Consider the following 121,896-nt stretch of genomic DNA (forward strand, 5'->3'; position numbering starts at 1 on the left):
GCTTGTGAAAATCAACTGTGACCATCTTTTCCCAACGCCACGCTCAGTGACATCACATTGGCAGCTTGAAATCATTCATGGTGAGGGAATTTACACCACACGAATCAGCAAGTACTACAAATGAGAACTTTTTTTTTCCTAGAGAGCCAGTTATTAAACACTTACCAGCACACCACTGCCTATAAGGATTTGGACTCCACTAGGGGCCTGAAGCAGTAGAGAAGGGAGTAGGTGCGTCTTCGCAGTTGCGTAAGACGTTACATGAATGATTGCAGTGGACATTGAACAGCACCTTCCCTTTAAAACACATTGATACTCACGAAGAGCAAACAACAAAAATATTAGTCCTGAAATATTTTTCCCAAATTAAGGAATAAATGCCCAGATTTTAAGAGTACAGTTTTAGTGAGCTTTTATTTGTGTACCAGCTGATGTAAATACCACCCCAATCAACATGAGAAATGCTTTCATCCTCCTCCTGTCCCCTCCCCTTTCCTTCCCCACCCCCAGAGAGTTCCTCATGCCTCATTTCCACTCCTTCCTTCATCATAGGTAGCCACCATGCTGATTTTCATCCCCATAGGTTATTTTGCCTGTTTTAGAACTGTAGATAAATGGAATCATACAGCAGGTGCTCTTTCGTACCTGAATTATTTCACTCAGGGTAGTTTCTGAGACTCATCCGTGTCATTGCCCAGGAAAAGTTCATTCCCTTTCAGTGCTGAATACTCTCCCACTGAATGAGAGCATCTTGAGCCCAAAACTCTGAACAGGGCCCACTAATTTTTTATTTTTACTAATTGCTGCCAGAGAAGAAAACATCTTCCCACGTCTTAGGACAAACAGACATTGGGTACAAGAGACTCAGAGGGACTCCCCTTTCTCCACCAAGAGTAGAATAATAGAACAGAACACAACCTATGCATTTGATCCTTTCTGACACCGGCATGAGTGCTACACTCATTGTGACACACCCTATTTCCCTCCTTCACTTTTGTAAGTTTCATCTCAAAGCCTTGGGGCCTTTTAGTCCCAAAGTTGTCTTCCATGCTTTTCTCAGCGGGCACAGTGATTCCTCGTGCCAATACATTTCTGGTGACCTGCATGATACGCCAGAATTTCTGAGGTGATCACAGTTAGAATGCACCTTCTTTTAGCATAATTAAGACAAGAGTTGTTTCCTGAATTAAGCGGCTCTATCTTAGCACAGCTCTCAGCTCTCTTAGTTCAGAGTCCTTTTGGGCAGGAACTGTCGAGGCTGTCACCAGCTAGAGCCCTATTACTCACCCAGTGAGAGCCCTATTACTTCCGGGGTGGACATGGTCCCACACCAGCAAGATCACCAACCTTCTTTGTACAGAAATGGGTTGGACTGTACAAATGAAGAACTACCCACAAAGAAGGGAGTGATGGGAGGCTGGGAAAATATTCAAAGCTATCCGTAGGGGAAATTCTCAAATTCAAAGATGAGGCTTTCCCTCGGATGTTTTGGCATTATGGCAGCCAGCATTTATTGAGTGGTGGTTCTGTCACTCTGTCACATTCCTTATCCCAAGTTCTTATCGCACACCTGGGGAAACCAAGGCTCAGAGAGGCTCTCAGGGCCTCACCATGGGGGCAGCAATGCCGGAATTCACAGCCAGATACCTTTGACTCCAGGTTGCATGTTTCCTTCACCAGGTAGACTGTTTCTAGAGAAGTCAGCAACTGTGGAGCTCCCAAGGCTGGACGTGGCCTGCAAAGAGTGTAACCTCAGGGGGAGAGTGATGAGTCTTTAAGGAGGGGCTGTCTCCACACATGTAAAGAAATGGAGGAGGAAGACCAGAGTGAGGCTGGCATCAGGCTGCCCTCTGGCTCATAAGTGCCTCGTGGGTGTCCACGTCGATTGGGCATGAGCAGATGTAGGCAAACAGGGTGTGTGTCACAGCTGCTGAAATTTTGCCCTCTTCATAGACCGTGTATCAAGAAGGCCTTTGTGCCATCAACAACCTTGAAGTGACTGGTCTACCCACCAGCAGCCCCAGGCTCGTCACTCTGGAGACCTGCCCATTTTCTGTCTTTGACCTCCATTTTAGAATATGGGGTGTCAGACTCAGGCAGATCTCGGTTTGAATTCTGGCCCTGCCTCTTACTAGCTGTGTAACCGTGGGCAAGTGACGTCACTTCTTTGGGTCTCTGTTTCCTCACCTGTGAAATGAAGATAGTCATCACAGCCCCAGCCTCTTATTGTAATAATCAATGGAGTTAGTATTTGTAAAGCCAGTAGCTACTGTGTCTGGCAGGACCTGGGCCCCTGTGCAGGCATGGTTCACTTCACTTAGTGGAGGAGCCCCTGAATACAGGATAGCTGGTTGAATTTAGCTCTTAAAACTGCTCAATAGAAGCCTATGTGTTTGCGGGGAGGTTGGGGAACGGTGGGGGCAGTGGTGCCAGAACCTAACTTTGGCTCCTTTTGGATCTTGGTCTCTGGGTGGGATTGATGTCTGGGTATGGGACACTAGGGACCCAGGGCTCCCCATCCCCACCCAGGCCAACAGGTGAACAGAGACAGCAGCCAGAACGTTCTGAGCCAGAACTAGGAAACAGAGAGCCTATATCCAGGCTTTTACAGCATGGTAAATTCTCCTGACACTTGCTGTGCCTCTCCTCTCCCCAGGTGAGGACTGACCTCTCATGCTGACCTTGGCACCACCTCAGTTTCACTCCTGACCTGAATAGTGCAATGTCAATTAGTTGCAATAGTGGATACTTACTATTTTGTAGTCTCTTTTCATCTTACCATTAGTTTCCCACAAGATTCTGGGGACTGGTGGTTTATACACGTGGCAGTTCTAAAAGTCGACAAGAGTCTTATATTTTGTTACTTTTCTGCTATTCAGTGGATCTTACTTTGGGGCATACGGGTCTCCCTAAAGTTTTCATTCTGTAAGTGGTGTTATCACAAATAACTGTGTACGATTGTTAAAAGTATTTTTGCTTTTTCACTCATTTTCTAGTAAATATTTAGTGGGTTCCTACCGTGTGCCACATAAATAGGACAGTCCCTGCGCTCAAGGAATTTACACTGTAACAGGAGAGACTGACAGCCGACAGTTACAGCACTGTGTGGAAACACTGCCATGGTGATTGCAGAGGGGAATGGGACCACAGGGGGGCACTAACCCTGCTCAGAGCTAACTGCGTTAAGTACATACACACTGCCAGATTGCTCTGTTGAGTGAATTCTGAGCAAGATTTTCTTTCATTCCATTATTTCAGTGAGCATACTTTCATTTCTGGATGATCTGTTTGATCCCTTTTCGAATATATCTGTTCTTTTTTCACAATGTCCTTTTCTTTTTTCTAGTACGTTCTATTCTTTATCTTTGCCTTCATTTGAAAACTACATTTTCCCTCTTAAAGTTTTTCAGATTGCTCTATTATGTGAAGTTCCCAGGAGTATGAATTTTTGGGGGGCAGGAACTGGAGCGGGAGGCGGGTCCAGTTCACTCACTGAGTGATTGTCCATTCACTCTCATGGTGGAATGTGATTTTGAGTGATTTTTAATTTTTTTATTGTGAGGGTTTTTTGTTTATTCCTTCCTCTTGGTGTCTCTAGGAGCCCTGGGTTGTGGAAATACAGCCATAGAGCAGTTTTACACTTGGTTCTGTTTGGTTTCCTACCGTCATACTGCTTTAACTGACCCATTTTTACTTTAATTTCTTTGCTTAGGGAAATTATTCAATCACTTAAAAACAATTTACTGAACATTTACTGCAGGTATATCCCCATATTTTTGATGCTGTGGAAGATACAAAATAATGCAAGACATAGTTGCCTTACATGGAACCACTATCTGAAAGGACCAAATATACACAAAAATGTTAGGTGACCATGTAAGGCAGAGTAAAAGGCCTAACAGTGGACATGCAGTCAAGGTCAGAAGGAAAAACAAGCAGCTGGAGAAAAATGGGGAGGAAAAGACCAGAGGAGGAAGAAAAGGTTTGTGTGAGGAAGTTTCAGAAGGAAGGTGAGGTAATCCCACCTCCCAAGGGAGAAATCCACTTCGGGCTGGAGAATTAGTGTGGCAGCTGTAATGTTAGATGAGGCCATGCATGAACTTGACTTTAAGTTCCCTGTTGAGAAAGCTAAGTCAGAACCCAGGCAAAAGGAAGTCCTTTAAAGTGCTTCTGGGGTGGGAGGTAGGTTTGAATGAAAGTTGTGTGTAAAAGAGAACAGTAACTTGAAAGGGCCAGGAGGCTTTGCAGTGATTCAGACCAGAACAAATCTGGGTTAGGGAGGCCAGTGTGGGGGAGAAAGGCAGGGAGGGAGGTAGACTGGCAGGGTTTGGACGTGGAAGGTGTATGGAGTATTTGTCAGGAGTGGCAAAAGGGAAGGCAGCGTTTTAGGGAGCCAGGCAGGAAGGGAGCTGGGAAGGGCAGACTGCAGGAAATCTGGACTAAGTAGCTAGACGGCACATGTCTGTCCTAAAGAACTTTCTCACAATGAACACGACAAGTACAGGCACAGGGACCAGGTGCCCCGTTGCTGTTCCTGCAGACGCTAGGCTACTCCATTCCTTTCCATTTAAACAGGGGCTTGTCCTGAGCACCTTCACAAGCAGCAGGGTGCGATCTAAGTGTTGTTGCGGGGATGGGCACTTTCACAAACCGGAACAGAACACCCGCTGTAATAAATGCAGTAAGTCCTCAGCGGTAGCGGGTAGGTCCTGCGGCTAAATGTGAATCCTGCAATAAGACTGATTTTACCATAAGCTAATCAATATAAACGGGGGGTAAGTTCCTTTGCATCTCAACATTGTAAGAAAAGGAAATGAGGTTGAACAAAACGTTATCGGAGGACCTGCTGTATGTTGCTCCCCGGCTGGCGGCGCGGATTATCCTGGAGTGACCGTGCGCCCTGGAGGACGGGTCTGGCACGGAGCGCGAGGTAGGGCCAGTCAGTAGCGCTCACTTGTATTAACTAAAGACCGGACTGCCGGTGTCCGGCAGGCACAGTGCCTGCGTGCGCTCACGTTGAACGGCTGATGAAACCCCCTCGATGTAGTCAGAGAGACACGCCAAGTACTTTAGGGCAAAACCCATCTTCTAACCGTTGGCCCTAAGGTAGTGGCGCGAGGCCTCAAGGGCAAAGGAGGGAGACCACATCGCCGGGGGGCGACTGGAGTCCATGCGGTGGGGCCGGCAGAGGGGCAAGACAAGGCTGGAGGCCGCGGCAGGGTCGGCCTCGCGGGCTCCGGGCCGCGAAGGGGCGGGCACAGAACTGCGGAGAAAACGGCCGAAGCCCGGAGGGGGCTTACAAGCGCCGCACACCATCTCGGGGGGGTCTGGCTTCCACAGCCGCTGAGCCCCGCCCCCGCCGCTCTCTGGGGCTCCGGGGGGGACGCCCGGGCTTGCGGCGGCCTACACAAGCTCCCGGCGCGGGACGGGCGCCGTGCGCGACCACCCACCCGCGGCCACCAGCCCAGCGCAGCGCCGGGTCTGCGCGCGGCCCGGGCCCACATCCGGTGTGTACCATCTGCGGCGCCCCCCCCCGGGGCTCCCCCGCGGCCCGGAGTGGTGCGGCCCGGCCCGGCCCCTGACGCTGCGAGAGGCGGGTCGCTGCCCGTCACGTGACGGGGAGTGACCTCGCTGCCCGGCGCCATGGGGGCCTCGGACCCGGAAGTGGCGCCCTGGGCTCGCGGCGGGGCCGCGGGGATGGCGGGAGCCGGAGCAGGAGCGGGCGCTCGCGGCGGAGCGGCGGCGGGGGTGGAGGCCCGGGCTCGCGACCCGCCTCCCGCTCACCGTGCACACCCGCGCCACCCTCGGCCCGCGGCGCAGCCCTCGGCCCGCAGGATGGACGGCGCGTCGGGGGGCTTCGGCTCCGCGGACAACGCCCCGACCACCGAGGCTCTTTTCGTGGCGCTGGGCGCGGGCGTGACAGCGCTCAGCCATCCGCTGCTCTACGTGAAGCTTCTCATCCAGGTGGGGGGTCGGGGGCTCGCGTGAAGGTGACAGGCCTCGAGCTGCTCAGAACTGGGGCGGGGGCGTCCGCGGCGACGGGTTCGGGGAGAGAGGCGGGACGAGGGCTTGGCGGGCCCAAGTTGTGGGAGAGGCGGAAAGCGACGAGGGCTTTGGGGGTGCAGGGGCCACAGGTTTGGGGGTGCAGGGAAGGGGGCGAAGAGGTCGGAGCGACGGATTTGGGGAGTGCCAGGGGGAGGGCGGTGGTGTAGAGAGACGGGTTTGGGGGAAGAAGAAACGGAGGCGGTGGACTTCGAATAGGAAGGGGCATCATTTTGGGGTGAGGAAAGCAATAGAGTTGGGGGAGGGGCGGGAAGTTTGAGCGAATGGGTGGGGAGGACTGCGGTCCAAAGCAAAGTATTTAGAAGATGAGCGCATACTTAGGGTAGAGGTCTGGATTTGATAGGGGTGGATTTAAAGCGGTTTGGGTAGACAAAGAACGGGAAGCCAGAGCCAAAAATTTAGGTAAAGAGAAAGGGCATCAGACTCTGGGAGGAGGGGACGGGGACAATGGATTTAATGGTTACGGGATGTAGTGGAAGAGGGCGAAGGCAGAGGATTTAGCAGGGGAAGCTCTGGGTTTGCAGGAGATGGGGCCCTGGATCTGATGGCGACGGCAGACTTGGTGGAGGAGGGGACGGGGTGACGCGTTTGGGGGGGAGGGAACCGGGCGACGCAGTGGGGGAAGGGAATGGTGGCGATTTTCTGGAGATGGGAGTGAGGAGGAAGCTTTTGGGGAGAAAGAGATGACGTATTTGGAAAGTGGACGTCATGGTTGGGGTCGGAGATGGGGATCACAGCCCTTCTGCTGCGGGGATCGGCTGAAGGGGTTTGGAAGTATTGGAATTGAGCAGAAAGGGTAGGTGGGACATTAGGAGACGGGATAGGTAGCAGCTGGCAGAAACTGAGGCCAAGGTACAGATGTGTCTGGAACTTTGTCATGCAGGGGCACTTGGTGTGTTTGGTGGTGGCCAACAGTTCCTTACGGCTGAAGCTGGCTGCTTGAGAAAGGCAGAGATTGAGCTGGAAGGAAGTGAGGTGGAGGGAGTGCGTTTGGCAGAATTAGTTGCTGGTGAAGGAGACGAGTACTGTTGAGATGGAAGTGGTTCAGGCCGGGACTAATGACTGAAGATTTAGCCTAGAATTTTCTTGTTAAAGGAGTGTGGGTAGTGGGGGGTAAAAATTGAGATGGAGACCCAACCAAGATTTGAGGTTTGATTTTTTTTTTTTGAGTTGAGGTGAATAGGGGTCAGCTGTACTGTCTTTATAATTGTACTGACAGTGGAACATGCAATTGTCATAAGAGAGACGTCAATAGGAGTAATTGAAATCTCAGGTCTGAGGAATGGGGTAGTAGGTTTGGGGATATGACAAGGAATAAGGAGATTTAGTCAGGGAAATCAGGGTGTCTGACTAGACGCTAATTGTTACTGAGATTTGGAAATGGCTGATGGGAGGAAGGTCAAGACTGTCATTTGGTTGGGATTTGGGAGTGAGGGCTGCTTTACTTACAGAATTAGGATTGTATTTACAGCAGCAGAAATTATAGAAATTGGGGCTTTAGAACCAGTGGTACCTGACATGCGAAGTAAGGATACTGGGAGCTGAGTTTTTGTCACTGATAGAGTGAGATTGGTGAGGTCTGGCATGTTAGGGTGGCAGACAGGAAGGTCTGTGGAGTGGAGGATGCTGGAGTACACGAATGGGAGGCTCCATGTGAAATAAGTGGGGAGCGGCTTCGTCGTTTGGACCGTAGTAGATTTGGTGTACACGTTTGAGAAGAAATTTGAAATAAGGGTGATTTGAAGAGGGAATTGGACAAAGAGAGTTGGGAATGAGGGAGAATGGGGAATTGGGGAATGAAGGGAGGCTAAAGGATGAGAAGAACTGGATGGTGGGGTACGGATGGGTGAACTCAGTTGGGGTGACAGGTAGCCTATCCGATTTGAACCCAGCGAGTGCTGAGTGTACCATATTTTAGGGTGAAATCTTAATGGTATAGTTTGGGAATCAGGGTAACATTTTGCAAAAGGCCAACCCCTGTTCGGGACGGGTAGCAGGATTGGAGTGGTAGATTTGGGGTTGTCTAGATTAGGTAAATAAAAATGCAGTGCCTCAGATCAGGGCCCACGGGTGTTAGGATTTGGAGATTTGAGGGTGATATACTGGCTTTACCAATATTTGATATAGAGCCCCAGCTTTGGCTGTGGTTAGGACTGGGTTAATTGGGGGTGAAATTGGGTGGGTATGACTTAGACACAAATACCTAATGAGAACTTGAGGGTGAGGGGAATAGGGGTAAGGTTTGAGGTTTGATTTTTGAGTTCAAACCTCATTGTGCCTTTGATAACCCAGTGGAAGTTTAAAATGTAGACTCAACAGATTGCAGAACTAGGGGTACATGGGGTGAAGGGACAGAAGATTTAAGGATGAAATTGGAATTGATGGGACTCCCAAATTGTAGTGACTAGACTGGGTAACACAGCAAAAGCAAAAGAGCAGTAGCTCAGACTTGGAGTTGAGGGTATAAAGGGAATGTTGCCTGTATAAGAGAACAAAATTTAAAAAAACTTAGAACCTTCAAGCTTTTAATCCAGAAGGGGAAAGGTGTAGAAGGGGAGGGCTAATCAGCTGGCTCATCCTTTTCATCCTCTGGGCCAGAATTTTTCTTTAAAGAAGGTCCCCATCCAGAGGTGGGTTCTTAATTTATAATCAGTGATCTGTCATGTAGCTCAGAGAATCACATCCACAAGGGACAGCCTGAACTCTTTCCCACCCCCTTCTGGTCCCCCCGCCACTCCGTTTCAAGCCGTTGTTTCTCAGTCTAGTTGTATAGGACACACACCCTGGCCCATGTTGGTGTTATAAGCCTTGCCCTGACCCCCCACCTCCCCCAGGCAGTCAGTCGCCAGTCACAGCAGCTCATGGCAGCTCTCGCCAGCTGCCGGCCACTCACAGAGGCTGCCGGCCACTCACAGAGGCTGCCGGCCGTAGCACACGGTAGCCTGCGGCAGCACTTGGCAGCCCGTGACAGCCCATGGCAGTTTATGGGCAGCTCACGCCAACCTCCGGCTGCTCACAGCAGCCCAGCTCCAGCCCAGCTCCAGGGAGAGCCGTTGTTCACAATCTTAGCTGTAGGCGCAGCTCACGGGCCCATGTGGGAATCGAACCAAACCGGTGATCTCGGCGTTAGGAGCACGGTGCTCCAACCACCTGAGCCACTGGGCCGGTCCAGCCTGAACTTTCAAAAACACTTGACTGACCAAGACAAACAAGAAAGGGAATTGAGCCAGAAAAGTACTAGAAGCATACCTAGTCCAGTTTTTAAGGCAGAGCTGCCCAGCCCTGCCGTTTTTGCTCCTTTTCGCATTCAAGAGTTGCTGCTCTGGTTCATTGGCTCGGCTGGCCTGCTTTGAGGGACAGGGCTGCTATCCCAGCATCTGGCCAAGGAAGGGGCCTTCTCACACCTCGCTTAGGCGCTAGTCTCCTAGACACCTTGCCTTCTGCCTGGCAGCGGAGAGAGTCTCTCTCCTCATTTATGAGGCAGCATAACAAATGGCCTCACCCATCAGGAGAGAGCCCACCTCCTCACAAGGGTATGGGTGGTTTGGTCCTTCACCCACCCATGAGTTTAACAGGTACCTTATATAACCAGCATCTCCACAGCAAGAATGAGACAGCCCCACAGAAATGAGGGGACGTTCTGTCACAGGGATATGGGTGCTGGAGATCAGAACACAGTTGAGGAATTAGTTGTTTGAGGACCAACTGGGATTCGGTCACAGTTTGCTCTGCCTGGGAGTGAGGAACAGATCTGTTGGCGTCTTCAGTGGGTGTGGTAAGAAATTTGAGTTGTGGGGTGAACTTTGGCATAGGTTACTTGGAGCTGAGCTGTCTGAAGTTTGGGGCTGAGATTCGGGTATGCTGTGTTTTTGGTGTTGCCACATTGGAACTGAGACGGGACTGAAGTTTCTCACCCAGAGATGAGAATTCACAGATTCATTCTGAGATGAGCAAGGGGTTCAAAGTATATAAAAATGGATTTTGCCCTGGTGATATCTGGGATTGAAGGTGAGCATGTCAGGACGGAGGTGACTTGGATTGTGGGAGGGGTGGTATCTGGGACTGACCTTTCTGTTCATCGGGAGATTCCCTGATGCTGATGGTTATAGACACTGATGAAATTTCGGGTATGTTTCCATGGAGCAACAGGAGCAGCATTAGAGTCTGTGGGAGAAGTTAGAGGCCCGGGAAATAGGAGAAGCACTAGGACTGAATCCACAGTGGAATCTGACCTTCCTTCTGTATTTGTTGATTCCGAAGGTGGGTCATGAGCCGATGCCGCCCACCATTGGGACCAACGTCCTGGGCAGGAAGGTCCTCTATCTGCCGAGCTTCTTCACCTACGGTGAGTGTGCTTCCAGGGCAGGCAAGGCCACACTGGCAGAAAAGAAGCATCAAACGGGGAGCAGGCCTAGTGGGCCCTGGGGGACACGCTGGGCAGCATGGCACCCAGAGTCAGAGCTGGCATGGAGGAGGGGATCGAAGAGTGTGGCCAGAGGCAGCAGGTGTCAGGGTGGGAGCAAGTAAATGATACAGCTGTGGTGCAGCTCCTCTGCCCCCAGCTGCTGCCGTCAGCCCAGGCAGCAGGAGGGGCAGACAGATGTGCGAGGGACGGGCCAGTCCCGGACACTGCGCCCTGTCACCCCTGCTGCTCCAGGTTCGTCTGCAATGGGGTTGGTATACGTGCCTTTTGCCTTCCCAGCAGTCTGGTCCTGTTACTATCTTTTTCGCTTTCCGTCTCCTCCTCCCGCTCTTTTCCTTCTTTCTTTGTCCTCTTTCCCTTGTACTCCCCGGCATGGTGCTGACTCCCTCTGGCACCTCCACCCGTGGATGAGAGCTGCATGCGTGATGCGTCACGGCTTCACGCCAGTGTGCCCTGCCCAGCTATGTGAGCCCGGGCTGCTTTCTGTCCTGGTCCCGCATTCACGTCTGCACAGTAGCGTCTTCAGGCCTGACCCTTCACCCCCACCCCCGCCCCAGCAGCTCTGCCTGTCGGGAGGGCTCCACTGGGAAGCCCACAGTGCAGCCTGCCTGGTGCCAGCGAGGTCCGCCTGTCTGCCTCTGCTGCTCATTCCCGGCCTGCAGGTGCCAGCTGCGCGAGGCTTTGCAGGTCCACCATCGCTTTCCTCTTCCAGTCCCCACCCTCCCAGGATGAGCATGGTGGGGACCTCTTTAAACGTGCCCTGGGTCTCCACGTTCACAGCCAGGCTGATCCCCTCGTGCTTCTTTCACCTCTGCTCGTATCTGTTTGGTCAGTCCAGAAGGTTCTCTGAAAATCTTTCTTTCTGCTGAATAACTTCGGACTTCGCCTCCTGTCACCATTTTTCTACTTCATACACTGTTGGCAGGATCTGATATCATGTGTCTTTTTGAGTTTTGCCACCATGTTGTTGAGTACAGGCAGAACGTGTCATTTTGTGGGGAAATGTGTTCATATTTGTTTTTATTTAAAGATTGTCAGTGTGGGGGAGGGAGAATTAGGAAGGTACCCCCACCAAAGTACAGTGAGACCGGTATAGAAAGTGAACACTGGGTCTGTTTACGGCTACACATGCTTCCAGCCATGTGAGGGACTCAGGTTAGAAGCCAGACCGGCTCTATTGACGTCGCACGGCCATTTCCTAAAGGACTCGGGTAGAGGGCCCTTGACTTTCACGTTACTGCCCCTTGCAAAGATAAGCAGCGTTCTAAGGTGCTCCCTCCACCCCGTTTATATAAATGCTGTAAGCAGATGCCCACTGGGTATTTCCAGACTCCATCCTGGCTCTCCTGCCAGGAGGGCCCTTGGCTGTCTGGATGTCTCATGGAGACTGGGCAGCATCTACTCCGCCCGTGTCTTGGTGAAAACCGCCACAGCTGTCGTGATATCCTTTGGTGTAATGAAGAGAACTTCCTGGAGAGTTTTCCAGGGACTGTCGAGAACCCCTGGAATAAGGGAGCCCCTTTGGACCCGGAAAGGCCTCTGCGGCATTTCTGCATGCCTTTCTCTGCTCTCACTTGTTCGTAGTTCATCCCTGAAATGGGGAGAAGTAGGGGTCCTTACTCCTTACTGGTGGGCAAAGCGGGTAGAAAGAGGTGAAGTGTCTCGCCCAGATCACACGGGCTTTTTCCTGCCCAGCTCTCTCTGCTGACTGGAGCTCCCCTCCCGCCACATTCCTTCCACCTGTTCGCTCTGTGAAGCAGGGCACCTTGCCTCATCGCTCCGCTCTCTTCCCAGTGCTACCCCAGCTCAGGAAGCCACCAATACAGGTGACAGGTACTCTGAGGCCCGGGGAAAAGCCCTGCTAGCAGTGACATGGAATCCCTGGGCTGGCAGACATGTTGCGGAGAGAAAGGCCTAGTGTGCGGCTTCCTGCCACTGCGCGGTGCTAGAGAGCTAAGGTCGCGGGCCGGAAAGGGGAGCTCCTGTCTGAGAGAACATTCTGCTGGCTTCCAAGTACGCAGCTTTACAAAAATACACCACCTTTTTGAACATAGTTTAAAATTTGATATTAAATAAAGCAAGACATTAAAAAAAACACCGAGACATTAAAAAAAGTGATCGTTTTATAGACCCTAATGAAAAACCACTGACTCACAGGTAGGGTCTAGCTTCCTTGACTGCCCAAGTTTTTCTGTAGAATAGTTCATTGGTGCCTCTGTTTTAGTTACTTCTCCACTTGTGCCCCCCCCCTACACACACACCTTGACTAATTAATGCCCACGAGCGCCAGATGGGGTCCTGGGCAAAGCACAGTGACAAGGTGGGGACGGCCCTTCCATGGCATACTCAGGGGACATTCTTGAGCCTTTCTTCTGGGAGCCCTTCCTTTTCCTTTTTTCCTCCCTTAGGTGGCAAACTTCATCATCATCTGTGGGTACGCTCTGCCTGTTTCCTTTCCCCTGAGAAAGACATTTCTTTATAAGAGACAGGATTGGTTTCTGGGTTGAGCATTTAAGTTGCTGAGTTGGAAAACTATAGCTCAGTTTGCTTGCCAAGTCGATTTTTCAAAGCTGAAAAAAAGAAAATATGTGAACCGGTTTGTGAAAAATATGTTTTGAAGGTTTTTACCCAAAGGAAGAGAGGCTAGAGAAGCTGTTAGGGGTGGGACCTGATTGCTCCTGGGGTCCTGGCTGGGTGCTCCCTTCCATGACTGAGGGACAGGCTGCATCTGGTCTGGGTGTGAATGGGACCCAGGCGTGGGTGTCTGGGCTGGCGTGACAATGCTGCCTCTGCTTGCTTCCAGCCAAGTACATCGTGCAAGTGGACGGGAAGATAGGGCTGTTCCGAGGCCTGAGCCCCCGACTCATGTCCAATGCCCTCTCCACCGTGACCCGGGGCAGCATGAAGAAGGTGAGACCGGGGCGAAGCCAGGAGCAATTGGGAGCAATTGCCCGAGGTTCCCCTGAGCTCCCTGGCCCCCCTCCTCCCCCCAGAGGCAGCCGTGTGCACCGTCCAGCTTCTCCGTTTCCAGACTGGTTGGGCCTCCACCCCAGCACCATAGCCAGGCTCCAAACCCTGGTGGTCCATTGTGGCGTCTACTCTCTTGGGAGGGCTCCTGCCCCACAGTCCCCCCACTTTCCCACAACTGTGACACCAGGCAGGGACTTTTACCCCCGAGCTCCAGCCCTGGGGGTCTCCAGGGGCAGGCCCAGCTAATGGATGCTGCAGAGAAAATAGTAGGAACTGGTTCCTGCTGTCTCTGTCCCATGAGTTACATTTAAGAGGCATAGCTGTCCTCTGTATTTCAGGTTTTCCCTCCAGATGAGATCGAGCAGGTTTGCAACAAGGATGACATGAAGACTTCTCTGAGGAAAGTGGTGAAAGAGGTGGGTGTTAGAATTGCAGGGGGAGAGGCCCTTAGAGGGAGACAGATGATGTCTCACTCCGGAGGTGGGCAGGTCACTGAGTCTCAGAGTTGGCTCCTCACGCTTGCATGGGGGGGTGGGATGTGGAAGGAGCCCCATTCCAAATAGTGCAGGGGATCCCAGAAAGCCTTGAGCCACCAGGGACCTGGCAGGGACCTGGCAGTCCTGGGCGGAGGGAATCAGGGGTGGGTGACAAGTGGGGCCATCGAGGTTGACTGGCCCCACGTGGGGGCTGCGGGATCCTGGGTTCTCCCTCATAAAAGCTCTTAGCTCCCCAGGAGTGCCACTCCCAGCGGCAGGCCGGACCGAGCCCCCCTCTGCTCTCTTGCAGACCTCCTATGAGATGATGATGCAGTGCGTGTCCCGCATGCTGGCCCACCCCCTGCATGGTGAGCTGCCCACTGGAGAGTGCAGCTCAGCCGTGAGGTGACCCCTCGCGGACTGTAGCTGGGCAGCGGTGGACTTCCTGGGCAGTGGCAGTGGGGAGGGGGTATTCCGTTGGAACCCCGCTGAGGACGCGTTGGCTGGGAGTCCTGCCCAAAGGCAGCTGGGGCTCTCCCAGGCGGAAGAAACGGGAGGCTGTGGTCATGGGGTCATGAGGTCATGGGGGGTGTCCCCCCGCACTCGGACACAGGCCATGTTATTCAGTGTCCACTGCAGCGGGCACCCCGTAGCTGGGAGGTCACGGGCTTGGTGTGTTTGCATCATGTCACCTGTGTGTGTTTCCTTTCCCCTCAGTCATCTCAATGCGCTGCATGGTCCAGTTTGTGGGACGGGAGGCCAAGTACAGGTGGGTAATTCTCCTCGGGACTGGCAAGAGGGGCCCGGTCCCCATTCACAGTCGTGCTGCTTCTCTGCCCTAATTCTCACGTGCTGGCTTCAGACGAACGTGGCAGTGGCTCCCGTAGTCTGTATCCAGGGGCATTTTCTCTTGTGCACCCTTGGTCCAGGCTGCTCTGGATGAGCCTGGATGTTCTGCAGAGGGGGTGAGTGGGCTTGGAGTCGGCATGGATTAGGAGCCGATTCTGCACCAGAGCTGATTCTGCTACTTAGGACTGAGCCGGGATTCCCTCCTCGACCCGAGGTTATGCCCTAACGATTTCTCCAGCTTTCCTAGAACCCAGCTTACAGCTCGTTTCCTCCTCTCGCTATGCCGTGGCTTGGAGCTCATCCCTGCAGTTGTTCATCAAACACTCACCCGGTGTCTCTGTGTCCTTAGGGCTGTGGGCATAGGTGTGCTGACACAGCCGTGCCCTGTGGCACGTAAGCCCTCCCTGCTCCTCTGAGGCTCTCAGTCCTGGAGGCGTGACAGGAGGAGGCGCCTGTGTTACCTGTCCTCTTACTTCCTGGGTTGGGTTGTTTTCTGCAGCTGTCCTGTAGGGCCATTGCCCCAGGAAGCGCGGCTGTCATGCTGCCTCATTTTGGTTCCCTCAGGGAAATTGGCCCATTCCCCCAGACTGAAATGCGAGGTTGATAGTTGGGACCAGGAATGGCTGACCCACTGTTCTGAGAAGAAAGGTAGAGGCCTGGCAGGGCTGGGTGCCCCAGGACCAGCACGAGCCAGAGCTCTGTCTCCCATCAACTTGTTCTCTCGTAGGCAACCCCTGCCATCTAGGCTTTGCAGAGCCTCGCACACGACAGGCCATTTGGCACTGCTAGCCGCAGGTCACAGAGCTTGCTCTTGAACGTCCCTTGCATTTCACACCTGAGATGCCACAGCCCATCCTCTGGTCTCTTACAGGCTGCAGTGACCAGGCTCGTCCCCAAGCTCCCTGCTGGGGAGGGCCAGGTGCCTTGTCCCAGGCTGCGTCTGGGCGGTCTGATTCCAGGGCCTCCTGCTACAGGGCCGTGTTCCTTCTCTGCCCTCTGGGGAGGTGGTTCTCTCCACTCACCACCCCTGCTCTCACTCTGTCGGTCATTCAGGCTTCTGTCCGAAGATTGTTCAGCCAGAGATAAGCACCATGGCCAGGCAGGAGAAGGGCCCGTCACCTTTGCAGCAGCCCAGGCTGAACGGTTCATTCCTAAATTCCAGACCCACAGAAAATAGCCGTAGCGAACTGCTAGGGTTCTGACCCAGTGGTGGCTGGGTTTCCCCAGACTCCACGAACTGGGTAAGCGGCCCCTCACCCCCAAACAGGAGCTCTCTAATCTTTTCCACTTGGTTTCTGCCTGGGAACAGAATCTCCCTTGCCCATCCCAGCTGGGATTGGATGGCTCTGAGCAGGGGTAGGCTTCTCCAGGTCACTGGGTGACCTCTACCTCTGTCACTTTCTTCACAGCGGTGTGCTGAGCTCCATTGGGAAGATTTTCAAAGAGGAGGGGCTGCTGGGATTCTTCGTGTACGTGAGTTTATACCCCCCATAACCAGCCACAGGGCATGGCTCTACTAACAGGCTCACTCTCAACCTCCCAGGCCGCAGCTGCTGGCCTCAGACTAACCCCAGGCTCTGCCCGCCTGAATAGCTGACTTCCACAGCCTGTGCGGATCCTCGGGACAAAGCCACCAGCCCTTGCCAGATCACGGCTCCCACAGACATGGTACTGTTCGTCCAGTGCTGACTGGACTGACCTCACCCCCTCGGGCTCCGTCTGTTTGCTCCAGGGCTGGGGGTGGGCGCGCAGCTGGACATGAGCCGGGGCACTCTCTCGTCCTGGGTTTCACTGCTAAACAGTGACTGAAATCTGGGACGTGGATGAGGGTCTAGCGCTGGCAGCTCACAGGCTGACTCCAGCTGATGGTTTCTGTTTGACATAGTATTTCTGACATGTGAGTTCTTCACATTTAACGTTTAGGACATTTCACATGGCAGTCTGTATTTCTGCCTTCTCTTGAAAAGTCAGAAAGCCTGGCCCTGCTGGCAGCCGTCAGCGGGGCACATGGTCTCCCGAGGGCCACAGACCCCCCCCGCCCTCCGGTGTCTCACATCCACCTTATTTTACTTACAAAGAAAACTCATAGCCAAAAGACTGTGTCCAGACGGAATAAACCACAAATGGAACCCCAAAGCCGGGCCTGACAAGTGTCATTTGCCTTTTTAAGGTCTCGCCAGTGATGTTCATGCTGTTATGTACAAAGTATATACTAAGTATTAACTCAGTGGTCTCTAGTAACTCAGTGTGCTTTCATAGTTGGCTAGGTGTTTTCATTTCTGAGCCCTCGTTTTAACCCAGAAATGACTACATGTAGGCGTGTGAGTGTGTGTCTCACCAGGAGGAGATTTTGCTCCCAGGGACATTGGTAGCATCTGGAGACATTTTGGTTGTCACACTGGTGTCTAGGGTATGTGTGGAGAGTCAATCTGAGCAGAGGTGGAAGCAACAGGATTAGAAACTGCATTCACGAAGGTTCGTTTTACTAATATCCCTCGTTACATAGACAGCTTGCATATACTCTTGAAGTCAAATTTTTTGAAAAAGGATTTTTAAAAATTCAAAAATCACAATTCTGCTCTCCCTCCCCAAGAGATAGTCATTCTGCTGGAGATCTTTTCAAGTCACTCCATATTGCAGCAAGTCAATAAGCTCATTCAAAAAACACAAGTAGCACAAAGAACTCACTGATCTCAGCGTGGCTTTTTGTCCCCAGCACTGTATGCTGGGGGAAGCTTCCCGGTCTGTAGAGCTGTTTATTGCAAAGGTAACCACTTTAAAAGACAGCCCTCCTTGTAAAACCTTGCATGGAATGTCTTCATTGAAGCATTCCGGGGCTGAAGACAACAGATGCATTGAGAAAAGTGTTTTCTGAAAGTTGATTAGGTAAAGAGGTCAGGAGAAACCTACCAACGCGTAGACACTCTTTCATAAAACACATTGAAAATGCCAGTTAACGTTTACAGCTTGCGGCCTGGCTTCTGGGGTTTGCAAACCACTTGTGAAACTGTAAACGAATTTGTGGCAGCAGGTGTGGCATCTAACATCCACCCACTGGAGAAAGGAAGCTGCCTTCCTGCCGTGGTGGTGGATATGCTGATGTTTGGAGCTTGGAACATCCCTGCCTGCTTCCTGGGTGTGCAGCACCCAGGAAAGGCCCCCTCCCTCCTCTGCTCATCTTTGCTCACCTTGTTTTTTAGCGGCTTAATCCCTCACCTCCTGGGAGATGTGGTTTTCTTGTGGGGCTGTAACCTGCTGGCCCATTTCATCAATGCCTACCTGGTGGATGACAGCGTGAGTGACACCCCAGGGGGGCTGGGGAACGACCAGAATCCAGGTTCCCAGGTTGGTTCGAACAAGGACTTGTCCATCTTTCTGTGTACTGCTGATGCCCAGGGTCTGGGGCAGACTGGAGGCGTCTGGGATTCTGAGCACAGGCCCTGAGAGCTAGAGAGGGCGTCTGATTGTCCCCAGGCCAAGCTTTGCTTCTGGCAACAATGGCCTCAAGAGATGAGATTCAAGATGGGTAACTGGAGGAGTTTATAGAATGTGTGGCTCTGGGTAGCTTTAGAAATAAGATCAGCCCCTGCTTATCCGAGGATGGTTTAAGTTAGTGACCCAATTAGGGGGCAGGACATCAGAACATAGACCAACCAGCTAACAAACCCCTTTTAACTTTTGCCGAGTTTTTCTGCTTTTCAAAGCCCTTTTGTGAACATTACGACATTCGATCCTGACAGAACCCCAGTGCAGGGAGCAGGGCAGATATACGTATCAGCCTGTTTTACAGATAGAGAACTCGAGACCCAGAGATCGAAGGGCCCGCCAGAGGCACTCAGCTAGGAATTGACAGGGCTGGGACTGGGTCCTTGCCTGTGCCAGGCTGGGGCTGCTGCCCCCCTTGAAGTTTCTCAAATCGGGGAGGACGTGTACTGTCCAGGAGCACCCCACTATTTTGTCAGCGGTGGCCTACACAGCCTGGGGTATACAGACCCCAGCAGAGTGGGTCAGGCATGGGTCCTTCTAAAAGGAGCTTATTGAAGAAGGACGTCTGGGGACCCGATAGGTTAACTGGTTCTGCCTGAAGCAAGATGAGAGTTGGAGAGCAGTGATGGGCAAGGAATTCCTGGTAGCCAGATATTCTCATAGCAGGAATTGCCCACCCCATGAGGATAGGTGAGGGGCTAGGGATCTGTCTACCTAATCACCTGGGATGGGGGTCGTCGTCTACACGTGTCTGTGTCTGAGTGTGTGGGTGGGGCATGTGTCTGTGGCAAGGAGTACCCCAAGAGCCTCTGCTCAAAGGGAAGCTATTGGGCCATTTGACTTGGGTAGGTGAGCCCTCTGGCCTTCCACTGTCAATAAATTCAAGTGGCTGTGTAGAGACAGCTCCCAGCTGCAGTTACAGTGGCCATGGCCCTTCCCTTTCTCAGGGGTCTCGTGGATGGGAGATCTGCTGCCGGAAGGCTGAGACAGCTGGGGTGTCTTGGGGCGGGGGGTGTCCCACAACTGATGGGCTTCCTCTAGTCTAGGTGGGCAGGTGTGTGACCAGGGGCTACTGCACTGAGGTCACACCAACAGCAGTCAGCAGCTTCATTCAAAGTGCTTTCCAACTGCTTTTCTGTGTGTAGCTTAAAGGCTGCCACTCAGAGGGCTGAGCAGACCTCCACCCAGGGTTGCACGGCATCCGTCTGGTGGGATGGCCACGCCACAGGAAGCTAAGGGATAGGTAGTCCCCCTTCTTACTTAGGGGCTGTTTCCTGGGCAAAGCAGACTTCAGAAGTTAGTCTGAGGGGGGAGCGAGAGCTTGGTGAGGTACGCGGTCGCAGTGAGCCCAGAGTTTCCCCTCCCCTTTTGCTACAGGACTGGGATTCGGTGCCTGGGTAGTTCGGGTGGGTGCCTGTCTTTCCATTCAGGAAGCATTTACTGAGCACGGGCTGTGCCACGCCCTGGACACTGATTAAGGCAGGCTCAGGCCAAACTCTTGGAGCTCACAGCTTGATGGGGTTACACAGGCCGACAGCCAGTGATGTGTTTAGCTGATCTTCACTTCTCACCATCCTGGCTGGGTCACTGAAATCCCTTCAGCGAGGGTATCCCACTTGCGCCTCCCAGCTCTTCTCTTGACTACCAGGCCACGGAAGCTGCTGGCAAGCCCTGAGCGGGCACATGGTGTGCGCGGAGGGTGTGTGAGGCCAGCGTGGAGGGCAGGTGAGGGGATCACAGACCAGGCAGCACAGAGCCAGCGCCTGCGTTTCTGACGTCTGCATCCTGAGGTACCTGTGTGCAAACCCGTCTTCATTTGTGTCTCTGCAGTTCAGTCAGGCCCTGGCCATCCGGAGCTACACCAAATTCGTGATGGGGGTAAGTCAAGCCAGCTGCTCTTCCCACTGCCCCGTGGGCCCGGGTGGGGCCTCGGAGGCCGGCTCTGGTCGTGTGTCCCTGCTCCCCGAGCCCAGGTCAGGGCTGGTGGTGGGTCCCTGACACTCAGGTCTCCCTGGCTTTCAGATTGCAGTGAGCATGCTGACCTACCCCTTTCTGCTGGTCGGTGATCTCATGGCTGTGAACAACTGCGGGTAGGTGTGAACACCTCCACCAGGCACTGCCCAGGCTCCGAGGGACCCGGCTGAGCCCATCCAGTGCTCTGCCCTCCCGCCCGCAGTTTGTGTGTGGGTCAGCCTGCCAGGCACCCTGGCTTCCTCCGGGATTCACCACACCCTTTTGGGATGACAGGTTCAGGATGTGGGTGGTGGCCACTTCTTGTGGTATCCTTTTCCCTGGCTGATTGTCTCCCATGTTTTCTGGGTCTAACATGCGCTCTTTCCCGGGCAGGCTACAGGCCGGGCTCCCCCCTTACTCCCCAGTGTTCAAATCCTGGATCCACTGCTGGAAGTACCTGAGTGTGCAGGTAAGCAAGCTCCCGCGGGAGGAGGGTTTTCCTACTCCCTCCATAGAGAGCAGATGAAATGGTTTTGTGGATTCTTCATTGCTTGGGAAGATAAGGGGTTGTCATGGGATACAGTGCTGTGACGAGGGAGGATAAAGAGAATGTCTTGATTTAAGGCATATAAATTAACATTTTAGAAACGATTTGAGATAAATTAGATCTGAGTTGATTTCAAAATGTCCATGAGACGGTCTCTTTTTCTTGAACTCTGAAAGACTCTTAGAACACGTGTGAGGGAGCCATGGGGAGGTGGCGAAGTCCAAGAGCTTACACCTGGAGTAACATGGCTGGAAATGCAGTCGTCAGGTTGGGACCGATTCTGCCAGGCAGCTGGTGTGCTGGAGGCCGACCCCTCCTCCTGTGGGACGTCCTGGTCCCCAGGAGAGCCAGCGGGTGAGCTGGGCCACATGGTGAGCCTGGCAAGGGACCGTTCTTCTGTGCCCAGGCACCCTCTTGCCGGCTGGAGCTCCTGGGCCCAGAGGCCAAGAATCCTGGTATCTGGCCCAGGGTGGATCCTTGCCTTTTCTTGTTCTTGGTTTGCCTTCAAGGAAAACGGGGCAGAAGCCTAAGGAGGAGCCAGTGGCCTCATGTTGCTCATAGGACATGTAGGAAGGATGTGGGGAGACAGACAGATGGGTGGAGTTCTCCCCAGCGACTCCGGTCTGTTCTAGTGCATCATGTCCTGTGGGCATTGGAGGAGTCCTGGACCGCAGTGCCCTCCTCTTGGGGGGTTACCTTCCGTGTAGCCCCCCCTGTGGGACGCCCTGGGGTGTTAAGTGAACCACTCGGCACAAGGCAGAGTCTGACCTCGCCCTTCAGGCATGCGAGCCTCGGCCCGCTACCCTGACCCGGCTTCTCTGCGCTGCTTGGTCCTCCTGCGCCCGAGGCCGGCCTGGCTCTGGGAAGGGATAGGAAGCATGGCCTCCCCTTTCGCTGACCTGACTGGTCTTTCCAACCCAGGGCCAGCTCTTCCGCGGCTCCAGCCTGCTTTTCCGCCGGGTGTCATCAGGCGCGTGCTTCGCCCTGGAGTAACCGGCATCACCTGAAAACACGCTGTCTCCGCCTGGCCGCTGTGGGTGAGGCCTGGTCATCTCGGGCACTTGTAAGACAGCGCCAACCCAGCAACACCTCGACGTGCCCCAGCACAGCTGGGCTCAGTGTCCCATGTTTGCCATGTGTGTCCACAGTGGGGGTTGGGTGGGAGTGAGGCTCACCTGTCAGACCTGAGAAGGTGGGCGGGCCTGGGGCACAGTCCCCTCACTTCGCATATTTGCTGAGTCTGCCTTGTGCAGGGGGCCAGAGAATGGCTTGTGGAGGCCCAGGTTGGATGGGAGAAGGCTCATGGTGTCAGGTCCCACGTCCACTCACACCCAAGTCAGCCCCCGCTCTCATCCTGCAGCTCATGGGAGCCTCGCTCTCCTGCTTGTAAATAGGGCGTGATCCCCTTTCACGAGGCCGCCATCACGTCATGTCCCTGTCTGTGCTGGGAAACTGTTGCTAGGTTCTGCCTTTGTTTTTCTCAACACTAATTTTCTGATACGAAGGCAGCACCTTCTGAATGGGAAATCATGTGACTGCTCAGAATGTCTTCCCCTCATCACGTGCTCATTGGTTTAATGGTGACGCTGCAATGTGCAGGACATGATTCCCTGTGCAGCTGTGAACACCCAGGAGTTAGGCAGATCAGTGTCTCTAGTCCTACCCAGTTTAAAAATGCCCGAGAAGATTTGACCCTGTCTCCCTCAAATAAATGTATTGGTGGTGATTTGGAGTTTTGTGGGGAGTCTATTTTTCTGAGCTTACAAACTACTGCAGAGTCTTTTTCAGTCCTTTGTGTTTATATGAGAAGGCCATCGCTCGACAGGGCTGGGGGCAGCCGCGCCTGTGGGTAAGAGGTGCCAGGGCCTGGGGTAGCTCAGCCCCAGGTCGGGGTGTTGGGTGATTTTTTTGAATTAGGCCAGGCCGAGATTACAGTTCACAGAGCATCAGCAAGGCCATAGACCTGTTACCAGGGAGACCATCCCTTCAAAAGCCTCTCAGCTTCAGAAAATGTTCCTCCCAAACCCATCATCCACACCGTTAACCGGATGACATTCGCAGGTTTACGGCGTCATTTGGTGTGTTGTTCATGTGGTTACAGCAGAAGAGGCAGACGTGGAGCCAGTTGAAGCACCGAGCCTGCCTTCTCTGCAAAGAACAGTGCTCCCCTCAGTTTGCTTCTGCCCAATACCAGGGTCTGTAAACAGGCAGAACGTACAAATGGAATGAGCTGGCCCTGGAGAGGTGGGCTTCCATTTGATGGGGTTTAACTACCAGTGTAGGTCAGCTGGGTTGCTCCTAGTGTTTCTCTGTCCCTGCTGTAGAGTTGGGTTCTGGTGACTTTGGTCATGCTTCCTTACAGGTATGGGCTGGATTACATGCAGGGAAAGCCCCTGGAAGCTTTTGCAGAACTGGTGTTCCCAGGGGCCGGCTAGTTGCCTGGAGGGCAATTTGTGGATCCTTGTTCCCTAAGAACACAAGGGAGCCTGAATGGGTGTCTGGTAATTGTATGCTGGCTGGGCCACTAAGGGCTTCTCACTTCAGATAGCTAAAGTGGCAGGGAAAGAGAGCACATGGCAGGTAAGCAGGCCAGGTCTTGCTGCCATCATTTTAGACAAGGCCTTTCAGAGGCACGTCTGCCTCGTAGCAGGTTGCTGTTCTCTCGCCCAATTTCCCACAGCACTGACCACTGTGTGGGATAACTTTTCCTCCTGTGGCTCCATCCTCAAATCCTAGTTTTGCATTGATTCCTTCTCATGGTCCCCCAGAGGTGGAGGCACTTGCATCTCAAGCCAGTGCTGAGTTGGCCCTGACGGCCATCTCCTCCCAGACATTTGGAGAGGCCGCCTGGAGTGCAGAACGGGTCGTGGGTGGGCTTGGCTAGTAACCTGTTCCCAGGTAACACCCTGGGATTTCTGAATGTCGGGTCTCAACTACATTTCCCAGGCTGTCTTCTACACCCAGAAATGGCTAGAAAGTCACTTTTGAGACCATCTAAATTTTTAGTGGAGTAGAGTCCAGGTTTTATCCCTACTAAAAAAATAACAAGGTTTTACTCATAACTTCTAAAGCAAGTTTTATGTTCAGTATTCTTCAGATGCATGTATTGCGTACGTTAAATGCTTCCTTTGTTCCCTGGTCCCCTCAGCCTTTGAGGGCTAAGGCCTCACTTTCCTCTGAGCTCCTGGCATTTTCCCTGTCAGTCCTGGAAACTGGCATGACGAGGTCCGAATCTGAGAGGAGATCGGGTTGGATTGGGGCAGGAGGGAAGCCGAGCTGTCAGCGAAAGGAGGGTGACGGGAGTGGGACCGTGTGAGGCAGTCACCTTCCTGCCCTCCTGGGATACTGAATTCTGATGGACAAAACTGGGCAAGCGTGTGCCAGGCCTTCCAGGACCCCTGTGATGAAGCCTGACGTGGCAGTGGCAGCCTGTGCGGGGTGCCAGTCTGCAGGCCCCCGGCATCCGTGCAGCGTGATGCTGGAGCCAATCCCTCCCCACCCCGGTCCTTACCGCCTCCGAGTGCTGCCCTCTTGCCTTTGAACATTCCCTCATCCTCATGGGCTTGTGCTGACACACCCCCTCCCTTCCCATTTGTCACAGCCTGGCCTAACTATGGGACACCACGTTATTTCCCCTAAAATAAGCTTCTAAAGAGTTCCCTGCTCCTAGTCTTGGATAGGTAGTCCCATGCAACAATTTTCCTGAGGGCTGGTCACGGGCGTGCTTTGCAGGAGGCAGGCAGAGCCCACTCAAAAACTAGGAAAGATGGGTTTGGGCCTCCACAGCCCCACTCTGCCCAGAGACTGCCACAACCAACTACCTCATGGGACCTGGAGGCCAGCTTGAGAAAACAGGTCCAACGGGAGGGATCCCCCCTGGGGTGTCCCCTCCACCCCAGGAACACAAGTTGTATCAGTGTAATACACACTCATCTGTAGAATAAGGAACAAAAGCCATATGATCATCTCAATAGACACAGAAATAAGTATTTGGCAAAATTCAACACCCCTTCACGATAAAAACATTCAAAAACCTGAGAATAGAGAACTTCCTCAACTTGATCAGTGGCATAACCTGATAAATATGAGAAACCCAGCAATAACTCTGAAGAATGAAAGACCTAATGTTTTCCCTCTAAGATTAGGAAGAAGAAAAGGATGTCTGCTCTTGCCCCTACTCCACATTGTACTGGAGGGGCTAGCCAGGGCAATTAGGCAACGGGAAAAGTTACATGGATCAGAAAGGAAGAACTAGGGGTGGCCGGTGGCTCAGTTGGAAGGAGTGTGGACTCTGAATGACAGTGTTGCCAGTTCAATTCCCACATGGGCCAGTGAGCTGCACCCTCCACAAGTAGATTGAAGACAATGAGGTGCCGCTGAGCTTCTGGAGGGGCGGCTGGATGGTTCAGTCAGTTGGTTAGAGCATGAGCTGCCGGTTCAATTCCCACATGGGATGGCGGGCTGTGCCCCCTGCAACTAAAGATTGAAAACTGCGACTGGACTTGGAGCTGAGCTGCGCCCTCCACAACTAGATTGAAGGACAATGACTTGGAGCTGATGGGCCCTGGAGAAACACACTGTTCCCCAATAAAAATTTTTAAAAAAGGAAAGAAGTAAAACTATCTCTGTACATGACATGATCTTGTACATAGAAAATCCTAAAGAATCTATTAAAAATGTTTCTATATAATAAATGAATTCAGCAAGTTTGCAGGATACTAAATCAAATATACAAAAATCAGTTGTATTTCTATACACTTGCAATTGAACAAAGTGAAAAGAATTTCATTCACAATCAAAAATAAAATACTTATGGATAAATTTAACAAAAGTATTGAAAACCTTGCACTTTGAAAACTACAAAATATTGTTGAAAGGAAGAAGACCTAAATGAATGGGAAAACATCCCATGTTCATGGGTTGGAAGACTTAACATAGTTAAGATGCAGATTACACTCTCCCTATTAAAATCTCAGCTGACTGCTTTGCAGAAGTCTGACAAGCTGATCCTAAAATTATTATGGACATTCAAGGGACCCAGAATAGTCTAAACAATGAAAAAGAACAAAGTTGGAGGACTCCCACTTCCTGATCAAAACTTAACTACAAAGCTACGGTAATCAAGATGGTCTGGTACTGGCATAAAGATACACATGTAGACCAATGGAATAGGATTGAGAGTCCAGAAGTAAACATTCACTTTTATGGTCAACTGAGTTTTGACAAGGGTAATAATTAGGTGGAGGGAGAATAATCTTCAACAAAAGGTACTGGGACAACTGGATATGTACAGAACAAAGAAGGATTCCCATTTTACACCACATACAAATATTAGCTAAAAATGGATCAAAGATTTAAATGTAAGACAAAACTTAATAAAACTTAGCAGAATACAAGCATAAATCTTTGTGACCTAGGATTAGCAGTGGTTTCTTAGCTATAACATCAAGAAGCACAAACAACAAAATGAAAAAATAGATAAGTTGGACATCATCAAAATTAAAACTTCTGTTCAAAGGATAGCATCAGGAAAAATTGAAAAGACAACCCAACATTTCATGAGAGAAAATGTTTGCAAGTCATATATTTGATAAGGGACTTGTATCTAGAACATAGAATTCCTACAACTCAATAATAAAAAGACAAATACTGCAATTTTTAAAAATGGACAGAAGACAAATGGACATTTCTCCAAAGAAGATACATAAGTAGCCAATAAACACATGAAAAAATAGATGCTGGACGTCATTAGTCATCAGGGAAATGAAAATCAAAACCACAATGAGATACTATTTCACACTCACTAGGATGGCTGTCATCAAAATGGTAAGTGTTGGTGAAATTAAAACCCTAACACGTTGCTGATGCAAATGTAAAATTGTGCAGCTACTTTGGAAAATAGTCTGGCAGTTCCTCAAGATGTTAAACATATCCCTCTAAAATTAAAAATTAGAACTACCAGCAATTCCACTTCTGGGAATATATCCAAAGGAGACAAAAACACTAACTTGAAAAGCAGCATTATTTACAATAGCTGAGGCATGGAAACAATCTAAGTGCCTCCATGGATGAATGGATAAAGATGGTGTGTGTGTGTGTGATGGGGGTATTATTCAGCCATAAAAAATGAGGAAATCCTATTTGCGACAACATAGATGGACCATGAAGGCATTATGCTAAATGAAATAAGTCAGAGAAAGACAAATACTCTATGATCTTATATGTGGAATCTACAAATACCCCCAAACTCATAAAAAAAGAGATCAGTCTTGTGGTTACCAAAGGCAGAGAGGGTGGTTTGGAGGGGAGTGGGAGAAAGGTGGTTAGAAGGTACAAACTTCCAGTTATAAGATAAATAGTCTAGGAATATAATGTACAACATGACTACAGCTAACACTGGTGTGTAGGTAATATTTATAGGAATTTATAGAGTAAACTTAAGAATTCTCAACACAAGAACATTCTTTTCTTTCCTATTCTTATCTCTATGAAAAGATGGATGTTAGCTAAACCTATTGTGGTCATCATTTCACAATATATGTAAATCAAACCATCTTGCTGTACACCTTAAACTTACACAGTGATTTGTCAATTATTTCTCAATAAGACTGGAAAAAAAATTTAAACAGAGAGTTACCAAATGATCCAGAGTTATCCTATGACGCTACTCTTAGGTATATACCAAAATAAATGAAAACATGTCCACACAAAGAGTTGTACATGAATGTTATAGCAGCACTATTATAATAGCCAAAAAGTGGAAAAGGTCAAAATGTCCACCACCTGACGAATGGATAAATAAAACATATTCCATACAGTGGAATATTTACTTGGCAATAAAAAAATACTGCTCCATGCTACAATATGGATGAACCTTGAAAATATGCTAAGTGAAAGAAGCCAGACACAGAAGGCCATACATTGTATGATTCCATTTATACAAAATGTCCAGAATAGGCAGCTCCAGAGAGACAGCAGATATGGTTGCTGAGGGCTGGGGGTGGGTTGGAGGGAAAATGGGAAGTGACTGCTAATGGGTATGGGGTTTCTTTTTAGTGTGATGAAAAGGTTCCAAAATTGACCGTGGTAGTAGCTAGAAAACCCTGTGAATACACTAGGACCCACTGAGTAGTACACTTTCAATGAGTGAATTTTATGTTATACGAGGTCTTAATCGTGACACAGTATATACATAAATGGAAGGTGCACAGCCCTGGCCTGATTTAGGTGCTTCCTGTTTAACTGCTCACACTCTCTTTGGCCTGGCAAGTCTGCCTCTCCCCACGAGCCCCAGCTTGGTCCCAAGCCACCCTCGGTCACCCACTGGTGCTGGCCCTATACACATGTACTTGTGCTTTCCTACCGCACAGCACTTCTGAACAATCCTGCTGTGCTCCCCTGGGGGAGTATCCGGGACTCCAGAAGCTTTCTCAGGACTCCTCCAAGCACCACGCATTGGCAAAGCCCCACCTGAGCTACATTTGTGACCTCGTGTTCCAGATGGGCCTGGGCAGCAACATCCCATGAAGAGCTTGCATGCCACTCCTTGATCCTGGACCCTGAACCCCACTCAGCCCCACTGGTGACCCTGGGATCTGAGAGAGTCAGCCCCGTACCCTTGGCCTTCCCTTGGCCCTTTCCCCTTCCTGCCAGCTACCTAAAGATTTGGGTGGTGGGAGGAGGTTCATAGGAAGGAAAAGAAGGGTACCCCAAAGAATTAAATGGAGTAGCTGGGGGAGGGGTATGAAGGAGAAGGGACAGTGGCCACAGGTTGGTAGGGGAAATGTCAAAGCCTCTTCAGGTCCTCCCAGAGTCCCCTTTGTCACCCATCCCTCACGAGCACGGAGACTGGGTACTCTTACCCAGGTTTTTTTTTTTTTAATTCAGTAGTCAGAGGCTGCTTCCCTTCCCTGCTCCACTCATAGAAACCCACTCAGGTGGGGCTTTTCCATCTGCTCCTCACAACCCCCCTCAAAGCTACACAGCAAGTATGGGGAGGGAGGCGCTCAGGGAGAACCCCCGACCTTGTATAGGCAGACAGCCACAGGCCAGGCAGGTGGGGGTCTCCCCAGGTCCCCATCCACCCCTCTGGACTGGGACAGCGGGAGCGGGAGGGGTCTGGGCCGAAAGTGCAGTCAGCCCGTGGCAGCCTGAGCCGGCTGCCCGCCAGACCACCTGTCTGGGTGATGCTCTGCAACGTTCCCTTCCAGAGGCCTTCAACCGAGAAGTGTACTGTTTGGGGGGCTGGGGCCAGTGTGAGGGAGAGGGCAGAAGGACAGTGGGCCTCTTCACCCTGGGAAGGCAAGAGGCATTCTTGGGAACAGCCTAGGACTCAAGGCTCCAGGAAGAAGCCAGGAGACTGCGAGGGGCCAAGTGGTTCCTGGGAAGCCCTGAGCTCTTCCGTCCCGTGGCCACAGGAAAACTGCTCAGAACAATCTGTAGCTAGCTGAGCTGAGGGAGGGGGCTCTCCAGAGGCAGAGGCACTCCTGGGATAGTGCCAGGAGTTGTCCTATACAGGCCTTCTGAGGGCACAAGGGCACTGGCCTGGAGTCTGGACAGAAGCTGGGGTGAAGGCGCTGCTGGGCCACAGAGTAGGACCTGCCCAGGAAGCTGTGGCCTCTTACTTGGAGAAATACAATCCGGAGTGGGTATGAGGCCAGGGTCCCCCCACCAGGCCTTGCCTTTGAGTGGTGACCCCTTCAGAAGATTCCGGCTGACACCAGGGGAAGCAGTAGCAGTAGACCCAGGAGAGGGCCCCAGACGTGACCAGGGCCCGGGTTCAGCCCCGAGACGATTGCAGGCGGGTTAGAGCCCTCTGCACCTGTGGGGAGAGGGTTTGCCTCAGCCTGCAGACAGTTCTACCTGACCTCCCACCCACCCCACCGAGCATGCAAGTGGGGGCGGCCAGGGAGGAAGGTCCTATTAAGGGAGGAAGGCGCAGGCCCCGCCATGCTCACAACTCCTGTACTGGGGGCAGGGTGCCGACACCCTGGAGTCAGGAGGGAAGGGAGGACGGACACTACAGGTCTTACCTGACAAGGACGACTGCTGGGCCAGGCTTTTAGCGGTGGCAGAGATATTGGGGAAGTTGGACAGGGACTTGGAGAAGGCAGGCCCCTTGTGGTTGAATGTGGCCTGGAGTTCACTTGGCTCATCCTGGACTAGAAAAACTGAGGCGAATTCCTCACCGAAAGAAAACAATGCAGCCTTACCCTCTTCCTGGGAGTCGGGTAGCGGCTCTTGTGTCACTGTCAGGGACACCTTTGGGTGCAGAGAACTCGTTGGGCTCCTGGAGGACATTCCTGGTGTACTGCTGACCTTTTTGTCTGCCGATTTGGAGATGGGATCATAGGTAGGTTTGGGGGAGGTAGCTGGCCGCTCATACAAGGAGAGCAGTCTGTGAGTTTTCAAAGAGGAGGGGGCCTCAGTCGTTAAGGAAGGTGGAGCCTCTGTTGCCATGGAGGAGGGGCCTTCCGTTGCTAAGGAAGATGGGACACTAGTCTGTACAGCAGGTAGACCTTCGGTTGCCATGGAGGAGGGGCCTTCCGTTGCTAAGGAAGATGGGACACTAGTCTGTACAGCAGGTAGACCTTCGGTTGCCATGGAGGAGGGGCCTTCCGTTGCTAAGGAAGATGGGACACTAGTCTGTACAGCAGGTAGAGCCTCGGTTGCCAGGGAGCTTGAGACCTCTGTTACCAAGAAGAATGCAGTTTCCGTTGCTAGGGAAGAAGAGACACCTCCTTTCCCAGAGTCTGAGGCTTCAGTTGCCAGGGAAGGTGGGGCCTCAGTTACCAGTTGAGGCAAGTCCTGAGCCTCTTCTGGGCCTCTGATGGGTTCTGATAAGAGACACAGGCCTGACATTAATGCTGCAAGTGGGACCCCATATCCCTCACCCCACAACAATCGAGGTGAGGTGACCAAATATCCTACGAAGACACACAAACACACATACACAAACTCTCTCCAGCGAATATGTCCCTCACTGGTAAGAAATGTTACTTCTCAGTTGCTTCTCCATCCACTTCCTTGTCTAAGTTTTCCTTTCTCTGCACTCGCACTTGCACTTTTCCAGGGGACTTCTCCAGCTGGATTCCTGTTCCTCACGCCCATCTAAATCCCTCTGGCCACGCCCACCAGCCGGCTCCGCCCACCACGGGCTGTTCCCAACAGGCCACGCCCACCGGGCCAGGCGCTCGGAAACCGCCGGACTCTCCTTTACACTCCGCTTGGAGGGTTGAAATCCGGTTACTTAGAATGACGGGGAGGCACACTGGCTGTGCAAGGAGGGCAAAAGGAACTTGGGAACCCGGATGGGATGCGACTGCCGAGGGCCCCGGGAGGTCCAGCCCGACAGCTCCCTTGCCCACGCACCGCTCAGGTGCCGGGAGACGCTCCAGACCATCCAGTGGGCGTCCCTTCCCTGCCTTTCCTCTCCCTCCCACCCCATCCCCGACTTACCACAGAGGGAGTTCTCACAGTGGTAGCCGGAAGGACATTGGGAACACGGAGTCCCCTCCTGGTAGGGCCTCTGCCCTTTCACGTTCCCCCTGCAGGAGGCGAGGAGGATGCTGGGGGGTCTCTGGGGACCCCTGACCCTACCCCCCATACACACACCTAGTCCGGAAGTGCCGCATTGGCTCTTACTTGCCCCAACTAACTTGCTGGCCCAATGAAAGCAAACTCCCATCGTGACTTCACAGCTACCCACCCCAAGGGTATAGGGCATAGGCTCCAGAATGGCCCCCACCCACCTCTTTAGACACTGCTCAACTCAGCCCTCCCGTTGGCTCTGCCCACCCGTAGGGCTCCCTCGGACTCACGGGGGCTCATAGTTGCAAACCAGCAAATGGATATTGGTCTCCTCAACGCCCTGGAGCTTCTCGCAGAAGTGGGAGCCACAGCCAATGCGCTCTGTCTTGGCCCAGACCACCTGAAGGAGAGCAAACCCAGCAATTTAGCCTGGGTAGGACCGCCCCTAGCTAGTGTCTCTCTGTACCAGCCTTCTGCAGGAGAGTAGGAACCCTTATAGCCTGTAAGAGCCAAGCCCCTCAGGACATGTTATTTCAGGACAAAACTTTGAATAGGGGATTTCGGACGGGGGTGGAGGACGTGATGGGAGAGGGAGGGACTTGTTCTGAACCCTCTAGTCTCCCCTGCCAACCACACACACTATTTTACCAGGCCTCTCTTCCTCTGAAAACCTTCCCTTCTGATGTACCCTCATGAAGTTTTCCTGTGGGCTGTTCCTAGAGGCTCTTGCATTTTAAACAAGAGGTATATCCAAAGGAATTAATCTCAAATAGGAGAATCTTAGCCATCACCAACAAGCAAACTCCACGGAAGGACACAGGAGGAGACATTTGGAAAGTAGAACTTCCCCCAAATCACAAGCTTTGCCTCTCTAAGTGTGGGTCTCCTACCTGCTAGAAGGAGTTCTGTCTGCAGCATAAAATTTAAAAAGTCAAAACAACATCTGTGCACCGCGACGGGCTGAGACCAGCAACCTCCCCTTGCTATTTCCAGGTCTAGTCTGCCCCGGAGTCACTCAAACTGAGGCCAGTTTTTGCTGTGAGATCTGGCTCTGGCTGGTAATTCTGCAAACCTTATCCCCTGGATTGGGGTCCTTCTGCTTAAATCAGTTGAAGTTCCCCCAGATACCACTATTGAGCAGAATAGGCAGAAATCACCCAAGTGCATGTGCACTCAGCTCCAGAGAAGGCTGGGGTGGAGGTGGAGCAGTCCCACCCCTGCTGGGCACTGACTGCAATCCCAGCAGAGGATGTGTGGGTGAGGGGTGGGGAGGAGTAGGGGGAGGGTGAGGGTGAGAGGTGGCAGGGTACAAAGGGAAGGGGGCAGGGAGGGTCGCTGCACCCTCACAACTTCCTGATCTGCGTAAGTGATGCTGGGATTTCCTGCCCTAAAGATTAGCACTAAAAATACCACCCAAAAGAGGCACTGGAAAATCCAATTGGAGAATATGGATAGGGAGATGGTTTGTTCATTTTCCTTTGTCTTTTTTTAAAACTTGTCTTCATGTTATTATTTGAACACAAATTAGCATTGGGAGGAGGAAAAAAATAATTCAGTAACACTAATGTTAATCCCCCCATACACACACAGCCTTACAGCTCTTATCTGACAATTCAAACTTTCAAAATGCAGTGAGAATCCCGACATAAGCAAAAAGTGAGAGAGGCCAGACATGCTCTCAGAAGGCTCCCTGAGACCTTCCCTCAATGACAATTTGCCTTTATTTCCAGGTAGTTTTTAAAAGCAAAAGAAAAATTAAACAAACGAAATTGTCTATTTGCTTTACCGGTCCCTAGCAGATTGGAAGCAGCAACTTAGACATCATGAGAAATGACAAAAGAAGGACAGTGAGAGAGTTGACAGAAGTGGGAGGGGGCTCTTACTGCTGGAGCAAAAACTCTGCATAACTTGCGCAAGAGGACAGGACTGCTTACAACTCCGTCAGGACGGCCCACGACAGTAACTGCCGTCCGGGAAACGGGCTCTGAGACACCTAGTCACAGGTCTCTTCGGTATCAGCCGGCCGAGAGGGAGGGCCTAGGTTTTCCGATTGTGGTTTTTAAAGAGTAAACTGAAAACGGTTTTTAGTCCGTTCGAGAAGCAGACTTCGTCAGAGGCCTGGAGAACCATTACTTGTTGTGGAAAGACGACTTTATGAAGGATCTGAGGGGTTCTTAGAGCGCGGACTAAGAGGCTCACAGGCGCTGAAGGAACAGGTGGCTCCGCCCCGCCCGCCCCGCTCGCCCCGCCCACTGTTCTCGCGGCCCCGCCCTCCGGGCCTCGCACCTGCGTGTAGTGGCCGCACATCTGGCCCGCGTCGCAGGTGGAGGTGCTGAAGTTGTAGTGCTCGCGCTCGTGGTGCCACTCCTCCACGGCCAGCGGCACATCCACGCCCTCGTCCGTGATGGCGAACAGGTTCTCGCCACGCCGCCCGCGCTCCTTGTTGTGGCCCCACACACACTGCTGCGCGTAGGCCTTGGCAAAGGCAGCCAGCTCCGCGTCCCATCTCTGCGGGACAGGTCGGGGAGGGAGGTGAGGACACCTCAGGCTCAATGGAGGCAGGAGGGGAGGTGGGACACGGTGAGGACGCCCACGGTTCTGAGCCAAGAAGAAGGTCGAGGGTAGCCTGGGGACCTCTGGGGGCAGGAGACCCTCCCCTCCTTGGCAGAGTGACTCGGGGCCATAATCTGGAACAGGTCTCTGCTCCTGGTGGACTTCTGTGGGGAGGTGGGAGGGTGCTACCCTAGGCTGTGGAGTTAGCCAAACTCAGGACCATTCACCAGCCTTGTGATTTGGGACGGATTGCCTAACCTTTCACAAGACGTTGGGAAGAGTAAATACTATTAATATTCACATCCTTCTATGAGAAAGATGGGCCCTTCTTACCTCCCAGGGCTGCCTGAACTGCTCTGAAGATCACAAGCTGTCCGGTGAGATGTTCAGAGGCTGGGGTGTTTATTTCGCCATTCCTCTCCCCTTATCCACTCACTATAAATCTGACTTGGGAGTCAGCATTCCCCTCTCAGCTTCCACTCTCCCCTTGGGATAGCCCAGCCTCCAAGGCTTTGTCAGTTTCAGCCTTCTCTCCTGAGTGCTATTCCCAAGTGCTCTCAATTCCTGTCAACTGACAACCCCTTTCCCCAAGAAAATTAAGTGTCTCTGTGTGACCCTCACTGAGAGGCCTCTTTCAGAGATTTGGTGGCCCAAAGAGCTCAGATTCCAAAGGCAGTGTTCTCCAGTGGGACCTCAGGTGAGACAGCAGGAGGGGGCATTTTTAGGTTAGGGGGACTCTGAGGTTCTCTGTCCCTGGCTGAGAGGACAGGCCCCGTGTGGGTGGGAAGAGGGACTAAAAGGCATTGGACCAAAGGATTGAGGAGGGAGGCCTGGATCCCATTAAACTTTATCCTGGCCTCTCCTGGAAAAGGATTGCCTGGCAGCGACTCTTGCTCCACCCTCTGGGGGCCCATCCAGCTGTGGGAGCCAGACAGCCCATGAAGCTCCAAAAGCTTGGGTGACCCCGAGCGGAGGAGGCTGTGTGGCCACACCCTCTCCCCACCCACACGAGGTTCTCAGGAGCAGCTGCCTGGGGTGGCAATGGGAGCACTGCACTGCGATAGCCCGACTGCTGTGACTAAATGAATCCCTCTCCCGCTCTGGGCTTTTCTTTTTTTTCTGTCCCAAATCACTGGTCCCTGAGGTTCTCTCAGACTCTGGCAATAGTGGGGGTTAGGCAGTGGGAAAGGGGCAGGGTGCTGGGGACCAGGATCAGGATGACCTGCGGACCCTCAGGCTAGACTGAAGACTCCTTCAGGGTAGGGCAATGCTGGCACCCAGCAGGAACTCAACAGACATTTGTCAGCTTTTGACGAGTGAGACAGGGCCCTGCTTTAAATGGTCTCCCCTACAAAACTGGGCTGTCATTTCCATTCTGACTAGATGCCTGGAGTCCCACAATTAGAGTCATTCCTTTGGGTCTTAAGACTTCTCAGTGGTCCAGAGACCCCTGGGGAATTTCAAGAGTCATGGCACCCACCCACATTGGCCACATGGTCACCATCTGAAAGCAAGTTCATTCATTCACTCACTCATTCATTGAACAGTCCTGGGCACCGTGCCAGCCCTGGGGTGACAGCAAGGACCAAGAAGCCCAAGTTTATGTTGTCCTAAACTATTAACTGGGCCACCATGTGGTAAATGACAGATACACAATGGGTAGATTAGAGGCACCAAAGAGGGCCATTAGCTCAACCGAGGGTGGAGAAGGAGACAGTAAACTAAGTGTTAAAAGATGAGGCATTGGCCAGGTACAGAGGGGAAGGTATCCTGACCAGAAGGCAGTATTGAACAAAGGCATGGAGGTAAGAAGCAATGTTTTGGTTGGAGAAATTCAAGCTGTTCAGGTTACTGAAGGAGAAAGTGGGTGGGAGAGGAGGCTGGAGAAGTAAGACGGGGACGGAGACACAGAGAGACTTCTCAGGAGCTGGAGCTTTATCCTGAGGCACGAGGGAGCCACATGGAGCCATTGCAGGGTTTTAAGCAGGGTCAGGCCTGTGTGTTGGATCATACATTCTGGTAGCAGAGGCCAGAGGCTGGGGAAGCAGGTAGCGACTGTTCTAGGAGACCTTGGGAGAAGAAATGAAAGACTGAACGTGGCTTGTGGCATATGGATTGGGGGCGGGGGTTGGGTGGGAGGGACAGGGTTAAAGGAAAATTAAACTTCCTGGGAGGTAAAAGTGATTAAATGAGGAGACTAAGGGAGAAAGAAGAGTCTACTATAACCCACACCTGCCTCACCCTGAATCCATTCCCTTTTTTGTTAAACACTTATTGAGCACTTAATAATTGCCAGATGCTGTTCTAAGTGCTTTACAGATATTCATTCATTTAATCCTTACAAGCACCCTACAAGGGAGTTGTTATATTGTTATCATCCCCAATTTACAGATGAGGAAGCTGAGGCACAGAGAGGTTAAGTAACTTGGCTGAGGTCACACAGCTAATAAATGGCAAGTTAAGGTTTGAACCCAGGCTGTCTGGCTCCAGAGTCTGCATTTGCCACTGCTGAGGTTGCACCTGAGCTTTGTTCCCACCAAGCAGCAGCATATCCCCTCACTATCTGAACTGCTTCCCAGAATGTTGTCCCACCCCTGAGAGCCACCTCTGTCAGCAAAGCAGCTTTCATCCTCTGTAGCCCTCAGCCCTGAATCAGCCACCAAGACTGTAGGGCATCAAGGATGTACAGATGGGGAAACTGAGGCCCAGCAAGGAGTTCCAGGCCTCCATCAGGGAGCTGCTGGCCTAGCTGCTACCAGCATTCAAGGCTCCTGATTTGTTGTCTGTGGTCCCTGGTTGCCCAGGCAACAGGGCTTGAATGATGGTGCTGTGTGTGTCTGTGGAGCCCCCTCCGAGATCTTTCACATGGGTCATCCTGTCTGACCCTCACGGCAGGGATGCCAGCCCCACATGATGGATCAGGAAACTAAAGGGGCCCACCAGTCACTTCACCAGATTGGCAGAGCTGGTAGAAGTGCAGTCTGGGAACCCCAGGCTCACTACTGTGTTCCCCAGAGGTGGCCTTGCTCTCAGGCACCAGCTATGGCTCGCTGGCACCAGCTATGGCTTGCTGGTATGACCAACAACCTCCTAGGCCACCTGAGCGTGGCTAGGGGGGATGGGCTAGTCCAGCCCTCAGGGAGGGCAGGAAAAGGATGAAATTCTCAATTTATCTCTTTTAATCTTTAGCGTCAAAACCCTGCCATCAGATAACTCTCCCTCCCTGATGGAGGTACTGTGTTTCCCCAAAAATAAGACTGGGTCTTAAATTAAGTTTTCCTCCAAAAGACGAATTAGGGCTTATGTTCAGGGGATGTCATCCTGAAAAATCATGCTCGGGTTATTTTTTGATTAGGTCTTATTTTCAGGGAAACATGGTAACCACCACCTCAACTCTGGATTCTGTCATCTGTAGGCAATTCCATGTATGTTCACTATATATGCATGTGTTCCCACCTGTATACAATAGTATTTTTCACATTTTAAAACTTCATGTGAATATATCCTACTGTGTGTGTGTGTGTGTGTTTGTTTCATTTCCCCCTCGACTCAATATCTGTGAGATTCAGTCCATGTTAATATATATGTATTATATTGGTACAAAAGTAATTGCACTTTTTGCAATTATTTTTAACCTTTTAAACCGCAATTACTTTTGCACAAACCTAATAGATCCAATTATGACCCCATTTTACAGATGAGGAACTGAGGGTCCTTACTAGGTTAAGGGACTTGCCCCAAATCATGGATCTTATAGGTGGCTGAGACAGAATTTGAACCATGTGATCCAGAGTCTTTTCTGCTTCTGCTTCCTGTGCTCATCCCACTTCCTCAGTACTTCCCGCCCCCTCCAGGTGCCCTGACGCTTCTCACTGCCCTGTTTCCTCATGTCCTTCGAAGGCAGCTGAAAGACGGTTGTCACCAAGATGTTAGGAGCTTCCTGTGTTCCCCCTCCCAGGGGCACATGGATTTTAAGAAGTGCTGGGAAGGGGTCACTGGGGTGGGAAACGGGGGCATTCAGGTCTGACAGTTGTATGATCTGCAAGCCCCTGAGGGACCAGCCTGTTCCTCTGAGCCTCAGTTTCCTCATCTGTATAATGGGGCTGCTCATGGGGACCTGTGTATTATATAATGTCAGAGATTCTGTCACTGACCCGAGAGGTAAGTCTCTGAGAGGGATTGGTGGGGGGCCCTGACCAGCACCCCTTCAGTCCCAGCAGGTGAGTGTCCCTGACCACACTTACCATTTGCAGCATGCTGGTGGCTGGTGGGGACACGTGCGCACGGTAGAGGTTGTGCAGCTCCACCATCACTCGTTTCTCATCATCACTCAGGGCTCCAGCGGGGCCTGCGATGGCCACCAGCAGTAGCAGTGGTGGCAGCAAAAGTGCCAGCAGACTGTGGGAGCTGTGCATGGTGGCCAGCCCTCTCTGCTTCTCCCTTCCAGGGGTCTGGCAGCTGGATTTAAAGTCCTTCCCACACAAGCACCACCCTGGCTGGGGCGGTGGGAGGGGCTGTCTGGCGGCCCAGCCCGGCTCACACAATGTCTTAGAGAGGGCTGGGTGCTTGGGTCCCGACCAGAGTTGAGTCCACTCCCAGCATTTATTTCCCCCTGGAGTCCTTGGCAAAAACGTCCTTTCTCTCAGTATCGGGGGCTCAGGCCAAGAGCTGTGTGAGTACCGCTGTCCCTCCCAAGACGTGGACAAAGTTTTGACCCAGGTCCTCCAGAGACAAAAGCATGGTAACCTCTGCAGAAGTCACACCTACTGGGTGCTAAGGACATAAGAGGAAGGAAACCACATGGACCACATCCCCAGAGCACTGGACAAAAAGAGGAAGGTACAGGTGGCTTGTCGAAGGATGGAGGGAGACAAGATGTATTTGGTAAAGGCTGAGTCAACCTAAGTCTGAATCTCTGTTCTGCTCCTTTGCTAGCTGTGTTTTGGCTATTTTCTCTACTGAATCAGTGACAACAATAATACCTACCTCATAGGGCTGGAAGGAGGATTGAATGAAATTGAATGTATGCAAAGCACCCAGTATAGTATCTGGCACATAGTAGGCCCTCAGTAACAGTAGATAATTACTACGCACGTAACATGGCTTTGGCCGGCTCCCAGCCCCAAGAGGAGGCAGGACTCTTTCTTACCAGAAGAGGGACTGGTGTTTCCCACTCTAGCTGTACCCCAGAATAGGGCTTTTCACTCTGGATAAAATGTTGGCTTCCATATGCCCTCTGTGAATGTATGTTTTGAGGCGCTCATTTGGAAGTGGGATGCTGGGATCACTCCTGCTGTGAAGATGCAGAATATAGAACGTGTCTGTTTTTGAAATCAAGAGAGAGCAGAAAAGCAGAAGGGTGAGTGAGCTGATGCAGCAGAGCTCTGAGGGGAGGGTATTGGAAGGGAAATAGGCCCAGGGGCCAAGCACTGCATCGTAATGACCCTGCAGGGGCAGGGACCGAGGTCTTGGCCTTCGTGAGGCAGGAAGTTAGAACCAGTACTGTTGCATTCAACTGGAATCCTTGAAGCCTGCACTCTCAGTGAATGGGGACCTCACTGGCTTTGGACCATGGCAAGAAAACCTGTCACTGCTCAGGTCTCGGGGTAAAAACAAAAGCAAAACCAACTTGGATTCTAAAACAAACAAACAAAACTATTAGAACTAATTTAAAAATTCAACAAAGTTGCATGAAATAAAATCAACACACACAAAAAAAACGAGTTGTTTTTCTACACACTAACAATAAATAATCCGAAAAGAAAATAATTCCATTTACAATAACAATAAAAAGAATAGAATACTTAGGAATAAACTTAACCAAGGAGACAAAAGACTTGTACATTGAAAACTACAAAACACTGCTGAAAAAAATTAAAGAGACAAATAAGTGGAAAGACATCCCATATTTATGGATTAGAAGTCTTAATACAACCCAAAGCAATCTATAGATTCAATGAAATCTCTATCAAAATCCCAATAATGAATTTTTGTAGAAATAAAAAAATCCATCCCCCCAAAATCTTGTGGAATCTCAAGAAATCCCAAATATCCAAAACAATCTTGAAAAAGAAAAACAAAGTTGGAGGCCTCAAACTTCCTGATTTCAAAACTTACTACAAAGCTATAGTAATCAAAACAATATGGTACTGACATAAAGACAGACATATTACATCAGTAAAATAGAATATAGAGCTCAGAAATAACCTCTTGCATATATGATCTAACAATTTTTGACAAGAGTGCCAAGAACATTTGATGGGGAAAGAACTGTCTTTTCAACAAATTGTGTTGGGAAAACTGGATATCCACATACAAAAGAAAGAAGCTGGAACCTTACTCTACACCATCTACAAAAGTTAACTGAAAATGGATCAAAGACCTACACATAAAAGCTAAAACTATATATATGTATACATATACATATATATATATATATATATATATATATATATACTCTTAGTGTATATATATATATATATATATATATATATATATATATATATATACTCTTAGAAGAAAATATATGGGAGAAACGTCATAACATTAGATTTGGCAAAGATTTTTTTGGCTACTACACCAAATGCATAGACAACAAAAGAAAATACAGATAAACTGGACTTAATTAAAATTAAAAATTTTTGTTTCTCATAGGATGCAATCAACTGAGTGAAAAGGTAACCCATGGAATAGGAGAAAATATTTTCAGATTATATATCTGATAAGGGATTAATCTCCAGAACATATAAAGAACTCCTACAACTCAACAACAAAAAACCTAAGCAATCTAATTTAAAAATGGGCAGAGAATTTCCAAAGAAGGTATATACGTGACTAAAAAGCACATGAAACATCACTAGTGATTAGGGAAATTCAAATCAAAATCACAGTGAGGTATCACTTCATACACATTAGGATGACTATTATAAAAACAAACAAACAAAAACACTCAGAAAATAGCAAGTGTTGGCAAGGATATAGTGAAATTGGAACCCTGTGCATTGCTTCTGGGAATGTAAAATGGTGCAGCAGCTGTGGGAGACAGTATGGTGGTTCCTCAAAAAATTATGATCCAGCAATTCTACTTCCGGGTATATACCTAAAAGAATTTAAAGCAGAGATTTGAACAGATATGTGTACACCAATGTTCATAGCAGCACAATTCACAATAGCCAAAAGGTGAAAACAACCCAACTGTCCACCAATGAATGAATGGATAAAGAAAATGTGGTATATACAAGTAGATTGGGGAGGGGTTATTACTGTTTGAGGGATGTAAATGTATAACTATTACATTGTCTTGTACACCTGAAACTAATTTAAAAAAAAAGAAAAATGTGGTACGAGATCAGACAATTAAGTTCGCAAACTCATCCTAGAAAAAGTGCTACATACCTCATTGCTGAATATCACTATGGTCACCTTCGAAGTACTCCCGTTGGGAAGCTATGTACCAATAGCAGTGACTAATCCACCCTTCAAAGCAATTTTGGAACTCTTTTTCTGGAATGGCTGTCAGAGCTGTCGTCATATTAACCTTGATGTCCTGAATGTCATCAAAATGTCTTCCTTTCACTATTTCCTTTATCTTTGGGTAAAGAAATAAATCATTGGGGGCCAGATCAGGTGAGTAAGGAGGTTGTTCCAATACAGTTATTTGTTTACTGGCTCAAAACTCCCTCACAGACAGTGCCGTGTGAGCTGGTGCATTGTTGTGATGCAAGAGCCATGAATTGTTAGTGAAAAGTTCAGGTTGTCTAACTTTTTCACGCAGCCTTTTCAGCACTTCCAAATAGGAAACTTGGTTAACTGTCCAGTTGGTACAAATTCATAATGAATAATCCCTCTGATATCAAAAAGGGTTAGCAACATCATTGCAACAAGTTCTCGAACTTAATTGTCAGGCCTCATATATACATACAATGGAATATTATTCAGCCTTTGAAAGGAATGAAGTTTTGACACATGCGGCAACATGCATGCACCTTGCAGACATCATGCTGAGTGAAATAAGCCAGACACAAAAGAACAAACATTGTATGATTCCATTTATAGGAGGGATCTAGAGTAGCCAAATTTATAGAGACCGAAAGTAGAATGGTGGTTTCCTGGGGCTAGAGGAGAGAGAAATAAGTACTTTTTAAATTGGGTACAGAGTTTCAGTTTGGAAAGATAAAGAAGTTCTAGAAATGAAAGGTAGTGATAGTTGCACATATGAATGTATTTAATGCCACTGGACTGTACACTTAAAAACGGTTAAGATAGTAAAGTTTATATTATGTATGTATTTTACCACAGTAATTAACAAAAACAAAAGCAAAAAAACTTGGGAATCCAGAGTGGGGTGGATTGAGTAGTGGTAGGGGGTTAGTTTCTGCAGAGACAAAGAAAAAAAGCATGTCTGAAGGGAGCTTTCACAGCCCAAGCCACTTGGGCCAACCATGAGGGGGGAAAAAATCTCCAGTCTTAGCTCACAATCAGAAATTATAAAACACACGAGGAACTGAGCTACCGTAAGCAACAGCATGCAATACAAATGGGAGGATTTCTGTCCTCAAAACTTGAGATAGTAGAACAATCTGGAAGCTTTCAAATAACTATATTTAAAATGATTAAGGAAATAAATGGGTAACTGGAAAAGAGAGAAAGAAGCCTTAGGAGGTAGCGTGGAGCATAGTGTGGGAGAGAATTAGGAGAATTCAGGACAATAGATTAGTCTGTGGGGAGGAGGAGAAGCTATTGGGGAAAAGCCAGAGTGGAGGAGAGAAGACTAAGAGAAAGCAGATTAGACCTACAGCCCAGCCCACTGGGCAGCTCTCCCAGGGTGTTTCAAGGTGGAAGCTGTGAGATGGATATCTTTCCTCTGTGGACAGGAGAACTTGGTGAGTCCCTGACAGTTTGGGATTGAGATAGAAATAAGGAGACTTAGACGAAAACATAGACTTCCCAGGGAGTTCAAGTGCTGAACACTGGCCTGGGAGGTGCCGGCCTCAGGAGTGGAAAGGACACACAGTACTCAGACACGTCCTGGGCAGAAGTGGGCGCTGTGACTACAGGTTACCCTGGTGTGGTCACCACTGTAGCCTCTGCCTTGCTCCTCTACAGCAGGGAAAAATAGCTCTGGAGGCTCAGCACAATGGGCAGCATTCATTCATTCTTCATTCATTCATTCATTCAACGAAGATTTACAGAGCTCCATTGTACCAGGTGATCAGCTGGGTGAGTAAAGCAGACCGAGACCCTGCTGTCATGAAGCAGGAGACCCACATGGAAACATGTATATAGCGTTGTGGATAAGAGTGTGGGGCTTACCAGCTGGGTGGCCTTGAGCAAGTTGTTTCCCCGCTGGCTGGCTTCAGTTTCCTCATCTGCAAATTGGGCTTAGAACAGAACCTATCTCACAGGATGGCTGAGAACATCAAATGAGTCAGTCCATGGATAGGGCTTGGAATAGTGCCTGGCACATGCTAAGTGCTCATTAACTTAGCCAATATGAGTGCATTCGTCATCATTATTATTACAGGTGAGAGTTTACAGGGCCTCAAGCTGTAGCAGAGGGAAAAACTACAGCAGTCTGTCCTGGCTTTTCCCCTAGGGAGGAGACCCTTGGCCTCTGGGCGCACGCAACTGGAAAGGGAGGACACAACTCTGAGGAGCAGGGGTGCTGGTGTGAGTGATGCCAGGGCATGTGGACTGGGGAGGCTGTGGAGATAGAGCCTGGTTTGCCCAAGAGGGGAGGAGGAATTGGAAACAAAGACTGGTAAAGACCAGATCCAGCGTGAGTGTTTGGGGACCAAGGGTGTGCAGCCAGAGAGCCCCACTCTGCCTGTGTACTTTCCCTTGCCACAGGAGTGATCTCATTTACTTCTCATATGACAGTGTGGGTCTTCTGATCACCACACATGAGGAAACTGATGCTCAGAGAGGTAAAGTGATTTCCCAACGTTGGGGAGGGGCATGGTGGGACCAGAGCCTGGGAGCTGACACTATGGAGAGAGGGACAGTGGGGGCAAGCAGATGGGAGAGAGAAAGGAACAGAGGACATGAAGGTAGGAGAGGGGGAGAGGGAGGGAGGGATGACAGAATCAGGCACAGGGAGGACTGGCTGAGGTTTACAACTGTGCTTTGCCCTCTAAACCGGACTCAGAGGAAATATTGATTTTCTTTTGAATTATTATCTCTCTATATTTTCGACCAAGTTTGATTGTGAATAGCAATATAACTTTACAACAAAAAATTAAGACAAAGGGGGCGGGGAATTCCACCTCTAGTATTTGCTTCTAGTCTTTGAGCAGGTGCCACTCCAAGTGTGGTCCATGGCGCGGTGCCATTCTGTCAGATGTCCATTGCCGCTGCTCAACTCAGCACAGCAGGTGCAGAAAACAAGAGTGAGCGCTGAGAAACTCCTTTGGCAATTCCAGATAGTTCTTTTACTCCTGTTGAATCTGTGATTTAAAAATTCGGGCTTGTATTTTGTCTATCTGCTTTTCATTTCACTTTTCTAGTAATTAATTTTTTTTTAATTTATTGGGGTGACAATTGTTAGTGAAATTACATAGATTTCAGGTGTACAATTCTGTATTACATCATCTATAAATCCCATTGTGTGTTCACCACCCAGAGTTAGTTCTCCTTCCATCACCATATATTTGATCCCCCTTACCCTCATCTCCCTCCCCCCACTAGTAATTAATTTTTTAACTTTTTATTTTGAAATAATTATAGACTCGCTGAAAGTCACAGAAATAACACATAGAGTCCCAAGAACCCTTTACCTAGCTTCCCCCAATGGTGATTTACAGAGCCTCATTGTGCCATGGAGCTCCGTAAGAAACTGTGGTACCCAAACCAGCAAATTGACATTGGTACGATACTGTGAACTGATATCAGACCTTATTTAGATTTCACTCACCTGTGTATATATGTGTGCATACATGTGTGTAGTTCTGTGCAATTTAATCTCAGATTCATGTTGTCCTATGAAAACCAAGATACAGAACTTAAAGGAACTTCCTCCTGCTACCCCTTTATAATTGCAATCCCACTACTAACCCTGTCCCCTGGCAACCACTACTCTATTCTCCATAGCTGTCATTTTGTCATTTCAAGAATATTATATAAATGGAATAATACAGCATGTAACTTTTTTTTGACAATGAAATGTTTTTTATTAGTTTCAGGTGTACAAAGCAACGTAATAGTTAGACATTTAAACCCCTCAAAATGTGATAACCCACCCCTCAAGCTACTACCGCTCTGACATCTTCTATAGCTGCTACAATACCATCGACTATCTTCCCTGTGTTGTACTCCACATCTCATGACTATATATACCTATATATTTAGTTGTAGTTCTCATTAAATATTCTTCTGCTTCAGCTTCAGGTGTACAGCGCATTGGTCAGGCATCTACACAGTCTATGACGTGATCCCCCCGATAAGTCCAGTGCCCGCCTGGCACCTTACATAATCTTTACAACATTGTTGATTATATTTCCCCATACTGTATTATGGGGAAATTTATATTTCTTAATTTATATTTCTTAATGCCTTCATCTTTTTCACCCTGCCCCCAACCCTATTCACATTTATCACCCTGATAGAGCTAGTGCCTATCTGGCACCATACCTACTTATTACAATATTATTGACTATATTCCTTATATCCCCATGACTACCGTACAACAACCAATTTGTACTTCTTAATCCCTTCCCCTTTCACTCATCCTTAACCCCCCTCCCATGTTAAAGAAGTCCCTCTAAGAGTCCTTGTACTACTGGTTTGGGGGTGATGAACTTCAACTTTTTCTTGTCTGGGAAGCTCCTATCTGTCCTTCAATTCTAAATGATAGCCTTGCTGGGTAGAGCAATCTAGGTTGTATGTCGTTGCTTTTCATCACTTGGAATATTTCCTGCCACTCCCTTCTTCCCTGCTAAGTTTCTGTTGAGAAATCAGCTGTCAGTCTTATGGGGGCTCCCTTGTAGGTAACTGCTTTTCTCTTGCTGCTTTTAAGATTCTCTCTTTGTATTTAATCTTTGGCATTTTAATTATGATGTGTCTTGGTGTGGGCCTCTTTGGGTTTATCTTGTTTGGGGCTCTCTGTGCTTCCTGAGGTTGTATGTCCATTTCCTTCACCAGGTTAGGGAAGTTTTCTGTCATTATTTCTTCAAATAAGTGTTCAATTCCTTGCTGTCTCTCTTCTCCTTCTGGTACCCATATAATGCGAATATTGGTACACTTGATATTGCCCCTTAAACTCTCCTCAATTTTTTTGGATTCTTTTTTCTTTTTGCTGTTCTGATTGGGTATTTTCTGCTAACTTACCTTCTACATCTCTGGTTGTAGACCTTCTACACCTCTGCTTCATCTAATCTACTGTTGATTCTCTGTAATATATTCTTCATTTCCGTCATTGTATCCTTTATTTCTTACTGGTTCTTGTTCATGGTTTCCATCTCCACTTTTATGAGATAATTGAGCCTTCTCATAACCAGTGTATGGAACTCTGTGTCTGACAGATTGCTTATCTCCGTTTCGCTGCAGTTTTTTTCCTGCAGCTCTGTTCTGTTGTTTTACTTGAGACATGTTTCTTTGTCTCCCCATTTTGGCTGCCTCCCTGTGTTTGTTTCTATGTATTTGGTAGGGCTGCAATGTCTTCCAGTCTTAGTAGAGTGGCCTTATGTAGTAGGTGTTCTGTGGGGTTCAGTGGTGCAGTATTTCTGGTCACCTGAGCCATGAGCTCCAGGTGTGTCCCTTGTGTGGGTTGTGTGTGCCCTCCTCTTGTAGTTGAGCCTTGGTTGATAATTTCATGTCAATGAGAGGGACTGACCCTTGGGCTTACTGATTGTGAGGACTGGCCTTGACTACAGTGGGAAGGGTTGTTGTGCAGGGGCTGATTCAACAGAGCAGGAGCTGCCTCAGCAGGACTCTGGTGCCTGCCCAATCCACACCTTGGGTGTGTCATACTTGGAGATGGCTGGGTGATGCTCCAGCTCGTTTTGAAGCTGGCCACTAGGGGCCACTTTGAACGGGACCGCTGTAGATCTATTTCAGACACAGCCCATGACCCACCTGGGGCCACCTAGCGGGAGCCAGAAAGAAATCTGCAGTTGTCTGCTGCCCGTGCTATGCTTGGAAGCGCCTTGAGAGGCCAAGCCATGAACCAAGGCTGGCTGCCACTAGTGGCAGCTTAGGGCTGCTCAGCCAGAGGTACAGGACATGCTCAAGTCAGATGCTGCTTGTCTGGGTTCTGCGAACCTTTGAGAGACCCTAGGAAAGTGCAGCTTGAGTCAAGGCAAGCGGCCACTGAAAGCAGCCTGGGTGTGCCCGAAAGTTGGGCAGGGTCAGGTCTCAAATCTCCAGGGTGGGGCAAACGAACAGTGGAGACTCAGAAATGGTGGTCGCCTGTGTTCGCACACTACAAAGGGGGAGGGCTCAACTAAGAAACAATGGCCTCTGACAGCTCCCCCATCCAGAAGAAAGCCACCTCTCCAGCCCCCATCCCAGACAACTCAATTCCCCCCCATTTGTCCCTGCCACCTTTCCAGCTGCTGCCCCAGCGCTGAGCTCAGAGCGAGTGATTCCACTGGTGGGTAAGTCTGTGTGGTCCCTTTAAGAGGAGCAGCCTCACTGTCGCCCTCAGTCACAATCTCCGCTGGTTTTCACAACCGAAAATTATGAGGACTTCTCTCCCCAGCACTGGAACCCTGGGCTGGGGTGGGGCTAGGATCTCTCACTCCTTTGTGGGGGTGAGGGGACCCCCACAGCCGAAATAGCACTCCCGATCTTTAATGGTCACACATGGGTGGGGGACCAGCCCGTTCCTCGTCTCTGATCTTCCTACCAGTCTGGAGGTGGCTTCTTCTGCAAGTCCTTAGTTGCGAGGCTTCAGTTCAGCTTGCTTTTAGGTGATTCGTGATAATGGTTGTTTTGTAGATTAGTTGTAATTTCGATGTGGTTGTAAGAGAAGGTAAGTACAGCATTTACCTACTGCACCATCTTGGTTGTCCACAAGCTGGACAGAGCATGTAAACTTTTGAGATTGGCTTTTTCACTAAAAATAAATGCCCTTGAGATCCATCCAACCTGCTGCATTTATCAACAGCTCATTCCTTTATATGGTTGAATAGCATTCCGTGGTATGGGTGTACCATAGTTGAACAATGCACTGGTTGAAAAACATTTAGGTTGTTTCCAGTTTGGGGTTCTTATGAATAAAGCTGCTATGAACATTGTGTACAGATCTCTGTGTGAGTTTTCATTCCTCTGAGATAAATGCCGACAATGCAATGTGCTGGGTCATACGGTAGGTGCCTATTTAGTTTTACAAAAACTGCCAAACTGTTTTCCAGCTGCAATGTATGAGAGGTCTCGTTCCTCCACAATCTTATCAGCATTTCTCATTATCTCTACTTTTTATTTTCGCCATTATTGTGGGTTGAATTGTGTCCCCCTTAAAGATACGTTCATGTCCTCAACCTCAGTACCTACAAAATGTGACCCTATTTGGAAATAGGGTTTTTACAGATATAACCAAGGTAAGGTGAAGTCATGCTGGATTAGGGTGGGCCTTAAGTCCGATGACTGATGTCCTTATAAAAAGGCCATGCGAAAGCACAGGCACATATGGAAGACGGACGTGTGACAAGGGAGGCAGAGATCGGAGTGATAACAGCTACAAGCCCAGGAACACAAGGATGGGTAACAGCCTCCAGAAACTGGAAAACGCAAGAAAGGATTCTTCCCTAGAGCCTTCAGAGGGAGCCTGGCCCTGCTGACGCCTTGACTTCAGACTTCTGGTCTCCAGGACTGTGGAGAACATGAGTTTGTTCATGCCTTTTTATTGTTTTTTGTTTTTGTTTTGTTTTGTTTTGTTTTTTACTGTTGAGTTTTGATATATATATATATGTTTTTGTTGTTGTTGTTGTTTTGTTTTTAAGGAGGGCGCAGCTCACAGTGGCCCATGCAGGAATCAAACTGGCACCCGTGGTGCTATTATTAGCACCACGCTCTAACCAACTGAAATAAGCGGACACCCCTTACATATATTTTAGATACTTGTCCTTGGATACATACATGTTTGTCATTTACTTTTATGGTATTTTATAAAACTATTGGTTTGTGATGGACTAGAAATTTTATAAAAACAAACCTGTCCTTCACATTGAGAGTCTGAGAAGCACGGTCCTACTCTCTTTTCTTTCTTTTTTAAATGAAACAATAGTACATGTACAATGTTGGGACCTGACTTTTTTTGCCAGATAATTTATCACAAATAATTTCTCCAACTTGCTCTGTATCTTTATAACTACCACCTTTAATGGTCACAGAATATTCCATAGAGTATGTGTGCTGTCATTTACTCAGTCTGTTCCCTTGGTTAGACATTAGGTTATTAACCACTTTGGTGTCTTATAGACACTTCTGAATCACTCACCTTTGGGCACAAGGCTTTTTCTTATATTGTGGATATATTTTTCTTAGTTCCCATGCTGACCATTGTGGCTCAGCTTGCTCTTTTACTAGAATTTAGATGTCAGGGTCAGGCCAGATTACTGATTGCCACATTCTGTGTTCTCATAGAAACAAACGGTCACTGGCACTGATTCCGAACCACCCTGGAAGCTTGGCTTTCGCAGTCCCAGCCACTCGATTGTACAATAGTGGAGTACCATCGCTACAACATTTTACTTTAGTCCCATCACAGTGAACTCCAAACCCACGGTGGCAGCCAGTGAGAAAAATGCGAGAACATTTTAAAGGACAGACAAGTGCCTGTGATACTATCGGAGAACAAGTCTGTTTGAAATGCTGAAAATAGATGGTTCTGAATCAGGGGTCATTGCAAAGAAAATACCAGGCCCCCTCTCCTCATACCCGTTTGATTTATGCTTCTTCCCCTGCATTCTGGGCTGCCCTTCACCAGGAAACTGCCCTTCTGGTTTTTCAGACCCGTGTCCCAGACAGCTGTGACCACCTCATCTCCTTTCCTTTTCACTGAATTCATTTTGTCCTGAATCAGAGTATTGCCCCTCCTGTGGTTTCTCTCATCTTGCTTCTCGCTCTCTTCAGCCCTAAGCAATGGATGTGAGAGCTACAGCTTGTCATGGCCACCTGGGCAGCTCTGAACCTCTCAGAGCTCCTCGTGTCCAGCACTGTTGACAAGTAATGATGGGGGGAACCATCTGGGACTGGCCCCATCCTAAGGCTAGTCACTGCTGTCATTATGGGGTGTATGTGGCGGGGGAGGGCTCAGGTGAGAAAGCATCTCTCATTTCCCCCCACAGTGCCTCACACTTTCCTGGTTTGTAGGGTGGTTCCCTCCCCTTACCCTCATCACCCTACCAGCCCAACACCTCCTTTCTGTCACTCCTGCTTCAAACTAAAGATGACATCTGTTCACAGAAATTTAAGCCCTTCCGAATTCTTTCTCCCTGGAGTAGTTTCCAGGACCCCTCTCCATACAGTCTTCCCCCTAAGATGGTGTGTGTGGGGTCCCTGGGGAAAGAAGCCACAGTGGAAGGGGGTACCCAGTTCCTGAGAGCTGCACAGGCCTGAGTTTCAAAGGGCACGGGACTTACCCATTTAGAAGCCATAGTATCCGCACCCTAGCCCATCTTCCTGTACAGTGAATTCTTTGTGTTTCTGGGTTGGGGAAGCGGGGCAGGTAGAGGAGATGGGGCAAGGGGAGAGAAACAGAGGAGGGGTCACGTAGATGGAGGCGCAGAGAGGCTGGGAGGATCAGACAGAAGCCAGGGAGGCAGGATGAGAGTCAGAGGAAAAGAGAAAAAGCAGGTCAGGAGAGTTCAGAGGCAGAACAGGTCAGATCCATTCAGGCTCTAATCCTGACTGTGATTCACTAGCTGGGCACATCATTTACCCCCTCAAACCTCACTTTGTCCATATGTAAAATGGGATAATACTACCTACCTCAAAGAATTGCTGGGGCAAGTCAGTAAAATGAATGTGAGACCCTTAGCACTTGATTAGTAGCCCTTCTGAATAGGGTGCAGGAGGGTTTCTGGGTGCCTCTGCAGGAGCTGACTGTGCTCTGCTAATCTCCTGCTCTGGGGTTTCATGACTCCCAGAATGTGGACTGAGAGGCTCTGCAGAGAGGGTGTCACACCCATGGCAGGGGACCACAACATATTGCCATGAAGAGGAGGGCCTGGACCCCCTGCCAGCTCCAAACCATAACCAGAGGCTCCCTCTGCCTCCTGAAATGCCCAGCTCAGCCAGTGCCCCAAGCCTATGGCCAGGAGGAGCCTTGGCCTAAGCAGGGCTGGGAGCCTGGCCCAGACCTCCCCTGGGCTGCCGGCTTCTTGGTGCAAATTCCTGACAGAGCACAGCTGTCTCGGGCCTCGCTAGGACCCTCATGAGGCATAAGTGGCCCTCTTTAGGAGCATGGGGCCAGGCTTGGTTTTGGAGCTGGGGGGAGGGAGCCTGTGGGAAGGGACATGTGGTCAGAATGTGGGGGTTGTGGCTGGGCAAGCAGGACGGACACCCAGGAGGTGTGTGTGACCAGCAGGAGGCCAGCCTGTGGGGGTCTTTGTGCCCGACCCTGTCATAGCTTCTGGAAGCCAGGTCACCGTGGCAAACAAGGACCAGAGAAGAGTGTCTATGAGGACATTGGACTAGGGAGCTGCTGGATGGCACACGGGGGACTGTGGGTACAGGCAGAAGAAGGTCAGATGTCCCCACACCATCGCTTCCTCCCAGTCCCCCAGACAAGAAATTCAAGTCATTTAATCTCCTGCCTGTCCTGTATTCAGTCCCCATCATAGTGTCCCTCATGTACAGCCCATAGTCTTTAAAAATGTTTTTTACTATGAAATGCTTCAGGCCAATGAAAGTATAGGTGACAATATAATGAGCATTCATGTAGCCACCACCTGGCTTCAGAGGTAAAACATGGAAGCCCCCAGTGTCCCTTGTCTGATCCCAAACAATCTTCTCAGACATAACTCCTGTCTGAATTTGTTGTTTCACTTTTGCGTGATTTCCATTGTACTTTTACTATATGTTCTGTATCATGTGTCATGTGATACACAGTATGTCATAGATATGATGCACAACATGTCATATTGTGTATGTTTAAAAAACATTAGTGCTGGGGCGGCAGGATGACTCAGTTAGAGCGTGAGCCCTCAACAACAAGGTTGGGGGCTTGATTCCCGCATAGGATGGTGGGCTGCGCCCCCTGCAACTAAAGATTGAAAACGGCAATTGGACTTGGAGCTGAGCTGCGCCCTCCACAACTAGATTGAAGGACAACGACTTGGAGCTGATGGGCCCTGGAGAAACACACTGTTCCCCAATTAAAAAAAACAAACAAAACATCAATGCAGTCCAAAGGAACTATAATGGTGACAAATGTTCTTTATCTGTGCTGTCACGGTAGCTACCAAGTGCATGTGGTATCAAGCCTTGAAATGTGGCTGGTGTGACTAAGGAACTGCATCTTTAATTTTAATCAAAGTTTAAATAGCCACATGTGGCTAGAGATTACTGCATTGGACAGTTTAGGTTAGATTCCTCTAAAACTTGTTTTTCCCCTCTTTCCTTCCTTCTTTCCTTCCTCCCTGCCTTCCTCCCTCCCTTCCTCCCTTCTTTCCTTCCTTCCTTCCCTCCCTCTCTCTCTCCCTCCCTCTCTCCCTCCTGCCTTCCTTCCTAAGATTTCCTGACATCGAGGAATCTAGAGCTACACTGCTCATTTTCCCTGCTGTACAATATTCCACAATAATGAATATATAGCCACCTATTTACCCATTTTCCTACTCATGGACATTTGGGTGGTTTCCTTTCCCCCCCAATACAAATGATGCTGATGAATCCTTTTTGGACATATCTCTGTATACCTTTCCTAACTTCTTTATTTCCACAGCCCACTGCGGTGGACAGTCCCATGACCCCTGAGCCCAGGTTACTCGGCACCCCCTAGCTGCCTGCCTGGCCCATCTCTCTCCCTCCACACACCCATTCTTCTTCTGGCAGGCTCTGTCCACCCCGCCAGGCTGATGACTCTCAAATGCCACTTTCATCCTGTGTCTTTACTTCTCAGGAAACCAATGGCTCCCAGTGCCTGTTGAATCTGATTTCAACTCCTCTGCTTGGACTCCAGGCCGCCACCACCTGGTCCTGTGTTTGCTGACCTCCTTCTGGTCCTCTGCACACGTCATGCTGTTCCTACCTCTGTGCCTTCATTTTCCATGTAAAGCACCCACCCCCTCATTCTGGAATGTCTATCTTCCTGTCCCTCCCCCACTTAATACTCGAGTGCATTCATATCTCTGAGGGCCCGGCTCAGGCCTCCCCTTCTCTGGGGTCATTTTTGGTTCTGCAGCATTCAGTCAGGAAACGCTCAAGAAGAGCCTGACCACATGGGATTCCCAGCCTGGCTTTTGCCGGTGACTCCAGCCCACCCCAGTTGCCGGCTCTCTGAATTCCCGTTGCAGCTTAGCATGGATGAAGCTTTGGAGTCCAGAGAGGTGTGGGTAAGGTCGGTTATGCCACCCGCCTGCGTGCACTGTCTCCCCAGTCAGATGGGCACTGCCAGCCGCTGCCTGCAAGGCCCTCCCTTTTCTGACCTTCCATTGGTGGCCACTCTCCTCATCTGCTGGGCACAGTCTTTATAGTAATGTTTCTCTGTCGTATCTCCATTCTGATTTCAGTCGTCTAGGAACCATTTCTTCATGACTTTGCACAGCTGTTCCGATTCATTTTGTAGTGATATGGTTTACTTCTCAGAGAGCAGTTTGCTTCTGTGTGTTTAGTTCTTTAAATGCACCTTACCCAGGTGCCATGTCTCCTCAACAAGATGAGTAACCGTCAAGGGACTGGGCCACACGCCTTTCTGTAACCCTGAGGGCCTAACGCTGGACATCTGGCCGGAAGCCTCACACACACAGCCCTTGGTGCTTTGCCCAGCTCTGGACTGGAGATGCCTGGAGATTGGCGAGGGCAGAGCTGCTGGGCACTGGGGGTCGGGCAGGGGTAGGAGTGCCTGGGGACACACAGGTATTCATGGACCAAGGCAGTTTTCTCCGAGGTCTCCTGAGTATGCAGTTGGGCTGCATATCTGTGTAGAGTCTTGTCCTCAGCCAGGAAGGGATGTGTGTGGGTAGAAGGAGAATGTGGCCACTTCTGTCCACGTGTGCTGCGTTAGGGACCCAGAGGGCAGGAGCAGCAGATTTCTCACAGAATCTCAAAGGGCCCGGCCTCTAGGAACCAGGGATGGCATCAGCTGAAAAGAATGAGCTTTGCCCTTGTCCCTCAACCCCAGGTCAAACAGAATGAAGGAAAGCATGAAATGCTGGGAGTCAGCAAAGAGGCTGAAGGTTGAACTTGGGGCGGGGCTAGGAGGTGATACCCTTTATGTGATTTTTACCGAGGGTTCGGGATGGAACGAGGCTAAAGAGAACCAAGAAGAGAACTACGGAGGGCGGCGGGGAGCAGAAATGGACGGATAGCATTTGCATAAGCTTGAGAGGGCTGGCGGGCAGTCAGGAGCACTGGGTAGGTTCCTCTTCTCCTGAATGAGCCACAACTACCTCAGCACCTGCACCTGTTCATGACGAAGGAGGGCAGGTCAGACAATCTTTTGGGTCTGGTCCAGCTCTGCCCCTGGTCATTTGGAGGATGGCTGCTGAGGCTGGAGGCGGCCTGTCCCCAGTGGAGGGCAGACTCTGAGCGTGAGACGAAGCAGGCTGAGGATGAGACGGAAAGGGGAGGATGTGCACTGAGCTCCTGCTCTGGGCAGGGACAGAGCGGGCACCTCACACACATGGCCTCTGATATCTTTATACTGACCACCAGGGACGGGATTAGCTGCATTGATTTTGGGATGAGGAAACCAAACCCAGCCCAGGCAGTGGAACTCCCCAAAGTAACTCTCCTAGCAAGCCAGACTGGGATTCCTACCCAGTCCCCAGCTCTTCCACCTTGGGGGGGCAGGCTCCTGAGGGGCAAGGAGGCCCTGTGTGGGCACATGTCTGAGTGGGTGGAAAGGAAGGGTTGATTGAGTTGGGTTTTAGATTAATGCTGTATTTTCTTACACTTACTAGGTTTCCATTAACTTAGTTTTCAGGACCTTCTCTAGGTGGGGGTGGAAAATAAGGATTTTTTTTAAACAAGGGAACATGGAACATGGTAGGCGGTTAAGAAAATATGAGTTCCCCATTAGGACAGAGTGAAGAGGGAGAAAGTCAGATCGAGGTCAGGAGGGGAAGGAGAGAGTCTCAGCTGTCTCCCTGGGGAGCAGAGTCCTCGGGTTTGAAGAGCAAAGAGGCGGCTGTTGTTGCACTGAGCTTACTGTGTTCACAGACGCTGCAGTTTTTACAAATGGAAGGCAAGACCCTCCACCAGCAAAAAAGATGACGATTCACTTTATTACCATACTTGCTCTATTGTGGTGGTCTGCAATGTCTCCTAGCTATGCCTGTAGTAAATGGGTTTCATACATCCATACTTCGTTAATATGTTAAACTGTTAACATTTGTTAAATCTTAGTGGTGGGTATAGATACTGTGAGAATTGAGGATATACCCAGATTAAACAGAAGCAAACAAAAGGTCTGGCCAGAGCTGCTGCATTAAGCCTGAGACACTGAAAAGAAGCGACATAATAGCTATACAAACATATGAAGAAAAAAAATGAAAGAAAGGAACAGGCATGTGATTGATGAAAACCAAGTCTAGAAGAAAATTTAATCCAAGGAACAGAAAAAAAATTCCCTGTAGCATTTTGAGCTACAGAAAAATTTAATAACAACATGGACTCAAAAAAGTAAGCAAAGATCAAACGACAAAATGGGAGGAAAGGGGAACAAACTGAGGGGTCTTTATAAAAGTAATACATCAGAAATAACAAAACAATGAATAAGTATGGCTGGAAAATAAATTAATATAGAGGGAAGGCTAGAGGTAAATATGGTAAATCAGAAAAGAGACAAGTATTAAAAAGAGAGAAGACAATAGTCATAAAAGATCAAGACAATGAAATGAAGAAATATAGAATCTGAAACAGAATCCAACAAATGAGGGGGGAAAAGTATTCATAAAGAAATATAAGACATCTTCCCAAGAATAAAGAATGGAATTGCAACTCAAAAGAACACACCTTGTTCCAGGAAAAACTGATAAAGAACAAGAAAGATAGAAGTCTTTAGGTATATACCGGGCATGCCAAAAAAAATATACACATGACTTGTATTCATCTTTTGTTATCGGTATATATCGAGTATTACAATTTTAATACAGTTATTTCCTTTCTTAAAATGTGTATACCTCTGTAACTTTTTTTTTTAAAGGAGGGAAAAAAAGAAAAATAAGAAAGTCACCTTCATTTTAAAGGGGTATCTTAGGCTGGCCTGTCTTGTCCCCACCAATAGTCAGTGGTGCCAAATGACAATGGAGAAATGTCTCCAAAGTTCTGAGCAAAAGAAAGTGTGGTGCAAGAATAGCTTACTCAGCCAAGTTGCATTCAAGTATAAAGACCACAAAAATATTCTCACCCACAGAAAACACAGCATTCATGAGGCATCCTTGAAAAACTTAATAATGAAATTCAGCCAACCAAGAGCTTAAAAATAACTTTGGAATGAAGAAGTGATGGTAAAAGTATTGGTGTAAGTCACAAGTAAGTTTAAATATAAAATGAAGACTAAATAACCATGAGAGTTACGGTTTCAGAGAGGAAGAAAGTGCACAGATGTTGATAATATCAATATAGGTAGAATTAATAGAAAATGGGAAGTAGAGGAAGGCATAAGGTGGGAGAAAGAGCAAGCAATTTCCTCATCTTCAGAGCCTGAACCATGCCATCTGAAAAAAAACCTTAGTAAGAACAATTCTAGTTTCTTAATGTTTCTCATAATTGTAACTTCAGAGAGCTCTTTTAGGAACTATTATTATTTCTTTTTCTTCTGTTAGAGTCACATAAAATTGATTTAGTACTTTTATTTTTTAAGTAGTGTGACAGGTCCCATTTTAATAAAAGCATTTCTATCTAGCCTTCTCACTAGAACTATCCTCGAGATGCATAGAATATTGTTCACCTAATGTTAGCAGTTATCCGTGAGTGGAGGTTTTCATAAGATCACGCAAACTGTCTTTGATTCTTATAAAAAGAATATATCATTTTTACAAAAATAAGTCATTATTTTTGGTGAAATTAGATTGGTGAAATATCTGTCTTCGACATGGTATCTAGAGGTTTGTCAGTGTGATTTATTAAGAAAGGGCATGTGTCATGTTGGAGGAATGTGCAGTAATAAACTGGAATTCAAACTGAGCAAAAGAAGGCATATTCAAGTTCAAAAATATTATCATGGAATAGGAATTTCTAATTTAAAACAACCTGGATGCAATTTGATCTACAGATTCAACGGAATCCCAATCAAAACTCCAGGAAGTTATTTGGTGGCTATCAATAAACTGATACTACAGTTTATATGGAGAGGCAAAGGACCCAGAATAGCCAACTCACACTGGAGGAGAACAGAGTAAAGGAACTTACGCTACGCGATTTCAAGACTTAAAGATCAGTAACACAGAACAGAGAGCCCAAAAGTAGACCCACATAAATACAGTCAACCGATCTCGGATAAAGGAGCAAAGAGATTACAATGGAGAAAAGATAGTTTCTTCAGAGAATGGTGATGAAATCGCTAAACATCTACATACAACAAAATGAATCTAGACACATACCTTACACTCTTCACAAAAATTAACTCAAAATGGATCATAGACCTAAAAGGAAAAACTATAAACTCTTAGAAGATGACATAGATGACCTTGGGTATGGAGATGCCTTTATGGATAAAACACCAGATACGTGATCCATGAAACAAGATGTGATTTATCATCCATAAGAGAACAGGTGAATAAATGATAGCATATCCACACCATGGAACATTAGCCATTAAGAAGAATGGATTAGAGCTATGCCAGCTGACTTGAAGAGGACTCTGTGAGTTACTAAGCAATGCAAGAAACATCAAGTGCCTGTAATATGATCCCATTCTTGGCAAAGCAGTGACAAAACCTTGTGATTATGAATTATGATTATGATTAGGAGGAAACTGGAAAGATACAAGTTGTGATAAAAAAATACGGTGAATGTTTAAATTTTAAAAAATTACTACAGGAAAAGACACATTGCCATTAATTCTCAAAATACTCCCCCTCGCTTTGAATACACTTATCCCATGGTTCTTGCCACTTTTTGAAGCAGTTCTGGAAGTCCTCTTTCGTGTCTTTAGTTGCGCTGTCGTGGCTGCCTCGATGTCCTGAATCATTCTGACTTTGGAGAAGAGCCAGAAGGCGCACGGTGCCAGATCCGGTGAATAAGGTGGATGAGGACGCACCGTAATGTGTTTTATTTAACAGAAGTTGCACTACCAGAAGCGGTATGTGACGCGGAGCCTTTCTGTTGTGATCACAAAACACAGTGAATGCTCCTGCCAAGTGCCATCCAATGGAAAGGCAGGGTTCTTCAATACGGGAAGCGGCACTTTGAACCTTAGTAACAGTGTGTGACAGGTTTCAACTTGTTCGGTGCAGTCAGTCAGGTGTGAGCTACGGTTGAAGGAAGGTGTTTTAAAGTGAGCCATAAATCATCCTCCATCATGACAGCGCTCTTTGTCACACATCACTTCTGATATACGGCAATTTCTGTCAAATAAAAACATTACGGTGTATCCTCATCCACCTATTCACTGATCTGGCACCGTGTGATTTCTGGCTCTTCTCTAAAGTCAGAATGATTCAGGACATCAAGGCAGCCACAACAGCGCAACTAAAGACACTCACGAAAGAGGAACTGCTTCAGAAAGTGGCAAGAACGATGGGCTAAGTGTGTTTAAAGCGAGGGGCAGTATTTTGAAGATAATTAATGGCAATGTCTTTTACTGTAATAATTTTTATTTAAACATTCACCATATTGTTTGATCACACCTGGTCCATGGCAGAGTATGGCTGCCTATATATTATTTACCTGACCTGGGACACGGGAGGAGTACGGTAGGGGAGAGGGAGGAGGATGAAGCAAGGAATAAAGGAAAACAGGACACTAAATACTATATAATAAATGGTTATATTTGTGCATTTATATAAAACTATGTAAAAAAGAAATTACAAAAAAATGCAAACAAAATGTCCATTGAGTTGAGTGCCGAGAATGACCCTAATCTGGTGGCAGCTGGGGTGAGCCAGTAAGGGGGCCTGGCAGCCGTCCTACGAGAACTGAGGATATCCATGGGTGAGGCGACACTGTGAGGGCATCTGGGCCACATGCAGCTGGCCGGTGAGAAGGAAAAAGGTGTGTAGGGTCTCTTTTGAATTCTGGGCAAAGTGCAGGACTGAGGTTTGAGAATTCATGAAACACAGCAGATCGGAAGTAACAGTGGGCAAGAGGGCTAGGATGGGGATAAAAGGAGAGTCTGAATACAAGTGCAGACAAAGCTGGGTGAGAACCTGAGAGGACCAAAGCCAGGTGGGACAGGTGACCGGACACCCACAGAAGAGCCCGGAAAGCCTGCTTCATGAACAGGATGTGGCCAGAAGCCTCCTGAGTTACGGGAAAAGAGGAAACGGGAAACTAAAGAATGACACCAAGTATAGGAAAGTTATCAACCAACATTCACTTTTAATTGTAAAAAGTAAAAACTTCCATTACATAAAACTTGAATTTGCATACATTCTTTACACGGTGGGGGTCTTTACAAGTTTGCAGTGCAGTAAGTTACTCCCCACATTCTGCACGGCACACACATTAACAGCCTAGACTGTTCGGAGCACGAGTGGCTGGGACAGACGGCCATCTCCCACCCGGGCCCACCCTCCTGGCCCCATGAAGATGGGCTGCAGCTGTCTGGCTCCTCTGCCTGATGACAGCAGGGAGGCGGCTCAGCAGAGCCCCTGGCTTACCTCTGCCTCTCCAGTCTTCTCCCCTGGGCTGTCACTGACCTTCCCGCAGCAGGGAGGGAGGGAGAAGAGGCCACAGCCAGCATTTTTCTGAGGGTGAAACTATACAGAAAGAAGTTTGGAGAAAAGTTGCTGGATTATCGGGAGACTGGGGGTGAGACAGTGGGGGATACACGTCCTGATGGTGACACAGCACATTCCCAGAGCCCCCCATTTTTCATTCGCTGCAGGGTTATCTCCAAGAGCACTTCACCTATGATGAGACTGGGGGTTCTCTGGCAATGCCATGTGTCTGTCTGATCCTATCACCAATTCTCATAGATAAGTGACCGTCAAACGTTTGCGAGTGCCCTTGGGCTGGTGTCCAGGCTGGGACACTGCAGTCGCGAGTTAGGGTGGCTTCATAGGATGACCTCACCAACCCCCCAACTCGTTATGAGGCGAGTAAGGAGGGAGATTAAGCCTGGCACCAAGCAGGTGCCCTGACTCCCCCAATTTGTTTGAAACTCAAGCTCAACTGGTTTCCCTCCTCTGCACGGCTGCTCGCAGCTGTGGCTCCCTCTTGGATGGATGCCGGCTGAGTGACAGATGCGCTAAGCGCAGGAGGAATGGCCTCCACGGGCCAGCCCCACCATGTCTGGACAGTACCAGGCCTCTGACTGGAGTTACGTAACATTTCTTCACTCCACTATTCTGACAAGGTCTGGACAGTTCACGTCTCCAGAGAAAGGAAACTGACAGATGTATTTAGCTCTAATGCTTCAATTATGCAGGGCAGGGAAACCAGACACTGAGGGAGCTGGACGACAGACAGGCTGGATGGAGGGTTTCTCACCAAGGCCAGCACTGCAAGCCACACTGTCCAGGGAGGACTGAGAGGGGACTTGTCCATCTTCTCCAAGATGCCTTTGTGGAAGGAGCTGCTGGGTATCAGGAGACTGGGGGTGAGGCGTCCAGGGATGCCTGAGCTGATGGGGACACAGCACATTCCCAGAGCCCCCCCCTTTTCAAGGTTCTCTCCATAAGCAGCTCACCTTCCTAGCTTCCTGGCCCTGCCGTGCCTGGGCTCTCTACACAATCTGCGCCAGGTCCAAGCATGGAGAGGATCTCAGCCAACTTACTGTTTCAAGACACATCTCTGCTCCCTTCTATCAACCAATTTTAGTGGGTGATGGGTGGCCACTGAAAGTTAACGAAATGTTAACTTGAAAGTTAACGAAAAGTTAACGGAACTTGTGAACTCAGGAGCTTCTCCTCCATCACTAGAACTCAAAAGTTTAAAAGACCCTTCTGTTTAATAACTGATTTTCAAAAGGCAGATGAGATTGTTTGCCCGCACACCCAGACATGCAGCTTTCTCTTCCTTTCCCCTAAAACTTGGTCTCCTCCTGCTGCGCAAGGGTTCGATGAGAAGCGATCATCTGCTTTGGGGTTTTCTGTGTTCATGACAGAAGCCACTGACTAAATGAGCAAACTCTCACCCAGACGACGTTAGAATGACTGATGTCATTCCATCACCTGCAGCTGAGGAACTTGAGATTTTGTTTTAAAATAATTGTTCCTATGCTGGATTTGGGGAGGGAAGACTAGAAGACCAAGAACTGAAAAACAAGTGATGTAAACTCCAAGGGGACCCACAACTGGAATTGGGCAGAGTCCCTCTTCTGGTCATACATCTGGAAACGTGGAACAATGGGAAAAGGCTGGGCACAGTTGTGTTCCAGCCACACTGTCTCTGAAAGAGTTTCCAAATGGGAAGGGAAAAAGGAAAGCCTTTTTATAAAATCTGGTTAGACGCTCTCCTCCTCCATTTCTGTCCAGTTTTAAAAACAAACCCCGAAGAATTCCTGGCTTGCTGACACTACCCCGACGCTCTCCTACCCCAGTAGGGCTCACCCGAGTCGAGTCAGCCACCTTAGTTCTTGGGCACCACGCTTGAGCTGAGGCAGGAAAAGTATGTGCTGCAGAACCCACTACTTACCAAGCAGCAGTTAACTGTCCCAAGGCCTGGTTTTCACTTGTGAAATGAAGGTCTAATACCCACTGCATAGGACTGAGTAAAAATGAAAGGCCATCATGGACTCCACAAATACTATTCCTTTCTCCTAAAAGATGAGCCCAAGTCTGCCAGTGTCATAGACTGTTTTACATATCACCATACAGGTGGATTGTTTTCATAAACCATTATCGTATTGCTTTTCCTTCCCTAAACAAAATGGGTGTGGGGAGAGGATAAGCTCTGCCTCTTTCCGTCAGCCAGAACAGGTGAATGTCTGTCTCATACTTGACGCCTGAGATTTGGACATCTGGACATACAGGCCCACACTGCTGCCTAAGCAGCCCTTCTCCCCTTAAAGCTGTTTTTTCTGGGGACAAGAGACTCTGCTCTGGGAGCCTGTAAGAAAATGAACCTAAGCCACCTGTAGAGGTCACACGTCACCTCTTAGTAAACACCCAACAAACTCATGAGCAAGTTCCTCTTTTGAGGGTCGTGGCTTTGTTCTTACTGTGGTGGTAGAGGTGGGGAATTGGTTAGGGGGTCCCACCGCACCCCCCGACCCTTCCTCATTAATGACCCTTGTTCCCACACGTATCACGTTGGGGGTCATCTGCTGCTTCCAGAGTTGAGAGCTAGGTGAGCAGAGAAAATCCCACAGCACCCTCACACAAAGCTGTGGGTAACCAGAAAGGGACTGGCTGGCAACCCCAGGCCATTCCTGTAGCACTGGTCACTGGTAGGGTCAGTTGATCAGATTACCTTGAGAAGAAGGTGAATCGCTTCTATGTATCCTGTAACTAGGAGCAGAAAACTCTCTTTGGAGAAGTTCTCTGCTAACATAAATCTACATTTCATTCTGAACTGGACAGCTTTTCAGTCAAATGAGTAGTACATGCACACAAGTCTTTACTTGTCTGCTACCACACCATTCTTTGTTGAACTGTAGATAGCTCAGGGGCTGAGGGGCTGGGAATGCCTCACACACCATCACATGCAAAGTGTTCTGAGTTTTCCAAGTTTTGAGCTGAAGTGGATATTGCATAAACGTGTAAGGTGTAGAGAGCAGGAGTGAAATGGAGAAGGAAGACAGTAATTCATAAAAAGGAAACAGGAATTCTCAATCATCAGAAGTTGTTTTGCTCCTCAGGAAGTCTCTCTTTTCTTAACCCAAAGGGGCCTGATTAATGAAAACTCTGGAAGGCCTCTGAAGGACTTGTTTACATATATTCCCTCTTCCCCGAGTGCGGCAAAGGGATAAGGACACGGCAAAGGCTTGAAAAGCATGCACGAAGCTGGCCTCTCCTTGATCCCTGAGATGTAAAACCCCTTAAATCCTAACTGCTTCGCAGCTGTGACTTCTATCTGTACAAAAGGCTTTGTTTTTCCTGCATTAACCAACACAAGGCGCTGGTTCTTTTAAGGACAAATTCCCTCAGGTACAGGTCATCCGTGTTTCATTCACGCCGGCGGAGGAGGCTCTGAGTGTTTCCACCCTGAGTTCTGTGAAGCCTGATTGTCCTTTCGAAGCCCACAAACAGGCGGTTCAGGCGCCCAGGGATCCCCACTGCTGCTCAGATGTGCAGAGAAACAGGGTCTGGAGACAGATGTGGGGGCGCCTCTAGGGATGAAGAGGACCCCGCGAAGAGGCACACCCACATCCCTCACCACTGCCTGTCTCTGGACCACCACTCTGACACAGACACCTCCTGTGTCCATGCGATTTCTGCCACTCAGAATCAGGAGCCACAGAGTGGCCTGGTTTTTCTTCATCTTGGCGATGGCGCGATCAGAGGCCGGATATCTAGCAGTGTCGGTAGAGGAATAATAAAGGAAAAGAAGGAAACAAGAAAAGAGTGTCCTTTTTACACCATTTGATTTGATTCACACCTACTAAAAACACTTGAGGGAAACAATGAGCTAGTGAATTACCTACTCAAAAGGATATAGCTTTACATTATTACAAAAAATCAAAACACCTCACCTTATTTCTCAGCACAAAGAGATCATTTTAAGCCAGAGGAGCACAGAGTCGCACACCCAGCTGGCAAACACTCTGGGTCTGGAGTTCCTTCCCCAACCACATTACAACATCAGCTTGTCACATCTGTAAAACATCTTTCCTGCAGAGTCAGACCCTAAAGATCAAACCTGGGGAGGCACCCTCTTCCCAGGCCAGCACTCTAACTCATCCCTCTCTGAAGACACTTCGTAAAAGCAACACAGCTGACAGGAATGGTGCAGCCTCATCAGTAAGGGGGTCTGGCCCAGCCAAGGGAGGGGGGACCCAGAGCCCAGCTGCTGAGAAACCGCCCCCCTCCCCCGACAGGCAAGGAAGAAGGGAAGGAGTTGTGTGTGTATGTGTGTGGGTGTGGGGCCGGGAGAGGGGGAGGCATAAGAACCCAGTAAAATGGAGAGAAGTATTACTTTAGGAATGCCCATTTCAATTGTAGCCAGACTCCAGCCTGGCATCAGAAATTCCAAGAGCCATGGACGCTGGGAAAAGAGTGCACTTTCTTGAGTGCAATCTGAGGTTATCTGATCTTTTTTTTACTGGTTCTAGGTTTCATTCTGCTTAGGAAACTGCAACGACTTCTTTAATCAGCCATAGCTTTCCTGAAAAAGTTGCAGGTGGTGTGGCCAGGAAGACAGGACACGCGGTCAAGTATGGCTCTGAAGTCAGGACCTGTGGGCTACCCTCTCTGTGGCCACGAGCCAGCAGAGGGGGTCATGCCACGCAGGGAGGGAAGGCACCAACCCTGCGCCCGGCCTGAAGGGCAGCTGCCAGGCGATGGTGGCAGAACAGTGTCTCCCAGCCAGGTCCTGGCACAGTCGTGGCCCAGCAGTGGGCCTGGAAGAGGTGGGTGGGCCGGGCTCACCATCGCCTCCAGCACACAGAGGGCTTCCACACGCATGCACAGGGCAGGGAACTAAGGAACCAACCCCTGGAAAGTGGTTTCATCGTTTGTTTTTATATCCTCCTTTCAATCTGGTCTTCGGCTTGCAAAGTTGTTCCTCTGTACGGTACTGTTTCCTATGGTTCTGACACGGCGGTTGCATCGCAGATGACCAAGGGCTGGACCCCTCTGGCTATAATGTAGACCTTCCAGTCGGTGGCACCTGCATAGCCTTGAAGGGAAACAGCAACAGGACAGCGTGTGAACGTCAGGGGCTGGCCATACCTGTGGGCATGAGCTAGGCAGGCGTGCCGGAGCTGAGCTCAGGGCACACCTGCGGAGGCAGGCAGAGCTTGCTCTGAAGGGCATCAATGTTCCGTTACTATCAGTCCTCTGTCACCGGACAGCCAACAGGAGCGACTCTCAACCAAAGCGCCTCATCTCCACCCCTCACCTGCATAACTGAACGACAACTCAGCAGGCGGGATGCTCTGGATGAGGCATCATTTCTCAGACTGGTCTCCTTTTTCAGCAAGACGACAGGACTGGTTCTGGGGAGCAGTGGCACCCGGTAGCCAGCTCTCCAGAGGTGATCGACACTATGGCCTCATTACAAACCACCCATTAACCCAAACTAGCATCGCCTAAATTGTCATCTGCAAACAGCACCCTGTAAAACAGTCCAAGGAAAGTGGGTTCCATGGTCAAGTAAGAGTGGCAAGTGTGAGGCTCCTTGAAGGCTTTTGGGGGTCTTTTGTGCACTAACTGTGCTGTATATTGACAAGACAGGTATTTCTCCAAGTCAACTGGCCCAGGGAGCCCAATTTGCCTTTCCAAGAGGCTGTTTCCACTCGGGGGTCATGAATGATCTGGAGAACTGCTCAGAACACTGGTCTGTACCATCTGAGAGGGCTACGAAGGTACACTTCAAAACTTGAAGACTTCCATAATCTCCTGATGGAAATTTTTCTACAGTATGATGTACCTACTCATCTGTAAACGGAGAGCATTGAACAGAATTTAACCTCTACCTGGTGACTCAGGAAAGGTCACCGTGAGCAGTGATGGCGCTATCCCGGCAGACATGCGGGCTCAGGAGCGCAACCCTACATCCTTCTTGGAAATGCCTCCCCCCACCGCTCTTCTGGTGTCTGTGATCGTGTCCCTTCTCCTCCCCCTTCCGAGGACAATGCTTATTTTGTCAAAAAACACAGAACTTGCTTGTCACATAGCCATTCTTACGGGTCCAGGAGGAGCTAGACTGCCATCTGTCCTACAACCACTGCATTATTCTCCTCCACTGTTAGGGTCTGCTTTCCTGTCCTCATCTGGAACTGTGGCAGCTGCAGCCATCCTTCTATTCCTGTCACTGCTTCAGGCGCCCACTGTTCTCCCCACCCCACCCTGCCCGTCCTTCTCCCAGACTTGCCCCTTCCCCTTGTTCTCTTCCATCTCCTGTCCCTTCCCCCCATTCCTGTCATGTGGCTGGTCGTCCGTGGGCACTGCCAACTACAGGGCTCCCTTCCTTCTGGTCGGCAGAGCACGACAGGTGACAGGCTCTGGGTTTGAGGCTCTTCTGGACTTATCCCCACCGGACTTGCATGCTCAAAGCTTCTTTGATCACTGCCAGTCACCCATATCGTTCTTTTCCCCTAATTGTGTGATTGGCGTTCTAGATGCTGGTGGAAGCTGGAAACCTGGAATTTGGATAATGAAAGTCTTCCTGCAGTTGTCTGACTGTTAGTCATTTGTAGAACATAAGACAGAAACTTTTCCAAGCACAACTACACTACACACTCCCAACCCAAATGCCATGCAGACTCGTGCAACAGTCACACCTCGTGGAAGGGTCACTCCCCTACAGGAAAATAGGTTCAGAACAATTTCTACACGAGAATCTTCTTTATGCAGTAATTCCCAAGAGCGGAGCCAGTTGTGCTCCATCATCAGTTAATGTTTAATTTCTGTGTTTTCATTTTTTCATTTCTAAATTGAAATAAAAGTTATATAACTTGGATTAAACCTTGGCACAGTCTGTGGTCTGTACCCTTCCTCCAAATGAGGTGACAAGTTTCTAGGGACTGGGGTTTTCTGAACAGGCAAATTCAAAGAAATCAATTTGAAAATCAACTGGGCTCCGCCGGGGCCTCCAGGCGGCCCCCAGGTCTTGTGAGGCAGGAAAAACAAGGGAGGCAATGGTGATGCTTGCTGACTTATTTGCTTTCGCCAAGAAAACTCTGCAAACTGGCTGCTACTAACAGCAGTTGGTTTAAACCTGTTTCTCTGGAACAGATTTTTCAGAATATAATGCACAGAAGAAGTCACAGTTGGGAGACCATCGAGCCAAGTGTGAGTCATGGCTGCGGGGCTGTGAGCTGGCTGTGGGAACCACACAGAAGGGCCCGTTTCCCTGTGTGGCTGCCGCCCTGACACACAGCTTGCACTGCTTCATTAGCAAAACGGGCACAGACAGGGTTTCCTCGAATCTGGAATTGTACCTCCCCTGCTTGACTGCTAAACGAGATACTTAGGACGTGATTCCCTGCCTAACTGGTGCTGAGGCCTTGGATTGTTCACTTCCCCTCTCTGGTTCTCAATCTCATCTGTAAAATAAAGGATTGCTTGAAATATTCTCCATAACCCCTCTAACTTGAAATTTCTCAGGCCAATGGACACATGCATTGCAAATATATATACAAGACACTTCTCTCTGCTACATTTCTTCAATATTTGTTCCATCTAAGCATAAATATTGCTCCTGGTTAATTAAAAAAAGGCTATTTCTGACCTCATTGAATCTTTGTGAAGGCAATACTTAATTCTTACAATATTTTTTGAGTTAAAAACTAAAAAGATCCTGTGGCTGACCTTGCCCTTCTGGGGCCCCACCTACCGATATCTCCCGACTCTAGTGGCATTGCCACAGAGTGGCAGTGTCTTCGGCACTGGAAGGGAGGGATGAGCTGCAACATGGCCTCGCCATGGCCGATGGTAAACAGGTCGTGCATCCTATGCATCTGGAGGGAAGGGGAGGCGCGGAGGAAAGGAAGGAAAAGAGAACAAATAAAATCCAGGGGCATGAGATTAACAGGCAAAAATCCGGACACACATGGCTGAGTTTCCTAGCAGCCTAAGTGAAAAGGGAAACAGCACCAGTACCACAACTCACGATTATGTTCAAAAGACAAAAAACAAACTAGTTTCTCCAAAGCATGGCATCCCCCAGCATTGAGACCAGGGTAAACTCTCTTCTAGTGGCTTCTCCTAACGAGATACTGTGATTTAGAGGGTGACATCCTCAACAACAGCCCTATAGCGGAAACGCACGAGCTTCATAATTCCCAACTATTTCTAGCCACAGCTTCAAAGTAGGCCAAGGCAAAAGCTCTAACTGTAATTTAACAGAAGTCTAGCAAAGGCTAACACATGCTGGTCTAAGTCTGCAACCTTCTGAGGGTCTGGTTTGGTCGCGACTTTTAGAGAAATAAATGACCTCCACATCCTTTGGGAAATGTTCCGTGGAATATTCTTTCGTACTGCCAGGGTTTTCATGAGAATGGAACAGCGGCAAGTCCAAGTTTACACTTCCTGGTAAAACCTAGGTGAGCAGATGTCAGGCTGCTGATTAAAAACTAACGACAGTAAGACTGGCCTCTGATTTTGAAATTAAGGCAATGAGCAGGATATGCCCTGCACAAGCACCAACTGCTCTTCTGAGGGGGCATGACTGCCACCAACAGGCATCAGGTGTGACATGCTGTGCCCCAGGCAGAGCTAGGAAGCCCGTGGCTGGGATGGGGCCGGGAGGAGAGATAAAGACAGCGGGCTCAGCCTTCTCTTCCTACCCAGTGAGAGAGCACACTGGGGACCTCCCCTCCGAGCCCCCGCCCCCGGGAAACCTTTTATAAGACCATGTAAAGCAGGGGTCAGATGTCTGACTCCCTGGGCCATGTCCTGGTTTGCTCTTTACCACTCAGGGCCTCCAGGGCCGTGGGTTTTGACCCCATCTTCTCCTGTCCCCAACCCTGGTCTTTCTGTTGCTCCCACAGGCCCTGGTCATGACTTTGTTTCCATGGCAACAGTAGAGCCATTTTAATAGTTGCTGCAGTGACAGAAGGAGGCCTAGGGAGGACTAACTCATGTCTTGAGCTGACCTGCAACTGACTGGTACTGATGCCAGAGACGCCCTCACATCTGCAGTCCTGAAAGCATCCAGAAGACCAAAACCAGGTGGATGCACCCTTGCTTCATATAGGCCGGGTGGTGCGGGGAGACCATGTTCCTCCACAAGCAGGATGGGAAGAAACAGGCACCAGGATAGAGTGGGCTGGCTCCAGGCAACACCGTGCAGGGTGTGAAGTGGGCCTTGGAGCCCCTACCGCTCCCCCCGTGTCTCTGAACCATTGCATCCCCACTTCTTATCTTCTGTCACAAGGCTGCCTCTTGCATCTGGGCCCTCAGACATGTGACTTCACCAGGGTCCAGGGCCCAGGGCCACAGTCAACAGGGTGGAGTAACAGGCTGCGGAGAAAGCAGAGCTTGGGCCAGGGCAGGGAGCAGATGCTCCAAGAAACCAGACGCTCAGGATTTTCGCTGGTTGGGCTACTCCCCTTCCCAAAACATCTTCGAGAACCATAACAAGACGGCTCTGATAGGCGTCTGAGTAACTGTGTTTATCCCTTTGGCTGGGATCTTTGGTGTCCTGCTAAGCAGTCTGGTGAAATTAACTTCAGATGCAAGTGGGAAAACCAAGATGAAGATAAAGGGCTTTGCCCAGAATTATATCATCAGTATGAAGATGAAGTCGAACTAGGGCCCCGAGTTCTAGCCGGGGACAGCAGGACAATCTCCTTTCAACCTCTGAGGCCAGAGCCCAGCACCTCCACCCTACTGCTGGCAGAGAGAAGTTCGGACTTCTAGACATCACTGTTTTTCTAGGCTTTAAAATTCCTTTACCATGATTCAGCACATTTGGAGCCAACAGTATCAGGAGGTTGAAGACACAACCCAGAGTTGGTAGGGGTCACGGTTTGGGCAGTTACATTTTTTTCACAACAGAAGATTCGCCGTTTTAATTTTTCCAAACCAATCCAGGGCTCAAACACTTTCCTCAGGAATGAGCCTCAACAAAAGAGCAATTCAGAGAAAAGTAAACAGACACAAACACAGAACGGCTTTGCTTAGTGCACGGGCCACAGAGAAGTGAACGCAGCTTTGAGTACGTGGCCTTGGACGGACGTGAGAAGCTGGGCTGCCTGACTCGGGCACGTGCCTGTCCATGCTTTTGTTTCAAAATGTCTCCAGGCTCCTAAGCTTTCTGCTTTTCCAATACTCTATCTGAAGTTCCTCATCTGTTTGTGGGGACTACAACAGGGTAGTCTACAACAGGGGGTACTACAACAGGATAGTAGGGGGTAGGGAGAGCCCTTTTATTAACTTGCTGTGTCCTTGGGCAGATGATTTAATTTCGCTGGGGCTCAGTTTCCTTATCTGCAAAATGAGTAAGATGGACTATTCATTTACATACCTTCATTTACAGTTTGCCTGCTTTCTACTGTATTGAGGTAGAGAAGTCAGACTACCTGCATGCTCAGGTCCCTCCAAATTTTAAGATTCTACATACTTTAATGCAGAAAAGTAGCCAGCAGAACGGAGACTTGCAAGATTACTAGACTTTCTGTACGCATGCCTTCGTAAAACGGTGGGCCCTGTGGGCCTCCTGGCTGTAACAGGAGAGAACTTTAGATTATGTCCCTTCACGTCACCCTCTAGGTCGATGTGCAGGGAAGGCCTTGATGATGACATCAGCCCAAGTCCCAAGTAAGAAAAATTCTAGCTCTAAGTCCTCTAGAAATTTCCTACCTTACTCCCCACAATAGGTTCTGGCTGAAGAAGGAAGCACTTTTTCAAGGAGGCATCTTCTGGAAATGGCAGGTCGGTGAAAACAGGAAAAAGTTCACGTAAAATGTGCGATCTGTTCAGAGGTCTTCTCCTGTAAGAGTTTGAAAGAGAAAAAATTAAAATGGGCAAGCCAGCCTTCCTGGGTAACACAGAGCTAAGAAAGGGTGGGAAAACTGTGGGCGGTGGGTAAAGAGGGAAGAGTATCAGGACAGTATCTTAAGTATTAGTTCCGTGAAGAACAGTCAATTAACTGTAACATGTACATGCGCACACATAAACTCTACAGCCAAGATCTGTCCATGTGGGTGGGGTGTTTATAAAATCCAGCTAAAACAACATATAGAGGAAGGAAAGAAACAATCCATTCATTCTGTCTTGGAAAAGAGACCGAAGTAATAACAAGCCAAGTGGGAGAAGAGACAAAGGGAGAGAGACGGAGGGGCAAAAATCGTGCCCCTTCTTCTAAGGTTATGGCATGCAGTGGGGAGCCTGACTAGCTTGTTACATTGAGTATTTGATCATGCAAAGAAAGAGCAAATGTAAAGAAAGGCAGAAGCATTGAGTAATTATCCAACCAAAGACTGAAAAAGCAATTCTCTTTTGGAATGGTTCTAGATGGCAACAGGCTTCCCTTTTCTTTCTACAGAGCACCCCAAGAAATGGACCATGTCTTCTATAGACACAGGAAGGAACAGGGAGACAGACCTGGGTTTCAGTGCTGGTTGGCTGACCCTAAGCAAGGTACTTAACCTCTATGAGTCCCACTTTTCTGACCTGAAAAATGACAACGGTAATTCCTACTTCCCAGAGCTATTATGACTGTCACCACGGAACAACAAGACATTAAATGCAGGCTGGCACAAACAAGTGCCAGGAAATGACGTTTCCCTTCTATCCTGCGTGCTCTCGTCAGCCCTCAACGCTCAGGACGCATTCTGCACAAACAGAAATGCTAAACACATACCTAGAAATAAGTTAAGATTCTACCGGGTGATCCTGGTGTCGCCCCGTGGTGGTCCCCTCCTGACATATCTCTCCCACTTATTGCCTTCCTCTCTCACTGGTTTTTCCACAGTGAGCTCCTGAGTATCACTTGACTCGAAGGGTGTACTGCAAAGTGCTTACACAGTAGCTGGCACAGAAGGGTCTCAGTGGCAGCCATCACTGTGGGCTGCCCTCTTTCTACATACCTGCAGGCTGGAGCCCCTTTTCACACTCACCATGGATAAGGAAATGGGAACCACCGATCAGGAAAGCAGCGCCACCACTTGGCGAAAAACCCTTCCGTGAAGCCTTCTGTGGCCTCAGGGTACTGGCACAAAAAATGCTGAAGCTCCTCAGAAGATAGGGACTGTTCCGTCTTGGCAAGGCCAGAAACAAAAGCAAGATAAAACAACACAGAATTACGTATCAGGAATGTCACAGAGCTTGAAGTCTTCTAGCCATTAAGTGTGTAACCAACGAGTTGGAGAATCAGGCTTCTCGCTCACCTTGATCACCAGAGGATGGAGTCCCTCAAATTTCTTCGGAGTATCTTCCAGGAGCACTACCTTGAGGGGTAATTTCTGGGCACAACCAGTGCAGTTGGCAGGGATGAGGTCCGATTCATTCTGCTCATGGTCATTTGTCCAGAGGTCAAAGTCTGAAAGAGGAAGAGATATGAAGAAAGCAGATACAGGAATAACACAGCAGGGAAATCCAGTAGCGCCAGCAATGACGCAGAAAGCAAGCAATCAATTTTAAAAGCTAACAATTACAAGCACTGGTGACCTCTGAACAGGTCACTGGGACCCCTGAGGAGGAAGCAGAGGGCCCAGGGGACAGGAGTGGGAAGGAGAGGTACTTTTCTCTGTGTACTCTCCTATACTTCATGGAAAACCATTTTTAAGATCAACAAACCTTAAAAGTCGAACAGTTGAAGATATTCAGTGACATGGGGTTGGAGACATAGTTCTTCCACTGTGAACCATCTACAGAACTGGTGGGGGGCAAACAGAAGGGGGGTGGTCCCACCCATCAGTGATGAGTCCCACTGTGTGTGTTCTCCAATACCCTGCGTGTGTGCTGGAGGCCAGGACGACTGGGAAGGAAGAATGAGAAAAGAGTGCAAAAAGAAGGGATGGAGAGGAGACAGGACTTTTCAGGGGCCCATGTTTGGAGTAAAATGAATTGCATCTGCCCATCACACGGCACTCTATCCCAGCTCAGAAGGGGGTGGGTGACTAACCATGGTTTCTACCCCCAAGGACTGCAGGTTGGTGAGAAATGGCAAAAGGCCCCACCCAGACTCTGCCGTGAGTGCTGGTCAGCTCCCCGACACCTTTCCTGGTCCTTCTCTGAGGGACCGGCCGACTAGTTCTACACAGCCCTTCTCAGTTTCTCCCTATTCCTGCCCTCTGACACTACTCTGTTTATACTGTTATTGCATGATTTCTTGTTTGCTTTTTGTTCCATTCTAGGATTTATGGGTGTTCTCTGAGATATGTGTTTGTGACCAACTCTAATTGGAATCCAAAATGTTTCACCAGATGGTTTGATTAAAACCCAATGGAAACCAAACCAGGAGAGCGCCTAGAACAAAAGACAACAGACACCAAATGTGGCTGAAATCAAGTCTTTCAACCAATAAACACACTTGGAAACTGATTCTTAACCACAGAACATTTTCTGCAGTCTGCAGCAAGTCCTTTTCCCCGTTTCCTGTGGCAGATGTTAGGCTGTGGGAAACCCCGCCAGGTAAGGACTGCATGTTCTCAGCACATCTCCCGAGAACCCTCCGAGCGCCTTCCACCTCTGGCAGGTAGACCTGCGTTTCCTCGAGGCAGCGGCCACCCATGTACCCTTCTCCCATCTCCCCCGTGGGCAGATTACCCACCAGAGGACTACAGCTGCACCCTGATCCTGCGTGGGGCTTCTCCTCCCACCGCGTTCACCGGGAGCCTCCAGGGCAGCCAAAACCGTTTCGTGACACCTGTTTCAGTGGCACTCAGAGGCTGCAAAGTTATACTTTTTTTCTTCTGGAATATGTTCAAATGTTCCTAATTGAGGCCAAATGGGATATATTCTTGCCAAAATACAAGAACTCTGGGTACTGGACATACGATGAGGCATACAAAGTCAAAACATCGTGTTATAATTACATAGCACCGCAGTTTCCGAAGTGCTTGTGAGGGAGGAAGAGGCAGGGGGAGGGGAGCGAAGGCGCTAAGGACCAGGCCCTGCGCTCGTCATTTCCACATGCTGTATGGCTTCCTTTCTACCATGTGATTTCTGAGGAGGCATCACTCTTCTCATTTTACAAACTAGTGAGAGGCAATAGGAATCACCAAGGCAGAAGGCTGTGGTGGGGCAGGGCACAGAAGAAGCTGCGTGGCGTTGGAGGAGGGGGGGAATAAGAGAATAGTGGCTGCCCAGGAGCCTGTAACGGGCATTTCTAGGGTGGGAAGCACTACGACTCTCCCGGGAGCAAAGCAAGGAACCACCCAAGACCTTCATGCAAGGGTTCCCTGATGCTTCAGGAAGGTTATTCTGGGTTGTGACTAAGGTGTCCTAGAAGAGAGAGGCTGGGAAGACGACGACTTGGTTATCCTTTCTTCATAATAACTATTAGCAATAAATTTAACATGGTAAAACTATAACATTTTACTGAAGGACATAAAGTAAGACTTGAATAAATAAACACATCATACAATGATCCTGGATGGGAAGACTAAATATCATAAAGATGTCATTTTCCATTTCAGTTTTTAAATGACTATGGCTGGTGAATATTATTAATGTTTATTTGTCTAGATATCTATAGTATTGTGCCACCTTATTATTAAATTCTCTTGCTTTCTTTTTCTTTCTTGATTTTCCTTCCCTGGTTTTCTCACTCCACCTGTTTTTCAAGGCATCTCTACCTGGAAATCTCAAGAATATCTCAAGAATATCTCAAGAATTAGCTCAATCTTAATTCATTGAAGAAAGAATGGACTCAGTAAGTAATATTGGGACAAGGGGCTATTTATTTGGAAGGAAATAAAGTTTAATCCCTATATTTCACAGTACACTGAAATAAATTCTAGATGAATTAAAGATATAAATGGATAAAACAAAATTAGAGCAAAGTATGAGATGGTTTTTACAATTTGGGAGCAAAAAAGTCTTCTTAAGCAAGACACAAACCAAGATGCCATAAAGAAAAAAATGGACAGATTCAACCATTATTTGCATATAGGAGAAGACTTAATATCTCTAATATATAACAAACTCCTATTTGATAAAAAAAATTAATGGGTAAAGCATATGAACAAGGAATCAGCAGAAAAATAAATATAAATGGCCTATAATACATGTGAAAAGACATCTAACACCACTAATAAATAAATGCAATTTTGGGCAGCCGGATGGCTCAGTTGGTTAGAGCACAAGCTCTCAATAACAGGGTTGCCAGTTCAATTCCCACATGGGCCAGTGAGCTGCACCCTTCACAACTAGGTTGAAGACAATGAAATGCCTGCCGCAGCTGAGCTTCTGGAGGGGTGAGCTCTCAACAAGGTTGCAGGTTCAATTGGCGTGCATGGGATGGTGGGCTGCGCTCCTGCAACTAAGATTGAAAATGGCAACTGGACTTGGAGCTGAGCTGCGTCCTCTACAACTAGACTGAAGGACAACGACTTGGAGCTGATGGGCCCTGGAGAAACACACTGTTCCCCAATATCCCCCCCAAAAAAGAAATGAACCTTAAAATGAGATACCATTCTTCAGTTTTCTAACTGGCAAAACAATGACAACATCCAATGTCGATGATCAACATATGCAAGTTTATGAAGACCAAGTCTTTTTATTTATTAAAATTTAAACTGTCCTTTGACACAGTAATTCTACTTCTAAGTATCTATCTTACAGAAATAATAGTATATGTATATAAAGATATGTATATATGAATGTCCCACATGCATTTTTCTCTGTAATAGCAAAAAAACTAGAAACTGTTCACTTAGGGAATATTCCCAGAACGGAGTATGAAATCCTAAAAGATGTGTACAGTGGGTTGAATAGTGTCTCCCCAAAATTCATGTCCTTCTGGAACCTCAGAATGTGACCCTATTTGGAAAGAGGGTCTTTGCAGGTGTAATGAATGCACGAAGATGAGGTCATACTCAAGAAGGGAGGGCCTTAAATCCAATTTAAATGGTGGCCTTATAAGAAAACACAGACACACAGGGAGGAAAGACAGCCATGTAAAGACAGAGGCAGAGACGGGAGTTACGCTGCCACAGCTACGGAATGCCAAGGAGGACTGGCAACCATCAGAAGCTAGAAGAGGCAAGAAAGATTCTTTCTAGAGCCTTCAAGAGTGAATGTACCTCTGCTGATGCCTTGATACGGGCCGCTAGCCTTCAGAACTGTGAGAGAATCAATTTCTGTTGCTTTAAGCCACCCAGCCTGTGGTACTTTGTCACGGTAGCCTTAGAAACGAAAGAAACTAATATAATGTGTCTAGCCAAAAAATATGTACATAAGGCTTTTTTGTGTGTGTGAACCCAAAAGTATTTTGTATTTATATCTACTAAGTGTATCTACCTGTATAGCCATGGAAAAATTCAGAAGGATGTATATCAAACTATTACCAGTGGTTGCTTGAGTGGAGGAGTTAGAGGGATATAGAGGTGAGAAATTTTACTTTACTAAACGTACATTTGAAAAAATCAAAATCTCACACCTCTTTGTTGTCTTTGTATGTAAGTGTTTTATGTATTTTCCAAATACAAATGTCTTTGGAGACTATGAAAACTTAAGCCGAGACTATCAACTGTGAAATGCGGAGTGCAGCCACCTCAGAAGACAGGCCCCTCGGGAGGTACCTACCAGGAGCAGATGCAGGATGGCCAGGCTGCTGGTCAGCCGAGGAAGAGCGGAAGTGATGAGGACAAAGGATCACGGGAATGGGCTAGCTCATGCCGTCCAGCTGAATCAGGGGAGCCCAAATGTCAAGAAGAAGAGCTACTTCTGGTTTCTCTGCAGCCTTGAGATCACCAAGGGGGACAAAGGCTGTGCTTGTATTTGGTGGAAGGGGCTGCAGAGCGGCCAGGCAGTGAAGTGTCTGGGCGTGGGGTCAGCAGGGCTCTTCCTCCCCTGCCACAGAATCCCCAACGACAACGCCAGAAGTGCCCTGACTCCAACCCGGCCTCCATCTTCCTGAAAAGGTTTTATCTGATCTCTACACCACAGAGCGAGTGAGTCCCTCCCTGGAAAACGGCCAGTAGCACAGAGCAGACTGCCCCAGTCCACGGCTTCCCATCATGCTGCGCCTCACTTCTTGCCAGCCCTCCTGTTTCTATTTACTCTTCCTGCAGCATCAGACAGAAAAGCCACTGGAAGTTGGACAGTAACTGCCTAACTTTATTTCCATTTCCAAGGCGTCTTTACTCCAGATAGCCTCCTTATACTAGCTATTTTACATATACGAAAAAAGTGTAACAGACAAGTAAAATTCCACATATAAGAGTTCAATGAAACTCTTGACCTGTATTCCAAATTCTCACCATGACATGGAATCATTTAAGTGTTTGAGATGTCAAAAACAGTCTCTCCTGGCAGTAAAGGTAAGGAAGGCAGAAATGATAACCTCCCAGCCTTCTCTGTAAGTTGGACATTTTGCAGACAATTGGTGGCCGAGGCCTGTCAGGCTTCCTGGGGCCTGAGAGCTGTTTATAAAGAAAACACTCGCTGTGGACAACCACACATGCCCTGGGATTCTCAGTGCAGAGAGTCCTTCTATGCAGATTATTAACCTGGCAAAAGTGAAAAGCCAAAAAAAAAATTTCTTTCTAGGACATAAACCTCCCTCTGGGTAAGGACAGGGCACAAAGGCACAAAGCCAAGACTAGCCAGAGAAGCTGGGGGACTGTCTGCTTTGTTCACTGCTCTGCTGAGAACAGTGCCTGTCAAAAAAAAAAAAAAGAGAGAGAGAGAGAGAGAGAGAATAGTGCTTGGCAATACACATTCGCTGAGTGAATGAATGAATGAATGAATGAACGAACGAATGAACAAACCTTGAATTTTCAGAAGCCTTAACAACAGGGGTAAGTCCATGGGAAGAAAAAGTCAAATGAGCAATCTGAATTTGGAAAAGCTTCAAAATAAAGATTAACTAAATATAATTTCATGATTTCTTGTATTAGATTTCTTATATTACAAATGTATCCAAGAAAAGGCTGCAAAGCCCGTGACAAAGTTTCTGTGACTTTCACTTGTGCTCACTATTTCGTCAGGCTGCTCTCCAGCAGCTCATTTTTCTTAGCGCCTCTTCTAGCATCCTGGGCATGAGGCAGGGGTGAAGTTTTGATGGTGAAGGTGCCCTTGGCCAGGTCCCCTGTATAAGTGGCAGTATGCCCAGAGACATTTTTAAATACGGTCAGGAACCAAAGAAATCATTTTGGCAATAGCCTTGCCTTCAGAAAGCAACACATTTGAACCATTCCAAACCACAGAGGCCATCTATTTTTATGAGTTCTCCTTGTGTCAAAACGTCTCTAAGGGTGAGACTTTAGGTAAATTAGTCAATGCCCTTGTACATCAGTTTCCTTATCTTTGTAAAGAACATAAAAACAGTAACTGCTCTAGGTGACTATTGTGAAGACTGAGGAAATACATGGCACAGAGCCCGGTAATAGTCAGTGCTTGATAGAGCTGTTCTTGTCACCTCACAGAATGCCTTACTCATTTGAAAATAAGCGTTAAGTTACTGCCTGAGGTCCAAGCATTTCATTTTTGGGCACTGGCCTCGACTCGGAGTCTGATGAGGTCCTTAGTTTTAAGTCTCTGAATGATCTGCTCTTCCCCAAACTCTCTAGTGTCGCTAGATCCATTTCAACCTTCCCCTGCACGTTCACGGATACATTACGTTCTAATTATGCAGTACAGGTACAGAGATGCACCTTCTCATTGTGTGTGAGAACTGTCCCAGGCCTCCTTGGTATGAAGATTAAAAATTCTAAATGTCCAAAGTAAACAAAACAAGGGAGCCTCACATGCTGGAATCTGGATCGGCTGAGGGCAGGGACAACAGGCAGTGAGTGTGGTGTGATGGAAAGAATGCCAGACCAGCAGTAAGAAACCAAGGTTGAAGTGCTAGCTTGCCTCTTTTAGCTGCATATGCAAGTTACTTCTCTCCTGGCCTCAATATCCTCTTTATAAAATGGGGGTATGTACTAGTTCCGTTCCTTTTTAAAAACTTCCTTTTTGGCTCTGTGGTCCCATGGAAGGGTGAAAGCCAAGGTGACGGCTGCTGGCAGGGTCAAAGTGCCCATAAAGGTATGAGGCAGGCGGTGGGGGGAAGAACTAAGAATTGGAATGTGAAGGGAAAACTGGGGGTTACTAAGGGAAAGGATTAAGTCCAACAATAAGTCAAACTTTACCTATAACAGTGCAGACTGGGAGGATGAGCTGAGCTGACCAAAGGCTTAGGAAAAGGCTAGTTCAGGAAAATGCTAAAGAACCAATAGCTTGGAGGACTGTTATCTTTGGACTTGGAGCACCAGCTGGAAAGAAACTTGTTTCTTCAGAGATTAGGGAGCTGACAGAGAGAAAGCATCTGGTGACCAGAGAGAGGGAGAGTGTAGAACTCCCAAATCCAGCTTAACTCTATAGACTCTTCACATCAGAGGTTCAGAGCTCAAACTCTGAAGATGGGCTGCCTGGGTTCAAACCCTGGCTCCATTTCTTACCAGCCTTGGGACTTTGGGCAAGAGGCCTACTGTCACTGTTCCTCAGTATTTTCATCTGTAAAATAAGCATAAAACCAGAACCCACCTCAAGGGAGGCTGTAAAGATTAAATGAGCCAACAGATGGAAAGCCCTTTGCACAGGGCCTGGCATTTGGTAAGTACGCGGCAAGTGTCAGCTCATCTATTTCCTGCTGCAGGGAGGGAGGTTTACATGACTGAATAAAGTCACTTCATTCTCCTCAAGAGGATTTAGGGGCAGAGTTTCCTGCCTAAGGCTAAAACCTACAAAAAGAACCCCACTTCTTTTGCCTTTTGTTCCCTGGGTAGAATCAGGAAGAAAACTAGCAGTGGTCAGGAGCGGACCTCCCAGCATTGCTGGTGGTGCCACTGGTAGCTCACCCCTGGTTCCCATTACCTTCCATCCCAAGGCTCCACTGCAGGGAGTGTCAGGGGGCTCCGGAGAACACTAACAGGCCAGCCTTTGAGGAAACAATACACGCCAGGGTTTCATTTGGGGAGCTGAATCTGCCATATCATTCTCCCTCTAAATTTACTTTAAAGGTACTGCTAAGTAATCCCAGCTGAAAGCCAGTTGTTTATGACATTAAGAATGATAACTTAACTTTTAAAACTTTTTCAGCCCTCTTATAGGCCCAGCAGTTCTCACTTCTTGTACTTAATTCTCCCCATATATTTCTATTTACTCCTCATATCATGATGAAGTTTCTTTCTAAATGCTAGCTATGTAAAATGCTGTTAGCTTTGCGTATCTACAGCTCCCCAGTATCATCACACATTGAAAAATACGATGTATCAATATCCACATTACAAGTAAAAGCAGTACTTAAATAGAGTCAACAATATTTAAAAGCTAAAACCACACCCTTCCAATGCTCTTCCTTTATAACTGAGCTCCAAAGACTCTTTATTTCCATCTGCAAGGCAAAATATTTATTTGGAGTGGGCCAAAAAATCAGGCTTGTTGACAAAATATTAACGTTTCTTGGATTTTAAAACTCTATGATTGAGAAAGTAAGCAATCACTGTTGAGTTGATTGTTATTGAACTCAACAGTCTATGGAGATTTACTTTACAAGACAGGGAGAAAGAAACCGCCGTCAACCTACGTCCACCTACGTAGTCCTAAAAAACAGCTGACTTCCTCTCATGTGCCCCAGCGCAGAAGATGCCTCTAGGGAGGCGATGAGGGAAAGCAGGAAAGGAGCCGGGTGCGGTGCGTCTACAGAAGCAGCACAGGCTGCCCTGACGGACAACTTTCTCTGGCTCTTTCCCCCAGATGCTCTTGACCTTCCTGACAGGAGTTGGAAACTTGTTTTTTTGTTTTGTTTTTGTGAGCTTTGTTGATGACATTTCAAACACACCCTTCCCAATAAATACAAGGAAGTTATATTTGAAATAAAAAACTCTAAATATATGAGCTAATTTTTCAAAAACTCACGAGGTTGAGTTTGTGATGTTCCCTCCCTCTGCTTTTGATATAATTTTGGAAAACGTTTGCATGAGTTCAAGTGTAACACAAAAACTTTCAAAGGAAACCCAATCCAAGTGATGGTTTTTACAACTGATTAGGTCTTGGCTTAAAGAATGGCATTATGATTACAAAACTTAGCTTCAACTAGTAAGTTTTTGCTGAAAACAACACTAAGAAGAAAACACACTTCCTGCACAGTTAGGCGGGGTCGTAAAGGTTTCAGAACACGGTTGCACAAAAAGTTCTGTAATCCATTTCTGATATTAATTTACATATTCCTTCATATGGGCAAATAAGATTAACACCACCAAAAAAAAAAAGTAAAATCCCAAAATAATATATCTGTATTCTTTCTCAAAAAGTAAACTCCAAGTCTTACTACATGTTCCACTATTCTCAAAGAGAACTCCTCAAAGGATCTGTCAGACTAGGATTTCCTATGCTGCCGCTGATCCACTGTTACCAAATTTAAATGTGTCGTAAATTCAACTTATTAGCAAATTTGTACACTTAGGAGGACGAAGCGCATTGTGAGACAGAGAGAAAAGACTACATTGCAAGAGCAGGATACATCTAGACAACCTAACCCAACAGGCTAAGGACTATCAGAGGATCTGGTTAAAAGCAAGCTGGACTCAGACGCTTTCAATAAATCAATAGCTATTTATGAAAACATCTATTATGGATAGGGATAACAGGCGAGAAAAGGGTAGAAAAGATACATTCCAATCCTTCCTATGAACAGAAATGCTCATCCCTACCACGAGTGTTTTAGAATGAGGGGATCTGAATTTGGCTACCCCAGATGTGTTTCTCAGGCAAGTCTTTTAATCTCTGAGCCTCACTGTCTCAATCTGCAAAATGGGGATAAGAAAACCTATGCCGCAATTTTAGTGGGGGGTTGAATTGAATGGGACAATATAGGAAAAGTATCTCTCATTAGATGTCAATAAATGTTATTTCCTTCCCTATCATATACTGTCAAGAAAGCTGTATCTCAAAAGTAGTAGATGCAGCACTCTACCTGGAAAGCATCTCTCTTCATCACCCCCATGCAGAGGAGCTCCCTTATTTTCCGGCATATACTTCTTGGTCATGGGCAAGGACATCAGCCGGATATGATGGACGAGTGAGCGCCAGGTGTGGGCTCCAGAAAGTACCGGCTCATGTGGTAATGGGCTGAAGGGCTGAATCACAAAGTAGGCAGTGAACAAGATTAATCCCAGGGTTGCAAGAACCTATAAGGGAAGACAGGAAAAGGATCAGTAATCATTGCAGCCAACAAAATACTTTAATGCCAAGAAAATAACAGGCCTCTTCTACTATTTGTGCTCTAGGAACGGATCCATTTCCATACACAAGCCATTTACATTCACTTCTGGAAGCATTTAATGTTTGGGAACTATGGAGACTGTGAGGCTCACCAAGCTTCTATCATATAATATGACCAGGGAGTATGTCCGCCGTTCAAAAATACATACAAATATAGTTTAAATATAAATACACAGCTATCACCTAGCATATTTAACGAAAGCCAAATTTCCCAGCAACACATGGTAACAAGAACGAAGGCCAATTTATCCACAGAAACACCAAGGTTGAATGGTGGAATCAGTCAACAGTAGTATTTGGAGAGAAAGTTGAAGTCTTTGTCCTCCATCTAAGTTTTTCCAAGTCAGAACACACTTTTACCTTATACACAGCTATAAGGAGAGGATACTGGGGTGGGCCCCTCAGTGGTTCATTCTTTTCCAGCAGCTGTGTGATAAACTTTTCAATTGCCTTCTCGGACATGCCACACTGATGGCCTGTCTGTCTCACCAAATCAACAGTCTCCGAAAGTTTGTCATAAATGCTGAGCTCATTGGCAGCCAGATCCATGTCTTCTAGTGCAAAATCCCTGAGAGAGAAAAAATACATGTAAAAAGAAACAACAGAGTTTCTTTCAAGTACTTTCTCTTCAAAGCTATTTGCTTTATGGAGCACAGTGTTTCTTGACCATCTGTGGAGGAGAACCAGTTTTGTGTTTCTCCCAATCCACTGCAGGCCCACACTTGAATAAAACACACTGGATATGTGGAGACAACGTCAAGTTGCTACACAAGTTTTGAAGTGTGACTTAATTGAGGCTGGTAACAAACAGTTTACAGACCAGCACTGGCTCCCAAACACTGAGGAGCACTGGTCTAGAGCCCAATAAATCCCTCAGGGGACACAGAAACACCAGTGTCATCCAAAATGATTTCTGAAACCAATCACAAAAGATTTGCTACTGGTCATTTACTAACATAAAAAAGAATATGGAGAGTGTTGTTGATAAGTCCTTTCTTTCTAGTTATATCAGACAGACCTGTGAAACAAACAAAAAAAAATTAACTTCCACTACTGAATGAATGTTTTTTGTAAGTAAGGTTTCACGGAGCCAAAATGCTGGCCAAAAAGAGCTCCCACCGGTATTGGGCCACGCAGTCTAAACCACCAGCAGCACGGCTACCGGTAGAAAAGACGACATGCGTACTGTGCCAGTTTGGCAAGCGGTTTATATATCAAGTGGGAAGCGGGAAGAAAGAGGCAGTCTGAAAGAAACTAACACGAGCTATAGGCAAAGGGGTGCGAAACGGTGGAGCGAGGCCAGCTCTGGGCTAGGGGCAGAGTCCACAGAAAGAGACATCTGCTCCTTGTAGATGGGCCGTGGGCAACGACACCTGGAGGCTCCTGGAGCTCGATGGTGCCTGGCTAAAATCATCTGTGGAAAACAGCCACCTGGAAACTAATCCAAAGTTCCAAGAGGCAATGGAAGGAATGTGAGCAGTCTTGTTACCTGCCTGGCCAGCAGCCAGGTTAACTGTCTCTTTCACTCTCTAGCCAGCCGCTGTTATTTAATTTAGAACATCTCCAAATTTTCTCCTTATCAGACCTTGTAGGAGGAGAACTGATCACTGAAGGCAAGATTGGCTGTGAGGAACATGCTGACTCGCTTTGTTCCTGGCAGAGCAAGGATTTCAGGCAACACAAAAACCATGGCGTGGGAGCTCTTCAGACCTAGCAGGCTGCAGTCCCCGTGCTTTTCTGCAAATACAGTTTTAGACAATAAAGGGTATTTCACTTCTCTTTTATAGACTCAACAGACCAAGATCTATAACTCATTTCAAGATGCAACTTGTTTTCAGTTATTTGAAAGACAAATGGTTTCACAGTGCCTCCAGAATCGAGAGTCAAATGGTACGTAGAAGTCTCTGTCATTTGTAAAATGAAATGGAATAGCTCTTTTGAAGAACTGCTTGTGTTACAGAACATTAATACTTTTCTTCATCTACAGGAGGAAAAAAAGTGCTTGGGATTTACGCTCTCCTCTAATTGGGCTTTTTTTTTGTTTTAAATGCAGATGGTCCCCTTATTTCACATACGTCATCCCCGAAGTGCTTCTAGCCTCAGAAAGCACGGACATGGTACGACTGTTTTCAGGAAGGAGATGCCGCCACCTGTACAGCAGTCATGTAGCTCCAGCGGAGAAAAGACCTGAGACGCCACAAGCCACACACACCTCAGCATGTCTCCTCTTCTGGCAGCGCCTCCTAACAGCTCCTATGTGGTCTCTTTATGACTACAAACCGTTTAATTCGCTAGTTCTGGAGCAGGCCTGCACATTAGAATCACCGAGAGTGCTTGTCATAAATGCTCATACCAGGGCCCCAGACCAGATCAATTAAAGCTGACGCAGACTTCTCATGGTGGATTATCAGGCAGGTAACCTAGACTTTGAGGAACTGGGAGGGAGAGATGACCCCCACACACTGAAGGCGATATATCCTTTCCCCAAACTCTCTGTTCTTGCTCAAAATGTTTTTCTAAGGCCATGTCGTCCTTCATTTCAAGGTTAGATAAAAGCATGGTTTAAACTCTTATTATTATTTTTTTAATTCGGGAAGGGGAACAGGACTTTATTGGGGAACAGTGTGTACTTCCAGGGCTCTTTCCAAGTCAAGTTGCTGTCCTTTCAGTCTTAGTTGTGGAGGGCGCAGCTCAGCTCCAGGTCCAGTTGCCGTTGTTAATTGCAGGGGGCGCTGCCCACCGTCCCTTGGGGGAATTGAACTGGCAACCTTGTGGTTGAGAGCCCACAATCCAACCAACTGAGCCATCTGGCCACCTGGGAGCTGAGTGGCAGCTCACTGACTTCATTTTAGTTGCAGAGGGCACAGCTCGCTGGCCCATGTGGGAATCGAACTGGCAGCCCTGTTGCCCAGAGGTCGCGCTCTAACCAACTGAGCCACCCGTCCGCCCATAAACTCTATTTTTAAATGTGTATTTTCAACAAACGGTACTGAGACAACTGGATAGCCATATGCAAAAGTATGAAGTTGGACTCTTCCTTTCATCTTACACAAAAATTAACTTAAAATGGATCAAAGGCCTAAACCTAAGAGCTAAAACTATAAAACTCTTAGAAGAAAAAAGGAAAATCTTCATCACACTGGATTAGGCAATGGCTTCTTAGATATAGCAACAATAGCTCCAGCAGCAAAAGAAAAAATAAACTGGACTATGTCAAAAATGAACAATTTGTGTTCTGCAAATGATACTATCATGAAAGTGAAACAACCACCCACAGAATGGGGAAAATATTTGCAAATCATACATCTGATAAGGGACTGGTTATCAGAATACATAAAAAAATTTTTACAATTCAATAGTAAAAAGACAAATAACCCAATTAGAGAATGAGCAAAGGATTTGAATAGACATTTCTCCGAAGAAGATATAGAAATGGTCAATAAACGCATGAAAAGCCAGCAGGGAAATAAATATCAAAACCCCAATGCAATACCACTTCTCACCCACTGGGATGGCTATCTTAAAAAAGTCAGATAATAACAAGTGTTGGCAAAGACGTTGACACTTGGAACCCTGTACACTGCCAGGAATGTAAAATGAGCAGCTGCTTTGGAAAACAGTTTGGCAGTTCCTCAAAAATTTAAACATAGTTATCATACGGCTCAACAATTCCACTTTTAAGTATGAACCCAAGAGAATTTAAAACACATCCACACAAAACTTACACACAAATGTTCAAGCAGCATTATTTGCAATAGCCCCAAAATGGAAGCAACCCAAACGTCTAGGAACAGCTGAATGGATGGATAAAATGTGGTACATCCATACAATGGAGTATTATTGAACAGTAAAAAGGAAGTACTGATCCATGCTACAACCTAGATGAACCCTGAAAACATGACGCTAAGTGAAAGAAGACAGTCACAAAAAACCATAATTATATGACCATAATTCATGAAAAATGAAAAACAGGTAAATCTATAGAGAGAAAAATTAATTAGTAGTTGTCTAGGGAAGGGGGTGGGGAGGAATGGCAAGTGACTGTTAATAGATACAGGGTTTCTTTCTAGAATAACAATGTTCTAAGCTTAGATTGCGGTGATGGCTGCACAATATACTAAAAAAACACTGAACTGCGCATTTTAAGAGGGTGAATTTTATGGCATATAAATTATACCTCAATAAAGATGTTTTTTAAATGTTTGTTTATAGAATTTGAACTTACCCCTATTGTGGCATTCATTACATTACACTGTCATGATTCTGTTAAGTTACTTGGTCTATTTCCTTATCCAAAAGATAAGAGGATTGAACCAGAAGATATTTAAAGTCCTCTCTAGCTCTAAAATTTTAAGAATGTATGAACATTTCAGAAAATAGAAAAAATCCAATTCATTAGAAACTGAAGACTTATGTCCGACTGCATTCTTATACTTCCATTTCCAGTTAGGCCCTCCTACGAGGCCAGGCACTGTGCTAAGCAATCTAGGAACATTCTCTCAGTAAATCGTCACAGCAATTCTGTAAGTTAGGTGTGATTAATCCCATTTCACAGATGTTAAAACTAAGGGTCAGAAAGGTTCCATGACTCGCCAAGATGTAAACCCAAGTGTGACTTCAAGGTGGATGATTTTACCCTTTATGCGTACTGCCTCCCTTACCAATTATTTTCCTATTCTGATGGGGCAGTTCCAAAACCACAACACCAGTGTCCCTTGATTATCACAACTGAGTTGCTGAGAACTGGAAAAGAGATCAACTACAATGAATTCTGGAAAAAGAATAAAGCAGTAACTTAGTACAATATTTTTCACATCTTGGTTTTGTAACTAGTGATTCTAGCGATACCTGTTTCCTGTTAAATTAACAAAGATACGGATTCTAAGCAAGCAAGCAGGAATAGCGTTCATTTAAGCGCTAGACAGTCATATGCAAAAGTATGAAGTTGGACTACAATAAATTATCCAACAATACCTAGTCAAAATCCATTAAAACTCGCTAGAGAACTAGAAAGGAGCGCAGAGGGAATTCTAGAAAAAATTCCAATAAAGAATTTTCAGGTATTTGGAGGTGGGGCATATGTAGGTACCCTTTGGGCAGAAAAAACATCATACTGGTGTGCTCTTAGGGGAACTGTGAAGGGGACACTGCAGTAAGGCTAAAAGGAGGACCAACTATCACCATTTTTGAGGACTGTTTTACAACTTTTGTAAACCTCTGCCCACTTTTGATACACATAAAAATCTCATTGAACTCCCACTTTAAATTGCAAAAACAATAGTTTTTTGGTAATTCAAGTATACAATATTAAGATACTGAATATATTTTTGCAAGCTGTACATCCTTCTTCTGTGAGATTCTGACACATTTCCCAAGTTACTGGAAGGGAATTTACTAATAATTTAGTGAAGTTCCTAAAAGCATGGGAGTCTTGATAGAAAGCCCTCCTTTTGCCTTCGGTCAGGTCAGCGATTCTCAACTGGGGGCAATTCTGCCCCGCAGGGGACATTTCGAAAGTCAGGAGACATTTTTTGTTACACTGGAGGAGTACTACTGGCATCTAGTGGATATGATGTTAATTAAACAACAAAAATCTTGTCCCTTTATGTCAGGATTTCATACTAGCAGAGCTGCTCCCTCCCTACAAACTACTGAAAGTCAACCCTGGACACAGGGTTTGTATGAAAATAAAATCTTATCCCTTAAAAAAAGAGAAATCAAACACAAAGTCCTGGTTAAGCATCAAGTGTGAAGGGACTGAGTGAAATCAACAGAGGCTTGATGGCAATCCCTTTACCTCCAGAAAGAGGGTCCAACTCTGGCAGAATGAGCTTTGTCACAGAGGGAAGTTCCGAAGAGTGAGCTTGACTCTAACAGAGGCTTATACCTGCAAGGGTACAGGCAGGATTACTGGCACAGTTACAAAAGTCAAGGTATCGTGCACCACCCTGGAACTACCGAAGTGCCAGAACCTCTGGGAGAGGGACCCGGGTGCAGAAATTGGCAGACCTCTTCCCTGCTGATTACAGGCACACCCCCAATCAGGAGACACTGCTTTAGAACAGGAGTTCTCAACTACAGGCGTGATTCTGATCCCCAGGGGACCTTTGGTACTATGTGGAGACATTTTGGATTCTCAAAGATGAGAGGGTACGACTGGCATCTCTCTAGTGGGTAAAGATTAAATATACTATAATGCACAGGACAGCCCTCCCCAACAAAGAATTGTCCTGCTTAAATGTTAAGAGTACCGAGGTTAAAAAATCCTGCTTTCAACAGAGGTCTCGGGGAGGTAAGCCAGGGACGAGGCTGTCCACTTTTGAAGGAGTACTTCAGGAACAGGAGGAAGAAACTGCCAGCTCTGATGACGTGTTCTCTACCATTCCTTCTGGGTCTCAGTGTAGAAAAATACAGGACAGAGGCATAACTGATAGAATGACTGACAGAGCTGATCAATGAAAATGTTTAAAGCAGAAAACCGGTTAGGAGGTCAGACTAAATGTAAGTCTCTCCTTTGCCCAGTTTATAACAGAATTAATTCCTCTACTGGTATCAGTATGTCCTATAACTGACGTGGCATCACCCTGAAGGTTCTCAGCTTTGCAAACGAACAGCTTGCCAGCTAGGCAACTCTAAGGTGCAATAAGGATTCATCTGGCTAAAACCAAAGGGGAAACACTCCAGTTCAGAAAGAAAGTGCAAAAGCCCATCTAAATATGTCCCAATCTTCAACAGTGGGAGCAATATCCAGAGAAATATTAAATTTTCTTTTCCCCTACTAGGTTCTCTAGTATTATGCTACCTATCTAGTATGAGAAATAGTACCTAATATCCAGTCCATAGTCAAATTTCCCTAACTGTCCAAAAAGAGGCTAGATAGCTTTTTAGAAATCTAGGACCCAACCAATTAGCTGTCACACATCAGTTAGCTGTTGCGTCTCTTTGGTCTACTTAAATCTAGAACAGAGCTGGGCTTTTCTTTTAAAATTAATTTTAAAAATTATCTCTACTTGCTCCTATCCTCACTGCTTCCAGTTTCTACTATTAAAAAATAATAATACTTCCTTTCTAGATTTCTAGTGCTTGCACTCTCTCTCCCTTCGGAGCCAAGTTCCTCAAAAAAAAAAAAAAAAGCTTCACTTCATCTTATTTCTTAGGTCTCCATTCATTTATTAACCTGTTGAAATCATATTTCTGTCCCCCTCATGCCACTAATACTACTTTCACTGAGATCACCAATGGCTTTCTATTAGGTTGGTGCCAAAAGTAATTGCGGTTTTGCAATTATTTTCAACCTTTTACCAATTACTTCTGCACCAACCTAATACATACCAAGTCCAAAGGCCGTTTTTTTCAGTTATCAATCACCGGATTTCTGTGCAGAAGCGGCCAGGGCTACACGCGGTCTCCCTCAAGTGCCTTTAGACCTGGGCATAATTCTCTTCTCCTCTCCTGAGTCTATGCCCCTGAATCGGTATTCATCTCAGCTGTCCTTGACCTCATTCCTCCGTGGCTTTAACAACCACCTATTAGTGAGCCCCAAATCTCTTCCCCAGTCTAGAACTCTCTCCAGAACTCAAGACCCAAATTTCTTATAGTTCTCTATATATAACGTGTCCATAACTGACTTATTATATTCCCCCTGCAACTGATTTCTCCTACTATATTCCTTTTCTTAATTAATGGAAATACCAGCTCTCCAAATTTAAAACCTCTCCTCCTCCTTCCTCATCTCCAATGAACCAATCACTAAATCCTCAATTCTACCTGCTATATACAGAGGGTGCCAAAAAATATGTACATATACTCATTTTTTAAGAAAGGAAAAAAACTGTATGAAAATTGTAATACAATGAATGACGCTAGCATTCATTTGATTAATGCCATCTTCTGAGCGAACGTCACACTATACATTGCTACTGTAATTCAATTCAACTTCAAAAAGCAATACATAGATAACATCTCTTTAAAATGTGTACATTTCTTTGGCACTCCCGGTAGTTCTCACATTCATTACCGCCTCTTTAGCTGTACATTAATAACAGTGAATCAACATTTCTCCCACAGACCATCACAAAGATATATTTAATCTCTCCATTTCCAGGCCTCCTCCTCTTTGCGGATCCATCCTTGACCCTTCCCACAATTTATTTTTCTGAAATACTAAATGGTTCACATTACTCATCTATTTAAAGCTCCTTGACTCCCATGCTCTGCCGGGGAACAAGTCAGCATGGTGGTTAAGAACACAGGAGTTGAGAAAAGCTGGATGAAATACTAGATTCTCCATCTACTGTGTGGCCAGGAGACAGGAGTTAACCTAAGCCCCAAAGTTTTCATTTATAAAATGGGGATAATTGTGTTTTTCCAACAATTTTGTTAAGGGATTATATTAATAAAATGATGTATATAAAACATTTGTTCCACTACCCAGATTAAATACTTAGTAATTGTTTTAAGATAAATTCCAAATTCCTTAGCATGGCCCTTTCTGACCTGGTCACTGCTTATCTATTCAGTCTCATTTCCCATTTCTTCCTTACATTCTTCACTGCCATGTCTTACATCTTCTTGCTTTTGGACAAATAATTTCCTTTGCTGACAAAAACGTAGCCCCTAGTGGTTTGTCCAAGAACTGAACTTTTCCCATCCTTGATTTTTGCCCTTTGAACCTTAAACATTCTATCACTTTGTATGACACCTACGTCCTTGTCTCCCTCTCACAATAAATTTTCTTGAAAGCAGAGATAAGCAGAGAAAATAACAACACAAGAAACTAACAGCAGACATGGAAGCTCAGCTCAGAGACAAGAAACCTGACCACTGTCTGTTGAAAAAATTTATAGAAAGGACCGAAAGTGATCATTCTGTTCCCAAATTAATTTAACTAATGGTTTATTGATTTTATTTTTTATTCTTACTATTAAACACACACACACATACTTTAGCCTCATGAAGGTTTAGGTTAGTGGGTCAGGCACGTTACACTTTAACAATCTCTATGGTGCTATAAGGTAACTGTGGAGGAATAAGGATTCAAACTGAGTCTTGAAATGTTTTGGTCCAAAGTAGAAAGGGCCTAACAAGACAAACAGGCGTCCTCTGGTAGGCAAGTTGGGCTACGTGAACTTCAGTCAACACTTCCATGTAGCAAAGGGGACCGAGTTTTGCCAACCTAAAGCTGCCTTTGGGATACTGGTTTTAAGCTGCTAATTAACAAAATACTCAGAAAGCACCTTTGCCCCTCTCCCCATTCCCTGCCTAAGAGATTCAGGTTTAAAAAACAACAACAACAACAAAAAACCTGCTTCAAGGAAGGGAATGTTAACATGGCTACTTCAGCATTAGACAGCAAGATTCCAAGGTGGAGCCTGTTGACTAACCACGTCCCATTGTTTTCTCGGTTGCCTAGCAAAAATTTACCTGCGCGCGTGTTCCGCTCTTCCTCAAGTACCCGCACGTGGCTCACCTCCCTTTTGAAGTCTAAGACCCCGTACCCCACTTCTCCTTTGCCCAAAATGACATACGTCCCCAATGTTGCCTTGTCGTCTTTGGGGATTTCACGCTTATGTGAACTCCCTGCGTGGATGTATTACAACCTTGATTTTTTTTTCCTGTTAATTTGCCCAGCTAAAATTTAGAACTCAGAAAGTGGCAGGAAAAAAACCTTTTTTTTTTTAGCCCTCCGTTTCAAAGTTGAATTAGGTTCCAGCACGTCGTTCCTTAGAGGGAAACTGCGATCACTCCACCTCCAAGTTAACAAGGGAACATGTGCACAGGCGACTTCCTCCGTGGACACAAGCCAATGAGCAACTAGAATCGGGTCAGAACACGCGTCCCAGGGTGGTCTCTATTATAAAGTGGTAACAAAAGAAATACATCAGCGGACACCAAGGCTACGTGGGCTCTTGGACCAGAGTGTAGCTCGTAGGATGGTCGGTCCTGAAACACTACGGTACGCGAGGCAGGCGAATTTCCTCGTACTAAAAGGCGATTACAAACAACTCGTTTACTCAGGCCAATACACCAAGTCACAGTCCTTTCGGAAATCCCAGATGCCATGTTTATCACGTACCAAGTCCACACTTAAAAAAAAAAAAAAGAAATCCCTCAACATCTAGAAAAATATGTTCCGCAGGGGGGCGGGGGGAATCTACTCTCAATATACGAAGAATTAGGAATCTGTGCCAAGGGCAGGTTTCGCTAGCAGCGCTCACGCTCTGGGCACCGCCGTGACGCCCGCGAAACGAGTTCCAGCAGCGTGGGCTTCGCTCTGCTCTCCCCGCAGGGCCGAGGAAACACGGGGCGATGTCTTACGGGAGTCGAACCCGGGGAGGGGCCGAGAGACACCGTCACTCTGCAAACCTCCGGGGGTCAGAAAGTAGGTCGGCGTGGGGGCCAGGGGTGGCAGTGGCGGTAAGGGCGGAGGGTCGCGGGGGCAACGCTGTCACGGAGCGGCCTCCCCCTCCCGGCCTCGGGCCCCAGTCACTCACATGCGGGGCCCGCGCCCCCTTGGGCTCCTCCCGCCTCGGGGACAAGCGCCGCCGGGCGAGGCAGAGAAGCCGACAACTTCCGGCTTCCGGGCGCGGAACCCGGAAGCAACTCCCACGCTGCAGGCTAGGATGGACGCCCTAAAGTAGCTCTGTTCTCCACCCCCCCCACGCTTCCGCCCCGAACAGAAACGCGCGATGTCATAGCGCATGCGGAAACTCTCGCGAGATCTGGGGAGCACGGGTTCTTGCTCCCCCTGGCGTTGGAAGTTCCTCTGTGCTCCTCGGTCTACACAGACTATGTACCTGAACTGATTCATTCAACAAGCATTTACAGATCCCCCTACTACATGCCAGGGAGCATGTTAGGCATTAAGGGGTGGGAGTGGGAGGGATACGTAAACGGAGGGCAGGCCCTTACCGGGTTTCCCCGAAAATAAAGCCTAGCCGGACAATCAGCTCTAATGCATCTTTTAGAGCAAAAAAATATTAGATATGATATATGATATGATATGATATGATATGATATGATATCATATGATATCATATGATATGATATGATATATTGATATGATATGATATGATATGATATGATATGATATGATATGATATGATACTGGGTCTTATAATAAGACCAGGTCTTATATTAATTTTTGCTCCAAAGGACGCATTAGAGCTGATTGTCGGGTTACATTTTATTTTGGGGGAAACACGGTACCACTGGGAGCTCTTTGTCTAAGAAAGACAAGCAGAAAAGTAGATTTACACACGACCCTCTCTATTGCCAGACGTTACCAAGCACTTTATATTCGTGAAACCGCCTCAACAAGCCTACGATATAAAATGCCCCATAACATTTATCCTCAGGTTTATGGAAAGGTTAACCTTCTGAGACAGGATTAAGAGAATGAAAAGACAAGCCATATAGGGAAAGAAACCAACAAAGAGCTTGTGTCCAGGATATATAAAGAACTAAAGAATTTTTAAAAGAGCCAAATAGAAAAATGGGCAGGAGATTTAAACACAAAAAGATGATATCTAAATGGCAAATATGCCTATGAAAAAGTGTTCAACTTAATCATTAGTTGTTAGGGAAGTGACTATTGAGATATTATCCAGGTTCTAGAATTGCTTAAATGTAAAAGACTGGCAACACTGAATGTTGGAGAGGAAGCGGAGCAACAGCAACTCATATATTGCTGGTAGTTGCTGTTAAAATTTTTTAGTAAATTGCTACAGCCACTTTGGAAAACAATCTGGTATTAACTACTAAAATACAACATACACATAACCTCTGACCCAGCAATTTTACTTCTAGGTATATACACCCACAAATTCATGTACGAGTTTAGGAAGATACATGCAAGAATATTTGTAGCAGCATTATTTGTAACAGCCACAATCTGGAAACATTCCAAATGCCCATTAACAATAGAGTATATATTGTATACTCATGCAACACAATACTACCATGTTTCCCTGAAAATAAGACCTAGTTGGACCATCAGCTCTAACGCGTCTTTTGGAGCAAAACTTATATAATATAATATAATATAATATAATATAATATAATATAATATAATATAATGATATAATATAACATAGTATAATATAAATAATATAATACCGGGTCTTATATTAATTTTTGCTCCAAAAGACACATTAGAGATGATGATCCAGCTAGATCTTATTTTTAGGGAAACAGGGTGCACAGCACTGAAAAATGAGATAATGGCCACTATATATAACAACATGGATCTATATCATAAACAATGTTAAGCAAAAGAAGCCAGATATAAAAAAAAATTTATGACTCCATTTATATAAATTTCAAAAACAGGGAAACTTAATCTATGAATTTAGAAGTCAGAAAGTAGTTAACTTTTGAGGAGTGGGGAGGGATACCGATTGGTGCAGTTGGAAACTTTTTTTTTTCTTGATTTGATAGTGGTTATACAAGTGGGTTTATTTTGTAATAATTAGTTGAATTGTCACACTTAGAATCTGTCCACTTTTCGGGATGTATCTTATACTTCAACTTACATTTTTACTTAAAAAAAGTGCTCTAGGGAGTCCAGATGTTTTCTTGGCCCTTCCTGCCACTCTCTGTACCACAACCTGAGTGGCACTTCCAATGTACAGATCTGATTCTGTCTCTTCAGAGGTCCCTACTGCCCTCAGAATCAAGTTCCAAGATCCTTCATGATTCCTTCACACTCAGCTCCAGGATAGCCCAAGAAATAAGCTCTGACTTCCGAAGCTTTTTATAATACTCCATATCTACAGAGAGGCTTCAACATTTTCCAAATCTCAGCTCAAGTTATCACTCCCAGGGAAATCTCTGGCTACTCAAAGCCAGCACTGGAACAACCAGAGCTCAGGAAGCACTGTGTTACCCCTTTCACTGCATTCTCCTACAGCTGTGTGTTTGACTGTCTCTCCAGAATGTGTGTTCCTTTGGGGCTGGGCACAATGCATGTGACCCACCTCTATCTTTCTCAGTGCGTAGTGGCTGGTAGGTGCTCCAGGAAAAGATTTAGGTCTTGAGAAAGTGACCTTGGAGGTGGCCTGTAAGGATTCAGACACTGGAGCCTGATAATGGACACATTTCAGGCACAAGGTATAGGGTTGAGAGATTCAGAAGCAGGGAAGACGAGCACATTCTGGGAAGCTGGAATTAGGGTTTCTGGGCGGGTATTCCTGATTATTCTCAGGAAATTTATTTGCTTTCCTGTTCCCAAATCCCGAGATACAAACTGTTTTCTGTTCTCCATGACGAATCGTTTCCACAGAGTGATGGCCAATATTATCAACCACCTGGCTTCAAGGACCCGATTTTCCCGATTTCCCAACCAACTTTTCTCGGGATTCAGGACGGGAAAGCAAAAAAATTCCCGAGAATTGGCGGGAATTCCCGCCCAGAAACCCTAGCTGGAATGTCAATCTGGCTGAGGCTAAGGCTACTTATAGAAGAAAAACAATCTTTAAAGATCAGTTTGCCCAGGAAGGCCTTGAATGCTAGGACTTTAATCTGTGTCAGTGGGGAGCCACTGAAGATTTTTGAGCACAGATGTGACATAATCAGAGCTCTGCTAAGGACATATACATCCAGTGGAGGATGAAGGTGAGATTGGAAGAAGGAAAATTAACTTTGGAAAGTTCAAGGGAAAAACAACTTTGATGGTCTAGGTAAAAGGAATGGTAGAATGAGAATCCACTTAAGAAACACTTCCCAGGTAAAAGATCAGAAAGGCTGCTGAGTAAGTAGAAAGGCTCAGGAGAGGAAGGCAGGGGAAAGGCTTGGATTCCAGCCTGCAATAAATCCTGGTGGGCCCTGAAACTGATTGCTTCCTCCAGATGGTCACTCAGAGCCCTCCACTCTAAAACCTTGCCAGACTGAGATGAGATCATGAGTGTGAAAGTGCTTGGTAACCTGTAATGTGTGTGGGGACGTAGATGAGGGAGTGTGAGGAGTCAAAGATATGTCTGGTGATTAGGACGATAATGACTGGAAGCATAAGAAGAGGCACTGGTTTGGGAGAGAGGATAGGGAGGGAAATGATGGGTAAATTTACTCGTTTCCTTAGTAAATTGTTTGGCTTCTCTCTGTGGAGATTTAGAAAAACCTTTGACAAGGTTACCAGATAACAGCACCCTGTGTAACAGAATTGCTTGTTTGTGGGTTGTTGCCTTATCTCCATTCTGCCACTGGAGGCTCTCTCTGTTCAGGTTCCAGTATGGAACAGGCCCTGTGTGAATATGAAGTGAACTGAACTAGGATGTGGTCCCTAAGATGGGCTCTTAACAATTTACTTGGAAAAAAGAGAATCTGACACAAATAGTTAGACAACAATGGAAGGCCGCACCGAATTAAAGACCAAGAAGAAAGAAAGGGAGAGAGTCTATTGTAGACAGGAAGATACAGAATAAATGAGGTAGATACAAGCTACTCTAATTTAATGTGAACTATTATCTAAAACTCAGACAAGCCCTCTTTGTCAACTCCGTCCTGAAGTCACTGACACCCAATGTTCTCTTGGGGACAAAAAGGTCAACAAATATCAAGCCTCTTCAGGAAGGATTTTGGAATGAGACAGCAAGACACTGTCTTATTCTTGTGAATCCCAACACTTCCTCACCGTGCCCTAAGCCTCCCAAGATGGACCAATGATGAAGAGTTTTCCATCCAGCTCAAGAGTCACAAAGAGCAAATGAACATGAGACTGCAGTAAACGTAAAATTAGTTATACCTTACATTAGCATAGGACTCATCAATTTAAAATGTTTTATGTCCATTTTTCACTCAGCAAAACCTGAACACCCTATGCTCAGTACTCTGCGAGGAGGGCACAGAGATGAGGGAGGCCCAGTTCCTCTCTCAAGGACTTCACTGTCTAGTTTGATATTGACAACCTATAACCTTATTCCCACTTGACAATTAATAACTTTGAGCAAGTTATTAATCTCTATCTCAGTTTCCTCAAAGTAAAAAGGGAATAGCAACATCTACCTCATAGGTTTTGAAAAGTTGTCAAAAGTTCAGAAATAGTGGAAGTAAAACCACTGGATCACTGAAACAGTGATTAGCTAGTTTATTGTGCACACACACAAAGTCTTCTGAGAGCACTCAAACTGAACATGGAATGAGGCTCAGAAGTATAGCGTTATAAAGCAGCTTCCATGGTGAGGAGGCAGTGGCTATTTGTCGGTTTTTGGTTATAAAATTAGAGTTTTCCTAGTGACAGAGAATGGGTTAAAAGTGGTTACCTCGCAACAATTTTGGGGAACAGTTTAAGTTTTGTTTATGATTTTCAGAGGCATTAACGAGAAGTGGCCCAAGGTAAGTTTTGCTTGTCTTACAATAAGCTAAATTAAGTTTTGCTTGCATGACTAAACTGGTTTGTTTGCTCAGGGCATTTTCAAGTCTGGTCTCCGTTTGTGTTTGATTTTAGCAATTGTGAAAGTACACAATAGTGCTTAGCCTGGCACAAAGTGAGCATTCATTTAGCCATCATTATTAAGTGGTGTGTAAAGCATTTACTACACAAGCTTCTTTACCCCCATTCTTTCTTGTCCTCTATCCAAACTTCCTCGCAGTTCCTCTACTTTGCTTTTCCTTCTTTGACCCTAAGCAAACCCTTCTGACAACCTTGGGGCACCATCTATCCCAGTTAGTCACTCTAGCCCTGATCCCTTTGATCTCCATTCTCCTGACTCTCCCTTTCCCTATCTCATTTTCTCCCGGGCCTTTTCCTCTCTTTCCATACTCTCTGCCTCTGGAGTCCGGAGGCTCGGATTTGCTGTATGTCTTTGGGCAATTAAACAAGTCATCTACCTGCTGAGTCTCAGTTTTCACATCTGAAAAATTAGAATAATAATACGTATCTACTTTACAGGGATGCTTTGTGGAGTAGATTTGATAATAAAGTGTAAGTGCTATGTAAATTGTACAGCACCTTAGCAAAACTACTTACTGGTGTCTCTTATCTCTACTCCCTTCCATCCTCTGACTCTCCTTCCGATCCCTGCCCTACTGTGGGACTAAGAAATTCTTCGAATTGAAAGTTAGGACCTAACTCCAATCGGAGTGTAGATTTGCTAAGTGTTCCCGCCTTCCAAGTCGAAACGAACCAATCAGAGAGTCCGTAGTGTGGCGCGCTTTCTCCACTAGGAGAACACTTTTAAACGGAACTTGCATTTTCCTCTCTGTTCTTGCGGCCGGCCTGTTTTCGCCTAACACCCCAGCTCCCCAGTCTTGGCGGTGGGGTCCTTCCTCTTCTTTGTCTCAACTCCCCAAATCATGACATCACCAGGGTTGAACGTCAGGGACCGGAAGTGTGCCCTGCAGCGGCGGGTCCCCCGCGAATCGACGCCGGAAGTAGCAATTTCTAGAGAAGGATTCCGCGGGCTTCGCGATGGCGGCGATCCCCCCCGACTCCTGGCAGCCGCCCAACGTATACTTGGAGACCAGGTGAGGGGGTCGGGCCTCTGGGGCTGGGCTGGCAGAGGCGACGCGGAGCCCGGGCTTCGCCTCGGGCCTGGGTTCCCGGCGTGCTCCCTTGCTGGGCCGGCCTCCTCGTGGAGAGGCGTGGAGCGGCGGCAGTGAGGGCTGCGTGGGGACAGTCACCGCCCGCGTCCGGGCTCCGCACCGGCTCGCGCGGAGACCTCAGCGACAGCTGTCTGACTGCCCTCCTCCCAACCCTCCGTTCATTCATCCGTTCATTCAACAGTCGTGTATTGAGTCCACAGGCGGGGACGTGGGATCTGGCATCTGACGATGCAGACGTGGTAAAACACACCGCCTTGCAGTGTAGTGGAGGAGACAGATATGTAAACATTAATGTGATAAGTAGTGCAGTTGTGACGCTGTAAGTACTACAGTTGTATAAGCACATTGTTCGGAGGACACAGGAAGAAGCACATTGCCCGCACGATGGAGGAGTGGTGTGATTGAGCGCCGGTTGGCGGTGCTGTGCCCCTGGCACCTCACGTGCAGCATCCCGTTTAGTTGAATCCTCCTAGCAACTCGAGTCACGTAGGTGTTATTCCACCTTCTCTCCCACTTTAGCAGGGAAATGCCAGACTTGACAGATGAAGTGGCTTGACCGAAGCGACACAGCTAGTAAGTAAGGGAACCTCATTTGCCGCCTGGTATACCTGCCTCCCATGCTGAGTTCTTTAGCTCTATTCATTCCGTTGCCTCTTTGGGAAAAGTGCACAGCGATTTTTCCAAAGTAGGACAAATAAACGTAAGTAACTTTTTATGGCTACAACACTATACAACTCAAATTTTGTAGTCCGACGTTCAAGATGATTTTCTTCGTCTGGCCTTTGCCTACCTCTCTGGCTACATCTGCCATTTCCCCCATCCGTCGTCAGGGCTGAGCCGCCATCTCTCTGCCTTCTTTCTGTTCTTGCCTATGCTGCTTTCCACCAGAGCACAGTTCTCTGAGATGCTACTTTTGCTCCCAGGCCATCTTCCCCACCTTTTTATATGGTGGTAATTTCTGAATTCACCTGTTAGCATTTTTTTGAAAGTACAAAATAAATTGAAATTGAAATCCATGCAGTGTAGAAGTGTATAGACTAAGCAGTGAAAGCCACCCCTCCCTATAAAAACACTTTTAATCGTTTTTTGGGATGGTCTTCCAGATCCCTTTCTATGTACATATAAACATCTTTCTTTTATGTTCTAATTTTTAACAAAAATAGAATCAGATGATCATACTGTATATATTTTTTCCTGTAATTTGCCTTTCCCTCACTAGTACATGTAACATTCTGTACTATGGCTATTTCATATTTTAATCATTCCCTCTTTGAAGGACATCTAAGTTGTTCTTGTTTTTTATTATGACAAAAACTGGAATGAACATCCTTTCACATATTGTATCCTTCAGTACTTTGGTAAGTTTTTCTGCACAGTAGATACTTAGAAGTTGAAATTGCTGTCAAAAAGTATGCACATTTCAAAGTTGTATAGGTGCTTCCTGATTGCCAGTCCAAAACGTTGTTGCCTGTATTTAAAAAATGTCCACCAGAATGTAAGTTCCATGAAGGGAAAAGCATCTCATCTAGAACTGTCTTGCACAGAGTAATTGTTAGCCTGTATTGAACATTAGTAGTGTGAAGGATAAACTGCCAGTAGAAAACTGTGTTCTAGCACATACTACATATACAGCAGATCCCTGAATAGCATTCAATGTTCTTTTGTTACAATGCTGTTGAGAAAAAAACTATTCCCAGCCAGGACCCTGTCTGTGGAGTTTGCATGTTCTCCCATATCTGTGTGGGTTAACTCCGGTACTCCGGTTTCCTCCCACATCCCAAAGATATGCACGTTAGGTGACTGAGGGTGTCTGAATTGTCCCAGAGTGAGTGTGGGCGTGGTGTGAGTGCACCCTAGATGGAAGGATGTCCTGTCCAAGGTTGGTTCCCACCTTGTGTCCTGAGCTGCTGGGATGGGCTACAGCCACTCAGGACCCTGAACTGGAATAAGCAGGTTAGAAAATCTTACTAGTTATATTAATCTTTTTGAAATGTATGCATAGCTCACTTTTTTTTCAGTGTAAAATATTAGAAGTGTCTGAGTCTTTATTTAGAAGTTTGGTGTTTTTATGAAGTATGCCTCAGTAACTCTTATTATATCAGTTAGCCTATGGTAAAATTGGTTTCTTTATACATTGTTTCACTAGAAGTCACAGTTTCCAAGGACCTATCTACAACAGTAACTAAAAAATATTTATACAGTGCTTATACTGTACTTTGTTTATATTGGCTATTCATGCTCTACAGAGTTGACTCAATTTTCACATTCTTGAAGTTTAAAAGCTAGGTGAGTGATGGAGTGGAGGGGAAGGCACCTGTCCTACGTCTTATGGCTTCCTTTTCCTTAGCAGTACTTTGGGGGGAAAAGCAAGCGCTCATCACATCGGGTAGGTATAAGATTTGAAGTAATGAGGTTTGCCTTTGTTACACCTCTTCCTAAATCACACAAACTGTACCGTTTTTTTCTCCATTAAAATTTTTTATGAATAGGTAATATATTTACATGATTCAAAAATACAAAAGTTTAAAAAAGATATTCATTGAAGACCTTCCTGTCTCCCATTTATCCAGTTTCTACCCCCACCTAGAACCTTATGCACATAGAAATAAATATGAGTTCTTGGTATTTCAATATCCTCCTTTAAAAAAATTTACAAATTAAATGTAAGATTTTTTTTTTCTACTAATTTAGGGGTTGGTTATATTAGTTTCCTGTGATTGGTGATTTCTTTTTTTATACGTAAGATGTTAAAATTTTTAGCCATCCGTGGTTACTTTTCTTAAAAGAAGTACCAGAAGCCCCTGCATGATTTACTCAAAAGAGATGACTATGTTTGTTGCTTGCATTGTGTTGTTTTCCTTTGCTGAACGTGAAATTGTTTTTCACAATTTCGTGACTTACAAGCTTGAACATGAAGCGTCCTGGAGCCGTCCCGTAATATTCCTGTGTGCTGTGACCTCATTCTTGACTAGAGCTCTCCCATCCTCTTCTCCCTGCAGCATGGGCATTATTGTGCTGGAGCTATACTGGAAGCATGCTCCAAAGACCTGTAAGAACTTTGCTGAGTTGGCGCGTCGAGGTTACTACAATGGCACCAAATTCCACAGAATCATCAAAGACTTCATGATCCAGGGAGGTGACCCAACCGGGACAGGTACACTTAAGCCAGGATTAGTTTCTGAAGTCTCATTCTGTCATAGCTGGGTATCAGGCAGCCAGGGCTCTCTTCCACGTACCAGGGACTGGGTTAGCGATTCTGGTGACGATTCCTGCCCTCCCTACCACACACCCTCCCCCAAACGCACACACGTGGAATTGACCAGAAATTAATCTTGACTCCTGGGCTTTACAGAGTTTCTCATAACTTCCATGTATTGCTTACTAAGAGCAAATGATATTTGCCTGAATTACAGTAATGTAGAAAGTCTGAAAATCAGAAAAGTGAAAAAAGACATTTGTAGTGTTTTGAGAAAAATAGAATACTGGGTTCTTTGATTAATTCATTCATTTAACAAATATTGAGCACCTGCTTTGTATCAGATACTTGTTTAAGCCCTAGGGATATAGCCATGAGCACAGAAAAAAACTCCCAGCTCTCAATCGAGCAGGAGAAGGATGTGGGGATGTGTATTTAATAGAAAGGGAAGTCCTCTCCGAGTAGGTGTTATTGGAGCAGGGAGATCGGAATGAGGGAATGAGTCTTGTGACTGGAGGAAAGAAGCCAGAGGCTGGGAGGCAGGTTTTCATGTGACAGGAGCCCATGCCTAGTAGGGCATGGTAGAGACTTCGGCTTTTGTTTTGAATAAGGCGGGACCTTAAGAGAGTTTTGACCAAAAGAGTAACGTGATCTGACCTATGCTTTTAAAAAAAGGATCATTCTGGCTGCTGTTTGGAGAATAGATATAGGGAAAGAGTGAGAGCTGGGAACCAGTTAGAAGGCTGCTGTAAGCACCCAGTCTAGACATGTGGGTGGACTAGGCTGCTAGTAGAGAAGCGAGCGGAAGTGCCTAGATTGAAGTTCTGTTTTGATAGAAATAGAGCCAATGGGATTTGCTGAGATTGGATTAGGGGTGGGTGAGTGTGTGAGTGAGAGATGGTGAAAGGTGACTTCCAATTTGGAGGGGGAAGACTAAGAATTTGATTTTGGTTTGGGACACATTATGTTTGAAATACTTGTCAGATCTTCAAGTAGAGATTTTGAATAAGTAATGGGGTATGAGTGTGGAATTGAAGGAAAGGTCTGGGACCGAGATAAGAATTTGGGAGTTATCGTCATTCAGATGGGATTTATTAGAGAAATTTCTTAGTGAAATGCTAATGACATTTATTAGTTTGAAGGTCCATTTCTTCTCAGTCTGCATTTTCTTCTAATTTTTCCTGCTCTTTTGCCTTTAAATAAGCTTGGTTCTCTCTGGCAGAGTTTTCTCGGTTTTGTTTTTTGTCATTCTCAATGGTCCTTTACCCTTGATGATCAGAGTCATTCGATTTTTTTTTCAATGTATGTGGACACATCCCAAAATACAGAATATACAGGAAAGTAGAAAAAAGAACAAAAATCACTCATCAGGATACCTCCTAAAGATTCCTAACGCCATTAACTATTCCCCCAATAGCCCACCTCTCGCAAATGATCATTGTTAACTTTTGGTGACCATTATTCTAGCCATCTTTCTTTTCAGATACTCGTAGTTAAAAGGATTAATGAATGAATAACTAAATGGAAATAATTTCAGGAGAATAGGCTGTGTCATGTGTGGTATTGTTTTTAAAATAAAAAGTATTGTATTTATTGGGGGTGCATACTGGGGGTGCAAAAAAATGTATACAGGTATACACTTTGGTCAGTGTTAGTCAAGCCGTAATCAGAAGTTCACCGTAATCAGAAGTGTCTGGACGCTGATGGTAACTACTTTGAGCACCTCTTGTAATTGCAGAAGTCAAATGTGACTTGTGTTCATCTTTTGTTATCGGTATATATTGAGTATTGTAATTTTAATAGTTTTCTTTTCTTAAAATGTGTATATATTTTTTGGCACCCTCTGTATTTAAACAAAAATTAACTTCCTACTCTGAGAGATTAGGCAATTAGTACTTAAATTTCTATCCATTCCTATTGTTTAGGAAAAACTCAGTTTTACCCACCTCCTGTGGGTAAGAAACCCAGTTCCTCCATCCGGAGTTTCTTCTTTACTTTTACATACTCATCCAGAACACTTCACTTCTGACACGTGTGATCACCAAATGTATAGAGGTTTTTCCCCACAAAAAGCAATACTGTGCGATTATTTACCCAAAGATAGTATCATATCCCACAGGTTAGGGGCTCAGTCCCACAAGACTGTCCCCATGTGCGTGTCTCTCTTCTCTCTCCTCTCTCTCTCTCTCTCTCTCTCTCTCTCTCTCTCTCTCTCTCTCGTTCTCTCCAGACAAGTCACAAACCCAGGTACAAATAAATACCTGTGCTTCTGACCAACTGTCTACAGATTGGACGTTGCAACGACCCCTCCGTGGGTTCAGTTCGTTTGCCAGAGTGGCTCACAGAGCTCAGGGAAACATTTAACAGTTACCAGTTAAAGGATATGGTAGAGGACGCAGATGGCCAGCCAGATGAAGTGATGCCTAGGGCAAGGTCTGGGAGGGTCCTGAGTGACGGACCCTCTGTTCCTGTGGAGTTGGGGGGTTGCCCCTCCCATTGTAGATGTGTTCGCCCAACCCTCTACTATTGGGATTTTATGGAGGCTTCCTCATGTCGGCGTGATCAGTTATAAACTCCATTTCCAGCCTCCCTCCCCTCTCTGGAGAAATGCAGGTTCCTCGGAGCACTGAAGATTCACAGCTTTTTATGGCGTGGTCTTTGAAGACCAGCCCTCATCCAGGAGCCACCCAGAGTCACCTCATTAGAGCAAAAGGTGCTCCTAGTGCTCTTATCACTTAGAAATTTCCAAGGGTTTTAGGAGCCCTGTTTCAGTGTGGGGTCAAAGACCAAATATTAGAATACCGTGTTTCCCCGAAAATAAGACCTAGCTGGACCATCAGCTCTAAGACGTCTTTTGGAACAAAAATTAATATAGTAAATATAAGTAAAATAAATATAGTAAAATAAGTAAAAAATAAGTATAGTAAAATAAGACCAGGTCTTATATTAATTTTTGCTCCAAAAGACGCATTAGAGCTGATGGTCTGGCTCGGTCTTATTTTCGGGGAAACATGGTAAGAGATGCTCCTAAGTGCTCTTACCACTTAGGAAGTTACAAGGGTTTGGGAGCTCTGTGACAAGAATCGGGGACAGAGACCAATATGTGTATTTTTCAATTATCTCACACCTGTCCTCCCTTCCTCATTCACAATTTTTGTTGTTGTTTTATTTTTCCTTGTCAGAGTTTACAGCATTTTCCATCTACACCCATGATTCCTTCAGCAACAGTATGGGTTCTACATTTCACAGGGCTCAGCGCTCACTACTAGGCTTTTCTATTCACAAGTGCTAGCGGGCAGAATTTCCTGTTGAGTGGTTTTTTTATTGCAAGGGCTGAAGGCTGTTATATTTTTGAACTTAATCATGTTGGAGAATTTCTGCCTGTTGCCCTTAGGCTTGAAAAAGACCATCAATGGTTATACTATTCTTGGGCCACACTCATTCCCTCAGATCTTTTTAGACAATTCTACTCCATCGCCTTCTGGTTTTGAACATGGCTTTGGAGAGTACTGAGGTCAGATTTATTTCTTCCTTTAATTCAGGGAAAATTTTTTGATTTGTATTTCTGAATATTTTCTCTGTTATGCTTATTGGATTTTCTATTTTGGGAAACTGGTTATTCTTTGTTTCATCACCTTTGCTTTCCATTTCTTTTGAGTGTATGAGATGATATTTTTCTATTTTTTCCCTGCATCCACTGAAATATCTCAGACCTTTATTCTCTGCCTTATTCAATTTTTAGTCATGTCTATTCTGTACCTTACTGCTCTAATTTATTTATTAGTGCTGTATCGGTGTCATTTGACTCTAAATCTGTTTCCTTAGCTCTGCAGTCTTTTCGCTTTATTCTGTTGATTTATTATCTTGTCTTTGAGCTCTTGTTTTATTGGATTCTTATTTTTATTGAACCATTTGTAGCTTGAAACAGCCATGGAGAAGCCCTTGCTTGGATTCTGTTTTCTCCCAGATGGAGTTCCTGAGGTGGCCCTGGAACCCAGTGCCCCCCCCCCCACCCACCCGAGGGTGGCCAGTGCTGGACGGCCGCCCTGCCGCTCCTAAGCACCTGGGGTGTATGTGGATCTTTCCTTAACTTTTTCAGGGCTACTCACCCCCTCCAAAATTGGCTTCTCAAACTTGGAGGGTCTCTGTAAGAATTCTCTGGGTGACACTACTCCTTTCCTGATTGCAACTTTTAGGGAGTACGGGCAGACAAATCTTCTATTTCTTTCTTTGGCTGACTCTTTTTCAGTATTTTTGGAGTGAGTTTCCTTTTTCACATTTGGCTGATACTGGTGAAATTTTGGCTTTTTAAATTTGAATTTTTGTGTGTTTGCTTTCTCAGATATTGGGGAAGGCAGAGTCTAATCCTGCTTCACTCCACATTCTTTATATGAAAGTGTCCTGCCAACACTTCGATGTACTTCTTTCCTGTCCTCTTTCGTTGTTGTCATGAAGTAAAATTTTAATTCGTAACACAAGTGAACTGAAAGCATCCATGATTAGGGTGAAAGGATTGGAAGTGACTCACATGTGAGTTGTTCATGCCAGAGCTTCCCTATATTTCTGTAGTTCTCAATCCTTCCTAATGTCACATTTCCATGATGTAATTTTAATGAAATTGAGTCACTCAGAAGATTTCCAAATAATTGTATCCAGCCTCAAGTATAATGAATGATTGCGCTAAGCCTGTTCCCGGGCTGTGGTTGAAGGCAAACAGGAGTTAGGGCTTCCCGGGTCACTAGTCCAAACCGCCAGCAAATTAGGTAGCACGTTTTTGCTGCACATCTCAGATGAGCTGTATGTGACATCCTGGCCGCTTCAGCAGGTTGGTGCGCCATTTCCATTCCCGACTGCCCCTCAGTCTGATGAAGCCTTTCCTTCCATAGTGTTTCTCATACATCTCTGCCAGATGTTTTCTCAGTTCAAATCCCTGCCTCATTTTAAACCATTTTTCTTCTTTTCAATTCCCCTTATTGTAATAACTTTATGCTGGCTCTTTACTTAGCACTCTGAATGTCTTTTATCTGTTTTTACTAATTTCTTCTCTTCCTCTCCTCCCTGTACGACATGGCTCCTGTCCTGCTCTTCCTTTGGCTCTTCCTGCTCCGTACCTAGCTGCCATGATTGCGGTGATTAATTCCATGCTGATTATGCTGTGCGTCACCCTCTCTCTGATTTCATCTCTCCTCTTAATGGCCCCAGGAACACCTGAAATTGAATGTGTTGAACAGCAAGCTCATTGTTAATTTTATTCATTTGATGAATATTTGCTAAGAGTCTGCTGGGTATCTTGTGCTATTCTAAGGCCTGTGAGGGGCACTTAAGCATGAGAGGCCAAGGCAGTTTTCTTTTCCTTGCAGATCTCCTCGCTCTGCCAGGAAGACGAGACAGTGTAAGAAATATCTACAAAGTAATAATATAATCAATATGCAAATGTAGGGCGGTATGCTGTGGATTATTATATAACATAGGTTGGAATAATTAATAATAAGAGAAAAAGTAGAGTGGAGTGGGATTAGAATGGAAAGGAGGCATATTTTGAGGTGGGCCATGAAGAAATGTAGAATTTTAACTCTTGGGGGGACAGGGAAGGACATTTTGGATTTTGGAGGAAGAGTGAGTACAGAACAGGGACACGTGTCAGAGGCAGGTTGGGTGTGAACGAGCCGACCACCCACCTGCTGGACTGGCCGTGCGACATAGCACACCCAGGACAAATGCATAAGATGTGATTCCTAAGGCCCCTGAACTGCATGTTTTAGGGACAGTAAAGGAGCAGTTTGGGGCAGAATGCACAGAGTGGTAAGAGGTTGCAGGGGGGATAAGACAGGGCGAGTTCATGGAGACTCCCAGATGAGTGCAGATTTAATGCAGCATCATTTGAGACTTTTGAACAGCAGGGTTTGTGGAGCCTGGTGGGTTTGGGATTGAATCTTGGCTTCACAGGAATACTTATTAAATGTAGACAAGTTATGTAACCTTGGTGAGTCTTCTTATGTATAAATGGGGGGTGTGGTTATGTTGCTGGAGTCGACTAATGCCAGGTTCTTGCGTCCCAATGTCATAGAAATGAGCTCTATACCCAATAGGAAGTTTAGCAAACAAAGCTTTATTGCGAGATAGCGAGTGCACCAGGGAACCAGCGAGAAGAAAGGAGCTGGCTGGCTGATAGGATTATGGGAGGGGTTTTTTCGGGCTATTTGGGGAGCGAGCAAGGTGCCAGCGAGGTCTAGGGGGTCATTACTGCTGTGGTCAGCAAACAGTGTTTCCATCTCATGGTCAGCAGGTGTCTGCTCAGTCTGTGTCAGGACAGAGTCTTCTTTCAGTTCTCTAAAAACAGATTTTACACAGGAGTTTGATGATCTCTGATTTTTCTGACAAACAGTGATTAGCTTCATGAGAATGGAGCATGCTGGGTATTTTACAAGGTCTGCTGATTGCATTATATTTTCTTCCCTTAGTGACGTATTTTCAGGATGTGGGCAGTAGGCAGTTCATCAGTGTCTCGGGCTTTTCCCTTTATATTCCGGACCTTATAGACACGGTGGAGCCTGGTAAAATGGAGCCCCTCCTGTTATCCCTGTGCCGCTCAGTTCCATGCGCCTCCCGGGGTCATTGTGAGTAGTGAAGTCGTTAGCACAGGCTTGGCACAGCAGCAGCTCAAACAAGAGTGGTTATTTATGATTTATGTTGTTAGTTTATTTAACAGATGCCTGTTAGACTCCTGCCGTGGTCCAGGCATCGTTCTAGAGCTGGGCATGCAGCCGGGAATATGGAAGCCCTTGTGGAGCTCTCGTTCTCGTGGGAGAGACAGGCGATGAACAAACAAGTATGTAATAGTACTGTCCGGTCAGGACAAATGACATGGAAGAAACAGTGTAGAAGGGGACAGAGCACGGATTCTCGGCCTCGGCACTACTGACATATTAGGCTGGATAATTCTTCGTTGTGAGGGGCTGTCTTGTGCGTTGCAGGATGTTCGGCTGCATCCCTGACCTCTGCCCTCCAGATGCCAGTAGAACCCCTCCGTGTGACAACCAAAAATGTCTCCACCTATTATTGTCTGGTGTCCCTAGGGGGCAAAGCCAGCCCCGGCTGAGAACTCCCAGGATAGGGAGGGAGGGTGGTGCTGTTTTGGCTAGTGTGGTTAGGGAAGACCTCTCTGCTGAGGGGTGTCTGAGCCCAGCGCTGAATAAAGGGAAGCAGTGAGCCATGAGCCTGCCAGGGGCCAGGCCGTGTGGAGGGCACAGCATTCCGAGGCCTTAGGCCAGAGCGTGCCTGGCGGGAAACAGCCCAGAGGCCCGTGTGGCTGGAGCAGGTGAGGCGGGCAGAGTGGCAGGAGATGACTTGGAAGGGCAGCAGAGTCCTGGGTCATGGAGAGTCCTGTAAATTGTGGTGAAGACTTTGGATTTTGTCGTGAGGTAATGAAATGTCACCGGAGGATTTTGAGCAGCTGACTGCCACAGTGAGACTTGTTTTAAAAGGGTCCCCCCGGCTTCTAGGTGGAGAATAGACCAGTGAGGAAAGGGGGAGGCAAAGCTGGAAGCAAGGTGACCAATTGGAAGTTATCTTTCATGGTGGTCAAAGCTAAAACTTGTAGTTTGGATTAGGAGGATAGTGGTTGTGTGGGTTCTGCTCCTTTGGGGAGCAGGTGCCAAGCCAGAGTTTAACACTCAAGAGGTTTACTGGGGTAACACCTGTGAAGTAGAAAGGGGTGAGAGAGCAGGGCTTGGAGGGGAAGTCTTCACACATCAGTGCAGGTTTAACGCCTGTGAAAGGAGATGGGGAGAGAAGGAGCCAGCAGAGGAAAATGAGGAGCTGCCTGTAGGGTGGGGTTTCGAGAAGGGTGCTGTCAAGTGTCGGATGCTGCTTATGAATCAAGCAAGGTGAGGCCTGGCGACTGCCATTGGATTTAATGACATCGAGGTCACTGGTGATCTTGACCAGAGAGCTTTTAGTGGAGTGATGAAGGCAAAAGTCTGAATGGAGAGCATTCAGGAGGCAGGAGAGGAAGCAGAGACACCAAGTGTCCACACCTTGTTTGAGAAATCGTTCTGTGAAGGGATGCAGACACATAGGGAGATACTAGGAGATGGGGATTTTTGGTTTTGTTTTATTTTTAAGATGGGAAATACTAATACTATATATTTATGCTGATAAGAATGATCCACTACAAAGCAAAATTGATACAGGAGAGGGGGAAATTGTAGCTGCAAAGTTCCTTCGGGGTGAATGGGATTAATCAGGTACATGGTGGTGAGAGAGTCATGTGAACAGTTTATTCATACGGTATATTAATAACAGGAAGGGAGGTAAATGGGTAGAGATGGAGGAAGGGAAGTGGATTTGGTAGTGAGAGCATGTGAAGGGTCTTCTGCTTTCTTCTCAGTGAAATAAGAAGGAAAGTTATCCAGAGAGAGCTGAGGCACAGGGAGGGCATGGTGGAGGTCCAAGGTCAGGAGCTGCAATACACCCAGGCAGACTGGCTCCGAGGGGGGCTGTTCTTCATGACCTGTGTTTACCTCTCCTGGACAATGCTGAGGTTGTCTATTAACCAGAGCTCATCGCGGCAGATAGTCCTGTGTTGGCTCCATGCTGCATACTGCGTGGTTTCCGTCCATTATCTCATTTAGTTCTCCTGACAGTCCTGTGAGACCCAAGTCCTCCTATTCTTAGTTTGCACTCAAGAAAACTGAGGATTAGAGATGGTATCTTGCTTAAAGTGGTGGACTTGGAACCGAAATCCAAATCTCTCTGACCCCAAAGGCAAGTGAGGAAGAGAGGGCCCCATGTGCAGAACTGCAAAGCTTCTTTTGAGAGCTGTAGCATTGTTTCCTGTGTTATTAATAGATCTGATATCTAGCATTTGCCCTGGTACTCCAACAGCAGCTCTTAGTTAGTTCCCCCTTCCTACTTTGTTACTGACAAAGCCATTGTATCAATTTGGGATGCTTTTGGCTGTAAGGAACAACCACACTAGCTTAAACAAAGGGAGCTTTTGTTTTTCTCACATAACAAGATGTCTAGAGATAAGCAGTTGCAGGCATTGGTTCAGCTGCCCAGCAGAGTTGTCAGAGACCCACGCTGGCCATGTATTTCCACTCTGCCTTTGTAGTGTGTTGGCTTTCCATCTCAAACTTGTCTTAGGTTGCAAGACAGCTGCTGCTGCTCCTGATAGCACCTCTGCTTCCAAAGAAGGAAGACAGAGAAAGAGCTATGGATGAAAGACAGATGAGTGTGTCTGTCCCTTTGTATCGGGAGGGCTGTAGCTTTCCCAGAAGCTCTATTCAGCAGGCTTCTGTTTATATCACGAAGTCAGAACTAGGTCATCTGGCCACCCCTAGCTGCAAAAGGAACTGGTCATTACATGCCTTCCTTGTCTCTGAGGTTGAGGTAGGCTGTGGAGAAGGGGTTGGAAATGCTCAGGGGACAGCTAACCGGAAGAGTCTGTTAGAGGTTCTCTGGCCAGAGGAGAGGCTTTGATTGGTTTGGTCAGTTACCTTCTGGTGTCGAGTGCCCCAGCAGTTTTCATATGGGCCCCCTTATGGGTCACTGGCCCATTCAAGCTGTGGGGCTGGCTGTTAATCTGTGGTGACTTCAGCTGTGGTTTGGGAGCAAGTGGTGGGGGGACAAGTAGCACCAAATATGGTAACCTTTGTTTCCACAGTCAGTGAGCAGGAGGAATAAGAGACATCAGAGGAATCTTGGGGATAAGGAAATACTTTTTTTTTAAAAGCAAATAGAATGCATAGATAAATGATTAAGGAATTTCAACTGCCAAAACTTCTGTCCACCAGTAGAGTCCATTAAAAAAGTGAAAAATGTTGACTGGAAGAAGGTATTTGCAAAAACATTAACTGACAAAGGATTAATGTCCAGAAGATACATTTATATTTATATAACGTCAGGCCACTCGGTAGAGAAGCGGCTGTTCACAGAGGAAGAAAGTTAAATAGCCAGCAAACAAGAAATTAATTACACACATTCAGGGCAATACAGGTTACAACAGAAGAGATCTGACACGTCTCAGACTGATACAAGTTAGAAAGTGGCAAAAGGACCTAGAGCAGCAAGACTACGAGGGAGAGCACTGTGGGTGGGGGCGCACCTTAGGGCTTTATCTGGCAAGATACTTGGGAAATCTAGTAATGGGGCGGTACTCTAACTGTGACCCTGCGTGTGTGTCCTCCCTGAGGAGTGGTCCCTGAGCACCCCTGCACTTGTGTTTGGGGGACAGCGTAAGAATGGTTATTGCATCAGGGTTTATAATCGCAACACATTGGAAAGATCCTACGGAAGCATCCGCAGGAGGAAAGATAAGATTGACGTTGTAGTCATACGGGGACTGAATACTCCGGAGAGCAGCGTGGAACAACATGGACGACTGTCACAATGGCAAGCAGGAAAAGGCCAGCTACAGAGGAAGACACAGTATAATACCATCTATATAAACCTAAACACATGCAAAACAACAATACATTTCTTTTAGGGATGCATACATATGTAGGAAAAAGGAAAATGCATGGAAACGACAGTCTCCTGGTCAGAAGAGGGGTTGGTGCAGTTCGTCCAAGCAGCTGTCAGCTCTTGGGTGAGGGGTGGGTGGGGAGGGAGGCAGAGGGTGTGTGCCTGGGGTCTTCAGCTGGGGTGGCTACATTTTATTCCTCGAGGGGAGGGTACACAGTTGTTTCTCATAGTCTTTGTATTTTTGTATGTCTGAAACATTAGGTACATTGAATAAATGTCTAAAAGGACAGAAGAGGAAAAACTTGAAGAGTACAGTTTGGAAGACAGGCCGGTGCCTGTCTCCCTTGTATCTGTGCTACACCAAGCACACAGCAAGCTCCTGCCTGCAAATCTTCCAAATCGTCGGCTTTATAAGTGATTGCTGACATCTGTTGAGCCTGTTCTGCACCAGAGAACTCTTTAATCACTCCTTGTCCCCCTACCAGCTCTCCCATATTCCACATGCCCAAAGGAGCGTTTTGATTGGAATTATTTTTCTTGCTGACATTTTGCTACAAACCCTACTGAGTTGAATTAGGTTATGAAAAGACAACATTATGAGTAAAGGCAGCTGTAGAGGCCCCAACTAGTCACGTGTGTGTATCTGCATCCTGAGTAAAAAGAAGCCTCCGTGCTCTTTCATCTTCTGCCGGCTTAACACCCCAGGCTTACCTGTCCCGAAATCCTCTTCTTGTGTGTGGTGCCATTTATGTGATAGGTTTCAGTGGCCTTGAGGCGAAGTGAGCCCTCCGCTTGCAGGGATCATTGTTCCAAGGCTCTGTGTGTGTGTGGACAGAGCTCTGCTGAGCTCCATCCTCAGCTTGCTGGCTCAACACCTGGCTGGAGGGCGTGACCTCAGTGTGCCACATAGCCCTCCCACTCCCCTCTCCTCTCCTCCCTTCCCCCTCCTATCTCCTCTCCTCCCCTCTCCCTTCTCCCCTTTCCCCTGTCCCTTCTCCCTTCTCCCCTCTTCCCTCTTTCCTGCCCCCTCTCCCTTCTCCCCTCCTCCCCTCTTCCTTCTCCTTTCTCCCCTCTCCCCTCCTCCCTTCTCCCTGCCCTCTCCCTTCTCCCCTTCCCCCTCTCCCCTCTCCCTTCTCCCCTCTCCCCTCTCCCTTGTCCATTCTCCCCTCTCCCCTCCTCCCTTCTCCCTCCCCTCTCCCTTCTCCCCTTCCCCCCTCCCCTCTCCCCTCTCTCCTCTGTCCTCTTTCCTCTCTCCTCTCTCTGTCTCCAGCCCTAGTGCTTCCACCAACCACCCCCTCCACCAAACCTCAGACAACTGCGTTTACTCTAGTCAGAGGAAACATACTGGTTACATAATTGCTGTTGGGACTTATACTGGCATGTTAGAATTTCCAGAATGAATTTTTACAGTTTGGTGGTTCAGTAATTTTCCAGAGGGTAGCCTGGGCCTGGGGGATTTCCCTAAGTCTGTTAGGATTCACCCCCATTCCTCTTTGCATAAGAACCGGGGGCTGTGACACGTTGTCTGGGGTGGAGTATCCTAAAAGGTAAAGCAAAGGATGTTTACCATGGAAACACCATAGCCCAGGCTCAGGGGCTTCTGGGGGAGGGGGCGTGGCCACGGTGCTTTAACCTGCTGCTTTCACAGCAGGGGTAAAAGGAGGTGACCTCCCTTTCCGGTTGTGAGGCGAGCAGAGTCAGCTGACAAAGCCAGTGTTCACTTTGTCCCAGCGGTCTGTCTTGGCTGGTCAACTTGGAGAAACCAAAGTAGTTCAACAAGGCATCTGGTTGATTAAATAATTGAATGTATCACTTTGCTCTAGCAACAAAGCCTGGGTGCCCAGCACGGCACCACGCTCTGGTAGACATGACATAAATAACGTGCTGGTGTTGATAGCACACCATTCCCAATCCCGCGTTTCTTCATATTCTCCTTCTGATGTACTGCCCTCCTCTCAGTGGATTCTGTAGTACTGTTCCTTTCTGTCACATTGCCACTTACCACCGCCCCTGTTTCTCCTTAAACTAGATATCTTTGACTTAAATGAGTTTTATTTTCCTTCTTCTAGGTTGAGGGTTGCAGATAGGTTTCAATCCTCATGCCGTCTCTGCTCCATTAGAAATGGCTGCCTGGAGTCGGGGTCAGTGAGGAAGTAGGGGCTCAGCTGGGAAGAATGCTGACTGATCAGCACTGTCTGAGGGGCACAGGGTGAGGGCCTGGGGCGCTCCTGTCTGAAATACTCATAACAACGTGAAACATGAAGAAACCTCTTAACACGTCAAGCTCTGAATGAGGGTTATCCATAGATGGTTAGATTACGGGGGACTTGAATGTTCTTTTGACAGTGTTCCGTATTTTCTACATTTTTGACAGTGAACATATATTACTTTAATAAGCAAGGAAAACACTCTTGGTGTTATTTTGAAAAGAAATGTCTTACCTGAGTGAAACCAGTGATTTGCGTGTGCTGAGTCAGTAGTGGCTTCCGCTCCCGGGCTGTGTCGTTGCAGCAGACCTCACAGGGGGCTTGGCGTGCGCGCTGCTTTCTCCTTGCCTGTGCTCTAAAACCATCCTTTGAACCTCGCCCGTTCTTGCTGTGAGGTAGAATGCGGGCCTGGCTGATTGGTTTCTCATCTGCTGCGGTGGCAGGTCGAGGTGGTGCGTCTATCTACGGCAAGCAGTTTGAAGATGAACTTCATCCGGACTTGAAATTCACGGGTAAGTCATCTGGCTGGACTGGGTGGGCAGAAGGGTGGATTTTAAAAGGTCATTCTTTTGCCTGTGATTCACGGTGAATGCCTGACACCATGGCGTGGTGCCCTGAATCTGCCCAGCGGGGCGCCACAGAGCGCCCTGGAGGGTTAGAGAAAGTGCCTCCCTCAGAGTCCTGCACGGTGAGGAGTGCTGGCCTGAGGGCTCTGGACACTAACACTTGTTGAATGTTGCTGGTATAAACTATAGGAAAACCAAAAGCTTCCTCAGAGCAGCCGCAAACCTTGCTGGGATTTCGCAGGGGAATTGGGAACGTGGTCTGGTGACTAGCGGGATCATGATGGATAGACTGAGGATTAGGTGGAGACAAGGGAGATAAGGTCACCGGTGGGACAGTTGGTGGCCTTTGCGCAAGGTAACAGGCCTGCCCTGAGGGAAATGTTTGGGTGCGGTGGTGGAGGAGAGAGGCTAGAGTGAGGTCTGGCTTCTTTTCATGCCTGGGATGGTGAAGTGGGTCCTGGCTGGAGCTGTGGGGATTCTTCACCCTCTCCTCTCTTCCTTTCTCCCACCAGGGGCTGGAATTCTCGCCATGGCCAATGCAGGGCCAGACACCAATGGCAGCCAGTTCTTTGTGACCCTCGCTCCCACCCAGTGGCTTGACGGCAAACACACCATTTTTGGCCGAGTGTGTCAGGGCATAGGAATGGTGAATCGAGTAGGAATGGTGGAGACAAACTCCCAGGACCGCCCCGTGGACGACGTGAAGATCATTAAGGCGTACCCTTCTGGGTAGTCGTGCAGCTCTCTGGGGCACACCCAGGTCCCGCGCGATGGCCCCAGCGAGCCAGCTTCCAGATGACCTACAATGACACGTAACTCTGAACTTCATTTTGGCTTTGCACATCGTGGCGCTGAGGAGGCCTTGGGTCTTGGGTGAGTTAGAGACAAGTGTGTTTTCATAGGGCACTTTTCTCCTGGAGCCTGGGTTGACGGCATTGGCCCGAGAGCCCATACGAGACAGTACACAGGTTACCGCTCACTGCAGTCGACCTGTACTGCTCCTGAGGTGTGTATCTGCTCTGATACACGCGAAACAAAAGGCAGCCAGCTCCGTCACTCCTCGGTGCCCGAACACACTTCTTCCTGCGGAGATTCCTCTTCTGGCCCACTCCGTGTTCTTCCGTGGCTGACAGCCACCGCATTCAAAACCAGGTGGTGTCTGTCAGCCTTCTGATCTCTGTACACCCCATTTCAGTCTCCTACATTTCTTCTTCCCGGGAACGTTTGCATCTTTCTTCCCCCTCAAAAGCAGAACGTCAACACTGCTGTTTCTGACACACATCCCACGCAAAGCCACACTGGATTTTTGCCAAATGGAAAATGCATCCAACAATAAAGTTTCTAAGAAGGTGTCAAGTGGGGAATGATAATGTGTAATAATAGAGAAATGAATTTATTAAAAGGAAGCAGAAGCAGTGACCATTTTTCCCCCAGGAAGGAGCAGAAATGTATACTGAGCATAAGGACAGACTATGAATTCTCCTTAACAAGCAGGATTCTCACAAAGGAGAAGTACCACTTAAGTTTTTCTTTTCTTTAAACTTAAGACTTTAGAGAAATTACGATTTTATGTTTTTGGGTTTTTATAATCTTTTTTATTTTTTTAGGGGGTGCTGGTGAGAGAAAGGAAGTTAATACCTATGTAATACATAGAAACTTCCAAAATAAAATGCCATTGATTGTTGAAATCACTGCTGTGGTCTGATTTTAAATACTGTATGAGGTTCTAACAGCCATTTTAACCTCTGAATCATCTGAAGGGCTCATCTTCAAGATTTTACATTATTTTAGGTTTGTGGGTCTCTAGTGGACTTCTCCCTTTCAAGAGCAGGTCTGACTCTAAAAAGGCAGAAAGAAGAAAAACCAAAGAACGAAGAAAGAAAGAAGTGATACCGATTAGCATTTCTGAGTGAGGGGAATCGCCTGTGGGTGTGCTGAGAGACCTGAACCATCCCTCACACTTGCAAGAGATACACCTGCCTGCTGTGATAGGCTCAGAGGCAATGGGTGTTGTGGTGGTTGCTTTCTTAAACTGGTAGCTCCTTGATTGAAGTGAGGACTGTAGCTTAAATTTTCCTCCTTATCGCTCTGTAAATTTTGGAAATGGTGATTTACTTCATGGAATGGCCAAACAAGGTTCTAGTCCCCAAGCATTCCCCATGTTCAACCTTTCTCCATCCTTCTTAACAAAAATGCAAAATCCAACAGCTATGTAAATGACTTTGTAACTGCACAGGGACGGTTTTGAGGTGCAAAGTACTGTTCTGGGAAATTAGAAATACATTTCTTTCAGCCTGAGCTGGGCAGACATTATTGGCTCCACCTCTAGGAGCAAGTAGTAAGACACTTACCTGCTTACCTCCCAGAATTATAATCCTGAAAATCCCCACTTTCTCCCAGTTCATGGGAGTGGGGGAAACGTGTTATCACTACTTGAAGAAGTAGAGAAGGTTGTGAGTACACTTGGGAAGAGAGCAGCAGAGGCACAGTTCCTTGTTTCTGGAAAAGCACACCAAACATGCCAAGGTGATCACACCTTGCACAGATGCCAGTTTTCATAAAGCCTGTGACCTCAAAGAGTGAACCTTGAACTGTGTCACAATTCCTAGTGCTTCTGCCAGTTAGCCGGAGATGTAGAATGTTAGTTTCTGTGTAAAGGGAGCTCGTTTCAAGGGAATGCTGGTTAATCCTTTTGTCACAGGAGTGTCCACACATCTCAAGAGAAGTACCGTGAGAAGTCTCATAAAAGTGGGTGTGCTCGGGCACAGATGGCTCATTGCAGTCACTTCGGAAACAGATTGAGATGAGGGCAGCTTATGAGAAGGCAAGGATGAATTTATAACTTAGATGGAGATTAATGAAGGTAGGTTGTGGGACTGCCGGAGCTCATCAAGGGAGGACAGGGAGGTTTTGGTGGGAAGCATAGGAGATGCTAGACTATTTGGCGAAGACTTGGGAGTAGAAAAGCGAGTGAAAGAAGCTTTCGAACAAGTGTCCCTTGGGTGGGTAAGAAGTTTGGTGCCCATACTTATAAAGTGCATGGCTCGCAGGGCCTTAGCCAGGGCTTCTCACATTTTACCACACACAGGAATTGCTGGGGAGCCTGCTAGGAAGCAGACTGGGCTTCAGCATCCATCTAGACTGCATTTCTAACAGCTCCCAGGCGATAGTGACTTCTGGTTGGTCCACACACCACACTGAGTAGTGAGATCGTAGAGGTTACGTTTGTCCAACATGAAATTGTATGTGGTGGGGGAGTGGGGTGAGCGCGGGGCAGTCAGGACCATAACCTGATCTTTTGCCTCCTGGACCAGTGCTGGTCTTGGAAGAATGAAGAGATTCAAAACCAGGATGAACTTGAGCGGCTCTTAGCTTTGGCTGCTACGATTGAGCTTTAAAGATCAGTGGCCTGCTTTCTGTTCCCACTTTAGGACCCCGTGGACACCAGACTGGTGTGTGGCACTGAGATCCTGTGTGGGCACCAGACTGCTAAGATGGTGCGGTTAGCAGACATCACAGAAAAAAGTAATTATGACGTTGAAGGAAAAGGGCTGTGGAACCAGCCTGCCGGGGTTCAGATCCCAGCTTCACTGCTTACCAGCAGCGGGATAAAGTTTCTTAATTTCTCTGTGGCTTATGTAGTTTCCTCACCTGTAAAATGGGGATAATGTTCCTAACTTCAGAAGGCTGTTGTGAAGATTAAATGAGCTAGAACAGGGACCAACGTTTAGAAAACAGCTATCGTTATTACCAGTGGCCCTTGTAGCCACATGTCCTTTCCCACCTCTTCATCCCAGTTGTATCAGCAGCCTGACCTTGCATACTTCTACCTCCCTCCGGGCTCACCTCTGAGAGCAAAGACCTCTTGTTCCCTTCTAGAAGGCCCCTTCAGCACTTGATGCAATTCCTCGAAGTTACTACTGGATGGATTAAATTTAAAAAAAAAAAATTGTTCTCTGTCAGGAAAAGATTGAGATCTACCTGCAGAAACAGCTTCATCCCAAGTCTCCAAACCCAGGCTTCAGCTGGTATAGCAACCAAGCCAGCACTCTGGCGGGCCTCGGCTTGCTTGATTTTTGTACTGTGTCTCCAGAACATGTCAAAATAGCTTCCCCTGCACATGGGAAAGGATGCCTACCCCCAGATCCTCCAGCCAATCTGAGACGTCCGTCACTGGGCCCCTTCTGGTGCTACATTCTTGCACCTGTGGAGGAGGAAACATGGAAAAGCACATTTAAGTGGTGTTCACTGCCTACAAAGCCCTCCATGGCCTCAGAGCCCTGTTGCTGGAGAGTAGGTTCCTCTCTTTAGGTAAATACCAGAATAGGGGACCTTCCAGCATCATTCTTTTACAGATAAGAGAGAAAGTGCAGGGGAAGGAAACACGTGAGGGTCTCACTCTAAGGTTGTCTTGGTCTGATTTAGAAATCGAGTCCTCCCTTGTTCTTCCAAATGGATCGTAATTCATGATCCCGAACTGCATCTGAAACCACAGGTGGCCAGTTTGGGGCAAGGTTTGTGGACAGACAGGAGACTTGTGTGTGACCTTGGGCGAATCACTTTACCTCCGGAACTTGGTTTCCTTGTGTATCAGGTGAAGATCGGAGCTAGGCTCCTTTTAACCCTGCATTTCTTAATCTGCTCATTCTGAGAAGATTCCTTCAGCGGCTGTTTCCATTTAGGATGGTAGTTTGGAAATTTGCCACTAGAGGCCACTGTGAATACAGGTTAGCCTTGAAGCTTTTTCAAAAGGTGGAAGCCTGCCAAAGCCTTCCATGTTCCTGACAGGCCTGCCACCCCTTGGATGTGGAGAACCAGCCCCTGCTCAGACTGCAAGGGGCCGACCTGACATGTCAGCCTGAGCCTGGCCCTAGGAGCCGTCAGTCAGCACAGGCCAACCAGCCTCCTTCCTGTCTACTGGACCAGATGGAGGAGAAGCCCTCCGTTCATAGTAAGGTGGAAGGAGCCCTTGTGACCGGGGCCTGATTCTGTGGCATGCCTCCTAAAGAGCCAGTTCCCTCTTAGCTTAATATTCCACTTGACCGTTGAATTCATTTGTTCAACAAGGAATTTTGGAGCCCCTCTTTGATGCTCAGCAACAGCAAATATTTTCATAGAACCAGAGAAAGTCAACCAGAAGGAAACTTAGGAGAAAACAAAAAGTCCTTTTTCTATTCCATGATTTGTAGAACCTTGTTATACGTATTTTTCTCTTAATCCTCCAAACCAGTCTCTGAGGTTGGCATTGTTACGCCCATTTGCAGATGAGCAAACTGAGGACCAAAAGCAAGTAGCACAAAGCCTTGCACAGAGTGATGAATGGATGGAATAACAGGCCCATGGTTGCATGGCTAGTAAAAGGCAAGGCTGAGACTTGAACTGGGAACTTCCAATCCCAAGTTCAACCCTTTTATCTCCACCTTTGACATATAGATGCGGAACATGAGGTGCAGAAAAAGAAAAGGATCTGGCGACGGGTTAGAAACTGATTCTCCTGCCTTGCAGGCTGGTCTGTCCAACCAACTGCCATGCCCCAGAGCGTCCTCAGGCCCAGTTGACTGGGAGCCCCCAACCTTAGTTGTCTCCAAGCTCCACGCAGAGCCTGCACCAGGCCTGCCCAGGCACAGCGGGAGGGAGTCCAAATGACCCTAATCAGTGTGTTTATTGGATCATAACTGTATTAGCCTCACCACTCAGCTAATCGCACAGAAATCACTTTCCTCTCTGTGAGGACTGGCCATGGCTCTGTTCAAAGCTGCGAGCCTGCGTACCTGTGAGGAAGCTCGCACAGCAGAAGAAACGGGGGAGGAGGGAGAAGCAATATTTCTGCTTCATTATGCTGACGGGGCAAATGGCCATTTCACATTCACTGTATAAAATAAGCCCCCAAAGGAAAGGGAATCCAAGGCTTACAATTGTCTTTTTGGCAGCATTGAGCTCTGAGAGAAAATGGAGTTCCCTTTTGGAAAGCATTTGTGATGCTGTTTAAGATAAAACGAGAAGGCAAGGAACTCGTGTTTGGAGAACATACCAGGTGCCAAATATTCCGTTTAATCCTCTGAAGGCTTGTGAACAAGGCAGCATAATGTCCGTTTCATACATGAGTCCATTTATTGGATGAAGGCTCTCTGTGGCAGGGGCTGAGCTTCAAGCTTGGGGTCCACTCCGTCCATCATACCCTAAGCTCCCACAAAGATGGTTTCCTTACCATTCTTTGTTTGCCCCTCCAGCTCAGAAAACAAGGAAACTGGTTGTCAAGCCAGTTCGCTGTGTGACCTTGGCAAACTTCTCCAAGCCTTAGTTTTTCCATCTGTAGAATGAGGGGCCCAGACCATCTGGTCTAAACTTCAACAATTTTCTGATGGTATTTTTCTTTCAAGTAGCTTCCAGCACTTCCTCACCTAATTGGAATTTCATGCCAACTTGGAGGGGATGGTGGTATGGGTATTTTTATCCCCATTTTTTTCAGCCCAGGGAACCTAAGAAGCAGAGATACAATGAGGGGTTCAAGGTCACAAGATGAATGGGGAGAACATGGCCCTCTGCCTCTTGCCTCCAGGCAGGGGGGCAGGCAGCCTCTCAGAGGCTGTCAGCAGCAGCTTCCAAAGCCTGACACCTGGGCCTCACCCTGGCTCCTGATAGAATTATCAGAGAACTGGGGAACACATACTTCCCGTAATCAGGGCAACTTTTCCTAGCCTGGGGTGGAGGAGGCAAGATGTGAAATGTGTCTGATGAGCTTCTCTTCCAGTTCAGGGCTCAGAGTTAATAAAACCCAAGGAAATCAGAGCAGGCAGCTGGAGATACAGGCGAGCTC

At 47.1% G+C, this 121,896-nt stretch overlaps 4 protein-coding genes across 14 annotated transcripts; 2 read left to right on the forward strand and 2 right to left on the reverse strand.

Moving 5' to 3' along the window:
* Nucleotides 1–5,608: 5,608 nt before the first annotated feature.
* On the forward strand, nt 5,609–22,499 carry MTCH1 (mitochondrial carrier 1). 2 transcript variants are annotated; one of them, XM_081045163.1, is made up of 12 exons: nt 5,609–5,964; nt 10,324–10,408; nt 13,290–13,396; nt 13,795–13,872; nt 14,243–14,300; nt 14,650–14,701; nt 16,191–16,250; nt 17,982–18,075; nt 20,098–20,145; nt 20,290–20,357; nt 20,614–20,689; nt 21,689–22,499. In XM_081045163.1, the coding sequence occupies exons 1-12, from the start codon at nt 5,644–5,646 to the stop codon at nt 21,758–21,760; spliced, it is 1,119 nt and encodes a 372-aa protein (XP_080901289.1). In that variant the 5' UTR covers nt 5,609–5,643; the 3' UTR covers nt 21,761–22,499. The 2 variants fall into 2 exon arrangements, with proteins under 2 accessions (XP_080901289.1, XP_080901288.1); XM_081045162.1 differs by having other exon boundaries at nt 5,612–5,964; nt 17,982–18,126.
* A 2,992-nt stretch (nt 22,500–25,491) lies between these two features.
* On the reverse strand, nt 25,492–38,285 carry PI16 (peptidase inhibitor 16). Of its 2 annotated transcripts, XM_081045159.1 has the most exons (7): nt 38,095–38,284; nt 33,584–33,805; nt 31,588–31,697; nt 31,226–31,314; nt 29,800–30,603; nt 29,449–29,588; nt 27,685–29,060 (listed from the first exon to the last, which is right to left on the reverse strand). In XM_081045159.1, exons 1-6 carry the CDS (start codon nt 38,263–38,265, stop codon nt 29,467–29,469), a joined length of 1,518 nt encoding a protein of 505 aa, XP_080901285.1. In that variant the 5' UTR covers nt 38,266–38,284; the 3' UTR covers nt 27,685–29,060; nt 29,449–29,466. The 2 variants fall into 2 exon arrangements, with proteins under 2 accessions (XP_080901286.1, XP_080901285.1); XM_081045160.1 differs by having other exon boundaries at nt 25,492–29,588; nt 38,095–38,285.
* A 24,369-nt stretch (nt 38,286–62,654) lies between these two features.
* On the reverse strand, nt 62,655–92,765 carry LOC308493703 (bombesin receptor-activated protein C6orf89 homolog). 8 transcript variants are annotated; one of them, XR_013992764.1, is made up of 9 exons: nt 92,598–92,760; nt 82,465–82,672; nt 81,797–82,010; nt 72,057–72,208; nt 71,787–71,926; nt 70,528–70,657; nt 67,559–67,682; nt 63,753–64,897; nt 62,655–63,572 (listed from the first exon to the last, which is right to left on the reverse strand). XR_013992764.1 is itself a non-coding variant. In XM_081040253.1 (9 exons), coding segments are annotated over exons 1-9 (1,155 nt in total). In that variant the 5' UTR covers nt 92,600–92,685; the 3' UTR covers nt 63,628–64,802. The 8 variants fall into 8 exon arrangements, 7 of the variants coding, with proteins under 7 accessions (XP_080896379.1, XP_080896381.1, XP_080896383.1 ...); XM_081040253.1 differs by lacking the exon at nt 62,655–63,572 and adding an exon at nt 87,902–87,991 and having other exon boundaries at nt 63,628–64,897; nt 92,598–92,685; XM_081040255.1 differs by lacking the exon at nt 62,655–63,572 and adding an exon at nt 87,902–87,991 and having other exon boundaries at nt 63,628–64,897; nt 91,772–92,659.
* Nucleotides 92,766–98,262: 5,497 nt separating this feature from the next.
* Nucleotides 98,263–117,375, forward strand: PPIL1 (peptidylprolyl isomerase like 1). Of its 2 annotated transcripts, XM_081040331.1 has the most exons (4): nt 98,263–98,565; nt 101,643–101,797; nt 114,957–115,025; nt 115,592–117,375. In XM_081040331.1, the coding sequence occupies exons 1-4, from the start codon at nt 98,510–98,512 to the stop codon at nt 115,810–115,812; spliced, it is 501 nt and encodes a 166-aa protein (XP_080896457.1). In that variant the 5' UTR covers nt 98,263–98,509; the 3' UTR covers nt 115,813–117,375. The 2 variants fall into 2 exon arrangements, with proteins under 2 accessions (XP_080896457.1, XP_080896456.1); XM_081040330.1 differs by lacking the exon at nt 98,263–98,565 and having other exon boundaries at nt 101,342–101,797; nt 115,592–116,771.
* Nucleotides 117,376–121,896: the final 4,521 nt, after the last annotated feature.

Source organism: Rhinolophus hipposideros, assembly GCF_964194185.1.
Source record: "Rhinolophus hipposideros genome assembly, chromosome: 3".
Taxonomy (NCBI): Eukaryota; Metazoa; Chordata; class Mammalia; order Chiroptera; family Rhinolophidae; genus Rhinolophus; species Rhinolophus hipposideros.

What these genes read in the sequence shown, in the direction of transcription:
- MTCH1 (XM_081045162.1), top strand. Translation starts at nt 5,644, where the DNA reads ATGGGGGCCTCGGACCCGGAAGTGGCGCCCTGGGCTCGCGGCGGGGCC. An exon ending in GGGCTGCTGGGATTCTTCGT is followed by an intron (nt 16,251 to 17,981) that starts GTACGTGAGTTT and finishes CTTGTTTTTTAG; the next exon opens with CGGCTTAATCCCTCACCTCC. An exon ending in ACCAGAATCCAGGTTCCCAG is followed by an intron (nt 18,127 to 20,097) that starts GTTGGTTCGAAC and finishes GTGTCTCTGCAG; the next exon opens with TTCAGTCAGGCCCTGGCCAT.
- PI16 (XM_081045160.1), bottom strand. Translation starts at nt 38,265, where the DNA reads ATGCACAGCTCCCACAGTCTGCTGGCACTTTTGCTGCCACCACTGCTA. An exon ending in GTTTGCAACTATGAGCCCCC is followed by an intron (nt 31,315 to 31,587) that starts GTGAGTCCGAGG and finishes CGCCTCCTGCAG; the next exon opens with GGGGAACGTGAAAGGGCAGA. An exon ending in CTGTGAGAACTCCCTCTGTG is followed by an intron (nt 30,604 to 31,225) that starts GTAAGTCGGGGA and finishes GTCTCTTATCAG; the next exon opens with AACCCATCAGAGGCCCAGAA.
- LOC308493703 (XM_081040253.1), bottom strand. An exon ending in TTCCCATTTCCTTATCCATG is followed by an intron (nt 70,658 to 71,786) that starts GTGAGTGTGAAA and finishes AAACTCTTACAG; the next exon opens with GAGAAGACCTCTGAACAGAT. An exon ending in AACCTATTGTGGGGAGTAAG is followed by an intron (nt 67,683 to 70,527) that starts GTAGGAAATTTC and finishes CCTTCCCTCCAG; the next exon opens with ATGCATAGGATGCACGACCT.
- PPIL1 (XM_081040330.1), top strand. Translation starts at nt 101,449, where the DNA reads ATGATTTACTCAAAAGAGATGACTATGTTTGTTGCTTGCATTGTGTTG. An exon ending in AGGTGACCCAACCGGGACAG is followed by an intron (nt 101,798 to 114,956) that starts GTACACTTAAGC and finishes CTGCGGTGGCAG; the next exon opens with GTCGAGGTGGTGCGTCTATC. An exon ending in TCCGGACTTGAAATTCACGG is followed by an intron (nt 115,026 to 115,591) that starts GTAAGTCATCTG and finishes TTCTCCCACCAG; the next exon opens with GGGCTGGAATTCTCGCCATG.